This window comes from Oreochromis aureus, linkage group 9 (assembly GCF_013358895.1).
Source record: "Oreochromis aureus strain Israel breed Guangdong linkage group 9, ZZ_aureus, whole genome shotgun sequence".
Classification (NCBI taxonomy): Eukaryota; Metazoa; Chordata; class Actinopteri; order Cichliformes; family Cichlidae; genus Oreochromis; species Oreochromis aureus.
In genome coordinates this window covers 16,246,497-16,372,369 of record NC_052950.1, presented here as the reverse complement: position 1 = coordinate 16,372,369, position 125,873 = coordinate 16,246,497, and the positions used below count along the sequence as shown (strand labels likewise).

The following is a 125,873-nucleotide window of genomic DNA, read 5'->3' as shown; positions in this document are numbered from 1 at the left end:
TTTTGTTACAACAATTCTTTAAAATATAGCCTATATACTCTGTGTACACAGCGTGCCCCCTGATAGAGAACATCAGAGGAACGAGCTCTATCTCTAACATTGACATAAATCTGAACCAGCACAGGGATAGCTGGCTTGAACGTGGACCTGGAGGGAAGTCCTTTAAAAATAGATTCAAACTGAAGGGATTGTGGGGAATAGAGGTTCGCATTTCCCAAGATAAAATCTTATTATTTACATCTCCTTTTCGGCCAATAATAAAATCCAAAAGGAGCGTTGTACAAAAAATGTTTTATGAGCTAGCATGTGGTTTTGCTTTACAATATCAAGCCTAAAGAGTTAGTAGAGGGAATCCTAATCATGACTTGGGCCATTAAAGTCAGCTAACAGCCTCCTCAGTGGCTGTATCAGTTTATCTTACTGACGTTGTCTTGAGTCTGTCTCTTTGTCAGTCTGCCCATCCTTTCTACTCCCAAGATCCCTGCAGCATGGTAGGTTCGGCTTGAAATCCTTCAATCCCATTACATTTTGTAAGCTGTCTTTGCCTGAACAGGACAAGTCAAATAAACTTGTCCTGAATTTGCCCTCTTGTCCTCTTCCTGAAAGAAACAGTATCCCAACAAACGTCCCTTACGTACACCGTCAGCACCGCCATTTAAAGGTGCTTAATGAAACATGGCATAGTAAATGAAATACTCATTCATAATTCAGGATTAGGTTTTTAATGGGTGACTCCCAGTCGCGTAATACATCGCCGCCTCAATTGTTTCCAGTTTGTAAATAATGTAATGCCGTCTTGATGAGTAAAAGTGGCCATGGGCCATGCAATAGTAATGAACTGTGGGAGCGGGCTCAAGCAGAACTGAAATAATTCTGTTTGAGGAGGACGGTTAAATATCCACAGCTGTCATTAAACAGATCTACAGGGATGTGCTTGGATAAAAGAATGTGTTCCTTTATTAATTCATCTCACAAACTGTCAAGCGCTCTAAAGACTCGGTGGTTTGTTTAACATGAGGGTGCGAAAGAAGAGAAAATGCTTTGAGGTTTGATTGGAGGCAGCGTTTCCTAATGGCAGGATCGAGGATGTGCATAATTGTGTGAAACAGAAAAATCGGTTTTTATTTACGCATTTTAAAACTCAGCAAACCTCAGTATTAAATCTGCCCTTACATTACACATGCAAATAGCCTAAAACATATAAGGGCTCCACGGTAAACCCTTAAAACTTTATTAAACAACATTTAATATTATAATTTTAGAAGCTCTTCATCGTTTTCGCTCAGGTCTGAAAGGTCAAAGCGGCCTCTTGAATCAAAATCAAAACCACTACATGCACTGATTGAGCATGATGAGGCAAATGAGCGTTCCTGAAAAGGGCGCCTCAGTGCTTCTTGTTGAATAAGAGCCCTGAGAGACATCAAGTGGTCTTTGTGGTGTGTGATGTAACTTGTGAGTAGGAAAGGGAAAAAGTAAACACACGCACGCACAAACAAAAGAAATAAAGCGCATTCACAGCCGATTTGGGTGTGTCCTGTGATACATCCCTGAATGAGGTGAACAATCACGTTTACATGACTTAATTCCTCGAGGGACATCAAAGAACACTTTTTTTTTCAGTTAATGCGCTATTTTGACTAAGTAGCTTTAGTCCATGCATGTCCGCTCCTCCTACTGAAGTGTGCCATTCAGTTTGGAGTGTAAAAATCCTTCCAAATCCCCTCGAGAAAAACAGCAGCTTAAAGGGAGGCTAGTGTGCACTACCCTTGCTCCTCCGCTCTCTGTAAGACTATATTGGAGGACATGAATCACTTTTGTCATACAAGTTGTGAGCCATGAGGACATGAGTGGAAGGGACAGCAGGTTGTGACCCATGAGCAAGACTGGAGAATGATCATTTCTTTTTTTTTTTCCCTGACCTTTTGTTTTGATCGACAGGGACAGTTTGGGATACATATACCAGTTCGTTAGGCACCCACAGCCAGGCCGTTAATGTGATACACTGAACGGCTTTGCTAATGTGCATTTATTTTTCTATTTAATATCAAAAGAAAACAACAGATTTTGCAAATATGTTTTAAAAACTGCCCTTTATTCGTCTTCAAAAACACTCAGCCTGTCATGATTATTGCATTATCCTGTGTGACCTATAGATGTCCTTGTTCAGCAAGTGATTCTGTTTCGATCCTGCACTAAAACGAGTTCCTTCTCTTTCACAAAGTAAAAATATTACATCCATTCCCTTTAGAAAGAAAATATACTGACATAATATCACCTGGTTGCTTTCAAGCTGGCTGCGTGTCTCTTGTTTCTCTTCACGTCTCTCTTTTTCATTCTCCGGCGCTCTGGTTTTTATGTGGATTCCTTGCAGTTCTAAATAAAGATGTGTTGCAGAGGGAAGCCTTTTGGAAGCTGCAGTGCAGATTCATCTCCTCTGTAGCCTCTACAGAGGTTTCTGTAATTCAGCATCCGAGACACAAGTTGATCCAAGAGAGCGCAGGCAACTGAGTAGTTCTGTGGTTCACTCATTGTGAGAGCACAAGTGTTTAATCATAATCCCTGGAGTGTTTTAGAATAATTGACCCAGACTGCATCTATTAAATTTAACTCGCGGGCATGATTAGTTATCATGATCAGTTATTATTTTCGCTGCAGCTCAGCAGATTGCTATGAGGATTTTTTTAGTTGTTGTAACATTCTCAGTAGCTTCACAATTTCTGTTCGTCTTAAACATTTCACCGAATGCACTTGGGTTGTTTTACAGGTGCATTTTGTCTTTTAAACATTCAACATCATTCTGTGACGTTTCAAATCCCCCGTTTGGAACTGATCACAACATGTGATAGACATTTCTCATTGCTGCAGGTGTTTTGGTGTATATTTGGGAACTCATTTTCCACCCTCAAAAATCCATTTTTATATATAAATATAAATATAAACCCTCGGCATAAACTCACATTTACAGGAGTAAATAAGCAGTATGTAAGGCTTTTGGATCTATGAATCACAAAGGTAAAAGACTGTCAGCTGCGGTGCTGCAGTGCCTAGATCTTAACGAGTGAGGAGACAAGAGGAATGTGGAGCAGACGTGGGTGGTATTTAAAACTACATATAAATAAATAAAAGGTGAAAATAAATAAATAAATCCTACCTACATCACTGAGCTGATAGCTATCTCTTGCGAGATGAATCCAAATAGAGCAAATGGAGGACAAGCTGCTTAATTTTCTCGGGTTAGCCTTGAATCTTTATATTGCTGCAATATTTCGATTCCGCCCATGTTTATTTATTTTAACCTGGTAGAATTATCATTCAGTTTGATTACACCTGCAACTCATATAGGCGCGTGTTTATGTGCAACGCGTCGTGCGAAGAAGAAGAAGAGAGGATTTAACTGGTATCACCTTGATAGACGTTTGAGGGGTTTTTTCTTTCCTTAATCACGCCGGAGAATGGATACTATGAATGCCAACCATTAAAGAGCACTTTTCAGCTTATTATTCAAATTGAGCTTTCAGAAATACAAAAGCACCCCAAAAGTATGGTGTTTTAAAGCCGCCATTGCCTACCATTTCTGCAAGAACAGGAAAGAGCTTTGTCATTGTTCATTTTTCAGGAATTACAGATTTTTTTTTCATTTTTCAAACAGGAGCTGGTGTTCACCTGTACAGTTCAAGAGAATGTGCTTCACCGAGAGGCGAAAACTGGTGAAAGAATACCGTCAAGTGTCAAATTAGTGCCACAAAGCAACAAAAAGGATAATTCAAATCTCTTCAGCCGTCTTTCCTTTCCAACCAGTGAAGCTGGTTTGCAACTGCACAGGTAAACCCCTCCTAATAAAGATGACATGATTAAAATAGGTTGGCAAGCCTGCAAATCCAGTATAACACTCCTAATGTCCTTTCTTCTACTACAACCCCCTGCAAACCGTGCCTTTTAATTTCACCCATATCCTTCAATATGTTTCCATGAAAACTATTACCTTACTGGAAAAGGTGTGGCCTCACAAGTGGTATGTAGAGAAAACACAGGGAGCTACAGCATTAAATTAAAAGTCACTTCTAGTTGTCCCCTGTAATTTGTTCTTTTTTAAAGCAGCCACAATGCATCTAAAATAGCAATGGATCACATGTGAAAGGTGCCATTTAGAACACGTTCAGTGAATTCCCCTCCCTGGCTACATTGTTAGCTTTTAGCTCTTTGAAATCCTGCCACACATGTTAGCGATTAGCTAAGCTTTCACTTTAAAGTTAAAGAAGGCATTAATCAGTGACACAACTACAAGGTTCTTTAAACAAGAAATTATTTGCCAACAACTTTGCCTTACCTTAAAAAGTGTTGTGTTCTGGGTATTTTTAAGTACCCCCAAATTACATAATTTAGAAATACAGTTTCGTTGTTTGTCTTTCAGGCTGTTTTGTCAGTGTGGCCCACGAACATGAACTTTGCCCTCAAGCTCCATGAGAAAGTAAGCATGTAAAATATTGATCGCAACACCATTGTTGATTCCAGAGTGGTCAAACTGACAGCGTTACATCAATCCCCTATATCTCCCATAGGAAGCGTCTCTTTTGTTGTTGTTGTTGTTTTTGTTGCTTCCCTCCATGCAACAGGGCAGAATGCAGGAAGAGCAACACTGCATTGCCCATGGAGCTCAAAGAAATTCAAAGTCCTGCTCAGGGACACTTCAGCAGCACTTCAGCCACATCAGTCCTGGAATCATGGTCCTTCTGTCTCAGGACAGTCTCTTCTTTTTGCTATACCGCCTGTATTGGAGACTGATTTACTCACTGCAACAACAAGAAAACTTCCATATATGAGATACTGTTATATTTGTAAGGTTTATCATATTTTCACACAAATGAATTTAACTTCAGGTTTTCTGTAGTTTTACTTGTATATTGTTCAGATTCAAACATTTCTAATGGGTTATGCATACAAGCTTCGAATAGCTCTAGATTTTCACTTTCACACAGTTTTTGAACTCTTCTTTCTGTATGATGTCAGTGGTAGTCCATAACCTTGATATGCTCCTATCAGGCTTACAGCTCTGGCTGTGAGCACAGAAGCCCCACTCACTTGCTGTACTAATCTTTAATTTGCATATGGGAGCCAATCAGAAGGAAGCTGGCTTAAAGGGAGTGAGACAGAAGCCTTATTGGCTTGTTTCAGGCAGTGGGATAAACTGAGAGCTTTCACCTTGTATTTTGTTGAACTGTGAATCATGCAAAGCTCTAAAGAGTCCAAAAAACAAATACATGGAGCTGAAAATGAGCACTAATCGTAATTATTAGACTATTTAATAATTAATTTTGAATTGGGAAATTCCACAGTTAAAAATATTTAAGTGTCTCTTTTTTGGATCGGTCGTTAGATGAAGCTTTAATTTTGCTCCACCGCTCATACTGCAAAAAGAAGCTTGTTATTCCACGATAAAGACAGTTAAGGGAAACATCTGACATTTATATGGTAAAATTTTCTGGGCCTCCAGAATTCAGGTTTGTTCTGGTGACATGGTGCGATTGCATTTTTCATAGCTGATTTGATTTTCAGCCAGGACTTAAAGAAGAATCCCCACCAACTGACTCCATCTCGGTGCCAGTTTAAGTTTCCCAGCAGGAGTGATATGCACTGAGCTGGGTTCTTATTTGTTCAGGTGTGGTGATAGACATCCAGTGAGAGCAAAGCAGAAGAGGAAAATAATAGGCCATATTCATCCAACTGGCACTGGGCTCCTCGGGGACAGGAAAAAGTAACTAATTATAGTAGAAGATGTAGAATGTCATGCTGTTGTTATACGTAAGCTCACTGTATCATGATTCAGACATGTGGTTGTTCATTTTTATTTGGCGATGGAAAAGAATAAAATTTGCAGAAAGCTTAAGCACCTACAAAAATATGTTTTTGACATGTTTATGGAGAATATCTGCTGCCTGCTTACTTTAGCTCTTGTAGTATAATAATCAACGACGGAGATGAAAAGCGTGTAATGATGCTTTTCATCTACAGAAGAGAAAACACCTTAGATATTTCAGGTGTTTCCAAAACGCTGTGGCATACAGTATGAAAGCAGCTTAAATCACTTCAAACAACAGCAGCCACTTTTTTCTACCTACCTCTTCCTTCCTGTTACTCATCTTTGTCACTAACAACCCCGCTAATCCTTTGACCTGTGCAGAGTGTGCCACAGGAATGCAAGGTATTCTCCATGGTACCAGCTGGTGCACCACTTGCGCCTGTTTGATCCCTTGGCAGACTCCCATCCTGTTTAAAGTGTATTTTTAGGATATTAGAAAAATGTGGAAGTGATGTTGCCCACAGTAATGTTGGGAAGATGTGTCATCCTGCTTGTGCTAGTTGTCATGTCACTTCTCATTAGTTTCTTCCAAAATGTTTGCAGAAACAAAACAAAAAACATGCTTAAGAGTAAAGAAAAGGATTTTCCTGGTCAAGCTGTGTGCGGTTTTCCTGGGTTCACCACACAGTTTTTTGCTTTTAGGAGGATGATACCACCCCCACATCTGTCCATTTATATTAAAGGTAAAGCCAGCAATTAGTTAGCTTTGGGTAAAAACTAGAAACAGCTATCTGGCTCTGCCCCAAACTACCCAAATCTGCCAGTTTCCACCTCCAAAGCTCGCTACTTAACAGTTTAATTCTTGTTTGGCTACACAGCTTGTGTAGCTGTCCCTTGGTTCGAGTCTTCATGCAAAGCTAATCCAACCAGCTGCTTGTTTAGCTTCAAACAGACATCAGAATGCTACCAGCCCTTTCCATTTAACTCAGCAAGAAAGCAAAGAAGCAGATCGAAAATATCCAACTTTTGATTGAGGCCTCAGATAACGACATGTTTAACTTCAACTTGAGGCTATTTTTTTTTTGTTAGATGAAATTGCTTTAGAAATTATGGAGTGCTAAGCTGTCAATTAACACTAGCAAGCTTGGTTAGTAATCTGCATCCATAAAATGTACGAGTGCAATGAACAGACACAAATACCTGCTAATTAGTGTTAGGTTCATTCCTTTAGTGCTAGATTGGATCAGCTCGAGGGATCCTCTGCTGTGATCAGTTATTATGTTGTTAGCTGTGTCTGACTAAACACGTGCGATCGTCAAGCAGACAGAGGCAGACTAGCCGTAAATGAGCACGGAAGCCATTAAAAAAATATTTCTCGCTTTGACTTCGAGCCACGAAGTGTTATGACAGTCACCGATACGCTTACCAAGAACATGAATATGAAGCTTTATTAGCAGGTAAGCTATTGTTTGATTTAAAATAACAAAAAGCACTAAAATAAGCCCTACAAAGGGACGTGGATATTTTTAATACATCTAAGTAGGAACACTAGTTTTCTCTTATCAGCAGCATTTGCTGGTCTGAGAATGAAGTCCGTCCATTAATGGTTCCTCGTTCGTTGTTGCTATTAAAAGCATCACTAATGCGTAAAAAAAAAAGGATCCTCACTGGCTGACACCTTCTTCACAGTCTCACATGAAGGTGTGTGTCACGTTAGATGCTAAAAACCTGCCCGGATTTTCTTTTTAAAGATAGTAGCAGTTTTTTATATGTGCACAGCAGACTTGAACTTCTATGAGAGAGCGCCTGATGGAGGAGCATGTGAGAATCCAAATGCAGGTAATAGGTGGATTCACACTGATTGAGAAGTTGTGGTGCGTTGTGCGTTTTGCACACTCTGCAACCTCCTTATATGAAATCGAGGATTTCCAGTCTGGCATAGTCGTGTGAGGGTCTCCATTTTATTTCATTTGCATTTTGCAGAGTTCATGGGTGACAATGGCCGTAATGTCATGTGACATATCAAAAAGAAATCCACTGATGTTAATAATTGGAAAAAAAACTGCATAGTTATTAGGAACAAAATAGGAAAAACCTGTTAATTAGTCAGTCATTAATTTCAGCTTCAACCTTTTTTGGAGACAGCTGGGGGATGCAATGTCAATGACTCATTAGGTAGTACTAAATATAACAAATACTAACTATGTGAAAATCAATCATATTTCCACTCCCTTTGTGACTTCCTGAGCAATTTCCCCCAATTAAAGCAAAGCACCATAATATGTAGTTCCTCATTACTTCAGGATTACTTTTACATTATCTATTACTTGTACAGACAAAGTACATGGCGACGTGATCACCACATTGTAAACTTGAAATCCGACCCAGCAGTTGCATCTTTGTAACTGATCCAAATGTGTCCCAGTTTTGGTGTAAAGCATTGTAATGGTTGTTACATAAGAATTCATTAAAACTCGTCTGCAAAACACCTTCAGTTCTGGTCTCACTCAGTCTTATAATTGTTTAGAGTTCACCAGCAACGCTCCCAAGCACTTTCACTATGTTGTGTTAGGAGGGATTTGTCAGTGACAATCGATGGGGGGGTATGTCACTTTTTTCCTCTTTCCCCGCCCCTCAGTTTTTCCATATTTCTCCGTCTTTCGCTCCTCCGCTGTGCCTCTCTTTCTTTATTTCAGACCTGCCGCTTTGGAATTTTTTCCGTGTTGTGTGTGTTACCCTGCTGTGGTATTGTGGCACCTCATTCACATTAACTGGTGTCACAGTTTTCTCTTCCCTTTGTTAATCGGCAGTAAACAACATGGCTTTCTGGGGCCTCTGCGTGGTATAGGGACATATTTTTACCCAGGCATAAAAAAAGCAGCAGCAAAAAAACAAAAAATAGCAAAACAAAACCAAGAAAAACAACAATACATGATTAAAGTTGATGCTTCTCACACTCCACACTGTGCACGATGATAAAAGGTGCTCAGACATCCCAGTGACAGGTCAAAGCAACGCGCACAGCTAATTGATGCTGCCTCGGAATCTCACCGGAGTATCAGAAACGTTCGGCAGCTTCACATTGTTAGTGCGCATGTTTATCCTCGTGGGTGAAAGCTGCATTCATTTCGGTTATAATGCTTTTCGTCAAACAATCGCTTCCATTTAGTACCTGCCTTAAAACAATGAAAAGGAGGTCAGGTATTACGTGTTAATTTCCACTTGATATTGTCATGATTCATCCCTTTCAGTTCGGCAAATATTTTGTTTTGCTCAAGGCAACGTGCGCTCACGAAATCAAACCTCTTTTTAGAATTATGTCAACCCATATTTGTAAAACTTGGTTTTTAATTTCAGAAGATTCTGACATTTCTTGTCTGGATTTTGAGTCAACTCAGGAGCCACATTGCTTCTGCAGAGGCAGATTAAGAACTTGAGAGATTAGGTTTTGATATTTGAGATTAAAGTGGCCCCGCTAATGGCTCGTGAACACAGCAGGGTCATTCAATACTAACTGCTGCAGTAACACCGATAAAGAAAAGCAGACTGATGATTGCCATAATCACACTGTTAGAAATAATATAAATATGACCGTGCACCATCCTTCCGTATGTACTTGTGTGATGTGTAATGCATAAAAATGCTGCTCTCAGATAAAGATCAACAAAACTCTTAATTGTTAACAAATTCTCATAAATCACAGTCATAAAAACTAATCCCAGTATAAATAATTTTTCTTGCCAGCAAACCCTACAGCACATCCTCCACATACACTGATGTGTGTGTGTGTGTGTGTGTGTGTGTGTTGTGAGAGCCCTTTCAGCTGATTAAATATGTGAATATTTAAAAATGACAATTCTCAGCACAGCTGCAGATAGTCGGCAGGTCTGTTCCTCGGGGAACAGCCAAGCTGTTCCTGCTGCATTCAGCACCACGCACCGTGCTGCACGAGGAGGCTCCAGCACCATTGGAGGGGGCTCCATGTCATTTGTAGAATCTGATTTTACCCCATAAATACAGAGCACTCGGCACGTTCCATGTACAAAAAAGGTGAACCCAGAGGGCCGTGGAGTGTTTGGCTTTCAATTAGCTTTTCCCTCCCTTCTCTGGCTCCACCATTTGGCTCTGTTTGACGACTGGCGATTGTGGCAAAGCGGCCTCGGTTACCTCTGCTGTGATCATCTGTGAAGGAAGGCAAACTGGTGACACATTTGATCTGCGTGCAAACCTGTTGTTTCCATCAGATCTGTTTGAGTGGGATGAAAGAGACAGAAGAGGAGTAGTATATCAAGACAAGAGGTCAGGGATATTATTTTTCTTCTCATTTTAGCATGCAGTGTAAAGATTTTGTGACTTTATGCTTTTTCCAAACAGATTTAACCTTACATGACTTCACTTAACATTCCTACTCTTTTTTGTGCTTTTTGTTTGCTTGAACACAAAGGAGCCATTGTGCCAAGCGTGCCCTCGCTGTCTTATTTTATTACTAGTAGAGAAGATGGGGCCATGCCCCTAGCACTTGAATTCTTCAAAGCAAGAAGTAGGACAGCTGTCATTTACATTACAAAAAATATGGCAGGGATGTTTACGTGATTTTGGATGGCACGGAGGAAGGCTAACCATGTCAGAGCATAACATTTCCACTTGTCTACACTGATGTGTACTGTGAAGAAAGGAGTTTGCAGTCATTTTGATGCACATAAACCATCATGAAGGTGCAAACTGACAGCAAAACAGTAGTTTCAAATATTATAGAATTACTCCAAGCAATACTATGATCCATAATATGTATATAAAAGATGACATCATCCACTGGTTTCCATGGTGCAAGGGGTGGATCTGACTCACAAACTGGGCCTTATTAATCAGTTTAGTTGATTGATAAACTAAATCTAAAGCATTGCCCTGCTTTATTGTCTATTCTAAATGGCACCATCGTGTACAAAATGAACAAAGTGTTTCACGAAATGAGATGTGAAAACAGCTGTTAATACTGTAAACTGATTAAGACTTTTTTTCCCCAATAGACATCTATTTGCACTTACTGCAAACCACAAGTTGCCACTGCTGACTAATAGAAAGAATGTGTCATGTAATGCTGTGCTGCAGGCAGGTTTTGGACCCAATATGCACAACTCAGGAGGCAGGATGTGAAATCACTTTCACTTTATTGCAGGTAACTTGCAAATGATAACAAAATAAACACAGAACAAGATTAGAGCAGAACACAGGGAGACCAAAGAGTAGAGGGGTACATAGCAGGAGTCATGAGGGACGACGTGACAAAGAATACAGACAAAGGGTTTAAATACAGGTGCAAAGTGTAGACACCCGGGGCACACAGTTAAAGAAAAGCTAAATGAGACAGGGGAAGCAAAATAGAAAATAATGCACACAAGATGAGGGACTATCAAAATAAAACAGGAAGTAATACACACACTGAGATCCACGCTAAAACTCGTGGCAATAACTGAAGGCTATTACCATCTTATATATACAGTCTTTTTTAAGTATCAAAATATCAGTGTTGTTGGACAGTAGGGTGGTGCTATATTATAAGTTTTTGGGGCCTTTTTCAGTTTTATTTGATAAACACAGTGAAGAAAGGACAGGAAAGTGGGGGCAGAGAGAAAGGGGAAGATATGAGGCAAAGGGCCGCGGACTGGACTCGAACCCAGGCCGGCTAGCCCCAGCCGCAGGGCACGTGGTCGCTGGTCAACGCATCGAGCCAAACTGCACACACCAATCAGACAAGCTCAGACATATCTGACTGCCAGAGTCTCGAGTCAATGAAGATTTTGTATAAAAGGAGCTACTTCAACATATGCAAAACAATCCCGCTAAAGGTGGAATTTGCAAACTTGTATCACCACTTGAGACAAAAACACACCATTGGAGAACAATCAGGCTATGGAGGCATGCAAGGAGGAAAAACAAGCAACCCTTGCTTAACCCTCATTACAACATCCCCAGTTACTCTGAGCTCTAATAAGTTAACAGTACTTAAAAAAGTTTAGCAAACGCATGACCATAAAACCCAGCACGGTTTACTTAAGACAGCTAAGATAGGGCAACTTGTTTATTGTCAGTGCACGATACAGCTACATTTAGTTTCTCTAACTTGCCCTAAGTTGCCCTAACTTACCTATCTTACGTAAAATGTTTCTTTTAATGCAGGCTAAGGTCAAGTTAGCTTAGTTCATGTTAAACTAAATTATTAGACAGTTATAGCTTTATAAATTTCCTGGGAAGACACTACCTATGCTACTTTCGTGCTTTATGCTGTGTCACTGGATATAAGGCTGTGTCACTACTGTTGCCCTTTAAAGCTGTTGCTGCTGCTGTTACTGTTTGGCAAAATATTCACACTTCAAATTAAGCAGTCTGTCATGAAAGATGGTAAATGTCTGTCATTTTATTACCATTTTGTCTGCAAACAGTAATCATAGATAAAACAGTATTTTGTTTTCTATATCATCAAAATATTGTCTATACTGTAAACCGTGGGATAATTTGGAGGATATATTGCTCACCCCTATTGGACAGCACCAAATATGTAAAAGTCTAAAGTTAAAGCAAATGCTAATACAAGTGCATGGGCAGACAGTAAAACAACAGTTGCCTGGTAAATTTGAATAATTGTATGTTTTTTTAAAGCTCCATTTAAAGCAACCTGCTAGCTGAGGTCCAGGCTCCCGTTGCCTAGGTAACCCTCTAATTTACCACTCCCTCATAGGTCAGTTAATGTTACGCTTTGCTCTCATTTGTAGTTTTTCAATCTATTGCCTTGAAGCTAGTACTGTGCGATACTGAAAATCTTATAAGTAAACACAGGGCCCGTATTACCAATATCACTATTGATACTTTTAACTTATGAAGTGAGCTTATATTGGGGAGAGCAGTGTGCCATGACTTATGAGGTGAATCATCATCGATTTGCAAATTCTGAACATATTTTAATTATCATGTAATCACTGTAATTTTTTCCAGACATTTTTCATAAACTTAGTTATATTTTTTGTTTCTACAAAAACACAATCCACTGAGCTGTGTACTGAACTTAGAGGAAACAAAGCATCGATCCTGTCTTGCTAGTATTGATCCAAAACCAATACCAGCATTTAGATCGATTCACCCACTTCTACTTGAAGCTAAGAAAGATTTACCATAGGAATTGTCCACTTTGTCTATCAATCAGTAAGCAGCACATTAATGTGATAGTGGATGCCAATGAGTATAATGTACTGAGCAGTAATTGTAACTTGATACAGGATGAAAAGCACTTGGATCTCCCTCTGTTATCTACCTTGTACAAAATAGTCCTAAAAATGGTTTACCCTTCCTAAACACAGTATTATCAAATGAATATCAACACAACAAGCTGATTTGCTAGTTTGTTCTGTTTAAAGGTAAACAAAACAACCTAGTTATAGCAAATCTGAGCCCACTAGCTAACACATTATAATGTATTTAATTCACCAGCACAAATCAGTATGATTGAGGGGTTTTAGGCGTTTACATACTCAACCTGTTTCAGACAGTATTTTAGTCCCTCAACTGCTGCGTGACTACATGCACCTACACTTTCACACAATGGCAGTCTGATATATCATATTGCCTGCTCACTTAAGTTTGCACATTGGACGCTGATATTTCAGCTAGCAAGTGGCTCCCCTACCTTTGAGGATCACTGGAGTCGTGCTTCAGCTCTCCCACTGCTCGCACACGCTCCCCGCCGAGCCCATCTGCAAGTTCATCCCCACCTCCCCCAAGCCCCTCTACTTGCGTCAGGCGTGCCCGTGAATCGCCTCGCTCACTCTTTCCTTAAGTGCATCTCAGACTTTTGCCAGCCCTCCGCATCACACTTCAAAACATACACACACACGCACACACACCGGAGAGACAGGAGAGAGGAAAAGAGGTCAGTGGGTCTCCTCAAACACAAAGAACCTCTCGAGGAGCACTGACTAGTTTACACTGCACTCAATTACCTGTATTTGATTATTGGCTTCTCTGATGTTTAGCTTGTACAAGTGCTGTTGGTAGAAGACACTGTTGCCTCAGATCCCCTTGCTTTCAGCTCTCCTGCCTCTTCTGTTCATTCCTCCACTCCCTTTTTTAACATTAATCTGAATTTTTCTCACCTTTTCCTCATTTTCACCTTTCAACATATCATTATTACCTAGCAACAGCCATCCATGTTTCTCTCTCTTCGGCCACTTTCATGTGCTTCTTACAGCTTCTTTTCATTTATCTCCCTCACGTGCCATCTCTAATAACTGGCACATAATCTGGCAGACACTCAAGGAGTTCGCTCAATGTAGAAACATAAAAAGAAAACACACCATAGACGTGACGTAAACAGTCTCTGAAATATTCCTTGCGTACATATTTTCCTTCTTCGTAGACAATAAAATTGCACACTGTAGTTATTATTATGCCACAGTGTTGCTTACAAAGTAAGTGCTTCTTAAACCACGCTGATTCAAATGGTTGAATGCACTCAAGAACCTTTAAGTATCAGGGTTTGCCTCACAGAGCTACACAACATAATGAGCCGGCTGAGCCATGTTTAGTCTATTGCAAATATGCCTTTCTCTAGAGTTTACTGAGGCTTTCCATGGTTTACAGATTTCGGCTTAAGAGTATATAGTGAAAAGGTGGATAAAACCTGGTTAAAAAAAGGGAATAGGCGCTATAGCTTTAAAAAAAAAGCTGTGTATGCTTCACCAGCTGCCAGTACTTAGTATACTGTCAGTGCTGGTGATAATTTGTGAAATAAATCAATTTAGATTTGCATAAACACCTTCTTTTTCATTTTTACTGAGTTCGTGCAGTTTATTAAGTTACCATCACTCGGCCAGCAGGTCCTTTACTGTGAAGCACCTTAATCTAGGATGCCTGTAGGCCCTGTCCACACGTATACGGTGTAAAGCTGGCATGCTCTTGACTCTTTTTTATGCAGTTGGAGATGATTTTCAAATCAATGGTGTGTTGACAGGAAATGAGAAAATCCCTGTTTATAAAACTCTGATGTAGATGTGGATGTAGACCCACTGACCTCTGCTGAGCCTTCTGTCTACTGGCAACATGTGAGGGACTGATCACAACTGTTCAAATGGCCACTGAATCATTGCTTTTAAGAAAAGATGTACTTGTCATCTTATCACATGAGCATTACAGGTAAATCACAACACACGAAGTAGGAAGTAATACGTTTTATGAAAATCATATGCTCAAGTGAGAAAAACACAAGATATTTTATTGTCTGTGTGCTAAACAACTGGTTTGATAGAAGAACAAAGGAAGTATTTCTTAAAGATTCATATTATGTACACACAGCTGACAGTATGTAAAAGTACTGAGCTAAAATAGCCCCGAGTCATAAAAACAGTCCAGTAAAATGTGTTCTCCTCTAATGAGGGGTTCATCCACGTTTTGCTGAAACTGTTAATTTAATTTTATAGTTATTTTCAAAGAATATAATTTATGGTTCTATTGAATTGCAACACGTTTCTAGTCCTTTTTTCCCAGCCATCATTTTATCAGAGATTAAAAGGGTAACTGACTAAAACCTCCCCCTTTCTTTTATAAACCAACAAGGCTCGAAAATACAGACTCAAAAATGACCAAGCAACACCTCTAAAAAACAGTTTTACAAACACTGAACATTATAACCTTTGGGAAGGTATGATTTATTGCAGGTCTCTTGGATACGACTGCACAAGCTGCAACCTAATCTTTCACCCAAACCTTGTTTTAGCTTTCTTCCTGCACCGTTTTTCTGGAGTCTTAATCATACCTGCTATGAAAACAGAAAAAAGTCATTTTTGTGTATTACGATTTTGAGGTTCTTCCCTTAAAAACACAATAAACGGTCTAATGAGCCAAGCCAAGAAAGCAGAATTGCAATCACCGTGACCTAGAGTAGTCTCATTATTATTTAGACAATATTCTAGGGATTATAGTTCAACATTTGTCATTTTAAATGGACTGAAAAACTTGTGTCCAAGCTGAAATTAAAATTAGCTTTCTTTTTTTAGGAACAGATCTTGTTTCTGTAGCCAGATTTCTTTTATTAGTATTTAGTTACAGTGATCTGCTCCTCGTGGTACCTGATCGGTATCAACTTTAGTTGGATAATTCATACCTTTACATTTTATCGTTGGCTGTGGAAATCATGCAAACAACTCTTCTCTCTACATCTTCAAACTTCACTGTTGGTTGGAGTCTCTGCTCGGGCTAGTTCCATTTCATATTTATTTCATACATATTTGTTCCCAATGTCAGATCATAAAGGTTTTTAAACATTTTGTCTGTTTCATCTTAGAAATGACAGAATTTAAGAAAGAAATTAAGTCAATCTGAAAGAATCAGGAAAATAGTTTAAACTTTTATTGTTCCCGAAATGTTGTTGTGTTCCTTCACTTGTAACATATGTCAGTATTTGTGTGACTGTGGAAAAGTACTCTTCGAATGGAATTTGTGGAGGATAGTAGTACCCCAAAAAGTTCATCTTACAGATGAACAGAATCAACTTTTTGGGATTTCCTTACCTGGATGATTGAGCATCCATCAACAGGATAGTAGTAGTCATTTGCTGATAATTTAATGCACTTCAGTGATGAGCCATCAGCAAGTGTCACAGACGTTTTGCCAGTTTGCTGGCCTTGAGCATTTAGGTATGTGGTAAAGGCCGCAATCTTCCAAGAGCTCATGCTACATCTTAGTCTCTACAGACCTTAGTTAGCATGTTAAATGTTAACATATAATTAGAAGAAGACTGAACAAGTTGCATGCAAGGATGGCAGGAGAAAGCCTCTTCTCGCTAGAAATAACAGGAAGATGAATAAGATTTTTAAAGATGCATCTGCATGAGCCAAGCAACAAACACCTCATACCAGCTGTCGAGCACGGTGGTGGAGGAGTGATGATTTAGGCTTGTTTTGCACTCCCAGGACCTGGGAATCATGCAGCCAGTCCACCACGAATGCCTCTGAGTACCAAAGTACTCTAGAAACACTAAATTGGGTCATGATCACAAGCACAGCAGCAAATCTCCAACAGAATCGCTGGATAAGAAAATAATTCAGGTGTTGTAATGGCCCAAATTCCAGACCTCGACTTTATGGAAATGCTGTGAAGGATGTAAAGAGAGCTGTGCATGAATAAGTATCTGCAAACCTCAATGAAAGAAAAGCGCCCTAAACGTCCTCCACAAAGATGTGAGAGAACTGATAATGCTGAGAAGACATCAGCTGCTTCAGCTTTTTGCTGCTAAAGGTGGTTCTACAAAATACTCTTTTTAGCAGAGCTGCAGAGTTCTGAGAAAACCCTCTTTTCCACATGATTGTATGTAATAAATACATGTGATCCGTCTTTGCTTTCCATAGAATTTTTATGTCTTACTGGAGTATTATTATGTCTGTTTTGACATCTTATATTGTGTAAAGTTTTCCTTTTAGACAATTTCCCAAGCTTAAATTCTCTTAAATTCACCCTTTTGTTCTCTGAGACTGCTGAGCCCTGATTATACATAGTTTCTTGTTTTTTAATGCTTTCACAATGTCATCTTCTCCGAAGACCGAATATGCAGCTATTCAGGGGTGTGAATGCTGTAAGAGTGTCAGCGCTTTCATGCAAATGGAAAAATATATCTGAATATAGTGCAAAAACGTATACTTAAGGGAGATGTTACAGTTGCACATTAAGGTTACTGAACTTTTAATGCCGCCCTTCATGTTTTTTTGGGAAAACTACACATTCTACATAAAGACAACACATTTAAAACCACACATTTTATTCATATCACAGACAAAATAAATGATTGGCAACCCTAGTCAGTCATAAATATGATTTAAATTGGAACCCAGAACTCATTCACACGATTCCTGCAAATTTCATTCTTCTTAATATGCTATTTTGCGATAAGTAAAGGGTAGGCAAAATGTAGAACATCTCCTTGCTCATGAATTATAATCTATTTGACAGCTGCACAGTAACACGGACGATGCTGTGAATGTGCCAGATCCTCGGAATATTTTCATACCAAGTGAAACTGTATTGCTGAAGCATTAGATGCCAGTTTGTAGCCCATGCTTTATTAAAATCCTGCAAAATGGAGGTTAAAAAAAAGAGCCATGCATCCTGTGAGGAAAGAAGTGAAACTATACTTCAACTCAGGGTAAAATGGTTCTTTATCTATTATTCATCAGTGCAGTGAGGTATGTTTATTGAAATGATTTTCACTATTTTCGGTCTTGGTTTTTTTTTTCATCTCTCCACCTTCAGCTAAGCATCCGCTGTGAAGTCTATCTGATGCTGCTTGTCGTTACCTATCACTGCAAGTTCGCATAGTCTCGCCTCACCTCGGAGGTAAGGAGCAAAGTTCACCTAATTAGCTTCAAACCCAGCTGAGCTCCCCTCTGACAGGGGTGTGGTGCCATCACAGATACAATATCACCATATTCTGTAGTGGAGAGAGAAAAAAAAGAGCCACAATCACACATCACATGCCTGACAGACCAGGCACCCATAGGCTTCCACCCCTACCCTTGCTTTTTCTCGTCTTCTCCACCCTCTGTGTGTCTTACTGTCTGTCACTCTGTCACTCCCTTTCTCCCCTCCGAACCCCTTTCTTACTTCCTTTTCCTCCCTCTCTTCTTGTCACCTGCCTTCACCACCTACACAGCAGTCGGCTGTACATAGCAGCTCCAAGATAACACCGGAGCCCGGACAGCCAGACACCTCATTTATCAGCTCATACTCTGGTTGTTCGCTGTAAAGCCACAGCAATCCTGCAACAGGCTACTTGATCAGCTTACGCTAATTAGGGAAAGGAATATGTTTTGGAGAGCTCATTACAAAAAAACAAACAAAAATGTTTTGGCTTCCACACAAACATACAAAATTGTGCAAGTTTATAGAAAAGAGCGATTTGCTCGAGTTTTAATTCCTCCACATGGTAAAGTGATTCACCAGTGCGTCACGTCCTCACAGTTATTATAAAGAAATACCAATGCATCACTCCGCTTTTGATTTCTCATTTAAATGCCACATGGATGGTGGAAACTATAAGGATGAAAATCGTGTAATGCAATTTCTATTCCCTCCCTCACAATATTCTCTTGATATTCAAATTAAGCCAGTTATTAGTTATTAGGGAGATTGGCAGGATGTCTGCATGGCGTTCTCTATCAGTATGCAAATCTTTCGGTTCTGAGGACCCATGGTGTCATTACTGTAACCTCTTATGTAAAGAGTGTTACCTGCGTGAAGAGCAGCCAGTTGTGTTGGATGGTCCTCTTTCTATGGAATAATGAAGTTGGGTGGCTGAGCAATTACTGGCAATAATATGTGTGAAAATATTGTGCAGTGCACAAATCCACCTCTGCAATTTGTGGCTGAATTGGCACAGATACAAATCCACACGGTGTCGTTCTCTTGCTTGCTGCTGCTACTTGCTACCTTTAAAGTGCCTTTTGTTTTTCTATTTCATGAGCTTTATTAAAGGTTTACTTAAATTGTCAGACTTCATAAATCAATCACGACCCTCATTAAGGTCTCCCATTTGATCTCAGACACACCTCTTTTGGTTGTGCCTGTGCTGGACAAGCGGTCGAGAAAATGGATGGATGGACATGAATGTTTCTTGGTTCCGATTCTATGCAGATCATAAACAGCGCATAGAGACAGATCATGTGACAGCACAGGGAGCAGTTTCACAGCGGACCAATTAACTAGTCCGGTTTATTGAGAGCGATCATTTCATTTTTCTGGTTAAGTAAAAGTCTGAAAGCTCATCAGTGGATTAATGCTATTAGCTAATGAGCTAAGACAACAAAGCACCCAGAGCTGCAAACTCATTGGTTTTTATTTTAGAACACACTAAACTAAGACCTACACTGGCCACTTTGTTAGGTACATTTGTTCATCTGCTTGTTGATGCAAATAATTATTAATCAACCAATCACACGATAGCAACCTGGTGTATATAAGCATGTAGACATAGTCATAATAACCTGGTGAAATTCACACCGAACATCACAATGAAGACGAAAGGTGATCAAAGTGACTTCGACTGTGGCATAGTTACCGATAGTATTTCATAAACTGATATGAGCGACAGGTCTCTGGGCTAAAATCTGAATACATAGCACATTGAGACCTTATCTAGCAGCAGAAGACCACATCGAGTGCCCCTTCTGTCAGTGAAGAACGTGAAACTAAGGCTTCACATCTTCTATGAAGAATTTCAATTGGTATGAAGATTGAAGGACGTTGTCTGGTTCAATCAATATTGATTTCTGGTGTGACATAGGGTCAATAAAACCACAGAAAGTATGGCTCCATCCAGCCTTGTATCAACAGTTCAGTCTGCTGGTGGTGTGGGGGATGTTTTCGTGGCACACTTTGGGCCCAACAGTACCAACTGACCTTCCCTTTATGACCGCAGTTTACAGCAGGACAATAAACTCAATGTCATGAAGCTCAAATCGTCATCAGATTTTAATCCTGTACAGCAGCTTCGGAATGCGGTGGTATGGGAGACTGGCATCATGGGTTATGCGGCGCCTGTGTGATGCTGTCATGTCAATGTGGACCAAAAACTCAGAGAATGGCTTCAGCTTCCAGGAACAATTAAGGAGGTCCAACCCAGTACTAGCAAGGTGTACCTAATAAAGTGACCAATTAATATATATGAATTGACTCTGCCTAAATGAATAGCTCTACTGAACTTAAAATTGAACTGGAAAACAGTAGCACACCCTTTTATTCTGGAGTTCTTAATTCTTAGATTTTATACACATCATGATGTGGATATTAAAGTTCTTGACCTTTAACACAAAAGCAGTGATGCTGCTGTATGGTTTCTCCACCTGATAGCATTTCCATTTAAAAAAAAAATACCCTGCTTTTTACATAACTTGCATTACTTTTTCATGTTCAGCCTTTTATTTTGGTGGTTTGATTGTTTTGGGTTGCAAAATGCATGGGTGTTAAAATGCAGTCACACATTTTATGCTCGATTCCATTAGGCGCTAACGTTAATGTGGCTGTGTTAAATAGATGTTTACATAAGGTGACGCCAAGCTCATAGTGAAGCTAACCCAAAATCAGCCACAGTATATTTAATCATACATAATGGCTGGCACACCGGTTAAACAGAATCAACCTGCATCAGCCACAGACTCGGGCTGATTCTTTACTCCGGCACTCTCACTCATTTGAGTTAACTTCTCCCACATTCTCAGGCCCACCCTCTGCTGCACCTCCTTGTCCATCCATCCATCTGATTGACAGGTTATGAGCCAATCCCGGCACAAATGACTCTGAAACACCAGGAATCCAAACCAGCTGGGTTCAATCAATCTCACTTAAACTATTCTCCATCGCAACCATGCTGCCTAATACTGAGACAGCAGAGAGGGCAGTTCCACTGTAATGTTATCAAATCGCTTCTGAAGCGCTGGGGCGATCACTCTCCTGCAGATTAAAGGGGAAGAGGAGGGTAAAAGGGATTTGTGTGTGAAGGGGGGAGGAGGAAAAACAGAGGAGTAATTGTGCCTTTTATTTCTGCGTTTTAGGTTGTGAAAGCAATCATGAACAGGGTGAGAAAAAAAGGGTAGATACAGTGTCAGACATCAGTTAGGTATGAGGAGAAAGTCATAATAGCAGCTAGAGTTCTGTTAAAAGGGGCGATAAAATTGAACCGACACAGCCATCTGTGTTTGGGCCAGGGAAAACGTGGCACGGAGAAACCCCTGAGGCTTATGTCATGACAAACTCTGCTATGAGGACAAACACTTGTAAAGAATCGTTCGGACTCTATTGACAGTGCTTCCTCTGCTGATGGTGCGCTCCCTTTGTTCTAGGTCTGATGTCACGGGGAAAGTAAATTTACCCACAAACCCTCAGTGGTGAACAAGTGAACTTTCATTATTGCAGATTCTGTCGACCCACAAATAACTTCACTCAAGAGACAGAATGATTGATACTCTTCATCATCTCTGCCTCTCTCCTCAGCCCCCCTAATTCAATTCCAAATAACTGCAAAGCTGTGTCACCCATACCAAGGAACTCACCAACACAGCAACGCTATTGATCCACAAACACCACAGAACCTTATGCATTTTTCCACATCGAATGAAAGAGCGAGAGAAGGAGAAAAAACAGACTCCCATCCTTGCGATAGCTTCTCAGAGCTCAAAAAAGAAGGGATTGTAATAAGTCCACTGTTGCACCTAAGGAAAAAATGAGCACGTGTAATGTGTATTTCACATTTCACAGAGGAAACATCATCCTAGATAAATGTTCTTAATTTTAGTCTCTCATTATAATTAATCAGACTGCACACACACACACACACACACACAGAGCATCCCAGCCTTCATTTCACTGTCCTTTTCCCCGAGGTTACTACCAGTCAGCATCCTTCTCCACTCCTGAATAGTCATCATTTTTCTAGCCACAGCGGTATAATCGGCCCCGATCAGGAAGCCCCCGGACTCTGAATGAAGCACTTTTTATGCAGAAAAGCCCAACAGCTACAGTAGTCTCATCTTTCTGTTTTCAGCAGGGAAGGGGGTGAGCTACAGCCGAACAGCACGACGGTGTTGATGGTTTCTCGCAGACCCTCAAGTCTGTGTACATTTCAGCAGGGCTTCAAATTTATCACATCAAAGACGCAGCAAATTGCTACATAATTCAGTTTAGAAAAAGAAAATCTGCCAAGACTGCACAAAACAAAAAAAAGGTAAAGGGGAAGAAAATAATGTGTAAATGTCCCAAGAAAATGGAGTGTTTATTGTGCATTATTCGAGGTATTTTTGTTCTTGAGAAGAAAAGTTTTTAGTGTTTAAAAGCACATTTTTTTTCCCCTCCCACTCTTTGTGTTGACCACCTGATTTCATCTGCTGCTCAGCAGAGATGACAGTTCCCACGATGCTTTGCTCAAACAGCTTAGCTCAGCAACCGGGAAAAACCAAGCCAAGACTCCAAAGACACACCCAGGAATACAACATCTGGCTTAGTCTCAGTTTCCTTATCTGTCCCATCGTATTCATCCACACAGACGCTCGCCCCACAATTTAGACTTTGTTTTTGGATTCTATCTCCCCTGATGTTAGGGTACAAACTTAGTTTATGATGGAGCTGCATGTGATTTAATATCACCGGATGATATAATGCATTTAACAATGCACCCGGGTAAATATTATCAGTGAGGAATGGCTCATAAAGTGGCATCAGTCTGCGGTAGGGATGCACAAGTGTGAGATTACGTGACGTCAGAGATGAGTAACTGACCTGATTAGACCACTTTGATAAACACTGAGAGGATTGTCTCTCACGTTCACCTCCTCTCTCTACCTCGCGTTGCCTTGCTCGTTAACTGCCTGAATGGCGCTGCGTCTGAACATTTGCTTGTATTTGAAATCATCCCCACCTTCACACAGATTGAATTAATGCCAGAGGAAGAAAATAGCCCGATAAAAACAACAGATGCACTGCATTTTCATACAGTCCCTGTGGAATCATCTAATTTCTAACCTCTGTGTTTGTACATCCCACCATCTCTTAATGCCCCTAACATACTGTAGGATGAGGGTGAATCTAAATGAAAAATGCATTATTCATATTCCCACAGAGCCACAGAGGGTGGCTGCCATGCCAGGATGCCTCACCCATGCCCAGAAAGGCAAAGAAAGACAAAGCCCGCCCACACAATTTATTATCAGTTTTATTGATTTTCCCTCGTTTGGGGGTGGGGATGTCTGGCAACTTTATTGTACCCAGAATCTCTTTTTTACGCTTTCAAAATAAGTTATGTGTAGCAAGTCAAAAGCCCGACTTAGTCAGCCAATGTTTTTCCACCTTTTCTTTTAAAAGGATGCGCTTGAATAACAATGAGGAAGAAAGGATGATGGCGAGGAGTGAAATTTAAAAACTGGAGTAGAGAAACAAAAGAGAGAAAAACCCAAAACAAAACACAACCTCCTTCTACCGTCACGGTATGATTTATGGCTCAGCTGGAGAATTACATGTAATGATTCAGCATGTTGATCAAGAGTTTGTACAACAGTGTGATCCAGAAATATTGCACCCGAACCCACAACAGACAGCAACGCAGATCAATTACTCCGCAGCTCCACATTGTGCATTCTGCCGTTCTACCTGCGGCTACAGCCTATAGCCTCACTACATCACAGGATAATCATCCCGCCGCTCTCTGCAACGTGCAACTCGAATGTGGATTCTTGTCTGACACACTTTAGCAGCTTTTACTGCCCTGAAAAACAAACAAACAGAAAATCAATCGTGCACATTTCTTAGTGATGCCTCAGATGAGAAGAGAGGTTCAGAATTTCTCAACCTCTCTGTCACATTTCAATATCGCTGTGTGATTCATAGGAAAGAGCCACCAGGAAGACATGTAAATTATTAAGTAGTGACTTGGTCAGGCTGTGCTGTAGCTACAGAATGAGCAATTACTTTTTTCCCTTCTGGGACGGGAGGCCGTTTATGGTTTTGGGTCAAAGGGGAAGACAACCTCCACAGGGCAAAGTAGAATCAAATCCCTCAATTACTGATCTATCATTTACAGCTCAGGCTGAAACAAAATGGGGAAGCCTCTATATGGATAGTCTGCTGTTACAAAGAGTAGACATGAACAACCTGCATAGGCAAAATCTGCACTATATATCGGGGGTGTCAAACGCAAGGCCCGAGTGCCAGAATCAAGCTGCCAAAGACCGAATCCGGCCTGTTTTTTTTTTTTTTTTTCATTTTTTCTGCATTTAATACAGCAGCATTTTCATAGTGTGGTAAAAACTGAGATTTACTTTTGAATTAGGACTTATTTCTATATTAAATGGGATTAAATGTATAGTTAAACATCTTTACAGGAAACAGGAAATTCACTGGATCGGCCCGCTTAAGATAAAAGTGGGCACAATGTAAAGGGGTTTAACATTCCAGCTATAGACTACATATGAAAGATGAATGTGTTCACTGTGACATTGCCTATTAGCTCAGCAGGACTTTTTTAAGCCCGAGTCTGAGAATTTAAGCCATAAATGACCATATTTGGACAAAAGGAAGCATTTTAGTGTTAGCTAAGTGTTAGCTAGAAGTGTTGGCTAACTTTAAGCTAACGCTAAAGAGCTTGGTTGTACTGTAGACTGTATGGACACATCACAGCTATACAGATGTTTAGCGCTTACATGTAAAAATGCTAGATTATCACTCACCAAAACTGGAGCACAGACTTTAGTACAGCTGGTCTTTTGATACAGTTAACTTCAAAGTAATCAATATTATTTGCAGTTTAATGTGTGGGAAAAAATGCTAAAGACGCCATTATGTCAGTACTTTTTAAAAGTATTTACACATCTAATGTATGCTTATAGTTTTCTTGAGGTTTCTTAATTAGTTATTTATTTTTAAAAAATCTTTTTGGAGCCTTTGGCTTGGAACTCTCAGCACAGCTGATTCCAGGAAGGAGCTTGAAAAGGTCATTTGTTCATCCCTCGTGAGTGAGGTGGATGGAGAGGAATGACATTTATATTTGGGCAGGTTAAAGGAAGTTGGCTGATTTTAGAAAAGTAAGATATCCACAAAATACATAAAAACATGTCTTCAGTGATTAGTTTTGAATTGGTGTTGTTTTCTGAACACAAACACAATTTGAAGATCATTTGGTAAAAAGCTAGTGTTTATATTCTCACCACGTTCTCACTCTTAGCTTAACAAACCCAGAAAAAAAAGACATCTTCATTGTCAGTGCTTTGAATTGAAATTGCAGACACAGCTACAATATTTGCAAATTCTTACTGCTTAAAATGGCTGGAAAGTAATGCAGACATATGGTGCCATTTAATCCACCTTGTTATAAGCAAACCTTGTAAGATCTGGCATCTGTTTCTTTAATAGGCTTAAGGAGGAAAGACCTTGCCCCAACCATATCCACCCACTGTCCTCCACTAACCTCAGGTGTTTTGTGCATGTCAATGTGTCTGCAGCAACAACGACCCGCTCCCTTAATCAGAAGCAAATCTTGTTTTCAATAATTAGCTGACAGACAAAAGGGAGAGAAACCTCATTTTCCTACGAGACTCAACTCTGCTGCAAAATCAATATAATGAATGTCTAATGGCAAGCCTGTTTGCTTCCACCAGGAAGACGTTAATGCAGAATTAAACACATGTCAGACCTATCGCATGTTCTTATTCCCACTTGCTTTAAATTCACATCAGCTGTAAGAATTCTCACTAATAAACACGCTGCACTGAGTGTTAAATGATGTGCCGTAAACAATTTAAAAAATGAGTGCTATGAATCTTCTCACTTGCAAGTTGTTAAATGTAAATCTTAAAAGTTAAAATACTGGGAAATCTCGGCTTACAAATGCCACTGAGTTCAGTTTATTTCACCAAACCTTCTGTCTGTCTTGTGATCGTTTGCATAACTATTACAGGCGTGAATGCTTTTCTTTACTTTTCTTTGTCCCTGTGTAGTTGTGTGTTTTTTCTCTCCCATTCAGCTCTACAGTATCTCCAGCACTTCTGCCCACAATGATAGCGCTGAGTGGAGATAACACGCGGTGACAGAAACCCCTGGAATCCGGTGTGTGAGACGGATCATAAATGCTCATGCATCGTTGGGGGATATCAACCCCTGATTAATGCAGTCATCTCACAGCGTGCTGACAGGAATGAATTGAGCCTGGAGACGACATCCTGGAAAAGCAGTAGTGATAAAGAACTAATTAAAGATGGTAAAAGGTGAATATGATTTTGGGGATCTGTCAGTAATTGGTCACATGAAAGATACTGGCAGGGTGCAGAAGTTGCCGCTGCTCTCCCTTATTAGGCTCTTATGTGAAAATTAATGTATTTCAACCTGGTGCCCAGGTGCTGGAGGGCTGTGCCATGGCCTCCTTGCCCCTCACAAGGTGGGAGATCCACAGAGCTGTTAGGAAGCGGTGAGAAGACTGCTTCCTCTCAACAGTTTTAATTCAAAGCCACAGCTGAAAGAGACAAAGACTTAATTTAGAGGAAATCGGTTCTACAACAAACAGCTGGGGGAAAAAACTAGTAAACAAAATGTAGTCAAAGACCCTTTTTTAGTTTCTGTCTGACAGTTTGAAGTTAGTATGAAGCTGCACATTGAATGGCCAGCCCATTCTCATCCCCGGGGTGTTAAATACTGCCACTTTGTTGGTTTGTCAAAGCCAATAGTGTCTTATAGGTATAGATAGGAGAGGGTCTGGGGAATACTCAGACACATATCCCAACTTGTGAAATATGCAAACTTTACCTTTGGATCACATTTAAATGCACAGGTAGATGCAGGCTTTTAAAGCTGACCTGCAACCTTGTCCTAAATCTAACCAAGTAATTCTTTTTTCTTTTGTCTAAAATCAATCTGCAGCTAATGTAGTCAATAAAAACAAAGCCACAGTTCACACAAACCACAGTTTCCTGAAAAAACTACATGTTTAGGCACCAAAACTATAACTAACTATAAGTTTGCCTTTTGGGTTAAAATAAGTGTTATAAAACTAAATGTGAACCATATTTTACAAAGGCCTGTTATACTGTTCATTATCAAAAATCAATCAGTGGTTACCATAAAATGTTTGTGCAAAAAACAAAAGTAACGATTTAAGTATCAAAATCTGATGTATTTAATTCGAGTAGCCAAATTCCGCTATTGTGTTGACTTAAAAAATAAGCGCTTGAAATCCAGACATCTAAAAGTATTTGTAGTAAACATTACAAGACTGTTAAAACAGACTTCCATAATCTGGCAGGTCTAGTGACTGTTTTTTGGCGGGTGGCTGTAGCTCAGGCGGTAGCACAGAAGGTTGGTGGTTCTAATCTGCATGCCAAATATACTTGGGCAAGATACTAACCCCAAATTGCTTTCCGATGCATCCATCGGAGTATGAATGTGTGTGTGAATGTTAGTTAGAAAGCACTAAGAAAATTTTTGTGAATGGGTGAATGCACAAGTTGTGTAAAGCGCTTTGAGTGCTCAGAAGAGCAGAAAAGCGCTATATAAGAACCATATTCAAGTTACCCTAAGTGTTCACATTATTTTTGCATATTAAGCAGCATTAAGGTGCCAGTAGTACCAACACAGTGACACTTTTTTCCGACATAAGGATCATGCGCGCTGATATTTCTTGCCTTTGTATCAACATCTGAGAAAGACTGCGTATGGAGCTGGCTCGACGTTGGCCATAAGGATTCTGTATGCGCTGTATATAAAGCAATGGCTGTGCTGTATAGCTGATTGAAATTCACCAGTGATAGCAGAAATTTGGAGGATCACACTGCAGCAGCATGAAAGTCTCCAATATAAAAATCTATTGCCTAATTAACTGTCTTACTTGAATTAATGAAGTGGGTTGAAAAATATTCTTTAAAGGGGTATAGCGGCCTTCAGACTTGAAAAGAATAACGTGCGCTTATTTTTTTCACAGACATATTTTTCTCATATTTATCAAGTTCCATTGTTCTTAAGATCTACCAATCAGGGAAAAAGATGTTTTGTTAAACCATAAGAGCAGGCTGTTCAGCTCGACTGCGTTTCAGTAAACTCTTAGGAATATGTACACTGACTCCCTCTCCATAGATAAAATCAAGACCAGAGTAAATGTGGAACATTTTTTTAATGCCAAACAGGACTGTTGCTCAGACTATTACAGCTAATGGCAGCTTTTATGGGTTTCTGAAATGCCCTGAAGTCTTATTAGCTTCCCGGCGAATTTTCCATCCTGTGGTTTAGTTTTACTCCTCACTGCCCGAGACACAGATAGCAAGTTTACAAAGTTCCAGCGAATTCATTTATTGTTTAATCCCTCCCCGAGGAGACAGGTGTCAGCCTGGATCTTATCGGCTCTTGCATAATGAGAAAAAATGATGGAGCTGGGTTGGATCCTGCAAAGGTCACCCGATCACACCCTCTTACAGAAACAAATGGAATTAATGAAAGCAGTTTGTCTGGACCCCTTCTCTATGTTGCACGCCTTCACTCCCTCATTATTCTCTCTTCTTCCCTGTCCTCGTCACACACACCGCATTCACTTTCAGTGTCTCACCTCACCAGATCGCCTAACTGTGCAACTTTTACAATCGCATCCAGCACATTGCGCTATCTATAAGCTGTTTCAGCAGTGTCTCATTCCCAGCTGAGTTTCATAAAATCATTTTAATAAAGTTAGACATCATCTTCGAAGGGACAAAAAATAAAATCAACCGCTTTTGTATACCAGGGAAAAAAAAGATAACAATAAAACGTACCCCAGAAACGGAACATGATTGGATTATTTCCTGCAAATGTATTCTCACAGTGGGGTAAGATATTGCAGCCTCTAATATAAACAAGAATTCAGCAAAGTTTGAACTGCTGGGTGGAAAAACTGCAGATGGGTAAAGAACAAAGGTAGCAAACAGCTTTGAGGCAGTGGAGAGGGCATGACAGCTCAAACAATGTATTTCCTGCCTGGAGTTTTTCATCTAATCTAGTGCATTCTTAAAGGTGTAGCAAACAAGACCGAGAGAAGTGCCTGACATGGATAGTGAGCACATCAGGGTCGGTGTAGCATGGAGACTCACAATTCAGTGCTTATCGAATTTCCCTCTGGTCCAGCATGAAAGGAATGTACACCTAGCGTAGCGTGAGTTTTTCTTAGCATGTGGTAGCCTTTCTCCACAGATCAAAAGATTGTGTCCTAACCCAGACAGAGGGACAGAGAGAAGCCTCGAGGCCATGCCACCCTCAAGCTGTTTGCCAGATAGGGAATCAGATACGGAGGTTTTCTCAATGGGCTCTGCACTGTTATCACCCGTGCACAATGAATATGCTGTCATACAGAGGATTATTTAAGCTGAAAGAGGGAGAGTAGCTGAGTGAAGGCTTTTTACCGGATTTTTACAAAAGATTTAGAAAAAAGGAGAAAGCCTAACGACTCTAAAGAGTTGAATCATCCAGTCGATATTCTGGGATTTCACCTGGGGGGGTCTTCTGCCGTTGTGTTTTGCACTACTGACTCACAGTGTGTGTATGGAACACTGCTAAGTTTAGACTTGTGTATGTTTTCTTCACAAACGAATCTAGTTCGTAATTGGCAGATGCAAGGGGTGAAATATTGACTGTGTTTGTGCGTGCGTGCAAATGTTGCTGCGTGTCAGTGTGTGTGCGTGCGTGCGTGCGTGTGTGTTTGTTTTTTTGGCTGCTATCCTGGTTTCATCTCAGTGTGCTACCAAGGAGACGTAAGCCACTTCCATCTGCCTCATGTTCCAAGTTTCTTTGTGTTCCTAATAAAAGACAGGAAGTTGAGTTTAAATCAAATTTCTATCACCACACCGATCCCTAATTAAAGGATAGTGACGAGAAGAGAAAAGAAGAGAAGTTTCCCTTAACTTCACTGACTGACAAATTATGGCAGAACAGACCAGAACACCTGACTGTAAACTGACTGCTGTACACAAACTGTGCCACAGATGTGTCCTATAAAAACCAACGTGAACTAATATTGAGATGTTTTCTTTACTTATATTCGTGTGCTCTGAGGGACCATGGTCCACAGCTGTTACAAAAATAAGTGCATTTGGAGTTTACAATATTGCAAACAATAAAAATGCATTAAAAATATTTAATAGTTATATAGTAATTAACATCCCTAATCTTTAAACTTTTTATTGCAGTGTTTTTTTTTTTTTAGCTATATTAAGATTAAAAAGAACATTTTTAGACAATTTAGGGACAGAGAGAAAAAAACCATTAATGTGCGACACTGAAATGGAGAAAGAAAAAAAGAACCTAGAAGTTTAATTCTTACCGTCCTATTTAATTTTAAAGTTTTTCGCATCAGAAACTGGATCTATACTTGATGTATAGCTGAACTTATGCTTATGAAACATCTTGCAAAACAAGTTGAAGTAAACAAATTCTTTGTTAGTCAAACTTTAGCCCCACTGAGCAGTTTGGTAGACTTTAGTGCAGGCTAAACTGGTTTACAGTTTCAATAGTACACCAGTACACAGCAGACATGGTGCTCATTATCAATGTTAGGTGAAATCAAAAGAGCAGAGATAAATCATTGCATTTAAACTGAGGTTGATTGGATTCCATCATTGAATTCTACCTTCTATACTAGCTTTTCAGTATTTTTGGCCACCCAGGCCGCGAAATCTGTGTATAATTAGAATTCAGTTGGCTAAACCCACAAAGAGCAGCACAGATCAGCTGACCACAGCCTAAATAAAATTATGTTACTCATTTCTTATTTGTAAGTAATTGTTATCCCCACGATGCACTGCACCTGATCTCAGGGTTCTGTCACCTACCAAATTCCACTTTAACCCCTGTTTACAAGTCCTATGCTTAACTGACTTGGATACAGATACAGAGGCAGTTTCACCCTGGTGGTTTTTGAAAGCCAGGCTACATTTCATCAGAAAATGGATGTATACATACAGATGTATATATATTTATTTAATTATTTTCAAATAATTCATGAATTAAGGCAGTTCTAAAGGCACAAAAGAGTCAAATCTGCTAGTAGGATAGTGTACTTAATAATATGTCCAGGGAGTGTATGTTCAGCTCCCTTCTGAGCAGGTGTTTAATATTCTGTAAAAATGTGCAATCACATTAAATTCTGTGGTTATTTTCCTCTCTAGGCAGCAAAACAACAGCACTAGTCGTTGATGAGATAAAGAAAACAAAATAAATGGATCACAGTCAGGGTCAGGGTTAAAGTCTGGGTTAGGGTTTGTCTAATTAAGATGTTTGGATAGAATCTACATCTTCAGCATTAATAATAAAACATCCAAATATGCATTTAAAGCTGATTCAGACTTTTGTGTGGTGTTTTAAACAGACACGACCTTTGTAATACTTTCCCATTTACATAACTGTTCAATGAAGTGAAACACCTATTCAACTGTAGAAATACTTTTGCTTTCACTTACCACAGCTTTATGTTTCCTGATATTCAGTGTTTTGAGAAAACTCTTGTTTTTCCCAGCTTTAACAACTCTCATGCTGGCGGCTCTTTCTACAACACATGTAATCAACAGCTGGATGCAACAGGTTCAAACGTGCTGTACCTGGTACCTTTTTATGGCCAGACGTAGGAAGTCACAAGAGGGAAACACATCATTACCAACTTTCTTAAATTCGACTCAAGCTACTAAGTAAGTGTTTGCTTTTTGCAACCAGAAACTTTTAATTGAGACAAATTTGGCTGCTTATGTTACTGTATTGGTCCACTAAAAATGAACAGGGTCCTAATTAGGTCACATTTAATAATATTTGGATTTTTGTTAACCATGTCATTTGAGAAAAAGTTCTCAACTTTCCACTTTTATTGTTCCCTGTAGGGGGACAAAGAACCTCGAGGTTCAGGCCTATGCACAATATCACAGTTTTAACGAGGTGATAGTCAAATTTTGCTGTAAGTAGGAATCCACAAAATAAAGAGCACAGTGATACCTAACACTGTTAGGGTACTTCATTGTGGAAGAAGCGGGACAGTGATCACTAAAGGGGCGTCTAATAAAACCAGATTGATCACAGAATAGCTTTATCCACCAGGAATACTGGGATAAACTAAAGTAAAACCATTTGTTATGTAGTAGCAAGGAGCAATAAGGACTTCAATGCTCTGAGGGGTCATTTGATCACTGATAAAAACTTAGTTAAAGTGATTGACAGCCACAATTTTGGACTGGATTGGATCGAAAATATAGACTTACTTGGCTGCCTTTTGTTGGCTTGCTATCATGTGAAAAGGGTGGCGCAAACTGACTTGACACGCTAACTCGATGTACGTTCAGTTGAAATATCACTTTTGAGATATTTAAGGTATCATTTTACTACAGTGCCTCACTGACTTGAAATAGCATGAAATTTGGCAAAATATGCTGCAGTTGAAATGCCGCTCAAGACAGTATGGCTACGTCAATGTTGGTTTTCACACAGCAGCTTCTTTTATAACCTATAGTCATCCTTTTACAAACATCCCAATAGTAGCAAATTTATCACTTATTTTGCTTTTTGTTACTTTACTTTAGCCTTTTTTGTACAGACATTAATAGTTTCATGCAAACTGATTGGTTACTAATAGTTGTTTTCTATTGGACGACATCTTGTGAAACAATAAGGAATTAATCGCAGTGCAAACACACGACTTTCAGCATCTTCAGCATGACCGTTAATTTCACTTCAATTAACGCTTAACCTTTTTTGTTTGTGTGTTTTGTGATTAAACCTCTAAAACTCAAGTTTGCAAGTGATACCCAATACTCATTAATTGCATTAAGAAAGGCAAAGTTAAATAAAAAGCACTAGTCAAAGGTAAGATTCAAATGGTCAAAATGACTTGACAGTAACAATGTTACCAGCACATGCCAATGCTAAAACAATGCTGTGAGATCTTATATCTAAAAGTGCATTTGAAAAAGAGACTGACACATTGCCGTTTGGAAATGAGTTGGTTTTCTCTGGTGGTGGTGTGATTTAGCATATTCAAAAGGTGGTTTGACAAAAGTTTAAAGGCTGAAAGGGACATTGTGATGTAACAACAAATCGGAAGCTGCTCAGCTATCCAGAACCTTTGAATCTATGGAAACTATAACAATTGGTTTATAACCATGAGCTGCCTAAAACTGATGGACCTTTTATCTGATCTTACTTACCTTACTTAGAAAAATTTGGGGGAAATAATACCTTTGACAATGGATGTTTTAATATTCATTATGCATTTACAAAGTCTACATACCGTCCTACTATTCAGATAGACAAAAAGTTCCTCCATGGACAACTTGTAATTATCCCAATCTGAAATGGCAAAGGAGGCCCAGTTGGTTCATATAAAATAATTAAGCAACATAGCAAAAGCAAGAAACGTTTTACTTTGCTCTTCAACGTAGTTAATGCCATTATGGGGGAGTAGCTTTATCACAGATCCCATAACACCACAGGGAGTGTTTCCATGTTTTAATCAGGTGCTAAGTGGCTTCAGCTCAACCGTGGATGGCTGTACCTGCAAAGAGCTTTGGCTGCTGTTTAATGAGGAATCACATTTAGCTCTGCCTCCGAGTGTGAATATCAAACACATCTCAAAGTATCTCTCTCGCTCTGTTTTTTTCTCCCCTCATCACCCCGTCCTGCTTTAGGCCTGAAGGTTTTCATTTTTGATGATGGCACCGTGAAAAGACAGACTGGGAGACAGACTGAAGCCTGGTGGATGGCTGCTGTGTACTGCTGTGTGTGTGTGTGTGTGTATACAATGGCTTCGGCAAATGGGTTCAGAGCATGTTTGCGGCTGTTTTGAGTATTTTAAAATATGAGAAGCATCCAGACGATTGTTCTGGCCTTGTGGTGAAGAAATGAAATTAGATTGGCGTTAAAAATAGGGTCTTCTTTCACAGAAAGTGCAGTTTATCCAGCTTCTTGCGAAAATTGTAATCAATCATGGCTCTCAGCACAGTCTACCTAAAAATACACATTTATATTATTTATATCAGTGTCCAGATTAGAGATTTCGAGCTGCAGACAATTTGGGAACAAGACTAACAAAACAAGTTTCAATGTATTGTACAGTGATTATGCTGATATAATTTTATGTTGACAAAGTAAATATTATGAGCTACATAAATATTACTAGATTAAAACATTAAAAAAATCAAATCTTGTGCTTCCCTGTTTAAATCAAATTAAATTCAAGACATATGGGCATCAGATTAAAAATGCATTATGCATAATCAGGCACCATTAAATCCTGTTTTACCATACCTGGCTCTTTTTCCACAGTGATATGTATATTTGTGTTTTCCAACATGTGTAACAACAGATAATTGAGCAGGTTCCGGGTAACCTTTGCTAAACAGCAATGTGTTCGGTAATGATGATGTCGACACAATAACCTCTGCTGATATGCAGCCAGATGGCCAGTCAAGTTGCCCTTTCAGAACCCTGCTATGCTCGGTGAGAGATAGTGACAGCCTGTGTGTGTATGTGTGTGTGTGTGTGCAACTGCATATGTGTGCCTATTGTTGTAACACGTGCAAATCATAGCAAGCAGAATAATGCAATATGAAACCCTATCAGAGGAAAAGTGCTGGGTTTTTTTTGTGTGTGTTTGTACTTGATGTTGTTGTCATAGGAATATCAAGACTATAGACTGGAAATAGAAGATGTACACATGTGGAGAAAAAAAGAAGTTGAGAAAATTTTCTATAGGTTTCTCAACTTTTGACTGTTTTGTGAATTTGAGTTTTCATGTTCGCCTAATTACAATATTTAAAAAACAAACTTAAAAAATGCATGTTAAGTTAAAGTCAAATGTCCCTTCACAGGTTTTGTTTTCTTCCTTATTTGTCATTGCAGATCGATCTACATAATTGGTTTGGCACAGATTTTTACACCAGATGCCCTTCCTGATGCAACCCTCCCATTTATCTAGGCATGGAACCAGCAGGGCCAAGTACCTTTTGCTTGTTAGGTAAATGTGCTAACTCCTACACTGTGGAAGCACATAATGTTTTAGCTACGTTTCAGTCGTGTCCTCTTAATTTTACTTATTTAGCAGTTCTTCAGCATGCTACAGTCACTGTAGGAAAAACAGTGGTCGGAGACTGCAGAACGATCCCAGTTATTGTGACCATCTTGAAGGAAATTGCTTGTGTGAAACGTTTGCTTTACAAATGGGACCAGGTCTGCAACCCCTTGCAGTCAGTCCTTTAAGTGTTTCTGATGCATGAAGTCAGAATTAGCCTGCTATAAGTTTGTGATTAAATTACATGCAATCTGTTTGCAGTAATACTATGATTAACTGTGATAAATCTGTTGCAGTCTGCATACACAGAAATTCACATAAACTACTTAGATTCAGAGTCTAGCTACAACCTCATAGATCTGAATCAGAAATGCCTCCACAAGCAGTGATGTAGTTCCTGCAACCAGTCGAGTCAAGTCACAAAGAGATGACTTGAACTCTTTGGAGCAGACTTATGAGTGCAGATTGACGCAGAGATTTCAATGTGCTGCCAATCTGTCAGCATTTTTAAGCCTTTCATACTGTTAATATTTCATGCTCACAGTGTTGTGTGAATCAGTTTTGACCCTGGCTATGAATTCCTTTATAATAAATCTCTATACCAAAATTCTGAACTACAGCTCTGATGAGGATGTATAAATAGCCTATCTGGCATTAATGAATGTATAATTAATCCCTAATAAATGTTTCAAAGAGCAGGGAGAATGTATTTCTTTAAGACTTCAGTACACTCTTTTGTAGAGAAAAAACATCTACTATGACGCATTATCCTTTAGACATGAAAACAGGATTGGCGTAATAATTTAAATATATTTTTAAAGTGAAAGTTGCAAGAGCACACTGGAACTGTTGGGATTTATTATATAATTTGTATATAATTTATTATACAACTGTTAAACACAAACATTATCAATACTAATGGAAGATAAAAATAAAAAAAAACTGCTTTTTGCAAACTAGCCTATGTGTTCAAAGCAGTGGTAGGAAACCCTGCATGCACATGTGTTTCCCACACTCACTGACATGGCAGCTCAGGTACCTTCATAATCTTATGACCCCTCCCGACCCCTCTTATGATTTCTCTTTTCATCTCAGTTTAATCTCTAATTTGTTTATTTTTACATGATTTCGTTACATTGCAGATGCTTTTGCTTGCAGGTGCAGAGCTTGTTTCTGTGTCAGCGCACCCTCTGACCTCTGGATGACCTCTGTTCCTTCTTTTCCATCGTATATGATCACTCCTATGCTGTTTTATGTCACTGGTTCAAAGACCAGCAGGCGTCTCTGCGGTAACCTTGCCAAATGTGATGGGGACGCAGACAGTTCTCGTGACACTAACCCATAAAAAATACACAGAGATGTGGCATGTAGACTTTCATAATTTCTAAATCCCCTAAAGCCACCGTTTTCCTTCATTTGACCCACACTGGTGTATCTAAAATTCATCTAGATATAGATCAAATATGACTTAATGCACAAAATCTGTAGCACCTGTAGAACAGGATAAAAGTTGAAAATATTTGATACCTGTTTCAAAACAGGTTCAATTTCCCCTGAACTGTATGTAAGGCTTAAATATTACTCAAAAAGAAGGAATGCATATTTACCGGGGACTCTTTATTTATTTGATTTTTACTGTAGAGTAAGATTCTGTGCAGACTAACAGCAGAACTGATAAAAAAATGCATGGGTTGCAGGGTTGCTAAGTAAAGCAGTATAATACAACAGGCTCAGCATTTGCTGCAATGCATTCTGACACATCACAGCAGACATTTCTTTGCAAAACAGTAAAACTAAAGGCAGAATTTTTGTCATTGTGAGATAACTGTCCAATGTTGTAAAACCTTATAATCTTGGTTTTTTTCCCCCTATTTCTGGGTTGATTTTATACTGAATACTAATAATGCACGCTTGGTTTGCTAGTGAGTGTTTACAGCAGCAGAACAGTATAGTGTATGCAGAATTAATAAACTACACGGGGCATATATACAGAGTAATGAATGAGAGTGTCACCAAGTACAACAGTGTGACTTACTGATGCGTTTTTAATACTTACTGCACACCAGTGGAAGAATGCCACTGGAATTATCTATGTTAGGCTTTTGCTACACAGGCATTACTTCACAGAAGAATGAAGTCATTGTCCGTGTTGGAGAACAATAAGGCAAAACACAAAATCTCCTCTGTCATATCATTCAGTGTTCTCATGGTTATGGTTTTGCTTGTTATTTATTCATTTCGATGTAACGGGACAAACTATTTTAGCAGTGAAAGCATAAGACAGAAGAAACAAGGAGAAATCTTCTGTTTCTGTGAGATTCTGGGGAAATACCAAAGCTGTGCGAGCAGGTGAGGAGAAATCTGGAAAGCTCATTGGGTTCTTAACTTGTCAGAGCAATCCAGGTCCTCCCCTAAGGGCGAGCTGGCTACTGGCATTTTTCCTGCAATTTGTTATGAGAGTGAGTTTACATTTTGATTTAATAAGGCCCATAGGTATGGCCTCAAACAAGAATCAATCATCAGGCTGGAGCAAATGAGCCTCTGGCCAGCCGAGAAACAAGTTGACTGGCTGGGATCAGAACAGCCAGGACTAACTCAGTCATTCTATTTCCCATTCTCTCTCCTTTCCCTTCTTTCCTCTTTCTTTTTTTACACACACACACACACACACACACACACACACACACACACACACACACACACACACACACACACACACACACACACAGGGACACGACGGAGCTGACGTGTGGTAGAGTCGCGCCAGTCCATATCAGTCATAATAGAGCTGGTTTCCATTTAAACCAGCTATCAAAGACTTTGTCTACCCCCATGATTGTTAGAGGCACATGAAGGAAACTGTTTCGCGTGAATAAAATATGGCTTTCTTACGAACTGAATGAATGCAAATGTGTTTTAACCACTGAATCGCTTGCTGCCTGGAGACATCAGAGCCTGCAGGGCCATACTTCTCTGTGTTCCATTTCTCATTAGCGTCTAATACCTCACTCCCCTCGATATGGCCCCGAAACCTCCTGATGGAACATTCATAATTGATTCTGATTTGAGACCCTCATTACCAACAAGTGACTCTGTATTGGTGTGTGCACATTCAGTTCCAGAGGGCAAGTCCTTTGGAGTGTGAGTTTTAGCGTCAAGTTCACCCCTCGTCTCGGTTTGTGTGTCTCACAAGGAAAGAGAGTTTGCGAAAGAGAGGAAGGTTTGACATCCTTTGGAGTGTGAATCTTACTTTCTTTTCGTCTCATTTCCTTTGTTGCGCACGCACACACATGCGCTGATACACACTAACGCACGCACGCACACGCAGGCACCTGTCTTCGACTCTGCTCTTTTGGAGCTCATCTTTTTTTTTTTTTCTGCATCTCACACAAAACAGAAGCTGCAAGATGGTCTGTTTTGCAGATGGAGGCAAAACGGTAATGATATCAAAACCGCCTGGGTGACATTTACAGAGGCAAAGTATTTTCACTCTTTAAAAAAAAAGAAAAGAAAAGAAGATACAACAAATAAACAGCAGCCTGGAAAAAAACAGAGCTGTACAATACATAGCATTTCCATGTGTAATTTTCTTTCTTTGAGGGTTTGATTGAGACGAAACATCTCCTCAGGAGTGCTCCCTCTTGAAAATAAATTATAGTTCCTTTAGTAAGCAGAGGGGCCAGGGACTGGTTCTCTTGACACTGGAAACACTACACCCATGTGATGAGATAACAAGCTTAGTGGCCCTGACCTTGCCTAATGGCACTTCCGTCATATTTACCAAATGGTATTTGAAGCAATCAGACGAGGCGACTAGATTGACAACAAAGCAATCACACCCACACGGGTCTGTGCTCATGCGGCAGATTATCCCAACTACAACCTGTTCGTGACGCAGGGCGAACCAGAAGGCTCTCATCACCGGCGCACCAGGCTCCCTCTCTCGCCTGTCAGGGCAAGGGCACCGTCAGCTCTTTGTTCTCCACTCTGACTTCCTCACACATGATCAAATCAGAGCATGAATGTTTAAACAACAGGTTACACCATCCCCACCTTTTTTTCTTCCTCTCTTCTCTTTCCTGCCTCACTCTCGTCCCCTCCCCGTCATTGCTTTTTTGTTAAATGCACGAATGCTGGAATGTGAATTAAGTCTTTAGGCGATATTCTCGTCTCCATCTCTGATGCTTTCCCCGCCCGGGCAGGAGTAACAGCCATAACTGCCGTAACAGCAGCGGCAGCAACCATCAAAATTCCGAGAATCATCCAGTTCGGTCCCTAAAGGGTTGCCCTCTTTGGAGGACAGCCTTTAAAATGGCTTTTGGTCTTGTCAGCCATGCTAATACAGTGTGAGACGCTGAAGAGATAAATACCTTGGTGACAAATAAATGTGTTGTAAAAGGGGCATTAATCGCAAGCTTTGTGAGACGTGTGTCCTTATGACAAAGGAGGGAGACATTTGTCAGTCTGTTCCACAGATGGCCCCACAGAGCCCTTGATGAATCACCTCCACCTTGCTTTAACTGGCCGCAGAGGCAGCTGCCCCACGGCCGCTCAATCTGCAGCCGTCTGGCACCCAATCTACTACACAGGTAGTAGAAAAAAAAAAGCAAAACACACACTTTTCACTTTGTCCTTTTCACTTCCTTAACAGGAATACCTTGTTTAGGGGGATATAACCCCCCATTTTTTCTTGTTTTGCTTTTTTAAAATAAATGATGGTGATCACAAACAATTTTAAGAGCTTGGCCATCATTTTTGTTTTCCTTTGCAAATAAGCCTTACAAACTTAAGGGTTTTGTTAAAGACCACTTTGACAGTTTACTCATGTTTCTTGGCCCATTTGGACTAAATGCTCCCAGCACTCAGCCATTAACTCGGTACATTTTTATCACTATGGACACGACCGATGGCCATATAACAAAAAATACATCCAAGCTGAGATAAACTGAAATTAAGTTTTAATGACCTTAAGGAAATATCTTCTATAATTCATACCCACTTCCGTGGAAAGTGCGCTGGCCCTAACCAATAAAGCCATAAGTTGCAGCCCACTGATTTGCTGTTGTCAAAAATTTTATGTTTAACTACTGTGCATATTTTAATGTGTATACATTATCAGTGTATGATGAGTGTTTGACCCCAGCATTGGTTTCTCTTGTCTTTTTTTACAGGAAACGTTTGATCCCGACGGTCTTGTTCCGCTCACTTTTCTACAAGACACGGCCCAACACAAGTTTAACTACTCCGCTGCTGTTGCGGTCCGAGACATTTCTGTGATGGACCCGGGAAGTGAACCGCTCTCGCTCTCACAGAGCAGAGTGGTCCTGGCTCCCTTAATTGGTCATGCAGTTCACAGCGGATGTGATTAATCACTGGCCAATTAGCCACTGGCACCTGTGCCAACGCTGGAGAAGGCTGGGAGTGCAACTCAAGTGAGAGTCACTACCACTCAACTCACTTGTTCTCTAAAACTGTTTTAATGACTTTCCCACTTCATGTTTTATTTTTATTTCTCCAGTGCTCAGCGTATACTGCAAAGGACTCCCTGCAAGCGAAAACGATCAATTATGCATGCCATTAAATATGCATATCTCTGCCTTTGTTTATTCTATTGGAGTACACTGATATTTCTTTTTCTCCTCCCAATGATTTAAAAGGAAAATTAAAGCAGGCTCTTTCTTACTTATAACCAAGCGCCTGATGCTCTTAAGCTTTGACAGTGTTGACGAATATGACCCACAGATGACTTCCTGTGTGACATCACTGCTAATCTCCTTTCTGCCTCTGTCTGTCAGCCAATCAATACCGTCTCCGTCCCCCTACCAAGCCCACAGGGACACTTCCCTTGGCACCTCGGAGTATCTAAATCCTTTTACAGTGAAGCCTTCCGCCCGTCTCACAGCTGACTGATGATCCTGTATTACACGTTGAACTGACACAGAGAATAGGCACTTGATGGAAATCCTCCATCCAAAGAGAGAGAGTGAGAGAGAAGGCGAGAAAGGGAATAGGGGAGAGAGAGAAGGAGGGAAGCGTCTAAATGCCGGCTTGGGACAGATGCCTAGTCTACTCATGACTCAAAGACATGTGTTGGGGCTGGAGGTTGGAGGGATTAGAGTGCATAATAGATTTTAGAGCAAGGGAGCACTGGTGCAGCCCCAATTCAAACACTGCCTGGGGCCTATAAGCTTTCCAGATTGCAGGAGAAATAATGGTACCTTCTTTTTATTATTTTTTTTGCTAGTGAAGAGTCACTAATAGCCTCTTACGGAAATCCCAGACTAGCGTCAGACGGCCCAACTTTGTTTCGGTTCAAAGGGTTTTCCTCGACCATTGTTGCCTTGCCAGCGTCTCATTGTTTAGATCTCCAAGAGTTCCCTCTCGACGACGCACGTCAAGTGTTTCTCTTCAGCTTTAAAAGACACCCATCTGCTCTGCGCTTGTATCTAAAACTAAAAGTAAAATCTCAGCTAAGAGTCCTACTGTTACTTTTAATGATGAAAATTATAAGGGCACAGTGTTGCTGCTCTTTCTGTTTACGGACTGTTTGTTTATCTCAGTGTTGAGGATCTGCGGTGAGTTAATGTGATCTGAGCAGAAAGATTAGGCCCTGACCGCTGACCCTAAACACCACTAAGCCACATGGAGACAGATAGGGCTATTAAAGTACCATAATGGAGGGAGAAAAGTGACACCAATTAGATTAAATGTGCTAGATATTCACCAAGCCTTTTTCCCTTCTAATTTCTCTTGGCAGAGAACCAGCAAGCAACTCGGGCTGGATAACAGAAGATAATGATCTCATTACAGTACACACTTCTTTTACTCTGGAAAGAACCTAAGAGAACATGGGGGCCTCAACCATGACTGACATACAAATACACACACACGGGCATTGGTCAAATAGTACACTCAGCTGAGGAAACAACAAAAAAAATTCTCCTTCACAGCCTGCATGATATCTGAGTGAATATTTAATTCAAGACCAGACAGACTATCTCAGGAAAACCAGAACATGCTACAGCTTGTGCTCCTTGAATTATTAAGCATTTTAAAGTCTTACCCATCCCCAAAAGTTCCCACTGCATTAATTAAAGTAGTTCAGCTGGAGAAGCTATGTAACATTCCCCTTGATGAAGGTAGACAAGGTACAACCATTACACTGCACTCTGGAGAGCATTTATGCTTGCCAGAGCTCTGCGTGCCCGTGTTGTCTTGTCTATAGACTAGAATATGAGATTAAAAAAAGCAGGACTAAGTAAAAGAATATTAACCAAGTGCGCCGAGTCACAAAGCGCCAGCAATAACCATTACTGTAATAGGAATAAGGTGGCGGTTTTGAATTCCTCAAACTGACTAGAGCAGGTTTTTTAAAATCCAGACTGCCTGTGGTCGTCGATCTGTCATGACACAGCTCCTGTGTAATTATTAATAGCTAGCTTTCAGTTTGCTTTAGATATCGCTGTGTCTTTTCGGTTTTAAAGAACAGATCAACATTTAAATGAATCTGTCGCTGAGAGGTAGATGAGAGAATCAATGCCACTGTTTTTTGTGGCCCACCACGGGTCAGTTTACAATCTAGGAACCCAGTGGCTATTGTTTTATGATGTAACCTTAGTGGACCATGATTATTTCAGAGCTTCAGGTGTAGCCAATGGATATCTAGACCAAAACTTTCCTTTTCATACACTGATTACTGTTTAGTAATTCAAAGGCAAAATGGCCATGAGATATCAGATGGTTATGAGATTGTATTTTATCCCTAAAAACAAAGTGTTTTGAGGCTTTATCCTTTGAGGTATAAGTTGTCATCAGTGACGAACCTAACCTCAATCCCGACTCCAGCACCAGCACTGACTGTAACTCTAGTATATGCAATTTTTGCTTTTTTAACCACATCTGAGGAGGCAGATAAATAGCATTGCAACAGCTTGGTCCGCAGAGCTGGCAATAAGTCAGACTCGTTCCTGGTGGGTGTTGGCCAGGGCTGCCCTTTGTCACTGATTCTGTTCATAATTTTTATGGACAGAATTTCTAGGCATAGCTAAGTCGAGGAGGGCTTTCACTTGGGTGGTCTCAGAATCTCATCTCTGCTTTTCGCAGATGATGTGCTATTGTTGGCTTCATCAGCTGATGGCCTCCAGCTGGCACTGGAACGCTTCGCAGCCGAGTGTAAAGCGGTGAGAATCAGCACCTCCAAATCTGAGGCCATGGTCCTCATCCGGAAAAGGGTGGAGTGCCCACTGCGGGTCAGGGACGAGTTCTTGCCCCAAGTGGAGGAGTTTAAGTATCTCAGGGTCTTGTTCATGAGTGATGGGAGAAGGGAGTGGGAGAACGATAGATGGATTGGTGCAGCGGTTTCAGTGATGCGGATGCTGTACCGGTCTGTTGTGGTGAAGAGAGTTCTGAGTGTAAAAGCAAAGCTCTCAATTTACCGGTCGATCTACGTCCCTACCCACACCTATGGTGACGAGCTGTGGGTAGTGACCGAAAGAATGAGATCGCGGATACAAGCGGCAGAAATGGGATTCCTTCGAAAGGTGGCTGGCCTCTCCCTTAGAGATGGGGTGAGAAGTTCAGCCATCTGGGAGGGGCTGCTCCTCCACATCGAAAGGAGCCAGTTGAGGTGGTTCGGGTATCTGACAAGGATGCCTCCTGGACACCTGGGTGAGGTGTTCCGGGCATGTCCCACTGGGAGGAGGCCCCGGGGCAGACCCAGGACACGCTGAATGATATGTCTCGGCTGGCCTGGAAATGCCTTGGTGTTCCCCCGGACAAGCTGGAGGAGGTGGCTGGGGAGAGGGAGCTTCTCTGCTTAGGTTGCTGCCCCCGCGACCCGGCCCCTGATAAGCGGAAGAAGATGGATCAGAAGAATCCAGCTTGGTTCAAATTTGTCCCGCAAATTTAAGTGATCAGTGTTAACAGCTGCATCAAGAATAGGTGAGTCAATTTTTTTTTTAAATATCTGCACAGATTTTATGAGTTTGGTGAGTAGAAATCACTGGATATAACAAAATGGCAACAACAGCTGTTCAGAAACATCACACAGATGAATAATAAAAACATATTTGTCCTTCTTTTTCTTCTTCTGCAACAAAGCAATCAATTACAAGCACTACTAGCATCACTGTTTGATAAAGACTCACTGAATTTAGAGATATGCATGACAACAAAGTGCCACTGTACTAAAAATTGTTTGACAAAATGCATTCACAAACAACAACGGACACGTAACATAGATGTAATGTCATGGCTTGTTTTGAGATCAGCTACTTGTAGCTAAAATTTTCAAGAAGACAGTTATCACACAAGAGGAACATACACGTAATGCATAAAATTATTCCCTGAAGCTACATAAATGTTGATAATGGTGGTGAAAGTAAACTTTCAAAGATATTGATTTATTTTTTCTACAGAATACAAAATCTCCTCATCTGCATGAATAAAAAAAAAAATCACTTAGGTTCTCTTTTAGGGAAGAGATATTAATATCTCAGTTTAGGACTGACTGAATATTGCTCAACCAGTCCTGAATGTGAAAAAAAAAATCAAATCAAATCTTGCTTAGTGGCCATTTGGTGTGATAAACATAAATCACTCAGCTCCAACTTTTTTCTTTCTTTTAAACAAAAGTTCCATCTTGAATAACAAATGTTTCACTTCCGGGGTCAGGCACTGGGCAGAGACTTTTCTGTTCATTGTCCGCCAAACTTTGAATAATTCTGACTCTCAGCAGATGCCACAAGTTAAAAGTCGTGAGTCACAATTGGTCTGATGCGTTGCTGGGTCATTGTAGTCCATCTGCTCTCATAAGACACTGGCACTCGGGTTGCCAGCCTCCCACCGTTTTGACTGTACTCATTTGTAGTGTTTAGAGTGCATTCATTAGGGTTGAGAGGAGCACATAAAAATAATTCACCAGCAATGAAATTCACTCTTTCTGTTCCAGCTAACAGTTTGAACACTGCTGAGTGGGTTGAGTACATCTCTTATTTAATTTGAAACCACTGCATACTGTAAATGACAGATATTTGTGATTAAACAGTTTAGACCATCAGCAAACTTGTAAAATGTTAAAACTTTGCCCCTACACCCCACCCTTTGTTCCTGCACGTGTGCTTCTCCCTGTTTGTTTCTGCTTGTGTGTGCCTCTCTGCACCTCTTACTGAGTCCATCAGCAGTCTCACTTGCACCACTATCCAGTCAATCATTGCCAGATCTTTCCATTTACCTACTAACGCTAGACCTGCCAAGTATTTTGCTCAGTTCTTCATTTCCTTGAGAACTTGCGTTTGAGTAATCTTGTATTTCCTGCACTTGAGGTCCACTTCCCAACCTGCCTGCTTCAGCCAGCCTTGCTTTACCTGCCACACCATCTCTCTCTGTCTGCCACTCCACTCTGCCTCTCATTCATTCATCCAGACACTTTCTCCACTCCCTGCCTTTTCCTCAGACTTGCAGTCTTGAGCCATCTTTAGTCCTAGGCCTTTCACCATACCTCTCCATTTCTAACTCCATTATTCCTGCTATTAATCCTGTTCAGCTTCTACTCCAAGTTCTGCTTTTGAGTTCCAAATTTTATGAACAAGCAGCTGAAAAAAAGAAAGTTAAGTTAATAAGTTCTTGCTGGAATATAAGTTAAACCTACAATGCTGAAGAGTGATCGACTTAATTTGTATACAGTGTTAATTTTGCCAACCAATAATTTTTGTCATAGTTTTTGTCAATGACCATTTTTCTGACAAAAACAAGATGACACCTAAATAAAAACTGATACACAAGGACACTTTCGTCAACAAATAAAAACTAGATAAAAATGTTCTGGAGAGATGAGATCCAATCAGAACTAATGAAGTTGTGTAGAAAGTCGGGACAAGTTTGGATGTGATCGAATCGGAAGTAATCTTCTTGAGCTGTTAGGTTCGAGGCGCACATTTGATTTGCTCCCAAGAAACAGTTCGTGAGGGAGGTCTCAGCTACTGTAGCTTCCATGCTCCATGTTTCTTGTGAAAATGTGACGAATTGTCAGCACTAGGGAGGAAGAGATGGTTATATGGACATATGGACACATCTTGATGTCAAGCAAAATTAAACACTTTGTGACTAACTCTCACTGGTAAGAACATGAAGTTTTCCCCCTTATATTTCATTTAGGCGAAACAACTATAGATTTAAGGCATTTTCAGACCTAAAGTTCATTTAGTCTGGTGCGAATCAGTTGATGAGTTTTTAAACTTGTGGTTTGGCTTGTTTTCACAAAGAGAAGAATCCAAGTGAGACCATATCGAGACCACCTCCTCTGAAGGGTCTTTGTGCGGTTATTTTGTTCTACACCCGAATGCGATTAATGTTTTCACAATTGCACAAAGAAACCGCACCAAGAGGCAAATAAACCCACCTAACCAAAGACTTGGTGGTTCAGTACCTGCTACCTACACTGTCAGAGTGTCTTGGAAAAAGGCACTAACCCCCCACATTGCCCCTGATGGATCCTTTGGCTTGTATGTGAATGAGCGACACATCAGAATTGCTAAAGTTGAAGGGAATTATTTAAGTACACTTGATGAACAAACCATTAAGAAAATACATTATACTTCAGTCTTTTTTCCCTATTTTGTTTTTAAGTACAGCTTTATGTTGAGGAGGTTCAATTATGCGTATTGCTCAAAGTGAAGAGGGGGCTCCAGGTTCCCTTAACAGGTACTTGAAAATAACTCTTTATCGCACTCTAGAAACGATTTTGCCTCACATGAATGACAGAATAAGGCACATTTTTTTCTCTTAAAAGGACTGTTTACAATCTGTTACCTCAAATAAACCTGACAGACTTTGAAAATGTCAAAATTAATTTTTTCAAGTAGAAAAGTAAATATGCAAAAACTTACCGAGAGGCCGTGGGAATCAAAATACTTGAGACAACTTAAATGCAGATTCATTGTCCATCCATCTATCTTCTATTTCTTATAGTAAATTTGTTTTGGGAGCATTTCTATGCCAAAGCCCTTTGAAAAGCCTTTTCTTTCCAATTATTGGGTTTGCCCTGGAGTCTCCAGTTGGTCATGCCTGAAACACATAACTTTGCAGGCAGGAGGCGTCCAAGTCCAGCCACCTCAACTGGACCCTTTCAGTGGGGAGGAGCAGGGTTTTTTCTCTACTCATGGACACCATTTAGAGGAAGTTAATTTCTAATGAATTAATTTGTGATTGTATTATTTCTGTCACTACCTTCAGCTTGTGCTATATAAATAAATTTGACTTATTTTCTTGTAGCTGTGGTTTATGCCAGGACGTTGGTAACGCATTGGCAGCTTCAACTTCATCCTAAACTCTCTCTTCACCACAAGAGACTAATTCAGAGTTTGCATCCCTGGCACTGTGTCTGCAGTGATGTGGTACCTTAATTGTCTCTTCGTAGTATTCTTTTAAACTGTACTTAGTCTTGCTCCTCATTATGGACCAATTTGCTTTGGGATACCATACAAGGGGAAAACTGCCCAGGAGAGGGGATCAATAAAACATGCAGACTCCTCCACCATGACAGGTGGCAGTTCATAGAGGGGTAAAAATTAAAATTAAAATTAAAAATTAAAGTAAATGAAAGAGAATTAATTCAGACTCTCATTAAATAGTCTTGGCTTGGAGCTGGCTATGCAGACTAAAATTTGACTCTACTTTTCTGTCTAATGTTAGGTCTTAAATAAGCGCAGCTGTCCACATAAACACAATGGCAAGACTTTGACTGATATATTGGTAAGAAGCAAAGTGCAAATAAATTGTTCACTCTCATATCTTTCATTGGCTGATTCCTTAGAAATGCTGCTGCCAGTTTTCTTTCCTCCCTCCAATCACATAAAGTGGTCCTGTCATTAGGAAGTCACTGCTTCATTCATTTGCTGCAGACTTTTTTTCTCCACTCTTTACCTTTATTTTTTCCATGCTTGCTCACTACTTTTCTCTTTCTTTTGCTCTGCTTTCAGACTTGCACAGACAAAGGGCCTAAGTGCAAGGCTGCAGCTGGCGTCAGAGCTCAAACCTCATGCTAATCATGGCAGAAGAAAAACGATGGTCGTGGAGAAAAAATATGATTCAGACCTAATCTTGCGACTTGCGATGGCAGCTTACTGGTGAATTATTGTGCCCCAAGGGCAGATTTGGCTTCCAGTTCTTTTCCTCTCTTTCATCTTCATCACAGTCTAAAGTGTTTTTGTAAATGTGTGTGTGGTCAGTGCTTTGTGTGCAAGCATATGAAGCTTTCTTATGTGCAATTCCAGTGGTGCTGATGTCAGTTGTATCTTTTCAGTCATGTGCATTTATTTGTAAAGCCCGTTCCCACGCCGAGGTTGTCAAATTGACCAACTCTGCAGTCAGAGAGAGACACACAAGGTGTCCTATGTTCATACTGACACACCTGCTGTGACACGAGTCACATATGTGTGCTTCAGGACCCTTGGGGCATCACATTTGACCCAACCCCCATATAATTGGAGCAGGTGATTCCAGGGGCTTGGTTGGATGGTCCTGTAGCAGGATTATAGAGGAACAGGTAGCTGTTCTGAAGTACAGCCCAGAGGCAGCTCAGAACTTAGCTACTGCTCATAAAGTCAGACTAGAAGATGGCCTAGAGGCAGGGAAGGGTGCAAGGGCGCATGGTGCAGGAGGGATTGCTCAGAAGGGTTGATCTGTGATGGCTGTGGAGGAGTCCAGTGGCAAAGATGGGTCCTTGCTGGAGGCTGACCAGGAGGGTAAACAAGAGGCAGGCAGATGAGGCGAAACCACGGAGAGGTCCAGGCATCACAATTAAAAGAGGGGACAGCGGAACAAGCTCTGGTGAAGCATCTGATGGCTTTGGAGTAGGAACAGGAGCCAAACAATTTGGGATGAGATGACACAGAAACAGGTACAGACAATCACACCTACAGGGTGGTTGGACATGGAAACCCATGCCATGAATGTTCTGCTGACGTTAATGCCAAAGTAGGTTTGGAGCTTTCCGGGTATTTAGTCAACTGAGAGGTAGCAACTTTTAAACACTACATCCCTCAGCACTTGGTAACCCTGCTCAGAAATTGTACATGATCTGCCATTTCTGCCACAGTACCACATAAATGTTTTACAAATTTGTTTTACATACCTGTGGCAATATCTTTGGAAAACATCCAAAGATATTAAGAGATATGGCCCAATACTTCATTTCTATCAAAGTCAACAAAACAAACACACAAAAAAGTGTAAAAGGAATCACGGTCTCCACAGCTAGAGTAGAGCAGAAGGCAAAACTGTAGTATTTGATGCTGTGGGTTGACATAAGCATTCATGTTTGTACCAAAGGTCAGTAGCAAACTGTGGCCTTGGCCACAATAAAAGCGCGTTTTTCCATCGTCGTGGAAACTGAAATCGACATAGCATTTGATAGAAGATGACCCAGCCCTCAAGAATTATTGGCACTACAAATTTTTGTTGTTGTTTTTTTTAGCCTACCTTAAAAAAATACTTTTATTGGTTAGGTGAACTGTACATTTTTTACAAGCCTGATAATCTAAATTTTGATGCCGTTGAATGCTAAACCCCAGGCAATCTGAACATTTCATCTTTCGATGTCCTTGCCACAGGGAATGGAGTGAATGTAATTGCTAGGGAAAATAATGACTTCCTCAAACAATGACTGAAAGGGCCACAATGAAAAAAACATACCCTGGCTTTGCAAGAATATAATCAAAAGAAAAAAAACCCTGCTTTTTCCTGAACTGCCTCTACATCATGCACAATGGGATCGGGGGCAGAAGGAGCATCTACATGTGATAGCAGTTCTCTGGGCTTGCTTCTCGGTTAGGCCAGATGGCATCAACCTCCTCGTCTCTTGGTGTGTGTAAACAACTCTTCGCAGCGCGGTCCTGCTTACGGAAATTCTATTCTGTTGGGGCAAGAGTGCAAAAATTCCCGTAATCACATCTTTTTCCCTGCGCTTGAAGCAAACGGGCCAAAGGGTGTATGTATGATGTAGGATGTAGGATCAAATTGTAGGAAATGGCAGAATAAAGAGTGAGATTGCTGTGTGGCATGGGTGTAGTTTGACTCGTTCTGTAATGTCATATTTTTGTTTCTTTCTTTCTTTTTTTTCGCTCTTAACTGCATTGTGTTTACAAGAGCTTATAATCCCACTGAAATGGGTCTCACCAATTCAGACAAAAGGTCACACAGTAGATCCGGAGCCACTCCAGTCAGTCAGAATCATTCCCAGCATCCTATCATCTCCTCTCCTTTTTGTTTTCAGTGTCTTTATCTCGAGACGCCAGCCTTCCAAATGGAAAAAGGGGCCTTAGCCTGCGAGTTGAAGCCAAATACCAGGGGAAGGTAAAATAGAGTGAAAGCATATTACTGTGAAGTGTTCCATGGATACATAAAAATGGGGGAAAAACTCATCCATCTCATTTCCCTGTTGAGGGCCTCTTTGAATTTTCTGAATGATGCTGGAAACAGATTCAGTCCCCTCAATCCTCCCACTGTGAATGTGCTCGGAAGATGACCATAATAAGAGGGGCGGGCTCTGAAAGCCATCAAATCCTCTGGAGTGCATTGATAAGGAGCTAGTTCTGTGTGTGTGTGTGTGTGTGTGTGTGTGTGTGTGTGTGTACTTACTGAGGGTTTGTCCAGTAAATGAACTCATACTGTATGTGTGTTAGGGATGGCACAGGAGTCCCTACAGGTAATTAGCAAATTAACTGCCCTACCAGTTGTTATATTCTTATTTTCATACTCTCATCTTCTTTCATATTTCACCATTTTACTTCCCTCTGAAATACCTCAAAACTTTATAAATCTTTACAGGACCTGTTATAGCCTTAAGTTATCTCTAAAGCCTTTATGCAGTTGGCATTGTTGATTTTTTGTGTGTGTGTGTGAAATATCTCAACAACCATCTAATGGCTCAAAATGGCCCCACATTCTCGGTATGCAGAAGATTAATCACCTAAAAAGAGGAGAAAACCTTAAGTTAACTTCCAGAAATTATAAATAAATGATTGAATAAAGACAACTGTCTTTGCAAGAGACTTCCACAATTTTTGTCTTTGTTTTTAATGCAAATTTGAAAAAGGATGCGTATACTTTGCTTTTCACACTTTGCTTCTGCATTTTGTCTCAGTTTTTTGTTAAATAATTAAAGACACAGCGTAAAACTTCATGTGTTGTTCATCTTAGGTTGCGTTTACTTAGTTTTCAGAGCTGGTAAGGGCCAGATCATTTTCACGATGTTCCGATATGTAAAACCTTTGACTTGGAAGAGAGTGCCCTTTCTTTTTTTCACACGCGCAATCACAAACAGCTACTAGCATGAAGGTCTTGTGTTTCTTCCCCTGCGCAGCCTTTAACATGCTGAAGTTGCAGTGCTGGGTGATAAAATAAAACACACTTGCCGTTGGCCAGTCACAAAATTAGCAGAAGCCCACACAAAAACTTAATTGCCTTTGCCATCTGCATTGATTTGATTAAGACCATGCAGTGTCATCCCACAGGATAATTTCAGAATCCAGTATTTCAGAAATACATTTGGCTCTTTCTTCTCTCTCTTCTCACACAGGCTCTATTATTATCGCGAAGAATAAACGCACAAAAATATTTTTTTCAATGCCACAGAACTTGGGAGTGCACTTTACAGTATGCAGCTCTTGCTCATAATTCAAAATGATGACAATCAGATTAAGTCTACTGTAATCAGAGAAACACCAAATCTCATGAAATGAAAACACAATTAATCACTCCACATTGTTTGTATCTGAATGACGTTTTACTTTTATATCGACAGGGGCCATTATTCATCTCTCATTTCATTGCTTTGGTCTGGTGATACATCACTGAGTACTTTTCACACAGCTGTCCACAAAACAAAGGGAAAGTAACACTTACACTTAAGTTACTAATCTTTTGATTATCCCTTTACTCTTGACTAAAATTTTATTGAAACTATTTATGTTCCTACAAATATTTGCGCTCGAGGTGTTTTGCTGCCACTCATTTCAATTCCACTGCTTCGCAGCCCTTGAATGTACCTTTAGGCATCTTTAAATTACTTTCTGCGAGCATTCAGAGTTCAGAAGGAAGTGGAGTAATGGCATACGACGTGGGCTTTTCAGCGTCCTTTGTTATTACTGTGAATGCAACTATAATTCAGACATAAAGCTTCTGTTTGGCTGTGTAACGTAAGCTACTGAAGCCTATTCTGAAAATAATTTGCTTTTAGCATTATTAATTAGCTGACATCATGCCTCACTTTCAATAATTATTAATATATCTGTTATTGTACTACTTCCCTTACAAGTCATTCATACACATTAGATGTGTCGAGTATAATTAATGGTTTTTAATAAAGAAAAAGAGATTCCTTGTAAGGGAAGAGATGCAGGAAAAGGTACAGTGCAACACTGTATTAAAACGTATTGCAATGCTGAGAAAGAGGAAAATAGTCATTCATCATGCCACGCTAATGTCCATGCTTCAGTATCCACCAATCAGCTACTGTGTGTGTCAGTGTGTAGTGCAGATAGTCATATTCACGAGCTTCTGAAGCATCCGAGTCACTAGTATGCGGTTATCTATGATGTAGGTCCTCATTACTCCATAATTGGCCTGGTGATAAAATGATCGTGGTTTGAGTAAATCTTTCCGTCCATACCGAGATTGACGCGGCTCTGTGTGCTTTTATTGTCGGGCTCTTCACGCGGAAACGAACAACTGACGATCCGATGTCAGCGCTTTGTTTGAAGCATGCGTACAAAGAGAATCCATCCACAATGGAGAGCTGTCACTTTGATTTTCTTACCTTTCGCTGGTTGGAATTCAAGTATTTGTTGGAAATTTGTTAATCAAAACATCTTGTGTTTAAACCTTTATTTTTATGTTAATTTAGAAAGTCCTGGCACCATCTGGTTGGTAAGGAAACTAAGCACAGAATGAGATAGAGATTCTCCAGTCTAAATCAATACAGCTTAATCGAAGCCGCGAGATCTGATGAAAGATCTTACAAGGCCTCACAAAGGAAGTTTATTCTAAGTTTTAGCTTTCTCTTTCGGTAACTTTTCTACCTCAGAAACTCAACAATTGTCTTGATGTACTTCAAACGCAGGCTCCATGTGGCATCTCGCTGCGCACACCAAACATTTGTCAAGAAAATGGAGCTATCTGGAGTGGAGAAGTGACTTTTCTGGGATGCAGCACGTTAAATTGTTTTTTTTCTGACACATTATGGACATAGATGATTTTTGCAGTACAGTAGCAGGCAATTGGGGGTTTCTTCTGCACTGAACCTTCTAAGAAGAAAGTTTACTAAGAAGTTTACTTTCTAAGAAGGAAGTTTACTCTCAGAGAAAGACTAATTACACCATCCTTTTATTTATTATTTGGTATTGCAACGCGTCCAAATATGCAAAAGCGACTCTAAAAGGATATTTCTGCACATCTACACTGGAAGGGGCAGTCTTTTAAGGGACAGATTTGTGATATGATTACATTTTTTTGTTTAAGAAAAAGTTGCATTAACACATTAGACCACTAATATTACATTTACCAGTTACTGCCCTTTAAAATATGCATGTTAGCACCTATATCCATCTGTAATCTGCATCTGGAATAATGTATAATTACATTTTTCTCACAAGATATGATAAGGGTTGAGAACGCATGCTGTCTGATTTGACACAGAAAACATTCACAGTGATTTTAGTTGTTGCAGGACAACCTAATTTCTTTTTTAATAGATTTGAACAAAACCACAGACCTATAGATATGATCATTGAAGTTAAATCTGGCTAATGGTTTGAGAGTCCTTTCCAACCACCTCCTGCAAACTGAGAGGCCGGCCATAAATGTACTTCTTGTATTACAACTAAAAATTATGCCTTGATATGATCCAGTTAACAAAGCAACATAATAAGGAAGCAAATTATTGCAATGTTGTTGTATAGAAATGTTGTTTCTAGCTGACAGAGTTCTGAAATTTGCATAAATTCCCTTCTATGCTTCATCTACCCAACGAGTCCAACAAGGTGAATTCCAAAGCAGATCCCTCGTCATACTGAACACATTGCAATAGAGATTGGCTGCATGAAACTGCTAAATGTAAGCTGATAAATAAAAGAGGTCATGATTTGGCTCTTTGACTTTGCAGCAAGCAACATTCTACATCTGCCATTAAGTACAGCAACAAGGTAGACTGAATGACAGAGATGCTAATTAGGTTTTATGCATTTTTTTGCTCATCTGTGCAACTGGTCTTTAGTTTTAGTTGCACTTTGTATTTGGCACAAAGTAGTTTTTTTATGGCAGCACAGAAAAAACTCTACGATGATTCTATTAGGAAAAGAATGTCTATCATCTTGCTTTTGTGAAAGTGCAATTGCTATAATCTCACAGGGTTACTTTTTCATTGTAACCGGCACTTCCTTGGCACTACTGACTCAGACTAGAGATACTTTGATGCTAGGTTTTAACAAACCCTAAGCATTAGGAGCTGTGGGAATCCACAGTGTGGCTTCTAGAGCCCAACCCCAGGTGTACGCCAGTGCCTCGGTCAAAGGGACTACAACTTCAGCTTGCAGGGGGATAACTTGCAAACTCCCCACAGAAAGCCTGTGACCTTCTTGCTGTGAGGTTAGCATGCTAACCGCTGAGCCACCATGCCGACAACAGGAAACTACTGTTGAAGCTGACTTCAGAAATCAGGGCAAAAGTCTCTATCCAGCATATATTTCTAGAGTGAATTTATTGTATTTAAGCTCAAATTTGTGGCCCTGCTTTATAAATGAAAGAATTAATATTGTGCAAGAATTTGTACAAAAAAAGTTAACAGGCTCAGGCTCATGGTTACAGTCATTATTTTCTGGTCTTTTTAAGGTTAAATCCCACTAAGTGGCTTGCCTTTCCATGGACCTGAAAAATAATGAAATACAATGACATTCCTCACATAATAAAATGGCCTTTGCGATATTTTTTAAATACACCAGAACAGATTGTAATTCAGACACAATGAGAATGTGTTACCGGTCATCTTATCCTTCTCTATCCCTCAATAGGCCTCCCCTTGGTGCTGAACCCCTTGCGAAAGAGCAGACTCCATCTGCAGCAGGTGCGGGTCTAATGATGCTTTGATGCCATATGTCAAATCTCATCACTTGCTGAGTCGACTGACATTTCCGTTGATGGCTCCTAGCAACAGCATTACAAGTGGTCGACTTTCACCTCGCCTGCAAAGAGCTAACAACGACAAAAAAAAGACAGGGAGAGAAACATTTTCAGAAGCACTTTCCAGTTTGTACACATGTGACAACACTTTCATTTTCACTTTCATAACAGAGATGTATTTTAGGATGTAAATTATTCTGAAAGTAATGCAAGGTCATTTGTGAACATATGGTAGTGCAAAAACCTTTTTTTTTTAAAAAGTCTGCCAGCACGCTGTACTGTGTTTTTGTAACACTGATTATACATCTGAATATTTCCATGTGTGAGTGTGAGAGTGTCTGTGTGCACGGGGTTTGTGTACGCCCATGTCTGCCGTCTCATGTCATCAGTAGACAACTTCTGATTATTGCATCAACAGCAGTCATGTTTTAATGTCTCCTTAAATTGTGCTTTTTTGGGCAAATCATAGCTCCACAGCCTACACTTGGCTGGCTGAGTAACTAGTAATCATTCCACTTTGGTTTGATGTGTGGGGCGCTGTCTAGTCACAGCCAGCCCATCAGAGTCAAGTGGCATGGAGTGATTGCCTGCATTGTGTCAGTGATGGAGATCGAAGATACTGTTTGTCCTTGCACAGTGTGGATAAAAAAAACAGAACCGAGACAATAAAAAACACACCGGAGCTGTGTGTATCGTGGGTGTTTGGGAAAACTCAAGGCCATTTCTTTGCCCTGAAGAACCCGCGCGGTGATACAGTTGCCGCAAAATACACAGCATTACTAAGATGGTTGTCAAAGCTGCAGGAAAGTGTATGTGGGTTTTGTCCGAGTAGACACTTTTCACTACACACAACAAAGATTATTGTTATTATTTTGGAGAAGTGGTCACTTATTGCCGTGGTTAAGAGCCATAGTGATGGTTAGCAACAAGCCTCTTAAGGAGGATATAGTAGCGTGATTACTTTTTACAGTTAATTTGGCATTTGAGAGTAAGCTTGTTTGCTGTCCTTCTTGGAGGCTGACATCTCTTTCTTCGAATAATCTACTTTCAAACTTTCCAAACAGTCTTAAAAAGTGTGGTTTTTTTCCCCTTCATTCAAAAACATTCAGAGATAAGACTGTGGCAGAACTACCAATGCTAGATTCTCATTTGCCACTGGGAGCAAAGTGAGCTTCAGTGTCTTGTTCAAGGACTACAAGTCAATAAGTCTGATTTTTTAAAAAGAAGAAGAAGAAAAAGGGGTTAAAAATTCAGTTCAATTCAGTTTTATATAATGTATATAGCACTTAATATTGAACTATAATGACTCTACAATAATACAGTGAAACCCTTACAATCAGACAAGGCCCTATGAACAAGCACTTTAGTGACAGTGGGAAGGAAAACCTCCCTTTTAACAGGAAGAAACCTCCTGCAGAACCAGGCTCAGCTATCTGCTGTGACTGGTTGGGTGTGAGGGGAAGGACTGAGCATATTACTACTAGTATAGTGATTAATAACTTTGTTAGTAGTTGGTTATACACTAATTGGCCACTTCATTAGTTACACCTTGCTAGTACCAAGTTGGAACTTCTTTTACCTTCAATGAGCTGGAAACATTCCTCAAAGAAACACTCCTCAGAGATTTTGGTCCACATTGACATGATAGCATCATACAGTTGCTCCAGATTTGTCGGCTGCACATCCATGATGGAAATCTCCTGTTCCATCAGAAGTGCTCATTTGGTCATTTGAGCACAGCCAACTGATTGTCATGTTCAAAGAAACAGTTTGAGATTATTTAAACTTTATGATGTTGTTTTCTTATCAGCTTGAAGCAGTCTGACCATTCTCGTTTGACCACTGGTATCAACAAACCCAGAAAACTGCTGCTCATTGGATATTTCCCTTATTTTTCCAGAGCATTTAGGAGAGATAGTTGTGCTGAAAATTCCCAGTAGATCAGCAGTTTCTGAAATAATCAGACCAGCCCTCCTGGCACCAAGAACCATGGCACATTCAGAGTCACTTAAACAACCTTTCTTCCTCATTCTGACTTCAGCAGGCCATCTCGGCTGTGTCTACACAGCAGTAGTTGGCAGTTGAACAGCTGTACGTAACAAAGTGCAAAGGAGCAAAGTTAACCTGTGTTGCATAGTGTAGCAGAAAAAACACTACAAATCCTATATATACAAATATATTATTATAAATACAAAGTTGATATAGTAATAAATAAATAAATAGAAAATTAATTGGCAAAGTAATTAGCAAGAGGAAATGCCAGTTAGTCAGACTTCATTAAAAAGTGATGTCTACAATTACCTCTGCTGTTATTTTTTTCCCCACATTTAACAGTAAATATGTACATAGTACATTTCTCAGTATAATTAACTCAAATACCAACACTTGAGTGTTAAAACAACTTCATGTTCTGTGACCGTACAGAGAGTCTCCCCTGGATGTCACAGTAGTCTTCTTTGCTTATCAGCTTCTAATATGTAATTGGTACTGTCAAGGTGAGGCACCATTCATCAAAGGACCAGGAGAGCAACAATATTTTTCTAACAGTAGCTGTATAATTGACTCCTAAATGATCTGCATGGCCCATGGCTGAGATGTATGCTAATACAGCCCCATTCTGAGCTTTGGCGTCAATGTTGTTAAAGGTGTATTCTCTCCCCTGATGGCCTCTAATCAGCTCCGCTCAGCCTAGCTAACTCCACCTGGAGGACCGGCTACTGATTTTCTGTCAGAAGGAAAAGCACACCATAATTATGCTGCCATTTGAAATTCCATCACTCTCCTTTTGCAGCGGAAATAAGATGCATCTCATTGAAATGTATGTGGAATGCTGGAGGGATATATTCTCGGGTAAACCTTGTCTTTTTAATTAAACACATGGTGGCCTTGGTGGATTGCTTGTGACACAGGGAATGATCGGGGCACTTAAAGGGCTGCAGCTCAGGTAAATATGCCTTTAATGTCCCAGAGGGCAGCCGGAGAGGGGTATTGGGGGTGGGGTGGGTGGTTTGCATGACTTGGCATGTTTATGGAAGTTCAGAAAGCATGTTTAAAAATGGTCGCCTTCTAACTCTGAGGTTAAACTACAAATCAGGACTCATTTAGAACCTTAGAAGCTGCTCATGCATCAGATATTAAAGCAGACAGGTGATGGCGCTCATGATAGAGGCAGACTACAACCACAGGATCATGTTCTTCCTTGTTCCATTACAGACATCTCATCCCATCAATCCCAAATGAAGCTTCACACTCAGTCTGCTCCCAGACGTGACTCTGCAGTTTCTAGCGGCAAAACAAAACATACACATTCATATGGACGAGCTTAACATCTGACTTTTCTAATTAAGAAAAGACGAAGAAAAAAAAGTGCCGTATTTTCTCACGTGCGTCGAGAAAAGATCAGTAACTGGAGAAAGACAAAGTCAAATGACCTTGACATTTCTTTTTGCCGAAATGCCAGTAGATTATTCAGTCAAGTGAAGAATGAGAGACAGACAGGAGAGGAAACAGAGGGAGAGACAGAGAAGGGAAAAAAACCCAAAAAACAAAAATAGAATTATTCTGAGGGGGAAACAGACAATTTGAATTTCCACTGATATTCCAAAAGTATTTTTAGCTGTATTTACAGACAAGTTTTTGTTACCGTAGCTGTGAGAAGCTCCAGTACGACTTTAGGATTAGTTTTCATTGCGTGGCTTAAAGAGCTCTGGGTCATCCTCCGAAACTTATGGTCTTCCTACATGAATACAGTATGTGCGTTTTTGCTGGAGGGACGTGGGGAGGTCGCTGTGGGCTCTCTGACTCAGACCTCCACCCCCCTCAGTCTCCTCTCGCTTGGCTGCCTCTCACCTCTCACCTGCCCCGTGGCCCGCCGCCTGAAGACAGGCACTGGCTAATCTTCCTCCCCCCACACCCCCATTCTCCTTCACTCTCTCCTCAGCAGCCTCTCACAGAGGACAACAGGGTCTGACTACAAAGCTCACACTTTGACCGCATCGTTCACCTTAAAGAAAGCCTGTGACTAACTGCCACTTGATGGCATTAAAAGATCTTAAAGCCTGCAAAGACAGAACTGTCAGCAGTTTCAATTTCCCACTACTCACGAGGTTTAAATAGCATTACACCCGGCATGCTGTGTTTCAGTGTTATGAATGCCATGTTACAACGCGCAGCCGATCTCCGCTCCTTGCGGTCCACGTCCATGTCCCTGTCTTATTTAATAAATGCAACGTGCGGCCCTGCTTCCCTCCTGTCCTCATTGTTTTGCCAGCAGTGCTGTGTCGCTCCGGCTCGTCTCCTGAAATGTGCATCTGCATCACCTGTCACTCTCAGGGAGGCATGCCATGTGCTGTTTGATTGACGTCTGGATCCGCTCACTGAGAAGGGGCCGTCTCTCACACGGTTCAGTGCGCCAAAATATGTGTGAACAGAAATGAGGACATTTAGGTAGAATAAGAAACTGTGAAGACGAGGAGGGGGGGGGGGAAATAAAAATAAAGCTATATGAGTTGAATTCTGCTCCCCTGCGTGTGTGTGTGTTTGTTTGACAGAGCATCAGTGGCTGCTTATGTGTGCGTTGTGCTTGTATTCCTGAGTGTATTTCTGCATGCAAAGATGAAGGCCAGACGGTGAGGTTTTTTTTCTTCTTCTTCTAGTGCCTCATCTAATGTTTCCCAGCCAGGACAAGCATCCCAGCAGAAAAATGACAGGTACACAGGTGTGGTTTGACAGGGCTCATCTGCAGGTCTTACACGCTGTACGAAACCAAGGGGTGCATTAACACTCTGGGGTCCGATTGAGGAGCACCTACACACACATACGCACACACACGTCTTCTCTCCAAAAAAAAAAAAAAAGAGCTAGCATGTGGGAGGAGGCTTTGATGTTCTTCAATCCCTCAGTGTCCTTTGTGGTCACTTTTTCCTTGTTGCAGGGCACTGACTCTTAAACCAGAGCACAAATCAAAGCCCTGTGTGTCCTACTGATGTCAGTGACGGCAGTGAAGGTCAGCTTGGCAATTTCTAATTTTTGCGCAAGTTGCCACGGTTGGGAAATCCTCTGTTGCATCATGAATGAAAAGAAAATTGTATTTCTTGTCATCTACGCCGCCAGTTCAGACACTTCTTTTCTGTCTTGATGCTATGATTCATTAGCAGAATTACAATTACTGACATGTTCATTGCGGTGCTTTGTTTTCGCCCCTCTGATGGAGGCTTTAACGGTCACAATCTGCAACGCAAGCCATCGAAAGCTTTCCAGAAAGCCAACCCGACAACTTAACAACGGCTCAGCTGCTTATGCGCCTTATTTATTCAACAATCGGCATCGTTGGCATTCTTCGACACAGCGAGGCTTGTGTGTTTTGATAAAAGGATTCGCAAACTGGCTGAATTCACCAAAAATGAAAGGTTCACCTTTGAAAGAAACGATGTGCTGTTTGAAAATGTGTCTCTGACAGTTGCAGAACACCCCCCACAAGATTTTTGAACGAGTGGAAACTTGACAGTTTTGTGACTGTCTCCATGGAAACGGTGAGAGGGTCTCATTAGGGTAGTACCAGAAAAATCTGTTTTGGAGGAACAAAACCCCTGACACAAAAGCTGAGACCGGCACCATTTTAAAAGAAGTTAAATGACAAAAAAAATTACAAAAAAAGAAAAAAGACCACAACAAAGGCTCGGTGGAGTTTTGCTCGCAAATCCAACAAAAGTCAAACTTCAAAAACAGAGGACAGTCGAGGACTGAGATTATTAAACGTATTTGCAAAGCTGCAAATTCAAAAATGACTCTTGACACAGACTATGAGCTTACTGTTGCACCAGACAAAGCTACTTTTCGAGGGTAATCTCTCTTACATATCACTGATAACGTCTGCCAACAGTTTCACAGGCATCCACATCATCTGCAGTATTTTGTCTGCGCGTCTCTTTCCTTCAGCCTCACAATGCATTTTCCCACCCTTAAATTTTACACCTCATAATATTTTTACGCCCACGTACAGATGTAACTGGCACTGGCATTTTTATTTATTTATTTTTATGCGAGACTGCGCTTTTCCTTCGAAGAAATTGTTTAGAAATTCATATTCTGCTCAGCTGACACCTTAAAGCCTTACCCATTTCGCTTAAACGCTGGAAGGACAGCGTCAGCAATGTTTAATGCAGACGGAATAAACTCGTCGCTGGTTATTCACTCTGTGATTCGACACCTTTAATTATTTTCAGATTATAAAAAGGTGAAATCAGGAGGAGCGAATGACTGCGTGTTCAACGATAATGAATTACCAGCTTAAACCTGAAGTCACGTTTTTTTCCCCCTTTCCCCTATTAATATCATTTTCAGTGCATAGCAACATGTATTTTAATTCAGGAGTCAGTGTTGCTAAATAATGAACTAATGTTCAACTTGCACCGCATATTCCTGTTTTATCTCTGTGAAATGGCCCCGGGGATGTAGCATAATGTAAAATAATGACAAAAGCATGCCAGAGGAGGATGCAAAGGGCCACAAAGAATGACTTAGAGTCATCACTTAGTTATTAAACATGTATCTTCCTTAATTTATGGACGTCAGGGGCAACTTTTCACCCAAAGTTTGATTTTTTCTTTTTGGGTGGGGGTGGCGAGTGGGCTCGTGAGTTAGCACTTAACTAATGTATCAAAAAATTGATTTGCCATTATGTTTCTATAGCAGTAATGAAGTAAATCTAATTCAAAAGATAAAGGTAATGGAAGCTCATCCCTTGCTTTTAAATGAGATTTTTAAAAAAGCCAGGTCCAGCTGGGTACAAGGACTTTGAAGTTTACTTCCTTATTTTCTCCAGTCTTGAATACAAATGACCACAGTGCATTTTGGCTCTGCTTTTCCATACTTATAGTGATAGTGGTCGCGTTTAGAGTCATCCCCATGTTTATTGCTTATCATAAAACGGGATTAATCGATAAAAAGCAAGCGACAAGCTATTTCCTTATTTCAAATATTTTTAGTAAACGCCCAAAGTCTTTTTTACGACTCCTCATTAAAGACGTCTTTGTGCACCATCTTTCATCTTCATGCCTCCATGTAAAATAACATCATTAATGTTAAACTGAAAGCGAGTGAGAGGGTGAAAACGTTTGCATTTTCTGCATCCGGCTCAGGAAGCTTACTCCAGCTGAGCGTGGAGCCGGGGAAAAGGGCCACAGCGTGCCTCGTGGAAAGCTGGGAATTAAGATGCATTATGCCAGGAAGAGAGGTCTTTATTTACGGGAGCATCCGGAATAGGCAGAAGGAAATATAGAAGCAATACCTGGGGACAGTGCTAAATAGTGTGGGACCATTCCCAGGACAGGGATACTGCAGGAAAACCAGGGGAAGAGCTGGATGCGGTTAATGAGAGCAGCACTGGATCCAACACATGGGGACTTTATGCAAATATGGCAAAACACCTGAATAAAATAAATGAAAAGCTAATGGCCGCGGTGGCCATTCATCACGTCACCGTACACCTCTGAGCCGTGTTTTTATATGTCAGCTGCCAACGTGTGGGTACGACTACATCTTTTACCTCACATGTGACATTAATTACAGTTAATTCCAAAGCATGCGTCTCATTATCGACGCGCTACACACACCGTGGCTCGCTGGGGGAGCTGTGCAACAGAGAGGAAAGAGTATACATGTGTGCTCGTGTGTACATCTGCATTTTGTGTACACGTGGATAGGAGCTGTGTGTGCATTTATCTCGTGTGACTATTTCTGGAATCGGATGATGCAGTGTGAGTGTTTGGCAGGTATCCACTGATTTAACAGAGAGGGGTAAAAAAAAGAGAGAGGAAAGAAAGCCAAGAGATGGGGGCTGTGTGACAGGAGAGGTTCTCCACAGCGAAGGCAAAAGCAGGGGAAGGCGACGGTGAGACGAGCCCAAAAAAGAAAGAACCCTCTCCCAATTTGGAGACCTGCTCTTGTCTCCGGTCTTTCTTTTTCTTTTTTTTTTTTTCTCCTTGCCTTTTGACATGGCCTTCACCCTTGTGTGTCGGCCCTGATGGCCTGCAACGTGCAGGGAGGAGGCGAGCTTGTTCTCCTCCGCACACTCTCGGCCTCTCCTGAGAACACATGACAGAGAGCATCGAGCAAAGCAGCTCCAGCCTTCCTGAGTCAAATTCCCCAGGCTGCCAGGGCCCCGCCAAACCAGCTCCTTGCTACCCCCTTTTTCACTGTCTCCTCCAGACTATTTACGATCAGCAAAGAGACAGACAAAATATTTACTAATCTTCACAGTTGAATGGTAAAGAGAGGGGGGGTTGAGGGAAGAAGTATAGTATAAGGCTTGACAGCAAATTAGTGCCCTGCCGTGACACATGCGGCGGTGTGGCTCGACAGGTCCCCCCTTTTTCCATTTTTATTATCATCCATGCTTGAATTATTCAGTGGCAGCCATTAGCATAACAGCATCCGTTTTATATTTAGCTCCCCCTATGTTGACTGTGTCAACATTTCACTCCAAATATCCTGCTAACATCCCTGACACGAGGAACGAGGCAGTGGTTTAGAACCAAGTGCAATTAATGACCATGAAGAAAAGAGAGAGTGGGGGGAAAAAAGGCTCAATTTCTTTTTTTGGTCTTTTAGTTCCAAAATCACAAGCCTAATGTCTTTTCACTCGCTATGAGGGTGAAAAAAAATTAAAAAACTGTCCGTAGTTTTGATTAGCATGGCAAACAAGCGGATCCTAATGGCATTTGCCAAAAAGAAACTGCCACACATTTCTAGATGTGCTGCAGCTATCACCCAGTCTCATTTGTCACCATTAGCTATAATATGAAAGATCCCTCATCTCATCTTGGAGGTCTAATTTGTTGGCTTGCAATGGGAGCCGGACTGAGCAGACTGAAGCTACAGTGATGAAAGCACTCAATGCTCTTCTCCCTTACTGAGTGTGAAATTAAAACCTTTACTTAGCAGATAAAGTTGATCTGTATGAGTCACTCCACGGTGACATCTTTAGAGTAGATTTAATTGAATAGAATTTAGTTTCTTTACATGATATATGCAGGAAACGGGTCACCGAGAGTTGTGTGTGTGCGACTGGCATGTGATTCCATCTCGCCGCTGCTCCTCATCCCCACCAGCTGTACACTTTGACCTCCCACTCATCTTTGATCCACTGTCAAAAGAGCTTGCTCTCTGCTGTCGCTCAGCTTTGCAAATCTTCACTTCTCACTCCTGATTTGGGCCCGAAGTCACTCAGTGCGAGCTTCTGACAGTCTGTTTGAGGCAGCTCCCTGGTTAAACCTTCAGAAGAGAGAAGAGCCATTTGTAATTCGTTCAAGCCAGAACACCTTCCAGAGCGGCCGAGCGCATCACAATGCATGCAGTTTGTTAACTTAATTAGACTGCAAAAGGTTACGGAATCGGGGGAAATAAAGCTGTCAATTTCCCTGCCAGATTTGACAAAAAGGAAACACAGGATCATAAAACTGTCACACTTATATAGGTTAAAGTCAGCATATTGATCAGATATATATTTGTAAATATATGTGGTGAGCTAATTAGAAAACATACAAAATGTAAGTATTTATTTGCTGAGCGTACAGTACATCAGTCATTTGAAGACTGTTGATTTTGCATTAATCACAGCAAGATGATGAGAGTAGTCTGACCTCATATATGTCAAATAAAACTAAGTTTAGACTGTTTGCATGCAGAGTCTAATATGTGTTCCAGCTCCTTCCCATGTATCTGAAATAGTGTTTTTTTAAAAGCATTAAAAAGAAGCCAAAAAAGGGTTCCCAGGCACATTTTTAAAACAAAGGATTAAAAATTAAACGGAATAGCACCAGCAACCCTCGGTTTGTTTCCCTGCATAAATCACATTCGTGGATCTTGGTTTCACTCCATGTTTCCGGGTTATTTAAAATCAGCTGTTAAAATATAAATAAACTTGTGAAACGCGGATAAACGGCGTGCTTTTTTCAAAGGAAGTAAAACCACAGACAGCAAATCTGACATGTGAATGCTAACAGCGGAAAACGGCCTCTCACTGTGAAACAAACAATTAAACCAAACCCTCCACGTCTCTGTCTGTCACGTGGAGGCCTCTGAGCAAACTTGGACAGCGCTGATACCCACTGATGTCACACTCATCCTCCAGTACACGGTGGCGAGTGTTTTCCCTTCTCCTTAGGACAAATGCTATGTTTTTCTTTCGTTCTTTGAACTTCCTGAATTTGATTTACAGTGCAACTCGATGCTGGCGCAGGAACTGATTTTCGCTCCCTTCCTTTCTATCTGCATCAGCATAGAAAAGCACTGCATAAGGATTTTCACTTCCTGCAATCATGTTGCAATGTACACTAAAAAGTTTTCCTAAAAGAGGGGGAAAAAAGCACTAAACTTTCCAGCAGCTTTGTTATACTGTTACAGAATCTCTGTTTTCTGTGTCTGACGGAGTCGAAAATGCAGAACGCATTTGGGGGTTTTTTCAGCACGCGCGTTTTTGTGTTGTAAAATAAACAGAACAAGCAGCTTAATACTGACAGTCACATCCCGAACAGAGACTGAAGACATGTCACCTGTGCTGGAGATTGAGGAGATGCATGTCACTGCTCCTCAGGCTGTGACACATGTCTTGTTGGGCCAGTAAAGTTCCCCCTTTGTCTCCCCCTCTCACTGTGTTTCACAGCCCGGGAAAGGAACATGCTCCCTTTCTATGCGCTCCACAGCCTCCTTGTTCTCTCCTCTCACTGTAACACTGCAGTATTTCAGCATACCAATAACATGGACTGTGGGGGATCCTCTCTTTCTCACTGTGCTGCCAACCACCCAGGTGTGACTGCATGTCAAGGAACAGTCTCACTACAGCCACAATTACACTCTCCTCCTGACTTTGCAATGCCAGCCCCTCTTATTAATTCACGACTCACAGATGTAGCTGTACATATGTATGCGTTTGCTTCTATGTATGCTTCTATGCACTAAGCATTCGTCTTCCTATAAAGTACAAGGACGAAAGTCAGTTTTACCATAGCAACACACAGAAAGATTAGGATGTGTGTATATCGGTGAGTACAGGTTTAGTGGACATAGAATTATGGGTTTAAATTAGAATATTGATATAATTTAAGAGTATGATCCATTTTCAGCCCACAGCTGCACAATGCGATTTTATTTTTCCATCGTTTTCTTGTTGTTTTGTTATTTTTAATAAAGAAAAAACATCAAATCCATCCTCAAATCGCCTGCTGACAAAGTCAGCCAAAGTAGGAAGATCTGATGATACATTTTTTGAGGCAAAATGTGATTTTTTTTAAGAGATGATTTCCTGGTGGAGACTGCTGTTCTCACCAGTAGGCGTCAGGTGATTGACAGAGTGTAATATAATGTGCGCACTGACATGAAAACACTCATCTCAGTCACAACAGACTAACAATAAAACACAGATGAGATGAAATTACGACTTTATCTAGACTTTTTTTGTACAAAAAATGAATGACAGTCAAAAAATACACTGTTAAAAATGAAATCTGTAAAAAAACGGTAATGTCCTTATAATTATCTACCAGTGTATTATCTTTGTTTTTACAGAAGAACATGAGCATTAAACCGGTAAATGAAAAAAGTCAACGTGTGATTAAAAATTACTTGAATACAGCTGAAAAAAAATAACGTGCAAAAATTCTTCATTTTAAAATTGTACATTTACTGTATTTTTATCTAATTAGTGTTTGTGAGGGGCAAACACTAATGAATGAAAGGCATTTATAACTAATTAATGCTTATTCTTCAAGTTAATTTACCTAAATCACCATATTTAGACAGTAAGTTACTTTACTGTGTTGTCCCCGGTGTCATCATTTTATAATAAAACTGCACGTGTGTTGTCGGATAACGGCTTCCTTATTTCGTCACTTTTCCAATAGGAATTTATGGTCACTGGCGATTTAGAATTAATATATAGTTTGGATCTGAGGCACAGTTTTCACCAGTCAATATTGAACTGCACCGACCTGCAGCACTTGTGCAATCCCCACCCTCTTCACCCACAGGTCACAGTGCTGTCGGGTCAGAGCTGCTGTCGCTCTCATACTGCAGGTGTCATGGGCCTGCCGGGCACTGCAGGCCAGGGCAATTCAATAGGCTAAAACTGTACGAGATGTACAGTGTGCAGGGAGCACAAACAAGGGTTTGTTTTAAATTGAGACTCTGCTTTATCAGAGCTGAAAATGTTGGCTTGGCATGTACATGAATTCAAGGAATAATACATTTCCCTTTCTTTTTGGTCGATTGGTGCTATGCCTGAAACACAGACCACCTGCAATCGCTGGGATTTGTTAAGCTGCTGGAGGAGTAAAAATCACTCTTCAATTAAAGGAGTATTACCGGGAGAATTAGCTCTCCAGCCTTTTTTCATTCCACTATATTTGGTAGAACAAAAAGAACTAGAAACATGATAATGATGCTCAGCTTCTTTCCTTATCCTGGGAATTTCCCTTAAAGCGGGAGCAGGGAGGCAGTCACTGATTTGCTGAAGGGCACATCAGTAGAGTGGGATGCTTGCTCACGCAGAAGTGAAGGGTGGTCCCGACTGCTCACCCATAATTTTTGAGAAAGGATGGGAGATTAACAAGTTAAAAAAAAACAAAACAACGGGGGATGTCAAAATGCAAATGAGGGTGGAAGGAAATCAGAAAGGGGAAGAGATGGGAGGTGGAGGGAGAGGTGGTGGTTTAGTCTGCTTGGTGGGAGATGTGGAGGAAGGGGGTGAGGTGGGGCGGTGGAAGTGAGGGTGTGGTGGGGGGTAGGGTGTCTGACATTGCCCCCACAGTCATAACAGCAAGGTCTGCATATGGGAGCAGCTGCTGTGCCCTCTGCTTCCTCCCTGGAAAATATGGCTGGAATATTAATTGCACTGCTAATTCTGCTTATCGCAGCTCTTCGTGATGCTAAGAAGGTCCAGCGAGCCCCGTTCACATGCCTTTTAGCGATGATGATCTGTCTCGCCCAAGCAGGTTAGACTGCCTGAAAAAAAATCAAAGCTTTTAGCTGTGAAATGAGAAATATTTGGTGTATCGGACACAAAAAAAAGCCACATAAAGATCATCTTGGTACTTTGGGGGAGTATTTAGCACATTGTTTCACAGTTGGCTCCTGTAAATGCTGAATTTATCTAAACATAGCTGTTAAAAAAAAGCGACTGCTCACTTTACTGATGCAATCTGTTTCAGCTTCTACCTTTGGCATCACCTCTGCTTCTGTCTCACATTGTCAACTGATTGTCTGACATGACATCAGCTTGATTGGCTGCAGCGCACTTATACAAGAGTTGGGCTAATTTGAAGTAAACTCTACACAAGCGGCTGAGTCGTTGTTTTGTGACCCTGTTTGTGTTGGATGAGTGCACCGTGCCTCTCTTGGGAGCAGCCTACAGGCATCCCACAGATCTGACACGCAGCTCCGCACACTCACAGAGACACCGAGAGAAAGGGAAGAAAGGAAAAAAATATATATACAGTTCCCCAAGAATCTTGGCTGAATATATTACAGAGATATAAAAACTAACTTTATGATTTTTTTCTCTCACTCTTTTTTTTTTTTTGCAAAGCTGCGGTCAAAATAAGTAAAGATTACACGCGTAATGTGCTCGAGAGCATGCCAAAGAGGGTTCAAGGTTTTTGAGATCTTAAATTTACACCGTGTGCATTTCAGATTCTTTTCACGACATGTCAGGTGCAAAATCTTACCGAAAAAAGAAAACCCCACAATGTAGCATTTTGTGAAAATTTGTGTAAAAATTAAACTCCCCTTCTCGATGGCAACACAAGAAAATCTCTGCAACATCAGAAAGCATTCAGGACCTCTGTGACTGTTCACACGAGGGCCTGCAAGGAATTTTGAGCTCCCTCCATCGTATCACTGAAGCACCTCAGCACTCAGTAGGACCTCTAACATGACAGAAAGAGCCGAAATGTCAAAAGAAGGATAGCAGGAGAGGTGTTGGCAAAAAAGAAGAGAGAGAGGGGCGGGTGTGTGGACCCTAGGGATCCCGGTGAGGAGTGGTATATGCAGGGGAGGGGCGGGTAGGTCAGAATCAGTGAGTGCGAGTTTAATCTGATATGAGTTCATTCATGTAGAGGAGCTGGAGAGCCATGCAGAGAAGCAACAGTGATCTGCACAAATTATACACCAGTGAGAGGAGAAGACAGACAGGGGGAGAATATGACGTGTGTGTGGAATTTAGATGATTTGTGACAGGCAAGGGAGACGAAGAAAAGAGGGTCCTTTGAAAACACGATCGCTGGAATCGCGTGCAGGTAAATGTGTGGTATATCCCAGTCGCTTAACCAAATAACACATTTAATGTATATCGAATGGGAGTATGGGATATCGGCTGAGTGAGAAAAGGAAGCGGTGTGACAGAGGGAGATAAAAAGGTCTGAGCTTTGTGATCCATACAGGTGAAGATACAGTATCACCTCCTCCTGCTTTTGCCCTCACCAAACAGCGAGGGTCACCCCTACTCTTCTATCTCCTTCCGCTCCAATGCATCCCCTCGTCATGCACTGTAATTAAAACCACAGGTGGGACCCGTAACACTGCCTGGCTGCTCCCAGCATGCAACAGGCACCATCTGGTTCAGAGGAGGGGTGTTTTTTTTTTTCTTCCTCCAAACAGCCAGGGGTTAAAACATCAAAGGCTCAGATCTTTGATCGGACCTCAGCGGAGTCTAGAGCACAGGGAATAATATCCACTGTCTCTTGAATCTTTCTGCAACACAAAGCGTGAAATGGGAGCGCGAGCTCGAGCTTGTAAGCCACCAGGTCAGCTACCTGCCATTCCTACGGGGACCTTTTGCCATCACCTATACCTCCTTTCCGGATATCATGTTCTTCTAAAACGTCTGCCTGCAAACCTGTTAGAGAGAGGTCTCCAAAGACTCCCGCAGTGCTGATTACTTTTGCTTCGGTGCATGCTTTGCTAAAGCGAACATGCTCACCACACCTTGAAACATGGCAGAAGTCATAAGAAAACACGCACCGCTTGGGTCACAGCACATCACAGAGCTTTGAACATGATGAAATCTCGTGTATTTGTATGTTTTTCAAGGTTTAAGCCTTGTTGCCGAAATTATGCAAACTTCATAAAAACTTACATATTTTTTTCATATATTTTTTTTAGGCTTGAAACCGAAGCAGTGCAGACAAATACGTGAAATTAATCTCGCCTTCGAATCGGTATCCGAAATGAGAAGTTACGAGGACAAACATCTTCTTCATTCTGTCAGCCAGTCTAATAGAGCTCTTAAACAAAGCATTATACAGATGTCTCCAGACATACGAGATGACAGGACAGTTTTGAATTATTCTCACTGACGGGAAGGTGTTACAGCACAGGATGAAAACGCTCATTTGAGAACAGCGCAGAGAAGGACCGAGTTTTACCTGGGGCGTTGGCAGATTGCAGATGTCTGCCTCTGTTCGCTCCAGTATGCGTGCATGTGCCGCTCACGGAACAACCCCCCTGGTAGAGAAATTCACTTAAAGTTTGGTCTCTGAGGAACAATAAAGACCCCAAACAGCTTGCCTAAATTTAAGCCAGCATGAAATCCCCCTGCTGCTCTTGGGTGGCGGGTTTGCCTACCCCCCCCCCAACATCTTTCAGTAATGTGACACAACGTTTCAGATGTCGCAACATAATTTGTGTTTTCATGTTAGTTTTATGTACCGTGAGGTTTGGAGCAACAGATTTCTGTGTGCGTCTCCGTGTGTGTGTGTCTGTGCACACGTGTGTGACTGAGTTAACTGAGTGTGTCCTGATTATCTGTTGCAGACAAGGGCCCAGAAGAGGAAGGCTTAGAGCTGACTGGAAACATGATGAGCACTGGTGCATTGTATAGCATAAACCTTTAATAGCTCTAGTTATTGAAAAGACTAGGGCAAAGCGGGAGTGGCTTGTGCTGCAGTTTAGCAGCAATGATGCATGATGAAAGAAGGTGGCAACAGGATAAAAGCCGGTTTACACAAATGATACAAATACCAACAAAACATAAATCTAACCCACAATAATATTAGGCTCAACTACACACAGCTATGAAGGAGTGAAATAGCAGCCTGGCCATGCTCTTGTCTTTTTCTTAATCACAATACTAGCTTCACAGTAGGTTAACAAAAATACAGAGTCTTTATTGTTTTATGGGTCACCAGGTTGCATCTCTAGGATCATAAGCTTCAGCCACTAGAGCGACATCCTTGCAGCTTGCAACTTTAAACATCAGCCACAGGTAGTGTCGCCACCTGTCCTGTTTTAGCCGGGACGTCCTGTATAATGAGCCAAATTGGTTGCCAATTCCCTTATTCTACCTTAAATGTCCTGTATAGTGACCGTTACCTGCAATACCATTTTCTGACTAACAGATGGCACTCTTAGAAATACCAAATTTGATATGACTAGAGGTGAATGAGAAGAGTGTTTCCAGTCCCAGCCGTCAGTCACGCACACCAGATGTGAGGAGTGATACGTGATTCGTAAAAATAAGGGTGTGTTTGCTTCGCGTAGTATAATCTGAAAACAAACGGATATGGATAAACCTGCCAAAAAGAAAAGACTGTGTAGCTACAACAAGCAATGGGAAGAAAAGCATACCTGCTTCAACCAGTCAACAATGAGTCAACTAAAGCATTCTGCAGTTTGTGAGTTTTCGATTGGCCGGTGAGGTGACAACGACCTAACCCAGAATTAGTCCGCTATAATGCACGAGAGAGCTACACGCGCTAAAGGTGCTAGATGGCAGACAACAATAAAACAGTTGCAAGTGAGGCATCATATGTGTACCACACTGTTAAACATGGGCTCATTGATTACAATGAATGTATAGGAACCAAAACATGTTCGGGACATTTTGACTGATCTATATCACAGATGTTTATAAGGAAGTCTGCAGATTCCAGATGAAAATGTTCCAGCGGAAAAAGGACACCAGAACAAATGATGGACAAACAAATACCAGCTCAAAGGCTCAAGCTGCAACAAGAGTTGGTGAAGTTTCTTACAAGTGGTTTGACTTTTACCAGCAAATCAAATAGTGAGACTTTAATCGACTGGCCAGAGCATTTCTCAACCAGTGATTGAAGCTAACTATGTTAGTAATGCAATAAAGCTAGCACGTGATGAGCAGTTTTAACTATTGCTGTTAATTCAGTATTCACGTTACAGTTACAAATCAAGCAAATCATGTTGTCACCTGAGTTTTCCTTTAATCTGGGCAGAGGAAAAAATGTCAAAAGTAGCTACACGGAAGTGTTGTTTATAACCTTTGAGTTGTAAAAATATATGTGGATTTTAAAAAAATGTATTCCCTCAAAAGGACGGCAAAGTACTAGTGGTCCCCGGTCCAGAAACAGCTGTGAACGTGACATCCAAACTCTCCAGGAAAAGCCACTTGCCAACACAAAGCTAATAAAGAAGACGCCCAGATCTAACTGACGCTCAAGCTGAGTGCATGCAGACAGCAGTTAAGCAGCAGAAAGGTAGGTTTGCAGCAGACATGCATTTGTCATAGCAGTGGGAAATATTTCAGCGGTTTAGTCTTTAAATTGCGTAGGTCTATAGCTTCCTCATTATGATAGAAATGTATTGTAATATTGCTAACTGTGAATCACCTCACAATGCTTTCAAATAGCAAGTAAAGTCTACCACCATTTTTGTGAAATAATGACTACAAAACTAGTGCCATTAATTAAATACAAAGTTTGCGCTGAATAAATTTGCTGTATATCGCTGTGTTTAAAGAGTAAAAAGGATATACTGAATACCTAAGCAAGGAGACTACCTTTGCAAAGGCGAAAATCTTTTTAATATGCAAGTGAAAAAAAAACTTGCAGTTCAGCCTCAGGAATTCTGAATTATGAAAAGCAAGCTACACCTGTGGGATATCTGAGAAAATTATTTAGAAATAGCAAGCTTTTCAGATTCACCTAGCACTTAGACAGAGCATACGTATATGGAGAGTGAGGGCCACTATTACCTTTTATGTGATCACTGACCTTGATCCAGATCTCTTTGTGGAGTGGGGCCTATTCTCTCTGGTATTTCAGGGGAAGAGTAAAAGTGACACATTCAACAGCACACTATCCATTAAGGCCAGGAGCAGCAGGGGTATTTTTATCAAAATGCAGCGCTTATTGATGGATTGAGATTCATGTCTCGCAGTTCAGATATGATAACCCACACTACTTGGCCTTCAGTTCACATCTCTTTTTGCCTTGCGATTCATTCCTCTCCCTCTCTTCGCTTGTTCTCCCTCACACTTTCATCCTCACTCCATCATCCCCATCTGTTCTTTACCCCATGTGTCATATCGCTCTCTCCCCCCCCCCTCCCCTGCCTATCTCCACCTCCCTCATCGCTTGCTATTCTCCTCTCTCTCTCCCATGTGTCTCCACCATTTCTTCACCTCTCCTTCCGTGCTCAGCGAGAAACCGTTGGAACTAGCAGCTCCAGAATTCTGATCAGCCACTTTATGGTCTAAGAAGCCTCGCCAAACTGCCTTTCCGATTAATCAATACTTCCAATGGCTGTGGTTAACACCTGTAACCTCTGCATTACATGGAGGGAAATGTTCAGTCCTGGAGCAGAATAGCAAACATCTAACTTATCCTGGCTACAGCCAAATCCTGCTTATTGCAAAACATTTTACCTACTGAGCAGATAAGTTCTCCGAGATTAGAAACACGGAGGTCCCTCTCGCTCAATCTTTCCGTTCTCTCGTCCATTCTGAGTGAGTGAACAAGTGAGTGAGTGAAGGAGTGAGTGAATGCTGATTTTTTTTAAAAAAAGCGTACCTGTGGGCTGTTTTTGTATCCGCTCCAGCTCCATGGTTGCCATATGGATGCGTAAGGAAAACGAGGTACACTTAGATGCTGTGATAGAGGTAAATGAAATTCAAACTCAAGTATCTAGGTCATTTGTAAGGCCCAAAGCAACTTCTCCTTCCCTCCCTGCCTGCCTTTCCCGTGTGTTGCTTGAGTCTGTGGAACATCAAGGAGATGAAAACACGCCACATCCTGTCTATGCAACAGCTCACACAAGAACTGTGCGCTGCAAGCATGCCAGCATGGCCCTTGGAGTTTCTTTTGACAGGTTATATAGATAGAATAAGCTATTATTGTATTATTGCACTATTGCATCAATGTACATCTACTGGGATGAACCACACAAGTGAATCGAGCAAAGTTTCTCATCAAATTAAGGCATAAATCTGTGTTCAGTTTGATAAATGAATACATAAATACTGTCTTAGACTGGGGCTTTTATTAGGTATTTTTCTTCTCCTCTAAGGTTTGTTTTATTTTGAACCTGCATGTGTCCCTCCCTGATTTTTAACCTTATGTTGTTTCTTGTGTTTGTGTTTTTACGTTTTGGGTTCAGGTATAAATTTCTTCTTCTTTTTTGAGGGTTTCTGTTTTGTTTGGACTGAACCCGTCTATTCCCTGCGGCACTCTTGGCTCATCTTCTTTAGTATCTTCTTTAATAATGTTTTGTATATTTCACCTGCATGTCTGTTGTGTGTCTGCATTTGGACGCTCCTTTTTGAAGTATATGTAACAGAAATTACTTCGATAACATTTTGAAAAAAACAAAAAATAAACGTGTACTTAGCATTTTTTTTTTAAAATAATATAGTGCAAATTGTTCCACAGTAGAAACAGATTCTTACATATACTGCAGTTATTAACCTAATATGAAAGTTGGATGACTGAAAAGTTCCATCCATTCATTTCCTGCCACATATTCAGGTCCATGTCACAGGGGCAGCAGTCTAAGCAGAGAAGACCAGATCTCCCTCTCCTGAACTACGTACTCCAGCTTTTCTGGGGGGACGACACTAATCTCCCCAGCATGTCCTGGACTTGCCCCGGGGTTTCCTCCCTGTAAGAAATGCCAAAATCCCCCACATCCAGAGCCTTTAGGAACTTGGGGTTAATCTCATCCACCTCATGGATGCTGCCATCAAGAGTTAACTACCTCGATGACATTACCTCAATTGATGTCCAAGTCATTACTTTCATCTCCAGATGCTACTTCCACCACTGAAGGAAAGTCAGTTGGAATGAGGAGGACTTCAAAGTATTTTTACCAGCACTTGACTATATTTTCAGTTGAAGTCAGCAGCAATTCATTGCTACTATAGACAGTGTGAGCTGGAAAATGATTTTCCCCTTCTGAGTCATGTGACGGTTTGCCAGAATCACTTTGGGCCAACCCAAAAGGCTTCCTCCTTTGCCTCACTGACCTGTGATCTGCCTGTGGAGTTCTACAAGGCAACCAAGCTCAACAGGACTCCTTCGGTTTGCTGGTTTCCTTTATCTCTGGTGTCTACCATCAAGTTTTAGGGTTACTGTCACCTTACTGCCCCATGCAGCTGCCTCGGCACTTAATGTCCCCAGCCATAGGTGGGGTGAGATCTTATGGACTATGTCCTGTGGTAGACACTCCCAGCATACCCTCATGACATGATTGGCTACGCCACAGCTGTCAGGCATCCTGATCCAACTTAAGAGGTGATAGGTTGACAGCCCTGGTCCTCTCTTAACCTGAGGGCCCAAGACATATAACCCCAGATCTGATGGCATGTTTACAACATCAATCATCGACCTGCAGCTGTTCCTCCTAGTCATGCTCTCCTAGATCATACTGTCATGGCCCACGTGAAGTCTGTCAGTGGGACATTGGAATCTCCAGCCAGAGACCTCCCAGCAAAACACAAGGGAGAGCCTGGGTGCTCTGAACCGTTGCAGCATATAGGCACAGGCAACAGTGTGGACTCATTGGCAGATTCGAGTGTGAAGGGAAGCACTCATCTACCGGGGATCCAGTGAGGTGGGGGGGTACAAGTATACCTACCCTACCCCTGCTTACCACCTCTCACCACGTGTAACTCCAAAACAGAGTCGAGACCCTCTTCAGGAGAATAGCCACTATCTCTCTGCTTCACACAAAAGCTCAGGTTCCTTCTCCACCACAGAGAACCAGTTTCAGAAACTGGAGATGGTCTGCCAAGGCCTCGACCTTTGACTGCCACTCAATCCACATTGCACCCCTACTGCCCCTCCAGCTGGCGGTGGCTCTTACAGACCATGTGGTTCCTTCAGACTGAGCCCAGCCCATGAGCTCTCCAGCTGCTCCCCAGTGAACCCTTCCCCCAGGCCTGACTCCAGAGTGGGACCCAGGTAACCCCGATCTGGGTGAGGTAACATGGTTCAGGTTTATAGAGTTCATCATAGGGGTCTTTTATAATCAAACAAAAGCACTTCAATAAAATTTAATTAAAAAAAATATTTAAAATGACCAGTATTCTTTGCTCTGAAAAGCTGGCAGTGTGTCTGCTGAAGGCCCGATTGACAGCTCGCACACCAGCCCACATAAGCCACACTGAGCAAACAGAGAGTGAACCAAACTAGTAAAACAAAATCTCTCTATAGGCACAGTCTACAGTGCCACCGATGTGGCTGGATGGCTCAGTCACTGTAATTTTACACGCTGAAGCCAAAAATCACCCAGATGCTGGGTGATGCATGCTAATGTAACAAAGTGAGACAAGATGTGTGTGTGTTTATGGAATTACTATGAATATTCGCTGTAATTATGACACAAGCACACACGGCAACTTACACTATTACATCTGGAGCCATTGTTAGCAGAATGTAAGTGCCGGAGAGAGATAGTCTCTGGAGCCCTGATTATCCATGAATCCCAGCTGTCTTAAATGAAAGCTGTGGTCAATGCAGAGGCAAGTCTCTGTGGCAGCCCATCAAAAACAAGCATCAAAAGAAGATGCACTTGTGAGATGAAGGTACAGCTAGCAAGCTGCAGCTTTTGCTAGAAACACTGATGCTAATGCACGCTAACGTTTATAACGTTACGGTGTCATGGGAGGAGTCATGCTACAGCATTGTCTCATTGAGGTTAGTATTTAATGATTAAACTACAAATTTCAGTACTAAACAGCCTCCTTACAACCTTTCAGCACTTATTATTTAACATTTATAAATTATTTAGAAGTAAATCTCTGAATTGCTAAACGTGTTTAGCAAAAAAAAAAGCACCACTGTGTTCATTAGCTGGTTTCTAACTTATTGTACTAATTTTAAAACAATGTACAAATAGGAATACCAAAACTCTTCATGCAGAGTCCTGAACAGCACCAATTTTTACATATCCACTGTTAACACTTAGCGATTATTACAGCTTTAATGAAAAGCCCACGATACACCATTTTTAAGCCAAAATCTTTCTGCATGCTGTTAACCTTTCCATTGATGAATACCACTGCGCCTTGTTATGAATCAGTTAAAGTGTTGCACAGATTTTAAGCAAATATCAGGAATTTAGTCATAATAAAATGTGAATTTTAACCAGATATATTTATAATGACAAACTAAATCTGCATAATATAACTACTCATGCTCCGGGAACTTATTAAATCACTGCTCCTCACCGACTCTCTGCTTTCTTACCGAATCAGGAGAAACAGTTTTATTTCTTTTTAAAATTCATCATTTGCCTCTCTTTGGGGTTTTATCAGCCTCTGTGGTGATGAAGAAGGAGTTGGTCAGAGTATAAAATAACTGCAAGGAAATGCTGCAATCGAAACATTGTTTAAATGAAGGTAAGATGACAGTTGTTTGAGAAGTTTAAGAGCCTCCTGTTTAAACCTGAAAGATGTGCCAGCTCACAGCGAGAGGCTGAGCATTGTTACACGGCTACAAACAGCGTACCTCGTATTTGTCAGCCTGTTGTTTATAACCGGCCAAAAGTATTTCAAAGATATTAAGTCAGAATATCACTATAGTTATATTTTATTTGGGATCGTTTTGAGTATCTGAGCAGAGAGAAATTTGTCTATCATAAAACTCCACAGGGAAGCAAACGGCCGCTCTTTACTGACCTGTAACCTCAGGGGTCCAAAATGCACTGCAGCCATAAACATGTTATAGAAAACCCTCCTCTTTCTCAGACTGTTACAACTAACTTTAAAAAAAAATCCTATTTTAACCATAAATCTCAGCTGACTGCAACAAGTCCAGGCAAGTTTCTTGTGCGATAATGCAAGGCAGGCTTGGAAAGTTATAGGCTACTTCATGCAAGTGTGTACAAAAACTAATTTACAGCACTTTATCATAAAGATTCACTGAGTATCACAAGCTGATGATATATAGCGAGAGCGAATCTGAGGGTGGAATTCTCCTTTAATGTCAGTAGCAGAAACAGTGTGCCTCTCATCCATTTACCTGCATCTGGGCTGTTTTCAGCACTCATAGATCACTGTTGTCTTCCTGCATGGTTCCTCAGCTCCTCTGCCTGGATGCATTTCTATCAGATTAAAGATGTCCCCCCTCACTTTCCTGCCTCTAGACGCTTCCTCATCAACTCACCACATCCTCGCACACACATGAAGCGGCAACCTTTGCAGCTGAAAAATGAAGACAGTGCAAAAGTGCCGAAAGCTGCAGTTCTTGTATAGGCCATTTGAGGCTGGTTCCTAAAGCGAGCCAATCCCTATAAAGTGCTCCAACATTGAAATTCCCAATTTTAGAGCAGAAATACGCCCGCTTCTAGCTTTGTATAAGAAAACGGTTTTATTTATTTGACCCCTTACTAACACCAGTGGGGCATTATTTTTATATCTCACATTGTTAAAGGCTGATAATGGCTTATAGCTTACTATCAATAGGCCACTTTAACTGACAGCTGGATATTTACACTATTAACTTATAGCTATGTTCTTAAGTTTACCTAAGCTTGTTCACTGAACTGGGCCATGTGTGCTGTTTGAAGCAATTTTAATGCAATTATATGACAAATGGGTTTGACTTCCTGTGCAGTAAGTGCACTAATAGGCAAGAAACTGTGCTTCGGTTGAGCTGGGTGATGACCTTGTATTTCTATTGTTACATATGTTTCTATACAGTCTACTATTGCACCTTGCTAACCAAGCTTGATGCCATTAGCATTTTCATGTAAATACTTATGCTTCTGTTTCCAGAAAAGCAACATAGCTACAGCCATAATGCTAAAGTGGAGGATGAGCACAAATCAGTGGGTGCTTTATTTACAGACCAGTCCAACACACCCATTGCTTAGGCATTACTCTGCAAAAGTAACTGCTTTATATTTTGCTATGAAAATGGGTGCAGCATATTGAAGCATGTGCAAACAGGAAATACAGTATATAGGCTAAAAGCAGAGGTTGAAAGTTAAAACTTTGTGTGACAACCTTTATTCTTTAACAAAGCTTAAACTACCTTAGAGAAGTTTTCCTGTAATTTCTTTCAGTAGTCTCCAGGAAGAGTTCTACTTGGAGGACATTTAAAGCTCTTCTTTGGATGTCGGCTGCCTTTTTTTCTCTCACATTGCTTCAGTAAGGCTGAGGTCTGGGCTCTGGGGAGGCCAATCCATGACTGTCATGGTATTTCATCGTGAATCAAGATCCGACTGTATTTCATACTTCCATTATAATTATTCGATTCCAAGATCTTCAGCACCACTGGCTGAAATGCACTTCAAACCATGACAGCTCTGGACTTACTGTTGTATCTCTCTCTTGACCTCCTCTGTATATAATGGAAATGATTTGAACCAACATTTTTCAAATTTGGATTCATGACTCCATAAGACCTGTTGCCACAGATTTTTAGGCCAGTTCCTCTGTAATCTGGCACACTCCCCCCTTTTCTGCCTGTTTCCCTTCCATAAGAATGGCTTCTTGACAGCAACACTTCCACTGAGACCATTTCTGATGAGGCTTCAGTGAACAGTAGATGGATCAACTGAAGGGTCAGATGCATCTTTTAGGTCCTGAGTCAGGATTTTTTCCTATTGCTAAAGGACATGACTTTCAGATATTGTTTATCTGCTGTAGGTATCTTTTTTAGAAAGATGCCATTCAAAATTGGCTTTTCACTGAGTTGTCTGTTATGTATAGGTACAATACCGGTTCATCCTTTGAGCTAGGTGCTTTCATGCTTTAACGTTGGAAAGGCTAGAGAACTATTGCTCAAGAAAGTCTGGCATGCAGTAAAAACAACCATCTGCCAAATATACATACTGTAGACACAAAAATGAACCACAAAGTGAGCTGGTGTCTGGTTACTGTCCATGTGTCAATCACACCTCAGTACTAATTACTCCTTGCTTGGCTGATTACAATGCTGTGAGGCTGACATTGATGAAGGGCATTACATGATCAATACTGAGCTTACAGTTCCACATTTCACCTGGCACACACCATAAATATGCATGCAATCCACAATAATGCCCACTAATTATGCTAAACAGTACAAGACATCATAATGGAGGCTGAAGGTTTGCACTCTGTTTATATCACACCCTCCACGGTGACTTTATTCTTACAGAAACACTTCCCCACCTCTGATGTTATTTTTATTTGCGTTCAGTGAATAATGCAACACCACAAAAATCACAACCAAAAAGTTACTTCACAGTGTTTTTTCATTTCCCAAACATACTTGACAATAGCTCAGTAGCAGTTAACTCGGTCTGGGAAGCTTATTTCCATCCCAGACAGAGATGGTAGCTAGAAATAAAAACAGATTGTGGCAGTTGACAGGTGGAATGAAAAGTGGGTAGTTTCCTTGATGTAGAAAAGGCTCAGAAGCACTAAGATCAAAGTTTCGAATGACTTTTAATATTTATCCAAGAAAAATATTTCTGAAAACATCAGTAGTTGTTTTTCTCCTTTCATTGTAACTGTTTACTTTGCAAAAGGGACCAAAAAATGTGGTTTCATTTTAAACAGCGTTCACTAATAGGGATTCTTCTGAGCAAGCCAGTTAAGGGTGAAACAGTCCCGCTTTAGTGCTTTTTAATTTAACATTAGGGAAAATACACTGTATCTAGAGACTTCTGCTTAGCTTACTTGCAAGAAAAGTTGCCTGTTACCAAAGGATGCGCATCTCCATTTTTATATATTTTTTTTGGCAAAAGTCAAAAAAGTCAGAAAATAGAGACGATGGAGCTAAAATAATTTCTGCACATAGTTTATTGACTTTCTGAACTTCGATTATGTCTGCAGTGGGATTGAGGAGGAGGTGGTGATGAAGTAAAACTTCATAACATTTACATTTTTCCCTCATTAGTCACACATTTTATCCAAACCTTGAGAATGAATTAGGCTGCCAACTAAATCTCATTGATTTCCACCCATTCCCCTGAAATGATATAAATTGTATCACTCAAACATGATGCAGGGGCATCCAGCTCTCAGCAGATGTGGATTCACAATGCATATTTTAGAAGAGCATGCGCGTACGGGAGAGGAAGAGGTGTGGGTTTGCGATCGATAGTTTTGTTTGTGGTCGCGGCACGGTGAAAAATACGGGACTGCTTTTGGACGGACCCTCGATGGTTAAAAGTCGCAAAATTAATAATGACTACACCTTTAAATAAATGTGCTCCACTTATAATCACCTGATGATCCATCTACAGTAGGGTGGGAAAATTGAGAAAAAGCATATTATTCTGTAGCATTTGGTAAGAAGTAAAATACTAATGAGAACTGTAATACAGAGCAAATGTCAGGTTTGTGTGTCAATATTTCAAATTAAAGTGCTAAGTCCTTGGTTTTATTCTGTACTCTAGCAGTGCATTTCTCCCTTTTTTTTAAGTTTCTCTCACTGCTTTCCATTTCAAGTCGCAGGTGATATTCCCTTGTTCCTGAATGGATTGTCATCGACTGTCATCAACTGCAGCGGACCTTGAACCAGATACAAGATGAGGGATTTCTTTGCCCTGCCTGTGTGTGTGCGTGGCAGCCAGACTGTGGATGAGTCTGGGCTGGAGGACGGAAAGCACAAAGCACCGTGTCTGAGGCCTACCAGGAGACCTCCGATAGCCAGTGCACCGTGTCTTAAATCTCTACCCCAGTGTCATCTCCCCTCATGTTCCCAGACGCGCCGCGGCCCAAACAACAGCCTATCCAGACACAGAGGGCCGACAAGCAGCTGGTAGGTTACAGCGCTGCGTGGATGGAAACATGCACTTTATGCTTCATTGACAGCAATGTTATTCCTCAGCTGCTCTTCATTTTATCTTATATTTGTATGTCTTAGCCACTTTTTTTTTCATTGTTAGCAAAAGATTACTGCTGCTGCTGGCAGAAAATTCACTAAACATCCATTCAGTTCCTTTTGTTTTTAATTCTGAGAAGTTTTCATGAACATGATTTAAAATGAATTATTTTTTTTTACAAGAAAACAGTGCATTAGGGTTGGGCAGACTGATCGAAATATCGATAGCATTGATACCAACGCTGGTATTGGATCCATACTGCTGCGATAGGAGTGATACTTCAGTTCACTAAGTTCAGTATTTAATTTACTATATTCTTCTTTTTTTTTTAATTAAAAATATACCTCAGAGATGCAATATGTCAAAAAAAGTTTCGTTGGATTGTCATGCCTATTTTATTTATAGCCTGTAGCACATTTAAACAACAGAAGCTGACCCAAAGCGATTTTTAGACAGGCACATTTACATTCAAGGTCTCCAAAAACATGGTTTCAGAATACATGAAAAGCTGAAAGTTGTGTTTTGTTATATTAACTAATTATTGTGGAATAAAAATGATGATGAGTCATCTCATAAGTCCTGGCACACTGCTCTCCCCTACATAAGCTGCCATTATTGGTTAAAGTATCTGATTTGTATTGATATCGGCAACACTGGCCCTCATTTTACTTGGTATTGAATCAATACTAAAATTTGCAGCATCACACAGCTCTTACAATGCTATACTCTTGCTTGGGACAAAACTACAGCTATAAAATATGAGCCCTTATTCCCAGGGTGAGGGAGTACTCACAAGGTGGTGGTGGGGTTTGCCAGTGGTGCTGCAACACACATAATCACACCACCTTCAACGCATCACGTACACGTTATTTCAGCTCTCAGGGTTATCATTGTACAGGAGGATGTTTTAACCCACTCTAAATATAGTGAAAACAAAGCAAAACTAATTGACACACCAATCAGGACATGAATCACTTGCTCCTGTTTGACAGTCCTTGTGTTTTACACCACCTCCTCTTACCTCCTTGTATAAGCATTGTCTTTCAGCAGCCTGTGCGTCAAGGTACCGATGCCAGTGGACTCTGCGTGCGTGTTTCTCATACGCCAGCGACTTCTGATAAACCTGCTGTGTTTGACGCCTCAGGAATGATATCAGCTTTAAAATATGGTGGTAAAATCCAGATAGTGGTTCACACCTGAAGTGTGAATGACGAACTGCCCGTGACTCGACACAATGATTGGCCAGCTTTCACATTTTATGACTATGAACAAGTGCCACCTTTCAGTGCTGTTCGGTAGAGCAATAACAGCTTTGGATTTTGGTTAAAGTGTAACATACTTCTGGGATGCTTGTGAAGACTAACCCTAAATGTTAATAACATCACTTTACAATGTAAAATACAGCTCACTTTGTAGGAAAAGATATATTTTTATTCTAATTCTAGTGTGAAATTTAGATTTATTTTTTTTTAGATTTCTTTATTATTCTATCAGTGAGTTTAATTAATTTTTATGATGTTGACTTTATGATTATTTTATTGATACAGTGGTTAGGGTAAGGATGGATCCAGTAGCTATCTGGGGCCTTTTTTTGGTATGGAGTTTGTCAACACGATCTCACTCCCAAAGCGTAATATTTTACGCTAGGTGACAAATCCTCAACATGTTACGCTTCCGGGCACCCAACACGTCCCTAAATGACAAGATCAGAAAAATGAGGAAACATGAGAACCGTTTAGAATCAATCTACAAATGTTCGTTCATTTTACTTAAATCGCTTTGGAAAACACTATTTAACGTCATTAAAATGCTGGTTAAGGATAAGGTTATGGTTAGGGTTAGGGCTGGAATACATGGCTGGAGCGTGTATTACTGCAGGACCATCATTCTACTGGATTTCACCCATAATCCAGCGTGTAGCACAAGAACCCGGAAGGTCACCTTTCGCGTTCCTCAGGAATGCCGCGGGACGTGACAAATCATCAGGATGTTACGCCTCGGGAGTGAGAACGGGCTGAGTTTGCATGTGTGTGTGGGTTCTTTCTGGGTACTCTGGCTTCTTCCTCCAGTTGAATGTGAATGTGAATGGTTGTCAGTCTGTCTGTGTTAGCTCTGCGACAGACTCATGACCCATCAAGGATGTCCACTTTGTCAAGCACCCCCACCCGAAACCCTGAGTTGGATAAATATGGATGTTTTGTGTCTACTTGTATCAGTTTTGGTTGTTTATTAATTTCCTGTTTTATTTGATGGTTTTATTTGATCGTGTCTGGTTGTCCTCACCTTTAGTGGTAATGTGCTGCTGTGTCCCATTTCCCTCCTGTGTCTAATCCCCAATCAGCACTTTGTGTACATATCTATAGTGCTGGGTTTTTTCTTTCTTTTCATCAGTGCTGTTTCTGTTTATTTTCTGCACCTTGTGTTTTCTTTTTTTGTTTTTTTTTAACTTTATGTTACCTGTTGGACTCAAACTTTGTTGGATTTTTTATGTATTTTTTTTTTTTGCATTTTATCTGCTACTTTGTGATATGGAATGTTAATAATATTCAAATCATTATTTTTAGTATTATTGCACAGGAACAAGTGGAGGAGAAGAGGCAGTGTCAGCAAACAACAAGACTTGTCCAAACACTGCAGATGCTGCTCGATTTCAAAGAACAGCAAAGGGAAGTCCCAGTGTAGTCTCACTGAAGTATATAAATCTGTGGGGCAGCCTCTCGGGCAAAACCATGAGGTGCCATCCTTTGTCCTGAAGGTGATGACAGAGGTCTTGGATGTGTTCATCAGCGTCTGTGTTCTCACTGCTGGCTTTCCCTGCACCTTGCAGCCCCCGCCTGTGCTCAGCCTGCTCCCTGAGCGCTGCACAGCTGTGGGTGTCGATGGTGACAGGTCAGCTAATTAGAGCAATGATGTTTCTGTCTGGGGCTGCTGCGTGGACGAGCACATGACTCGTACACGCTCATCCAGGCCTTGGGCCCCATGCAGGCACCCACGTGCACAGAGTGGTTTATGGAGAAATGTTCAGATCCACACAGGCCATGAAGCAATAGATTTTTCACAGAAACTGAAGTGATTCAAATTTAAACTATAAAAAGCATGCTCCACTAATGATACGGCGGAGCAAAAGTTATGTGTACTTGGGCATCCATTTCCCAATTTGATCTCCGGGGACACAACAACCACCATGACCTCTTCCCTCTCACGGAGCACATCTGACCTCCCTGAGCGACAAAGCTTCGTCATAACCTGACACCTCCCCGTGTCACACAGTTTGACCCTTTGCCCCAAGCGATGACCATACTGTAGAGACAGATGGAAGCAAACACACGCTGACGCATACAAACACAGTACTTTAAGTACTGACACGCTTGTATATTGGGCTCCAAATGCATATACGCACACGTCTCTTGGAAAAACAAGTCATGCACACACGCATTAACCTTTCCTTCTTCTTGGTACGCAAAATGAAATTGAAATTAAACCTGTAGTACGATAAATATTTAACACATTCCAAAATAGGACATGACAGTACCATCAGATCATTACATGCTGTATTTGGTGTGAACTATTGCTTTAATACTGTCAAATACACTACTGAATGCGGTCCATTTGACAGTGGCGTATCTTTATTGCTGCAGTATCCAGGCTCTTTCTGAGTTGCTGCCAAGGGAGGTCTTAGAGGTGAGCTTCTTTTTTCTCAGATAAATTGCTTATTTTTCCTCCTCCTTCCTCCACGAACTGGACCTTTTGCCCCAGTTGGGCCTTCTGTGACTCCAGAGTCATCTACTTTTATTGCAGTTAATGCTCCTAGGTACAAAACAGCAGTGATGTACAGGGAGTTTCCAGTCCTGGCACCCAACGTAAGTGCCAATCAATTTTTAATCACACTTGAATCAATAGTAGCAACTTATTTCTTTAAATAAGAAAGAAAAAAAACACAGATGGACAAATGAAAAAAAAAAGATCTAATGCTTTGACTGTAATTGAAATGGTTAATGATTATCTGCATACCCCAGAAATCTGATCTGCTGGGTTTCAGCATAAATTAAGGCTGCGCTGCAAACAACCCCGTACACATTTAACGACCACCTTATGTGAAATATTTAAATATTAATTTCAGCATTTTTTTTTCTTTTTATATATGCTGCAGCAGTAAAGTGAGATTAAAAGGCCTATTTTAGAGTTTTCTTTTTTTTAAACTTGTGTTTAATGGATTGGGGGACTTTTTACGACCTGCACTTTGTCCCTGTTGTAATAATAGCAATGTCGCCTTTTTTTAATTTTTTTACTTGCCAGCTCATAAAATCACGTTTGAATGCTTAATAGAGCGAAAAACCCCAAATGGTCCTGATAATTCTATAAACCTAAAAATTTCCAGTTGTAATACACATCACACTATCAGACCCTTATCTCAACAAGCATCTGTGTCAAAAAATCATTTTCCACTTCTAAACCGGTTTCCCCATCAGCACCCCTCCCTAAGGTGTGCTGATGTACAACGTATACGACTATTTGTCTTGCATGCAAATATGTAAATGACAAGTCTGGGTCTAAGTGGCTGATTGTGAAAAAAACAACAGCACTGCAATAAATGAGTGGCATATGGTTCCAATCGTCCCTTTGTTGGCAATTTCTATACACAAGGCAATATATATAGGTGGAACTGCAGAGGCAGCAGAAACCTTAACTGGAGCCTTATGCTACCTTCCTGTAATGACAAAATTAAGTTTCGACTTCAGGAGTTTTGCTCCTGTGTGTGTGTATGTGTGTTTGGCAAAGCAACATAAATGGCTCTTGTATGTACGATCTGTGTATAACATGCGGCGCAGCCTCCGTGTTCAAAATCAAGTAATTCTTATTTTGCTTGTCTACTAAAGTGTGCGAAGCTCCATTATTACCGCACCTCGACTGTAACCTCAGAAGCTGCGGCTCACTAAGTGCCAAGATGTAAATGCTGTCCAATGAGTCTCAACGATATGCAAAGCTCCACCGTTAATAATTCATGTCTGAGTTTACAAATGGCACTGTTGCGCAGAGACGAATCAGTCGAGTCGCTGAAATGCTGTTTGGAGGAGATGAAAGTTTAATTCCTGTCCTAGATTACTCCTCCTCATATCTAAGCAGGCCCATTATTTTGCCTCCACCAATGTTTTCCCACCCGCTGTAATGGGAAATGAAGGGAGACATAGGCTGCAGTGATGGGACACGGCCGGTTATGTACTCACCGAGGATCCTCCCTGATAGGTGACAGCTGGGGTGGCTATTTGCATCACTGTTAGAGGGAGTGTCCCGTTAGGCCACAAGCTGCTGAAGGGGAAACAAGGCCAGTACTGTAAATATAGTCATATCTGTGTGGATACAGAATGAAAGACAGAGCTGTGCTGACAACACATCCCTCTTCCTTAAGTTATCTAGTACGTCAACACATTTTTGTTTTATGCAGTATTGGTTAAAGACTTTACCTTAACCATCCTCTTTAATATCCCATGTACAGGGCGACGAAGACAGACTTGACAGTGCACTATAAACATAATGTCATAACAAAACAAAACACACAACACAAATTATGTCCTACATCAGGATAACCGTTGATAATATTTACATAACACAACAGAGCAGAGCTTGTTTCTCTTCCACAGCTGCCCCTCCCGGAGCCTGGTTCTGCCAGAGGTTTCTTCCTGTCAAAAGGAAGTTCTTCCTTCCCACTGTTGCCAAGTGCTTCCACAAAGGAGATCATTTGGTTGTTGGGGTTTTTGCTGTATTATCGTAGGATTTTTACCTTACAATATAAACTTGACACCCATATGGAAAAGAAATAGTAAAAACTTATAAAAATAGTAAAAACTTTCTCATTACTTTCATATATTGTTTTAGGAAGTATCCAAAACATACAAGTTTCATTTATATAATTTTCCAAGGGATCTTATATCTGTTTTCACTCTTGTATGCTTTTCATACAAGTTTCACACAAGACATACAAACTTTATAAGATTTATATATATCTTTTCCATATGCTGTGACAGTTTTTGTGATTTTTTTACTATATAAATAAAATTGAATTGAATTGAATAATATAGCATAAGATAACATAACAAAACATAACGTTTAAATTAACTATCATTACTGCAACACACAAACAAAAATCTATGCCCATGTTAAAAATTTCTACCTGTATAAAACCCCTTTTTTAAATTGAAGCGATTCTTGCTATGGCTAATAAAAACTGTTTCCTGTAGCTCCTGAAGTCGACATGCTCATGACGAGCACTGTAAATAAAAAATTAAAAAAAAGGCTTACATATTGTTGCTAAGCGTGTGGCTTAACTTTGCGCATATGGGCTAACAAATAAAAGTAGGACATTTAATTGCTATTACTAGAAAATCTTTGACATTTAAAACAATGCAACACGCACACATATGTAAAAATGTATTTCTTGTTGCCAACTAGTTATTCTGTCAGCAAAAATGTCAAGATGCAGGCTTGGGGTTTTTTGTTGTGTTTTTTTCATCAGCTATAGCTAATAGCTAACGTTAGCTTGACTAGTCAGGTGAGTATTATTGTAATTTTAATTTCCCAGTGACTGTTTGAAAAGAAGAATCCTGCAGAGGTCTTAAACATGTGCGATACCTACCTGTTTGCTTTCATGTGAAAGAAGCCGGTACAAAAACGACACATCCCATGCAATACTTTGTCACAGCATTGCTGCTGAGCTTTTAACACCACAAGAAACGAACCTTTTTAGATGAAGACTCCCCGCCGTGTTTGATAAATGCAGTGGTTCTCAAATATCCAGTGTTGTCAGCTGAAGAGACAAAAAACCCCCTTTTCTAATTGTGTGAATTTGTGATAGCGACAGTCAATGCCATGCGTTTTAATAAATTATAATCATCGCCTTTTACAGCCTTACTCCCCGATATAGCAGATAAACTGATTTTGCAGTACGAAAGGGCTCTGTTTGGCTTCACACACATTATCCAGACCTTGAAGAGATCTCTGTGTGCCTGTGCGTGGGCTCCTGTAGATCAGTATGCTGCTGTTGCAAGTGAGGAAGTGTTGTCAAAGGCTCTGAAAAGCTCTTTGATAAACGCTGAGGGCCACCACCCCAACTCTCTCTATCTCCCCCTCTTGGTTCGACTCTGTCTCTGTGAACTTGCAGACTTGGAGAACTGAATCAGACGTGATCAAAGGTTTATTTGAATTGTTTCTTTGCCTCAAGGTCCGAGGTCAAAACATTTATAGTGATACCCGTGTTCCAGATAAGAGAGTGCTGTATAAGGCGAGCGTCTTAGCACTTCAACTCCCGTAACCTACCACTTTTCTTCCTCTACTTTCTGATACTGGATCTTTGGATACAGAGTCTCACAGGTACTTCAAATACATGTTAAACTTTAAAGCAAATCTGAGGCATTACTTCGCGGTGATACTGCGCACATGGATCTAATTTGACATCTCGAGGGCTCAGTATCAGAGGAGGATAAAAACAATGTGTTCATGCAATATGTCATAAGTAACCAATAACGTGGGTGTATTTTTAGTCACTTTTCATACTCCTTAATTTCATGTCACACTTGTTGGCTGAAAGCAGGTTCACCAATTGATTACACTAAACTGATGCTTTTTTTTTTTTACCGCCGTGCCACTGCAGCACATGAATGATAATGATTACAGCTACATCATTTTATTTTGCCACCACATCTCATATATATGATGAATAGATGCTGCGAAAGAGCGTAAAATGGTGTGGACTGAATTTGCACTGACACTTTACAGGATGGAAAACAAAGCTTTCGCACTACAGCTGCTTAACCAAAAAAAACCTCACAACTGTGTTAACAGAAAGCAACGTGTGATTGTACATATTCCAAGCAGGTCATCACACACACTCTGTTATGTTTTGGTCAGGCTGTTCTCACACCAAAATGCTGCTGTTTTGTCAGAAGCTGCTGGTGCCTGTGTCATGACACGCCGGCTGTAACAACAATGAGACCAGTCTTACTTTATATAGCTGCTTGTTCAGTGCAGGGAGAATGTATTTTAACTCAAACTCCGACCCTAACTAGATAGTTTTGTTGGCCAAAGTTGATCAAACAGCAAGTTAAAGTGAAACTACATGAAAAGCACAAAACGTGGATTTTCCACATGGGGAAAGAGCTGCTACCCGTCACACCATCGTCACGCTCCCTGTCGTCTTACACAAGCTTTGTCACTCTTTCAAACAGGGCTGTTACCTTTCAGCATCCACTATACATTTATACACCAATCTGCATTAGTTATCATTAGTTATTATTAACCTCTGGCTCTCTTCCACAGTCTTCCTCCCATCGCCCCCAACTGGTCGCAGCAGATGGCTGCCCCTTCTGCAGGAGGTTTCTTCCTGTTAAAAGGGAGTTTTTCTGTTCCACTGTTGCCAAGTACTGGGTCAAAGGATGTTGGGGTTCCTTTCTCCTATTCAAGGGTCTTTATCTTGCCATATAAAGGGTAATATAAATACAACTGGATTGAATTGAGGCATTTGATGTGCCAGAGTGACCACATGTTTGTTTTTTCTCTTTTTAAATCCCATCTTATTTATTGTAAATTCTCTATATTACCATGACAGTTTAAAGATGGCTGCATTGGTGTATAAAAATCAGCACCAACAGTTTTTTCTCTGTTGGTGCACCACTATTGGTTTTCTCGGGAAGGTGCTTCTACCAATAAAAGAAAGATAATAGCAGACAACTCAAAAAGTGCTCCGTTTCCATACTCTGTTTCCTTAGCCACTATTGGCTTTGCAAGTAACTCTAAAATAACATAACTCTAAAAATAAGATCATCTAATGATGTTGCACAGCAGCTCCATTGGTGTGTAGATGAGTGAGTAAGAACCACATTGTAAAGCCAATAAGATTAAAGACCCTTATGGTGCAGAGCAGAAGGTGCACATGCTTGTTGAATCGCTATGTGCAGCACACTGTAACACAGTGAGACTTTAAGCAAAATGCGTCCATGCGTTTTGTAATTTTTTGTAGTAAAGGGGGTGGATGTTGAAGACAGCTTAGTAGTAAAATTTAAAGTAACAAAGGGCTTATTTTTGAGTAAACAATAATACACAGACACTTTGGGCAGTCTGTAAACACTAATGGAATATATTTTTTTCACGCTGTTAACACTGTTAATGAGATACTAATTACTTCACACTTCATTTCAAATTTTATAATGTGCAAATATACCGTATATCAATAGTTTTATTTCACTTATGCATATTTAATCACATTCTATTTGTAATTGTATTTGTTTAACTACTGACATTTTTAAAGCCCGAGCATGCTGGGGGAAAAAAAAGCATGCTTCCTTATTATCTGATCTGCCCGAGGGTTTCCTCGCACAGCAACAGCCCTATTCTGTGGGAGCGGTCCAGAATTACCAGGGAATTGCCACTGGATCATTTGAAGATGAAGGGGGGGAAAAAGCGTTTTTCATTCACCTCCCACATCTCAGAAATTCCCAGATGGTCTGGGGAGTCAAACTGGCAACCTTGCAGTCACAAAGCCTTCCTTACAAGCCCTGAGGCACAGCTGCCTTCCTTTTTGATTGGTAATTTCTTTCTGTAGAAAACTGGATGCTTCAAAACATAAAGAGCACTCCAGATGTTTGGAGTGTCATAACACAACAATGCAGGTGGTAGACTGACAGCGAGGTAGATTTCGCTCCCCGCCACTGCCAGCAAGTATCTTTTGTCGACTCTGCCGCACACACACATGCGCACACACAGAAAGAGAGGCATTTTTCATTTGGTTCCGCTGGTTGGTTCAAAATTCACAAGAAAAACTCGTGTTTGTGCACGTATCCACTTTATTTTCTCATATAGTTTCATTTTTCAAGCTCTTAACAGCCGTCACAGTTGTCATAGAGACCACATGTTTTATAGGCTTCACACCATTATATGATTTGCAAATCTTTCATAAAAGCTGCTATTGAGAATGAAAAGCCTGATAAACTATCACAGCTCTTTTAAAGCCACGGCTCACTTCTCACCTCATCTTTTTTTTCCCCCTATGTTTTTTTTCCTCTTTTTTTTACTGTTAGTCACGCCTCACTCAGTATGTGCTGTATGAGCCACGAACATTGCACACTTAGTGGTAAGGCAAATCAATGCAGTCATGCACTAAATCAACACATCTAATGTTGCTCCATGTCAAGTGTGGTTGTTGTCAGTGTCAGGGAGTTAGCAGGCAGAATATAATATACTTACCATGTGTCTTTGCTAGGTCTCGCACTGATACATCAAAAGGCCTCCGTCCATCTGTCTCACTAGGACCAGAACATCATCAAATTACTACCAAATGAATCTACTTAAATCAGCAAATTTGCAGTTGTTACCATCTGTAAATTCAGGTAATGAACACAAACACTGTTCTAATTGATCATCACTTTTTTGTTTGCGTATAAACTCCCATATTATGGAGGTTGTAGGCTGAATGAATAGAGGAAGACCACAAAAAGGGTTTATGGACAAAAAGGATAGGGTGTGATGGACACGCACACACACTTATTGTAATATTATTGGCAAAGCTTTGAAGCAACTCTTTTTTTTACTGTACTTGCCGTGTAGCTGTCTTAGTCGCCTCTCTTTGAGTTTGATTCCACACAATAAAGTGCTCCTCTTGCAGCTAACGTCTCACATTGTTACCAAGGAGGTCTGGCGCCTGCTGATGAATGGTAAACTGCTTATGTACTTGACACGATGATCAAAAACAAATGATTGCATTTTGTGCAGGTGTAACTATAATAGTACAGAACTCCCTTTCATCACAGAGGGATCAATAATCCTGTGGAAGGAAGCCAAGAAATTATCCAGGAGTTGAGCCTTTACGGTTCAGAGCCGATGATGCCACAGGCGAACGCCGGGGAAACACGTGAGCCTTGAGTTAAAAGAAAAGACTTCACCCAGACCGCAGTTATTACTGCATTTTTAGCACATAACGAGCCCTTGAAAGACAGCATGCCCTCGCTTTGCTAGAGGAATACACTGTTTTGTCTAGACATGTTAAAATTTTTATACCTCAAAATAAAATTTATGTTCTGTTCGGAGAATAAATATTCTTCTTGTGTATTTGAGTAAAAGGGAAGGGTGGAAGGGAAGAGAAACTGCAGATTGTTTGACAGTATTTTAGGAATAACAGCCAAGCCGTATAATTTTTATGACTGCTTTTTTATTAATATCCACAAGGAAGCATAAATTTAGGGACTAACTATCAAATGTAAACTTTGAGGACCCGCTGGACTCTGGCAAACAGCTTCCAATCTCTGTTCCTTTTTATATTGCCAGCCATATGTAAAGAAGTTGTTTGTTTTCATGTAGTTTGTACGGTGCACACCAACAAGTTCAAACCTAACCTGTGACAAATGGAGATGGAAGCCCTCAACATGCTCGCCTTATTTCAAAACAGCTACATGTAGCCTACAGCAGGAGGAGTTTGAGGGGTCAGCTATGAATCGAAAGCACTTTACCTTATGCTCCAAACACCAGCCCTTCATACTGTATATACCGGGTTGCCTTTATTTCAAATTAAAAGTCATGTGAAAACACCCAAGCACACTTGTTATATGAAGTTTGGTGATTGATCACGGGTGAATTGGCTGTACAGTTGAGTCCTTCCCTCCTTTTTTTTGTTTTCATGGCAGGAATAGTTCTCCAATAAAAAAAAAGATCAAATTGTTAAAGGAAGTGATTTCATTGGTTCATATGGAGGAAATTGATAAAGTCACACTCTGTGTGGATTCTAATCGAACAAAGTGGACATGACAAAACTGAAATGAGAAAAACAGGGAGATTGATGGCATGAGAAGAAATGAAAGAGGTCCTTTAGTAGGTGAGGCTTGGTTTTTTATATATATATTTATTTTAAGCAATTGGGTCAATATCCTGCGCGCATTAAAACCCCCTGGCCTGTGGTGACGCCTCATCGTGTGGCAACTCAAAGAGCAACTTCTCATATTATATTCAGAGCTTCAGCTTTTATTGAAAATATTTAAACTCCAAAATATCCACCAGAGCTTGTGTTATTTAAATTTCTTATTTTTTAATGGGTTTTTTGTGTGTGAAAAATGTGTCATTGCGAATCTGTTTTGCAACAGCAAGATTGAAATGGACTCAAGTAATCTTGTCTACGACCTAAGGTGAAACGCTGACTATGATGCATGACTTGACAGTTTCCTCATCCCTCAAATCTACTGTTTTAAATCGACTGTGCTTTGGTACGATTCAATTATAAAGTCAGTATTGCAGGGCTGGCTTTCTGCTGCAAAATATTTGACGATATGAGAACCTTGTGTGACCCATTTATTTTGATTTGGGAAAACAATTGTATCTCATCCCTAATGTCTGTCGTGGGCAGGCTTCATAAATCACCCTGCCAGGCTATGTACAAATGCATGATAGATGCCATAAATTCAGCAGTATCAAAGGAGAGAAATTAACATCGATTATGTCACGTATTCATCAGTGATCTGTTTAGAACGAAGCAGCGACAGAGGCTGCGGCTCAGGAGCCACTCCCTTTTTGATACTTTCATTACAGCGGGAGTCAAAAGTTGAGCTCTCCTTTATGGGGTAATGCTTTCTAATCAGAAGAAATTCCTCAGAAGATCTTTGAAGTTATTTTTTTTCCTTCTAAAGAGGCGCACGCCATGTCACTCAGTGTATATGTTTTATGCAAAACAGCAGCGAATAAGGGCATGAGCTTTAACACTGACTATAGATCAAAACTCTCAGCGTTACAATACACTGCCTGTTTTCTTGCTCTGTTGTCTTTTCTTCCCATGAAAGAGAATTATAAAGAAGACCTCCGCAACGGCAAGCGCGAAAGAGAAAGTGAGTGCAAGGGAGAAAGTAAGAGGGTGTAGAGAGATAGTGTTTATTGCTTGTGGGAGGTGAATGATGGCGCGGCATAAAAACCCCACCAAAGCGAGCAGATGGAGCCTATGTGACAGTAAAACCCCAAACGTCCGCTGAAGGTTTTTACCAGTGACTTATGAAAGCTATCTGTCAAAACAAAGGCAAGAGTTAGCAGGATGATATGCTAATGAAGCGGCATTGCTCCGGTGACAAATTACGCTCAAAAAGTAAATTGTTTCTCATAAGAGCCCTCTGTATGAGCGTGGACAGCAGCGAGTGCGAGATTATCGGCGCAGGAAGTGACACGAGACAAGGGAAGTTAGTGAAGTTCACGGAGGAACAGACAGGAAAAAGTTCTTGCTTTTTAGGATGGGGAGCAAACTTTCTTAGTACTCTTACAAACTGGCTTGTGAAAAGATGAAAAATCAAATAAGAGAAAATAAACAGACACTAAGAGGAGGTCCCAGGTTGATGAAAAAGAGAGAGAGAGAGACAGTGAGCACAAGGGCTAGTTTATATCAGGAGGAACGCCCAGTTGAGCTGCATTTAGTGACAACCCACCCATGTAAGCTAATTGCCGTGTAAGATTGCTTTGTAAGGCTAAGGCCACTTCTTAGACTGTCGAAGTGATGTTGTCTTAAACAAAAAGAACCAAAAGAGTCTTGGTACTCGGTGGAGAAGCACTTATTGACAAGCACAGCGGTAAGATGTTTCTTGGAGATTTTGGCCGACTCCTTTTTACAGAAATTCCCAAAATCCTTTAGGTTTATTGGCTGCTACTTTGCAATTGGAAGCTTTAGCTCCTCCCACAGATTTTCTATAGGACTGTGGTCTGGAGACTGGCTAGACCGCTCCATGACCTTAACCTGCTTCTTTTTAGCCACTTTCTTGTTGCCTTGGCGGTCTTTTTTGGGTCATTGTCATGCCGAAAGACCGTTGACCCAATTTGAATGTTCTGGTGGAGGGAAGGGGGTTCTTGTCCAAGGTTTTATGGTACATGGCCTCATCTATTTGCCCCTTGATGCAGTGAACTTGTTTTGTACCCTTAGTAGAAAAACAGCCCCAAACCATAATGCTTCCACCTCCATGATTGACTGTGGGGATGATGTGCTTTGGGTCATACTCAGCATTTCTCCTCCAACAAGGCAATCCATTACAACGTAGTGCGTTACCAAAGGTGTTCTTGGTGACTGTGGTCCCAACTGACTTCAGATAATTAAGAAGCTCCTGCTGTGTAATTTTGGGCTGATCCACCACATTTGTCATGATCATTCTCACCCCATGAGGCAAGACTTTGCCTGGAGCTTCAGACTGAGGGCAACTGATGGTAATTTTATAAAATTTTATAATTCTTCCACTTCTGAATAATTACACCAGCAGCTGTCACCTTCTCATCAAACTTCTTGTTGATGGTCTTGTAGCCCATTCCAGCCTCGTGCAGGTCCACAGTCATGTCGCTGACGTCCTTTGACAGCTCTTTGGTTTTGTGGTGGAGAGCCTGGAGTGGAGGAAATTGATTCTGTGGACAGGTGTGCTTTATACACATAACAAGTTGAGATGCGTAGTGGCACACAGCCAATCTGTGGGAGCCAGAATTCTGGCTGGGTACTTATTTCACTCAATGACATGCAAATCAATTTATAACTTTTATGTAATGTGTTTTTTCTGGATTGTTGGTTGATATTCTGTCTCTCTCCATTAAAGTGAAACTACCATAAAAAATAGAGGCGGTTCACTGAGCAATGTTACAAATTCAACAGGGGATCAAATAATTATTTCCTTACTGTAGTACAACAATGTGCTTCACCTCCAGGACTGCCTACAGGCATTTAGCTTAAAATCTATAGGTTCAGGCAGCTGTGCTCAGAAGTAAGGACATTTAAACTCATACTCTAATTTTTATGCAATCAGATTTATTTAAATCACACAAAAATCAAACATTTCATTGTAATATTAAATAATGAAATAGTTTGATTGGGTTCTTAAAGGGAGTCACTCACATGTGTCATGGTATTCTGTCCATGTTAAGCAGTCTTTTACTTTTAATTCTTATGAGCACACTGGAATGAAAATCACTTGTATCCTCTATCTTTACACTCATTTGTGCACAGTTTTTGTTGCAAGGATCTGCACATGTCAACTTTGCAAGTACTTTTTAATCACGTTGCAATGTGAGCCGTGACAGAACTTAATAAAGTAGGGCGCAGCGTTAAAGTAAAGATAAAGGCAGGAAGAGTTGTGAAAAAAGGGAGTACCTGGGAACAGAGGGGGCATTATGTCTGCAGCCAAAGCCTATGAAGGTAAGAAAGGGCAAACCTGCAGGAGGTTTTATGACTGAGTTATTGTCAATGTTTACATGCCAGGTGTCAATGGTGTCACAGATTGCCATCCCAGTGTTCTCAGCAAGGCTTCGGCTTGGTAAACAGACTTCAAAGGAGACGGCTCTGTGCTGAAACAGAGACACATATGCACGCATGCACAAGCACACTACCGCACGTACACACAAGCTCTCACCTTAACATGCATGCAGCTAGGTGCACGTTCTCTCACAGATGCGCATGCATGCACTCTGCTGTATCCAATCATAAGGCCAGTGTCAACGCGAGGCATTGAGCTAGCTCGAATATAGCAAAAATCACAAAGGAAATGCACAAATCTGAGGGGGAAAAGTCCTTTGAAATGTGATGTTGTGCTGAAATATAGCATTGGAATGACAGTGTGGGTGATTTTGATGTGTGCCTCTGTGCTCCTCTAAGGGTACATGTGTGCTTTTGTGTGTTCTGTGTATGATGTGTGCGCAAGGCAAATACGTGTGTGTGCACAGAATACAGGCTTTGTTTTTGTGGTTTACCCAAATGGGTCGTAGGGATTGTCTTCTATGCTGCATGCACTATTTAATTAGGGTGAACCTTTCAAATAATCCATTATTATTAAGAGTGGATCATAAAAAGGGAAGAAAAACAGAGCTGATATGTTCCTGCTGCCTCATAATTTATCTCGTTTCTATCTTTAAATTTAGATTCTATTTTACCATTGTTTATACTGAGAAGCTGCTTTTCTAAATGGGTAAGAAGAGTAAATAAGACAGCATGGCGTGGCATCAGAACAGTTTTTCAATTATTAATGAGCTAAAATCACTTCCAATTCTCTGTTGTCTTTGTACACTATAGGCCATTTGGTAATGTTTTATCAATCAAGGAGCCAATAGCTACTGGTGAAATCTTTTTCCATGTCATAAGTCATACAAATCGGAAGAATCCTGTAAGCTATACAGGCTTTTTTAGTGGATTTGAAGGTTTCCAAATCAAATCCCCGCCAAAAAACCCCCCAAAAAAACAAGAAAGAAAAGAGAAAAAAGGAAGGATAAGGAGAAAAAAAACACATCTCTCATCTCTTATGCAGCCAGAGTGAATACGCCTTGAGATATGCGATTTTGCTGAGCCACTGTGGAGTGTTTGATTTCAAACCAATTTTTAGCTGATCATTATATTTTATTAAAAGCATCTCAGTTCATTATATAAAAGCCCTTTCCATTCCCAGGGAATGGAAGAAATAAATAAAAAAAAAACAGCCTTGAATGAAAAGCCACACACAAAACTGGAGAATGTAAGCCTTTAATAGGAATCAGAGTTTACACATTTATGAACCAAACAAATAAATGCTACCAGAAGAGCTGCTGTAGCTGTCAGACTAAATGTATTATTGCTGTGATATTACCCAGTCAGAGTTTTTACTCCTTCCGTTCAGATATTAACTGTATTCTAGTCCTGCGTAGGTAGCTCTTCAGCTCTTGGCTTCTTTTTAAGTTATGGAGAAAGACAAGACATAGAAGTTATTTATTGTAGTTTTAAATCATCCTCTTTGTTTTCAGAAAGAAAAGGACTTCTGAACATTTTTTTATTTTGGTTGCTATCCTGCTGTAAAACCAATCAGACTTCAACATGCCACTCCCTCAAAAAGTCCTACGAGGCCATGCATTCCAAGGGGGACACTGTCATCCGCGCAATCTTAATATTTAATCACGATAACACAGCAGCAAATCACATCAGAGGCAACGCATGTTAGATCATATTGTCTGATCCAATAGTATGCTCCTGTGTTGCTATCAATTACAACTTTGGCACCCAACTAATTTGTTTGAGAGGTGGATTGGTAATTTGATTCTGGCCTCACTCACTTGATTTCCCTCACCCATTAATTTCATTTGCACTTGCCCATCAGCAGCACCAGCACATGTTGAGTCACCCACGTCCCAGAGCTCATCTTAGCCCAGTCTTATTAATACCACCAGTTGTGGCAAGTGCCAGCCTGACACTCACACAGCATGCAGCCGCCGCTCTCATTCCGAGCCATCACAGCCTGCATCTCTCCTTCAGTGGCTTGGAACCTCTTAACCTGTCCACTCTTCACCTCACCAGCCGGCTCACGCTCTTGGCTCTTCTGAATATGAATTCAAAGCCCGTGCCACCCTTTTCGGTCAGCAGCTGCCAAATAATGCCAGCTTAAAATCCATTTTTATTTTGGCCAAAGAATTCTAATTAACAGGAAGATCGGGGCTATTTTTAGAACACACGTGACATGCCAATCGGCGCTTGGTGTGGCGATTGCGTCATGTTTTTAAGGGTTAACTAAATGCGTTTGAGCATGTTTATGAATATACAGCACCAAGCAGATGACAAGAGATAGTGTCATTGTAGTAATGAGTCTCTTTGAAATATCAAGATAAGTGCTGGAAAAACCACAAATTTAGGTTGTAGTTTCAGGAAACTGTGTTTCCAATTAACCTTTAATGACACCGCCATCAGAGTAACCCTGCGCTGTCTTTAGCATACAGCAGCGTGGAAGAATAAATGACTTAGACTGAAAAAAGATATAGTTTGACAAACTGCTAAACAAGATTTAAACACGCAAATGGAAACATCTGGAAAAACTGAATAATAGAATGATTTTCCCTAATTGGAAAACAGTTATTGATGAGTCCACAGAAAAGATCAGTGTGCAAGAGGCCCTGTGTTATTGAAGTTTTAACAAGGATAAATGGCATAGACTCCAGGTCACCCTACTGGGAATCTTCCTGTTCTGCAACAATGGGGCTACAATGATGTCTTCTTAAATGAACTGGGCTGCAAACTGAGTGCACCTTTACATTTAATAATTCCCCAAATCTTTGCCTGTGCTTAATAGTTACAAAGAGTGGATAATAAAAAAAAAAGCCAAACAGTGATGTGGCTTTAGTCACGCACAGCTGGTCTGGTAATATCACTTGTCAGTGAGTAGAAGTGCTCTGTCTTAGTTAGAAGCTTTGTCACCTCAGGCCTGAGGATATCTCACTAAATTGTTGCTATGTGGCCCTTGAGGTTTCTTGTTTTGTTTTTTTCCCCTCCTTTCAACACTTTGTGGGTTTGTCTCCAGATCCCACGAGATAAGACAATCATGAGAAAACAGTGCAAGCACACATCTGTCTAAAAAGCAGACAGGTAGTACTGAAACACAAAGAAAAAGCTGATATCACATGTTAATACCTGCACAACAAAAGCAAACAAAGAGCAGTATTTCTCAAGCTTAGGTACTACTTTTCTTCGCCTCTGCGTTTAATGTCACTTATTGGTACGAGGGCCAAACCCGATTTTTGATGCCGAGTGTGCAATACCGCCACAAATTCCCAAACTTTGCAGCTCTCCTGGTAAATTATCAGCTCCTCTTTCATAAATACGAATGAACAAAAACACATTTGCGGTGTATAATAAGATGCAGTAATTAATGTCATCGATTCACATCTGTAAGGATACTGACTGGGAGAAATGTGATTACTTTTATCACATTTCAAAACTTGGAGTTAGTTTCGGAGCCCTGTAACTCAGTTAGCGTGTGACTGTGGAGAGAGCGAGAGGGCTGCTCCTGCTCTGTGATTGATGAGCGCACACCGGGGTAGGCTATTAAAAAAAGCTGCAGCGTATTCCATAGACAATGGCAATAAACATATTCAGGGTGCTGAATTCAAAATGACTTATTTAGGGAAAGAAAATGCAATTTTTGCACCAACCATAACCATAAACCTTGGATTAATGGGAACGCCATGTGCGCATTTAAATGCACAACCACACAGACACACAAACACACACAGGTGAATGCCTTTGTATTTACTCTATGAGAGATTATTATTGCTATTAAAATCAGCAGGACCACAAAATAATAATATTTTTTGCATTAGGCACATTTTACTGAGGAACACTGTTAAAGGTTTGACTCTTTGATAATTATCTTCATTTTCAAGACAAAAAAAATAAATAAAAAAGGAAGAAAAAATAGAGAATTTGAAGGCCATACAGTTGGCCTCATTTAGCTTAGCAATAAGAAGTGGCAACCTTCTGCTCTGAAAAATTTGTTCAAACAGAAGTGCCAAAAACTGGAGTTGCATGAAGGGCCACTTAAAGCTGGCTAAAAAAAAGAACTAAAATATCCAGCTTTACAGATAATAACAAGCTTAGGCCTTTTTTTATTTTCATTTTTAATATAACTCCATTTAAGGTATATTCAGGGTTGAAATTATACATTATAATACCAGCAGGCACTGTTTTCCTGTTTGGCTAACAGTTGTGTCTCTAAGGCCAACATGAATTCCCAGAGTCCACAGTGAATGGGTCTTATGTAGCTGAAGTGCAAAAATAACTCATCAGAATGAATCCAGTGAATTTTCATGATGTTTTAAATTAATGGGTGGATAATCGTTACATTTTGATTAGGTTTCTAATGGATTACACTGGTTTCTTGTGACAGTAAGGTTTCTTGTGTATTTCGGTAGGCTACAACCATGAGCTTCATATTGATTTAACTCATGTAATGAGTAGAGAGCAGGTTTTTTTCAGTTACAGCTATAAAATATAGGCATTTGAAAAGCAAAGTGTTCACAATACTCAATGTAGCCCTGTGAAAAAGCCACAGGCTTACTGCTTCCATAGGAATTAAGACGGTATGCCATGTGCTGACGATTAAATGCAGTTGATTAACTGGTCATCGTCTCTATAAAAGAAGATGTTTTGGCAGCTTCCTGGTCTGGAGATTTCAGGTGTGTCTTAACACAATGTCACAATCCTCGTCTCAGCAAATTAACACCAAGGTCAGATTGTGCAATGATCAGAGAAATTGCAAAAAGACTCCATCCCTGCACCCGCCCGTCAAGTTAGTCCGTCAAATGTTAAAGTTCATGACAACAAAATTAAAAAAGGCTGAATAAGTGTGACTTGTTTTGAAAGGTTCCCAGGAGAGAGCCATGTCTCTGAAAAGAACATGGCACAGCTCAGGTTTGAAAAGCTGCATGTGGACAAACCAAAAGGCTTCTGGAGCAAAGAGACCAAAGTGGAAATGTTTGGCTATAATGCTGTGATTGGTGAAAACTAAGCACAGCACAGCATATCAGCAAGTGATGATCTGGGAGCCACTGAGTCCAGTGTCCAAATGACAGGATTAAACAAACAAACAAACAAAAAAACCCACAAAAAACAGTTTACAGCCCCCTTAAATAAAAAGTTGATTTATTTTATCACACAGATTCAATCAGACCATTAAATAAGTGCTTACTACAGCTCTGATCATGTTGCAAAAAGGCTGGCTCAAACCATTCTTTCTCCCATGACCACATTACTTAAAGTACTATACAGCTGACCTATTTCTGTATAAATGATAGTTAAAAGCTTAAAATCCCAAATAATGTCATGACAGAAACACATACAAAATATGCTCATCTAAGACATAAGAAAAAGATACCCAAGACTTTGAAGCTGCCACTGGAACAAAATCGTCCATCAGCAGTTTCAGTCCTCCTGAGATACAGTCTTCCCCGGCAAAGGCTGATTCATGGATTCATCTCCTCCCACTCTGTATACCAAAGTATTCTAGATTCAAATGTGAGGTCATCTGTTTAACAGGTAAAGTTTGGCCAATATTGGGCCATGCAACAGGACAATGATCTCGCACCGGAGACACAGTATTTACTGTACAACCGAATGCTGAAAACCAAAGAGTTGCAATGACCCAGTCAACGTCCAGACCTGATTGAAACGGTGTGGTGGAACTTTAAAAGAGCTGTGCATAAATGAAGGCCCACAAACCTCAATGAACTGAAGCAACACTGTATAGAAGAGTGGGCCAAAATTTCTCCATGACAATATGACAGATTGATAAAGTCATAGAGGAAATGACAACTTAATATTCTAGCTGCTAATAGCGGTTCAAAAAGGTTTTGAATCATGGGGTGCACCTTTTCATATGCATGTAACTCTGCTCATAATGATTGTTCATTTCAATTTAGAAATTTACCCCACCCTTTAACAAGGATTTACCCCAGCTATTTTAGGCACAATGAGATTAGTAGAAACTGAAAAGAATCAGAGATCAACTCTGGTGTTACTGAAAGATACGTTGTCGGCTCTTTACTTTCACCAGTAGGTATATTTTTTAAAACCTGTTTTTCACTGGCCAATGTTAGAATCATATTTTATATTATAGTAATAACGCAATTTGCTAACCATGGTCAATAGCTAGCGCTAATGTTAGCTGACTCCGTAGGACTACACCAGCTTAAAATTAATGAACTAAATAATTAATAAAATAAAATAAATCGAAGGAATGATGAATGATGGCACAATAACATCACTTAAAACCAAATGTTTTTTGGCTGTTGGTGATGTTAGTTTTTGTTGATGTCTGTGCTATGCTAAGCTAATCTTCAGGGCTAGCTATAACTTGTGAAGCTGTAACTTTATGTTTAGGCTACATTCAGACATAGAAGAAAGGGAATACAGCTTTTTCACATTAGTAAAGAAAAAAATCACTTTGCAATCCTCACTGTATATTAAAAAAAAGGCTACATTTAAAAAACATAAAATTACAATCATCCAAAGACTGCCATTCAGACTGGAGGCTTCAATTCAGTGTTGAACAGAGGAAGATTTAATAGCCTCTTACTGAAAAAGAAATATCTTTGGGTCGACATAGCAGAGCAGGTGATTAGCAATAATGTAGAAGCTATCCAAAATGAGGCCGCTGCTGGGTGGGGAAGGAAAGAGACGGAGAGAAATCAACACTGTTAGAAATGGATAATTCATAAATGCACTGTTCATGGTGATATCTCCAGAGATGACAGAGTACATACATCTGCAAATTGTAGTAGATGAGAGTTTAATAGCAAAGTAATGAGTCTTTTGGATCTACATATAATATGCAGCTCAAACACAGTCAGAAACCTTCAATAAACATCTAATTTTATAAAATTATTTCTGCTTTTGGTCTTTTCCCGAGGTCATGTTACTTCACCAAACACACAAGTGCACTTACTGTACACATGCCCATGTATGATGGAAGTGTGCTTGCACATGCACAGATAGTGGGTACAGGTGCTGCAGTATTCAAAGTATCTCCTTGGGCTTTAAAGCTCTGACAGGGAACCAGACAAGGCTTCTTTCTTCACACTCCCCCTCCCTGCAACACCCCTCCCAGCCGCAAAAATATTACCAGAGCTTCCCCAGGGAGAAGCAGAGGGGAAACGTGATCTGGAAGAGAGGGGCGAATCCACCACAACAACAGCTGTTTCCAAATCACAACAACCTGGGGAAGGGTTGTGGGTTATATTTTATGGGTGGAGAGGGACCACGGATGTTCATTTATTTATCTCCACAGTCAGCATTGAGGTGTGTGTGTGTGTGTGTTCTTGTGTGTGTTTGTGACAAGTTATCTCATAGCTCACTTTCTACTTTCACAGGAACACGCCTAAGGTCATTGGTTACTCTGCAGAGTTCTGAGACCTCTGCCACAGCGAGTCACGTGTGCAGATGATAAGTATGTAAAAATAATCAATTTCATGTGTCAAAATATTATAATGAATGTATGAAACATAGAAAATCTTATTGAGTTGGTCTGATGCCATTTACTTTCCTCTTCACTCGCTTTCATAGATGCCACTTCTCCACGGGTACAATTATGTTGAGAGCAATTTCATATTTCAAGTATGCAAATATCAACGCTGGGCAGCCACAAACAGTCCATGTACAGAAAATATGTAGGCTGTCGCGCGATAACCCTTGCCTGTGCCGTGCTAACTCGCTATTTAACATCTAAATTAGCTTGCATGTGCGTTCCAACACATTCCTGCTCGCACACACGTACGCTCAAGGAGTGAGATTAGTCTGGTGGTTCTCAGTAGACCCAACTCCAAACACACATGCCTCTGCTGGGGTAAATGAGGGGGCATGTACTGGAGCTGAATACAAACATAACCATTAGAAGGTTGAACAGGCCGGTCTGTTGCGATGACCTTGACATGTGTTGGTGTCGACTGTCCTTTGCTACATGCTGTTATTATTTAGGTTATCTTCTATTCTACAAGCAGAACAATGACTCATCTGCTATCATTCACCCTCGGTGTGCCAAACGAGTCCATATGGAAACAATATAGACATTTTATATCTGAAACTTTAAAATGTATGTTTTTTTGCTAACAGCATCCTCTGTAGTACATGCTGAGCTTCAATGCCGGTCCGTCTGTCTGCTGCTCCAAACTGGGGTATGCCGATTGCAATTTACAGTACTGCAGGTAATATAGTGGCCATAAATAATTCCTTCATAACAGAAAAACACTAAAACTTCCTCCTGAAGTAAGTGCAGGTAACAGCAGAACAGGTGCTGAGGTAATGTAGAGTGAGCCTCATGATAAAGCTACTTCAAAAAAATAAATTACATAACTAAAGCAGTAAGGTGCACGTTTTTAATTTAGCACGTTACTTATCCAGTTTCGATGTACAGCAGACAAAATTCTCACTGGCTAGTCAAGCTAGGAGGCCATGTTGTTATGGGAGGGGGGTGCAAGAGAAATGAAAGCAGACACTTTGCTTTCACAGCTTCAATTTTATATCTCTAAGTTTACAAAAGGCACAAAACACTGAAGTTTGTCAACTTTCAGAAACTGTCCTGACTCCTTTAAAATAGTTGTCCTTGAAATTAAAGGAGTATGGTCCCTGTGTTAGACACACTGACTTCTAGTGATCCCTCTGGGAAAAGGTGAAAATCTGTGTTAAAAGTTTGGGTGTCATATAAAAAATAATTGACGATGGCAAGAACACAAAATTTCATTGTTTAACATCTAATTTGTTACACTTACACATATCAAGCTTCATATCAGTTTTGCACCATGCAAGCTTCTGATGAACTCCACAGACTGCACATTTTTACAGCAACTGGCTCTGTATACAGTGGCTCGCTGTTCTTTTATCACTACTACTCAAGAAGATTCAATTCAGTTTTATTTATATAGCAGCAAATCACAACAGCAGCCTCGAGGCAGTCTATAATGGAAGGTAAAGACCCTACAATAATACAGAGAAAACCCTAACAATCAAATGACCCCCTAGGAGCAAGCACTGGGAAGGAAAACTTCCTTTTTACCGGAAAGAAACCTCCAGCAGAACCAGGCTCACAGAGGAGCAGCCATCTGCTGTGACTGGTTAGGGGGGAATGGCAGGAAGACAGGACAAAGACATGCTGTGGAAGAAAGCCAGACATTAATAGTAAATAATGATTAATCGGTGTTGAAGTATATACTGTATTTTTAAGACCATAAGGCCCACCAGATTACAAGGCGCACTGTCGATGAACGGGTCTGTTTTCATACATAAGGTGCACCGGAGTATAAGGCGCATTAAGCGAAACAAAGCAGTCAGATAAGTCAAACTTTACTTAACTCATTCTTCTTGCTTCCTCCACTTCCGTACCATTGATTTATTAATGTTGAATTCTGTCGCAGCTGCTCTATTCCCATGTTGTTGCAGTATATTAATGACTAACTATTAACTAACTATTGTGGATGGATTATCTCAGTTGTTCTCCTGACTGAAGTTTGGTCCATGTACAGGATCCTGCCATGCGATTGCATTTGTCCCTAACCATCAGGAACCCTCACGTTAACTTTCGTTGAGTGGAAAAAGTTAGCATTCATCCTCCAGCTTCACTGTGTTTATGTTATGCTAACATAGCTGTGTCGCTAGCGATCACGTAGCACATCATTATATACCAGCTAGCCCAACTTCAGTAACCCTACAAAAGTCACTGCTGTTTAGATTTCTGTCTTTATTTATGTTGGAAGTGATAGCAGAGCTTTACGTTTTAATTTTTTGACACATCTCTCAGTCAGAACGTGGTATATCATGTTTAGGTGGAAACTAGCGAGCTAACATCCTGCAAACTTCTAACTCCGTTAAATGTAATAAATTCTGTTTTCATGGATGCCTAGATGTTAAACGTAATTGTTACACCTGGTAAAGTAGCAATGCTGATCATTTTATTAAAGATGAAAGAATTTAGACAGTTTTTCACTCTCAGTGATGCCGCAGTGTTCGTTTGACTTTGGGACCTGAAGCGGATGGAGTTTTGGACCCAGATTTCTCCGCGAGGCTCCTGACTATGGTAGCCGTAATGCTCTGACAATCCATCAAGTGGTGCAGCTTCGAAGCTTACCAAAGTCGTACTAAAACATTTTTGGCAGATTTTTGAGTGCCATGTACCACATTAAAATCAGTTGGAGGTCAGTAAGCACAACCAGAATTCATACATAAGGCGCACCAGATTATAAGGCGCACTGTCGATTTTTGAGAAAATTAAAGGATTTTAAGTGCGCCTTATAGTCCGAAAAATACGGTATATAGCATACATTGTGGCACCTCTGTAGATGTAACTTATATTCATCTTTCCCCTTAACTTTTGTAGCTTGTAAAGTGCCAGGGTTGCAACAACATCCTATTAAATGCATTAATAAACTTTGCTTTCTAATAATTAGGACTATTTTTCCTTTATCCTGTTATGCATAACTTTTTAACCTCAACCAGGGGCTTGGACTCTGACTTGAGCCAAATGATAAAGTGGCAGCTCTGCATAATGACGGTTTGCAACATTTGGAGACTACCGTTTGTTGCTATTCCTGCTATAATTGAAGATGTTTTCTGGATGAGAGATCTAAAAACACTGGTGCACAACAACTTTTCACCAGGGGGATTCTCTGCCATCCCTTCTTTCTGATGTGGCCCTTCTCAAGCCCATTACCTTTTTGTTGTCTTTTTCCCCCTGCGTTTTTACTTCGCCACACCATCTGTCTGTCCAGCATTTTTTAAATCAGTTTGCCCATTCGTGGCGCCCTCTGCCTCAACTTCACCCCTGGCACTTTCAATTTAGTCTCCAAAACCTCTGAATGATATGCAAGTCTGAGTCAATTTACCCCGAGTTCTTGGATGTTTGTCAAACAATACTAGAACAACAGCATGATTTGTTCTGTGCACAAATCTCAACAGTCTATACCCTCTTGGCATTGTTAAGGGAAGCCAGAAAAGGCAGAGACAGACATGGAGAAAATATCCTATCAATCTACAGGATATTAGCTGCGAGGCACCAGTTCGTACTGCCAATGATGTAACCCTCTGTGCCAGTATGAGCAAGTGCCACAATAAATTACTTCACATCATCCAATGCTTTTATCTGATGATGATAGCGCTCTGTGTGGGTTGTATGATTTCAAGCTTAAGATTTTCTTGTTGTGGCAGTGGTAGCATGGTGATTAAGAGTGCGTGAGGGGGAGAGTGAATCAGAAAACAAAACTGTGTACAAGGCTGTAATTGTACAGGGTTTATAATTCCTGCAAAGGAGGGTATTTGAACGCTTAAAACCTGGAGACCCCAGCCAGCACTCCCCCAACCCCAGTCACATCCTATTGTTAAATGATACACGTATTCATCTGACATCCTTTTTAAACCCGAATGTCTGTGCTAAACCCATTTTGTACTTGGGTAAGTTATACATTTCTAAAGGGTCAGTTGTGCTCTCAACAAGCAGAGAATGGTTCTGCCATTTAAAAACTGTAACTGTGGTTCCCAAAATCCTGTGCATGCATCAAACAACACTGTACTTTGCAACTTCTAAGCATGATTTCCATTTCCATTTCAAGCTTGTTCTTGCCTCATTACAGAAAGCAGCTTTGTACCTATTTTTTACCTTCCCACCAATACCTCCAGGCCTGTATTAGTGAAATAACAGCAGTTACATTTCATCCAAGCTGAGTTGGCAATGGATAAGAGAAATGTGTGGGTGGTGGGTACCTTGGCGTACCTGTGCAACCCTGAACTAGGTGGGCCAGTGGGTGATGGTGCCAGATTGCAGACCGACTGGCAAAGACATTATCACACTCAGGTTTGTAAGCTAATGCATGACTCTTCAGAAAACAAAAAAAAGACAGAGAAAAGAAATGTGGAAATAACAATTCCAACTGAACAGAGGAGCGAGTGAGACAGAGAGACTGGAGGGTTTCGGGGTTACAGTGTCTGGTTCTAGTATCACTTATTGCCTGACTGCCAACATCCAGAAACAAACATTTGCCAAAGACTTGTGAGTACCAGACAGCACAACAGTCTTTGACCTCTAACATAAATCTGCAGTGCAATCCTCCATCCACATTTAAGCATAACTGTTACTAGACTATCCATTCACTGGCTGCTAAATCTCTGTCGTCATCCCCTATTAACCTTAAATGTATCACTAATCTAACATTACAGACAGAAAGTAAACTACAAGTATACACACATATGCTATGCTAAATAACTTGATGGTTTTCTAGTAATTACTAATTTGTTTACTTCTCATGTAGCAGAAATGAGACAGCGAGGAGTATATGCTTGTGCTAAAGAGGGGATAAAGCATGATTCTGAATCCCTGCTGGAAAAAGACAGAATTTATTATTTGGCATCATCTTATTAAAATAACAGACCTTATTAAAAGGTCAGTAATTACTTATTTACACGCACAGAGGCTGCAGATGCTTATGTTAAACATCATTCTCTAACTAGACCTCGCTGACATGCTGCTGTATCAGGAAAGTTACACAAAACTGAAAAATAATAACAACCCTAAATTAAAGAATGGTTCAGTCTAATAAGAACCATCATCATCAGGCATCAGCAGTAATACTGACATGCTAATGAGCGAATAGACTAACAAGCACTGAGTCTACTGCTCAGCCCTGACTTGTATCAAAGCCAGGAAAAATTGCAGTAGAAAATAATTTTCTTTTTTTCTTTCTTTTTTTGTTTGTTTGTTTGGTTTTGTTTTTTTAGCCAGCACTAATTGAACAATTATCACCTTTTGAGCTGATGAAACTTGTTTGAGAACAGTTTGTTTTGATCCCACAATTAGGTTATAAAACATATAAATATCATTCATTTGAAAATTAATTCTCATTCTATTTAACTATAATCTGTAACTCGCTATTTAGCTGCCAAATTAGCCATCGTGTGCACCAGCCGGTCGCTAACTGCTTCTGTCTGTAATAGCTGAGAGCTTAGAAGCTAAAAATGAGCTATAGTTTGCTATAAAACTCTATAAAGACAAAGGAAGCTCCAGATTCATAATTCTCTTTTCTTCTGTTTATAAACCAATCTTAACTGTGCTGAAACAAATTATTTGACTAAATGAACAAATGTGTGTTTTCAGAAGAAAATAAATGCTATATATGTAGCTAATCTTAGCTCAGCAGATTTCTGTAGTAGTTTAGCTAGGTGTCAGTAGCTAATACCAGAGGTTTGAACAATGAAGTGTTCAGGGTTATTGCTCAGTCACACTACAATAAAACATAGGATGGAAAACTCAGTGCTTTCCCAGTGACGGCAGTGTTTTTGGGTTTGTGTTTTTTCCGTGTATAATGAAAGAGCTCTAATACTTCTACGTCTTTCCTTTCTGGTTTCAAACACGCTAGACTTTATTAATACACTTGTGCCTTTCCAGTCTACTGACTGGAGTGCTTAAAGCAGACGACACTTTAAATACTATACGTTTCCTCTCATACACACTCTGCTTCTTTGTCTGGTGCCACCGTGCTGCTTTCAGCCTATATTATGTGTTTAACCTCTTCATATTTTTCAAATATTATAGTTTATCTTCCATTGTAAAATCAGCCGCCCTCCTTTCAGTACATAATCCATCTTTCTGACTGGTCATAGACTGCCAGTGCCACCTTCTTCGTGTGAACACGATCATAGCTAAACTGGGAAACCTTGGATTGGCTTATCGAGTTGACCCCTTTTCCTGATCGCTGCCAGATAAAGAAAAGATATCTTGTATATATTCAGCTTGGGGCCCCAGAACTTGTCATTAAAAACTTTAAATAATGCTGGTGTTGAATTCAAATGCTTGCCTAAAGACTCATCATTTACATACAAGGATAGCACATTAGTTCAGGTAGCTGCGAGTTAATGCACTGCTCACATCTTTGCATAAATAAATAGAAAATATATAAAATAAATAAAAATATAAAATGCTTAAGTATTATGTCAATTCCTAACTCTGTTTTTTAATACAAAAGACAACATAATTTTGCTTCATTATGTAAAAATATTCTACAAATCTGAAGTGGAGAGTGTGTTGACATGTCTGACATGCTTTCACAGGGTTAAAAACTGATTAATTATACTGGTATTTTAATTTGTGAGCAGGTGCATGAATAAAAAAGCCACGAGCCAGGAATCCGAGCTATTAGCAACAAAAAATTTGTAAAATTATAAAATAAAAGCATTTGTCACCATGAGTTTTCCATACATATATATGGAATAATCAGCACGCCAATCAGCAACCAGACCTCATGCAATCTTTCCACCAAAACACCAAAAGAAATGCCAGTGTGTTTTCTACTCGCTGCTGTTGCCAGCAACACCATGTTTACTGACCTGGCAACATGTCATGTTGTGTCAAGTCCTCAGTCCTAAGAAGAGTTGCTGAACAGAAAGGTCAGAAAAGCATGCTCATAAAGGGATGTGGACAGCTTTTAGCCTATGGCATTGCTTTAATCAAAGCCAAATGCAGTTGCAGTCAGAAAACACTTCTGATTTACTCAAGCAACAGTGAACACTGGCTCTGAGTAAGACCTGTAGGATTTGTGGCAGTGAGGGCATTGACTAAGAAATCCTAACATTTCCTCAGAGGTATGAGGTGTGCACGTCTGCATGCGTGTCCGCGAATGTGTGCGGGTGCACGGACTGTCCTTGTGGCGAATCCGTGCCTTGGGCTGTTTTTTCCAGACTTTGTCGGAAACATGTTGCATGAAGCAATACACCTGCAAGTCATGGTGTGAAGTCATTGGTGCTGTGCACTTCACAGTCCTCAGGCCAGTCCATGGTTAACCAGATTTATTCCTTATCTTGCAGAGAACAGCTTCATAACAACAAAAAAAGAAAAAATACCTCTAGTAAATTCTAAGGAGCTTTGCAAAAATTTCATTTGATTCAAAATTACTACAAAAACAACTCAACACGTCTCAACTATTCTTCTGGTTAATTACACAGATGAATGCATTTATTTTTTCTGAATTAAAAAAAACGGATCAGTGATTCTTCAGCAACAAATACGTCTTTGTATGTTTTGAAGAACAGCATTGTGGCGCGCGAGCAGCAAGCGGCCCATTTGTGAAAGCTCCTCCATCATGATGAGAGACAGCCCACACAGCTTCAAATTGCTGATGAGCATATTTTTAGTCGAGGGGCTGCCCCAGTGTCTGGCTTACATGTGGGACTGACAGAAAATGTAGAGCAGGTTTTCCAGTTAATACTGGTACAGCAAGCCTTCCTGCTCCGTAATTAACCAATTAACAAGCAACGTGTCCCACCAACACCATACCTGATTCAGTTTGCAATCAGGAATGCTCGTCTGCAAAGTTTTAATTGTGCCCGAGGCAATAACTTACTGTTTGTAATCACATTCTCCCTCTCCCTATATTGCACCATGGTGCGTTTGGGAGGAAGAAATTTACTGGCGCAAGCTAATTCGGCAAACCTCCATGTTGGAGGTGAGCACAGTGCACACTACCAGCAGCGCTTAAGGTTTTGCTGAACAACAGAATGAGAGTTAATATGTTTCCCAAATTATTTACACATTGTGCATTTACAGCCTCAGATGAGATGTGAGAGGCAGACAGGGGAGCTTTCATTCAGCACCACTCGCAGCAAGGTTGTGTTGAGACCACAGAATGCAAACACAGGCAAAGAAGAAACCTCCCTTTCTCCATAATTCAAAATGAGATATTTCATTAACAGTAGTTAATGAAAAAAAACATATTAAAGGAGACAACATTGCAGGTTTTGACTCACGAACCTGCACGCTGGGGTTGTATAGTGGAGTCAAGCCCTGTGCCAGAGCCAATCATCGTTCAGGAGGCAGACATGGTGCGTGGACTAGATGAATCACTAAGCTGTCATGTGTCTGTTTCACATTCTGACTGTCTGAAAGCAAATTATAGGTGACTTAATGTTCCTTTTTTCTCTGTATTCTGGTGCGCTGCCAGGCCATACACTGAGCTAAAAGGCAGAAATATGGTCTGTCAGATGGGAGCTGCCACTAATTGTTCAGCTCAAATCCCTCCATTTTCTTTAGGAGACCACATCCACCCACCACTTTTAAAAATATAAGGGTAACGCTATTGGCTATAATAGACATCAAGCAATTACAAGAGTCATACATTCTAATATGATAGACGCAGGACAGACTGGGATTAGCTTTGCGCTCTTGATGGAACATGCACACACCCTAACTGCAAAACACAAACAATCTAGGGCACCGATTCCAAATTCAATTGTTGTGAACATGAAGCCAGCTAGTTTCAGGCAGTGGGGTGAGTTTGGCCCACACATACCAATTAGGCCCGTTTCCAAAGCAATACTGCACAATGCTGCCCAGAGGACTGCAGCAGAACAAGACTTTGATTTCCCTCAATGTGATAGTAATTTCATATTCCTCTGAAAAGCAACATGGCTACTGAGGCTCGAGTCTCGAGATGAGCCATGAAGAGCAATTCACAAGAAGATGCTTGTCTGGTCATTTGCATATCATTTCGGAAACAAATACGTAAATATGTTGCGACCGGTTTGGCGAGGAGGTATTGGAAGACCTGCGCGCCTGTGTGAACGCCACGGCCTCTGATACATCCGAAAACCATAGAAGTGGGCTTCTTTTATTAGATTCATAGCATCCCCGGGGTAGCTTTGTTAACTGTTGCGTTTGATCAGGTATTGTTTCTTGCTCCCTCCCTCACCCTCCCCACACACACTTCTGAGAGCAATGCTTGCATCTGGGATACAAAAAAAAAAAAAAAAAAAATCAAGGCCGTAACTGAGAATCCAGCCTGTGGTCTTCACGCCGACTAAACGCAGTTGAGCTGGAATCCCACCACAGCGCATCAGACAGATTGAGGAATAGTGAGGGAGGAGGCATGTAATGAGAGCCGGGAGAATTACTACACTCTATTTATAGGGAGCGCGGGATTGTTTACCTTCTTTCTTAGCTACTTGTCTGGATGGGTGGTGAACTGCTAATGAGAGGATGCATCCCTGCCTCGCCACGTTGTCGTGTCACCTTCATGTTTTCGCCATATGTTGAGATTTACCTGTGAGAACCAAATGACTCATCTTTAAGGTCTGCACGCCCTCCTCATTCACATACTTTCATTCTTCTTTTTGTCATAAAATTCAATCTTTTATGGGGTGGTGGTGTTGCTGGTGGGGGACTGGAGTAGCGGCAGCAGCAGTGGGATAATGCTTATTTCTATGTAAGACGGTGTAGGAGAGCCTATTGTTGGAATAAATCTTCAGCCTCTCATTTGACTCGCTGGGAATGCTTGATCATTTGTCACATGGGAGGAGAGAAACCAAAGTACTCCAAAGAGAGCAGAGGTGTGACTGCATGGAGGCGGCCATATTAGCAGAGATATTCTTCAGGATTATGTGCCCCTTCAACCCAGGCCAAGAATTTGTCAGCAGAAGTGCAGATATGGCTCTATCAATAATCCATGGCATTGTGTATTTCCCAACTGATGCCATTATACGGCTGGGGGATGACAGCACTCACCAACTCCATCATCTTATCCACAGGGACCAGGATCTCATAAAGCGCTCTCAACATAGACATCTCATATAACGGGTAATAACTCCAGCCGGTTAATACAGGGGAATTATCAGGGAGAGGAGCAATGAACCCAGCAGAAACCAGGGCGGCCACCTCTATGTTACTGTTAGAGAGGAAGGTGTAAAAGGAGTGGGAGGGACAAAAATGAGAGATAGGAAACAGAGGTAACGGGACAGCGAGCTAGATAAGAGAGGGAGGGCTGGCAAAAGATAAAAGACAGAGGAGGAAAGAAAAATGCGCAGAAAGGAGCAAAGCAGTTGTGTTAAACAGATGAGCAACGTTAGGAGGCAGAGGGATGAGTAAAGGCTAAAGAAGAAGTAATCAAACAAAATGCAGTGTAAACATAAAGCTTCAGTAGAGTATTTGTCTTTTTTCTTTTAAACCTTATTAACATTAACACGTTACAAGAACATAGTCACCTTGAGGTCTGCCTTTAACGTTGAATCATGCATGAGAGAAATAGTGGTATATGAGGTACAGAGCACATCACGTCGACCTTCAGTGCTTGTAGATCTAAGTTCATAACTGAGGTAGACAGTAATGAATGTAAAAACGTGTACATTTCAGTTGTAGCTGAACATTCATCTGCTCCATAATGCAAAAGTGGACGGCATTTTTCACCTAGTGAAAAACTGTGGTAGGTGAGGCCTGATCCAGTTTACAGTAATCCTATGTTTTCTGCATCTATCAGCAAAGCAAGAAAGCAGCGATCCATGGTAAAGGTTTAAATAAGGACAGGAGTGTGTCTAAAGGGAATGTCCGTTTTTCTATACATCAGCAGCAGCAGTTGTATAGATTTGATCATTAATAAAAACAAAATACAAAACACTTTTAAGTAATATAATGGAGGGTGTTCAAACATACACAAATAAGCACGAGTAGTTGTTGTAAACATTTTTTTGTGTAAATCGTAGGTATTTGTAAAGGTTCCTCTTGGATTTAATCACTTTATTGTTTATTGTGTTACTTTTCTCAGCCCATAATTAACAACTGTTATCACAAATGGTTGTGAAGACGGCGTGTTTTGCAGCTCCAAAGCTGGTACGCAGTTTAAAATGTGAATAAAATCAGTAAAATGTGATCAAAATTGTGAAATGTTGTAACTTTTTTTTTATTTGTTTTTTTTTGTGGAACATCTCAAAACTAATTAGAATAATTGCTAAAATGTTTATGTTAATGTTGTCCAAAAGGCTGAGTCTTTGAGAAGTAATGACTGGTAATGGATAAAAAGCACCCTAACCCTCTACTCTAACTGAGCACACACATTGATACAGAGCAGTGCTTTATTGTGTACTTTCAAGAGTTTTCTGGCTATCACACGCACACTCACAATGCAATGGATGCACTGGGGTTGTTTCCAACATCATGACCAAGGGCACGCTGATGTAAGGACTGGAGGAAGCACCGATCTTTTTCTCTCATTGGGGAAAAGTTCACATTGTGAAATACTGCATGCAAGAAAATACAGTTTGGAAATATCAGTGTAACTTTGCAATATTGTGGGGGTTATGCAACTGATCGTACATAATATCTTTAAAAAACAGAGAATATGGAGAAATCTCTGTGTACAGAGAAGAAGACCAAAAAAAAGTATAGATTCACTGTGATCTCCAGTCCTTCAGATGGCAAAGCAGTGAAAAAAAGGCTCTATAGTGGAAAAGAAAAGATTCTGTAGTGGAAATTGAAAAAAAATCGGTTTTGGTAAACAAATAAAATCTAGATTTGGTGTCATCTTCTGTGGGCAATAGCTCCTTTAAAAATGAACTGAAAAGTTATTTTAAATAAAAATTTGAGAATTTGAAATATATTTGGCAAATCACAGAAGCCGTATCTGGCTGAGGAGAATAAAGATCACCTTATTACAACTGCACAGTTCAAAAGCCAGTAATAATTATTTGATCCCCTGCTGAGTTTGTAAATTTGCTCACCTCCAAAAAAAAAAAACCCCCGAACAGTCTCTAATTTTTATGGTAGTTTCACTTTTATGAAGCGAGAGAGAGATTATGAACCAAAAATCCATAAAATAAACCCCACGTTACATAAAAGTTTGAAACTGTACTTGGTGGAGGAATCCTTGTTGGCATGGACCGCTGTGAGACATTTCTTGTAGTCGGCCACCAGGTTTGGTGGAGGTTTTGTGGAGAGGTTGGAATGGAAGAAATTGATTTCGTGGACGGTGCTCTATGGACATAACAAGTTGAGATGTGGAGCATCTGTAATTGATTGATTCATTGATTCTAATCTTTGTACTGCATAGAGGATCAAATACTTACTTCATTATTTCATGCAAATCAATATGTAACTTGTGTTTTTTTAATTATTTTTATTTATTTATTGTATTTTTTTTTCCTCTTCTGTCTCTCTCTAATAAATAAAAATTAGGGAGCGTTCATTTCTTTAGAAGTGAGCAAACAAATTCAGCAGGGGCTCAGATTTTCCTCCACTTTATAAAACATTCTACTTCCAATACTACAGCAACTATTTTCCTCAGTTACAGAGTTTAAAAGAAGAACAGATGATACAACACCGTGGTAAATTTTTCCCAACATCAAATCAAAGACGAGCATATAGTTTTCAACAAATGTGAAAACTATGTGCAACTATATTGCATTGAGATTGAAATGAATTAAACATTGGCTTTAAATTATTTACAAATCACTGCATTCTGTTTTTTTTTATCTACATTTGAGATTAGTCCTGGAAACGTGGGTGTATGTTGTATTTTTGACATAACACGACTAAAAAAATCCTCACTCTCTGGATTCCCCTTTTGGATTACTGCAGTGAAATGAAGTTATCTTTGCTAAGGACTCTGTAATGAAGAGCTTAAACTTGTAATCCCCATAATCCAAATCAAAGCTGCCTTTAATTGTTTCCATATTACAGTATCATTTAGACTGAACTGACTTTACTTAAACGCAGGATTACGACACTGTTTACTCTGAGACCTGCCCATGACTGAAAAACAAAATAAGTCTTTGCGTTCAGTCTCTGATTTAAAAAAGATATTTGACTATAATCTGTTGTTAACCTTTATCAAGTTATTTCCAAACATTTAGCATCCTGTTTTATGATGTCTATAGTGTGTCAGTAAGGACTAGTTATTCTAAATGCCCAACAGAAAACCTGAGGGGCGGGCATTTAACAGTGTAAAAAATGAATTTTCACTGAGACTTTTAACTATCCTGGAAGAATAATAAAAAGGAAAAAGGCTGGCTCACACCATCCAACCTGACACTACACTACAAGGGCTCCAGTGTCCTCCAAGCAGACTCAACAGGGACTTGAAAATACTATAAGAACAACTGTTCCTTTATGGTGTCCACAGTTGTGTGTGTGTGTGTCTGCAAGGGAGTATTATCCTGTCCATCCTCTGGGCTTAGTAAGCTAGTTTGCTAATGCGTTCTTCTTTTATTAGCAATATGTTTTGCAAGGACAAGAAAGTGTCCCTCGTTTTCACCATGAAAGATAATGTTTTTCGCTAACTGCAATGACTGATTTTTTTTTAAACCAGGTGCTAAAAAGACAACAAACTAAAACCACAACTAGTGTAGTCTTAACTTTGTTAGATATGTCATTTAGCAGATTTATGTGTTGCAGATTACTATATGATCCTATAGAAACTTAGGTCCATAACATATAAGTTCTTTAAGCACCATAGAGGCTTCTAACATACATTAGGTGGTGATTTAAACTCATATTTTTCAAAAGTCCAGCGTTATTTTGAAGACACCGATATTCTTGCTGTCCCTCCCTCATTCATAATCTCTACATCTCAACCACCATAATTAACTTACTCTATGGTGACTAGTACATTAAGAATTTTGACACAAGGCAGTCCCCATTATTTCTCATAGAGTAAACGGTACATTGCACTAGGTAGTAAGTAGTGAGTTATTTCAGACAGAGACGTAGTGTTCGTTCTGTGATGCTGTACTGTTGCATGTTTTGCATACGAATGCCCTGTCTGTTGTGCACACGTATCCAACTGCTTGGACATTTGTGCCACCCCTTGTCATCTTTGTTCTATGTCACTGCCCATTAAATCTCAAGCAACCAATAATAAGCATCTGGCTCCAACCCTCTATCAGGCCTTTTAGTCTTAAATGTGGGTGGGTGCCAGCCACTAGTGCTATTAGCGGCGAGAGGGACAGGAGGGAGAAAATAAATATATAATGATGCCACCCACCAAGCAAAGATATTCAGTGTTTGCATTTCAGGGGACAATAAAGAAGGCCATCTGTTCCTGTCATTCGTGCTTTATTGTTTTCCTCGGCGGGCCACTCACTTTGGAACGCGGCATCAATGCCCTCCCTGCCTCACAATCTCAGTGGTCCAGACCTCCCCGACATGCACGAACTACAGTCAAACTGTCTGCACACGTGCGTGACAGGACATAAACACACAGACATATATGTAGTGTACTGCTAACCTTTACCGCTGCACAGCTGTAAGACAAGGAAGGGTCGTGAAAGGTCTATTGGTTTTTGAATCTTCAATAGAAAAATTATGACAAATCAAAAATATGCTAAAAAGATGCTGAGGGGGGCATGGCTTTGAATAAATTCCGTGTCCCTGCTCGTCATGTTGGCTCCGGAGGTAGGATGGCAAACAAAGCCAAATGTTTTCCTTTCATTCATCCTGCAGGATGGAGAAGAGAGGAGAGGAAAGAAGGAGGCAAACCACACTTTTCTCCTCCTGGCTTAGAGTTTACCGAGGGGAGAGTCTTCAATATTGGCTGAAGCAATGAATGGCTCCTTCAAGAGGTACGCACTGTGTTCAAACTCACCGCAGACGTGCTATGAGGAGAAGCTGGGAGCTCAGCAGACACGAAGATGATGCAGGATGGAGTTTTTGGATTACTTCAATGACAAAAGGAACGCCATTAGATCCAACATCTCACTGCCAGTTTAAGAACTCTCAGAGACACACACAGTTCAGTCAGCGAGCTCCATCGCTTTCACCCAGCTTCATCCACCCAGCTGTCTTATTTGATTTCGCACATGAAGCTCACCCACAGTCATTTAGGACAAGTTTTTGCCACAGTATCCCCCATTATTCTGAGTATAATTCACGAGTGCTTAGACAATCGAGTCATTCCTTCCTTTTTAACTATACTATAGTTACTATAGAAATAAAAACCTGATGTCCTCAATGACTACAGGCCCATTCCCAAGTTACATTTCCTTGCTAAGATTTAAGAAAAAGTTTTCTCCTCTCGTCACGTTTCCTCTTATTTAAATATTTTTAACATATTCAACAAATGTCAGTCTAATTCTAGAAGCAGGCCCAGCACTTTTGAAGGTTTATAATGATATCCTTTTATCTGCTGATTCTGGTTCCGGTGCCACTATATCACTCCCAGCTAAGCGCAGTGTTTGACACCATCAGCCATGACCTTCTTTCAAAACATCATGTGCATGAAATTTGTTCCCAGGATTAAGTTTTACTTTGGTTTTCCTCATATCTGAAAGACAGAACCTTCACAAACAGGAATCTGTTCTTCATTCCCAGCTTCTTCTAAATGTGGCGTCCCTCAAGAATCCTTTCTAGGTCCTTTACTGTTTTCACTGTACTTGCTACCCCTTTGCTCTATCTTTCAGAAACAAAATATTCACTATTACTGTTAACCTCTGCCACACCTGGCAGTAACTATTCTGTGTAGATACTCTGACAGTTTGGATGATTTCAGATCATTGATCAGATCTAAACGAGAGCAAAACTGAAGTTTTTTTATTTGCCTCCAGAGCTGTATGACTGTCCTAACAAAGGCACTCGTTCCTGTATTCACATATGTTCTAACAGTAGTTAAAAATCTTGGTGTTTTTATGAATAGTTGCTTCACTTTTAACACTTTAATCAGTAGCGTTGTGAAGGGCAGCTTTTACCAACTGAGAACCCTCACTAAAGCCAAGACAGTTATACGTGCCTTTAATACCTCTCAGCTGTACTACTGTAACTCTCTGTATGTGAGATTGTCCCTTTCCACTCTTTCTTGACTGCGATTGGGGCAAAGCTCAGCTGCTTGACTTCTAACTGAAGAAAAAGACAAATAAAACAACATTTGGTTCAAAAAGACATTAGGTCATAGCTGTTTTTAGCTCAGTTACACTGGCTATCTGTGAAACGTAGGATTAATTTTTAAATGTATTTCTTCTTATATTTTACCTTTAGATCACTAAGGTCATCCTGCCAACACTTTCACTCCGTGCCCTTGTCACTCTTGTCTAAAATCTAAAGGTGACTGTGCCTTTGCTGTTACTGCCTCCAGGCTTTGGAATTGACTGCCAGCCCACATGAAGACCTCTCCAACAATTAACAGTTTTAACTAAAGATCTGCGTATTTTCACTTGCTTTATTCAAGTCTGTCAAGTCCAGTGTGAATGTTTTCTCACTGCGCTTTCTTTTTAAAACTGGTGTTTCTATTGTTAGCTTTATTTTAGGTATTAATTTGTATATATCACATTTCGCATCATCATATCACATCCTTGTTATTTTTGCTCTGCCTTTCATTTTTTTCCATCACATTATTTGCTCAAGTGAGTTTTATGTTTTGTAATTGAGTTTTTTTTAGACCTGAAATGTAAATGTGTCTGCCTGGAAAGTGCTGTGGGTCAACTCCAGTTGATTTAAATGTGCTATGTAAATAGAAGTGACTTTGCTCACATGAGAAGTGGACCTTTTTTCTTGTAGTGATGAAAAATCGAGCCACAGAAATGATTTTAAGTTTAAGAAGCAACTGTATATTTTGTTGTTTACTAATGAATAAACAAAGGCTTCTATAGCTCATCTGTCTTCATGTGAACTATCTACCTGGAGTCAGTTACTGCCACAGTTTAGCTTAGATAAACTGACTGGTACTTGCATGGTACATGCTTTTCTGTTCTAACTAAACACTCAAAGCACTTTTTACTGCAAGTTTCATTCATCTAATCATACACGCATTCATATAGGACTTTTTATTGTGTGTCTAAGTGTCTAACACACCTGTCACATTCAGGCAACATGTATCTTGCCTGAGGGCACCTTGACATGCAGACTGGAGGAGCCAGGGATCGAAACCACTGATCCCGTCTACCTGCTGAGTCTCAGTGATCTGAAATTAAAACAATGGAAGGGAATCCCTCGCCTCTGTCTGGTAAATGTTTCTTGAACAGCACCAGTTGGTTTGAAAGTATTGTGCTTATAACAAGACACTGATTTTTTATAAATCATGTCAATTTAACTTTTGAAGTCTCAAACTTTCTCTGTAGAGTGATCCCAGCACCACCGTGACCCCAACCTCCCGACACTAACCTCCCGACACTCCTCACAGATTCTACTGCTATTAGAAAAATATACATTAAATTAGTTGGTAGTTACTCACTAATGACCACTGCACTGAACTGTGGTTGTTCTATTGTCTTCTATTGTAGCTACCTGAGTATGTTTCTATTTATTTATTTATTTAAATTACAGAATAACAGCAAAAGATGAAAAAAAGATCATCCATGTCAAATCCAGCTATAAATGAGCTCTTTGTATCTAGAGGATCCTCACACTGAACATGTATGAGAATACTAAATAATCATGTTAGCTCAATACAAATTTTTTGTGTTTCCAGTGTGCTGCACATTTCCAGCAGCACTTCACAATGATCCTAACCTTTGGTTTTTCAAAAATTACCAAGTGTAACCATGAGAAACAAAAATGTTAACAGCTTCCAGTTTTAATTATGCAATCAACACCAAAAGATTTCATACTTGAAAAGATGAATAAATAGTTATCTGTCAATTTGGTCAGAACAAGGTTTGCCTGTTTGTTATGGTCAAATTAAATTCACCATATTATACCACATAGATACAATGACAGCATGTTATAAAATAAATGTATTTTTGATTTAACAATAACAAATGTGCATGTATCACAATTATAAAATAGCTATGTATATACAAAGATCAGCAACTTGTTCTTTAATGCCTTTAAGGATATGGCATTACACATCTATAATAAAATATATATCATATGCTGATGAATATGTAAATGAGTGCTAAGGGTGTGGATAATATCACAGAAGGAAGACAGCACTCACAAGCAGCGTGTTCTCACCGGTGATCTGACTGAATGCAAGATTTGCAGGTGCTTTTCCATCACAGTCAGCAAGGTTAAACTCCAGAGAAATTAAACAAATTGCTCCTCTAATGCAGAGTAAAACAAATGGAGAACTTTAGTGCACATGTGGAACCCTCTTGGGTTCTAATTATGTAAAACTATAGACATCAGAAGGCACTGAATTCTTTAATGAGCACTTGAGAGAACAAAGGGAATTTAAGTGCATGTTAATAAGAGAGGCGAGACAACAGGAGGAGGCAAAATGCCACCGAAAGAATCACTACACATTAAACGGGGGCATTTCTTGCCAATACCACCCAGCAGCTTCCGACAAATACGCAGGGTGCCGTGGAATAGTTGAGAACGGGATTGATTTCTTTCTGTGATTTGTGATGGTTAGAACCGGCACACAGCTAATGTGCTAATAGTTTCTCCATGGAAACAGTACAATAAATTGAGATGAATTGAGTGTCAAGGAATTGAGATCTGGCTATTAGTGCAGGAGAGGATGAGCTGGTTGATGATTTCTCTCTACAACCTGCAATCAGCAAGCTGACGACTACCCCCTGACCAGTGCGCCGCAAGTAGGTGCAAAATCACAGGTTAAACTGCCCTGTCAGGGCTGCCAGGGCTGCCAGTGGCTTTTCCAGTGTCTGAGGAACAGTACCATTTGGATTTACTCAGTAGCAAACAAGGCGTAATGTGTTCGGGAAGCTGTGTTCCACTTCGCTGGTCGGTATGCCGGCCAATTAACATTGACAAAGACTCCCATGTGTATAAGCAAGCAGAGAACCACCCAGAGAACACATTTCTGTTCAGAAGCCAAAATAGATCACACTGCTGGTGGTCCTTTAATCCCCACTGTTCCACTGAATAATGTTTTAAATCAAGATTCAGTGGTGTAGTCAGTCACCCTCGTAGCGTAGCTCCTCACTGGTTAGCTACTATCTGTATAGAGACTTCAGTGTGCAGTTGTTAGGTGTGATTTTGGATTTTCAGAGACTATGCATGGATAAACAAACATATACTACCAAGAAAAATAATGGCCATGTTAGGAACAAACTACTGATTAAGAAGTATGTTGAAGAAGAGTGTTGATGATGATAATGAGTAATATATGAGAGGTTTTAAAGTAGATAATAAAGCTTCGGCATTTTTCATCCATGAATCTGGAAACTGAAGATTTTCTTAAAGCTGAAATTGGATTGTTTGATTATTTGAATTGGATAAGGGAAAGAATAGAGTAGATGATTACAGGCACATGTGACACATGAAACTGCAGTTTGGGTCACATAAGGTTGTAAAGTAATGTAATGTTGTAAAGTTAAACTGGAACGTTTTTGCCTTTAACCTACATTGTTTGTCTAGATGGATGTTTTGGACCTAAAAATAGACAGAGTGATCAGATTAAGCGACAGGTTGACTGAGTATCTTCTTAATGAATTGTTTCCATAATTTAAAATCACATTTAAATTTGACTGCAGTGGCTTCAGGGCTCCTTTATGAAGCATCGGAGCCAAGAAACTCCTCTCTTTTAAATTGTACTGTAACCTGGAGCAAGATGGCAAGCTGGGTGTTTGAGCCAAATGCTCTTGCTCAGGCACTGCAGGAGCTTCGCACAGACAGCCTGACCACAGGGAATGAATTCATTGTGACTGTTAAAAAAACCCCCCAAAAAACAGCAGACACACTCTTGGTATTCCTGACCTGATGATGATTCTTTCTTCAGGCTTGGACACTGCAGACTGCTCTTGGGTCTCTGGGTCAAAGCCAGTGACACAGCTTTCACCACTAGTAATGATCTTTGACATGAATGTTGGGTTTGTTGAAGAAGTTTGCTCTCAGCGCAAGTTTGAGGTCCATGGTAAGACTGCAGATATCAGAAGGAGACTTCCAGAGAGCGATCCATATGTGGCAAAAAACCTGGAATGCTTGAAGTGCTTCACAAGGACACCGCTTTAAAACTGGCTTGCTTTGTGCCTTTTGGTTGGTGAAACTTTTTGATCACACCTAGTAAAGTAGCTGTGGACATCAAGCCTGTGTTTCAGTCTGTCTTACCATTTGAGACTGCAATCACAGCTAAAGAGCAAACACCAACACGAAGAAGAGAAATCAAAAAAATGCTATTGAGAACCATGGGACAGGAAATGGATTTGTCAATACATCAGTGTAAAGTAAAAAAGAACCCAATAGTGAACAAAAAATAAATCTGCAAAACTCCATGATGACAGCAAATCCTGTGCAAGATCAAAATATAACTGTCTGTAATATCACCACACATCACGAAAGTTAAAGAATTAAAAGGATACAACGGAAAAGC

The 125,873-nt window shown here is 40.4% G+C and overlaps 3 long non-coding RNA genes across 4 annotated transcripts; 2 read left to right on the top strand and 1 right to left on the bottom strand.

The window, feature by feature from the left end:
• Nucleotides 1–54,610: 54,610 nt before the first annotated feature.
• Nucleotides 54,611–89,640, bottom strand: LOC120441807. 2 transcript variants are annotated; one of them, XR_005614303.1, is made up of 6 exons: nucleotides 89,345–89,640; nucleotides 88,073–88,131; nucleotides 87,836–87,917; nucleotides 64,566–64,817; nucleotides 55,404–55,616; nucleotides 54,611–55,292 (listed from the first exon to the last, which is right to left on the bottom strand). It is a non-coding gene; the product is annotated as an uncharacterized LOC120441807 (long non-coding RNA). The 2 variants fall into 2 exon arrangements; XR_005614302.1 differs by lacking the exon at nucleotides 88,073–88,131.
• A 2,920-nt stretch (nucleotides 89,641–92,560) lies between these two features.
• On the top strand, nucleotides 92,561–93,557 carry LOC120441809. The gene is made up of 3 exons (XR_005614305.1): nucleotides 92,561–92,986; nucleotides 93,262–93,310; nucleotides 93,407–93,557. It is a non-coding gene; the product is annotated as an uncharacterized LOC120441809 (long non-coding RNA).
• Nucleotides 93,558–103,821: 10,264 nt separating this feature from the next.
• Nucleotides 103,822–122,162, top strand: LOC120441665. The gene is made up of 4 exons (XR_005614169.1): nucleotides 103,822–103,929; nucleotides 105,246–105,322; nucleotides 120,110–120,228; nucleotides 121,637–122,162. It is a non-coding gene; the product is annotated as an uncharacterized LOC120441665 (long non-coding RNA).
• The last annotated feature ends 3,711 nt before the right edge of the window (nucleotides 122,163–125,873 follow it).